The 144,179-nt window shown below is 35.1% G+C and overlaps 2 protein-coding genes across 3 annotated transcripts in view; one reads left to right on the forward strand and one right to left on the reverse strand.

Annotated features, from left to right (window-relative positions):
- Positions 1 to 444: 444 nt before the first annotated feature.
- On the reverse strand, positions 445 to 120,480 carry LOC149804947 (tetratricopeptide repeat protein 13-like). The gene is made up of 25 exons (XM_089946126.1): positions 120,184 to 120,480; positions 114,978 to 115,084; positions 103,429 to 103,504; positions 101,676 to 101,746; positions 95,631 to 95,696; positions 94,741 to 94,839; positions 87,567 to 87,683; positions 83,060 to 83,176; positions 79,237 to 79,319; positions 76,829 to 76,970; positions 68,940 to 69,044; positions 60,065 to 60,137; positions 56,894 to 57,012; positions 44,211 to 44,251; positions 42,885 to 43,056; positions 39,902 to 39,938; positions 33,423 to 33,567; positions 28,181 to 28,267; positions 21,304 to 21,385; positions 19,141 to 19,247; positions 17,308 to 17,440; positions 14,990 to 15,069; positions 12,664 to 12,742; positions 6,484 to 6,563; positions 445 to 4,930 (listed from the first exon to the last, which is right to left on the reverse strand). The coding sequence occupies exons 1-25, from the start codon at positions 120,458 to 120,460 to the stop codon at positions 4,831 to 4,833; spliced, it is 2,595 nt and encodes an 864-aa protein (XP_089802252.1). The 5' UTR covers positions 120,461 to 120,480; the 3' UTR covers positions 445 to 4,830.
- Positions 120,481 to 132,473: 11,993 nt separating this feature from the next.
- LOC149804948 (uncharacterized) overlaps positions 132,474 to 144,179 on the forward strand; it is an 11,746-nt gene continuing 40 nt past the window's right edge. Inside the window, exons 1-4 of one of the 2 annotated variants that reach the window (XM_089946133.1) lie at positions 132,511 to 132,859; positions 133,541 to 133,641; positions 134,618 to 134,700; positions 139,545 to 144,179. The exon at positions 139,545 to 144,179 is cut by the window's right edge and continues 40 nt beyond it. In XM_089946133.1, coding sequence (XP_089802259.1) covers positions 134,623 to 134,700; positions 139,545 to 140,723 — 1,257 coding nt within the window. In that variant the 5' untranslated portion in view covers positions 132,511 to 132,859; positions 133,541 to 133,641; positions 134,618 to 134,622 and the 3' untranslated portion in view covers positions 140,724 to 144,179. The other variant, XM_089946143.1, reaches the window with a different exon arrangement.

A 144,179-nucleotide genomic window follows, 5' to 3' on the forward strand; every position in this document is an offset into this window, starting at 1 on the left:
TCAGAAACAAATTTAAACAACCACAACATAAAGTGCCTACTATGCGAGTGTACATGATTTGTTTACAAATCAAAAGTGCTGGCATCTGTCTCCATTGTTTGTTTACAATAGAAATTAGTTCCTTTTATGCACATGAATGCAATTAGGGTATTTTCACGCGAGTTCAGTATCGGGTAATATTGCACGATTCTGACAATGTAAAATTAACGGAGAAAAAAATGATCATATAGTAATTCCTAATATAGTATTGGGCACACGTGTCATGCATGTTAGTGCAATATGAAGGTGTGCAATATCGTAAAATATTGCATGATTCTGACAATGTAAAGTTAATGGAAACAAAAGTGAGCATATAATAAAATCCATATTACTGATTGATGCAATTACTACAGAGCTCAAAAGACTCTGTCAACTAGGTTGTTAACAAGAAGATAAGAAACAAAGTTTTTTTCCCTGTAAAATGTTTATTTCAATCTTCAATGATTTTTTTTCTTCACATTTAACTGAGATCAATTTATTATCCCTGATCACTGATTTCTTTCTCTTGCATGTATTATATAGACATGAACATAAACATCATTTTTGGTAGTTTCTATATGTATAGCCAACAAAAGGAAACACCTTTTTCAATTAACTTCCATAATAAAATCTTAAGTGAAATAAATTTGGACATCATAAAAATTACATTTATGACCAGGTTTAAAACAAAGGTACCATTTGTTTTCATTAGGTTACCATCCATGAAATTCATTTTCATTTCTCCAGTTTCTTAACCCATTCCCCCAATATCAAACTTCTTATTATCTATGAATGATGAACACTGGCTTTGCTTACTGTTCCTTATTCAACTGATATAAGGTACAAAAGGAAATAAAAAACCAAAGTCATGTATTATGTCGAAATAAAAAAATACTCCAATATGTTTTGATAAAAATTTCATTGGAAACATTAAGCTACTAATTTAAAAATGTGACAATGTATTTTTAATTAACTCTATTTTTTCTGTGATATTAATGTTCTTCCCAGGACAAACATATGTAAACACAGACCTGTCATGTAAAAATGTTGTCATCAGCTGGACAGCACCAGGGTCTGATGGCCACTTTTGATACCAAGCCTTAGTAAATGAGAAAATTCAGAATTTTACATCAGTTGAATTTTTTAAAAAAACCCAAAAAACTTGTGTATTGGTGGTCATACCTAGACCTATTATCAAATAGTGAGTAAAATAGAAAGGGAAATGTTGTTGTTGTTGTTGTATGGTTTAATGCCATTTTTCAGCACACGATAGGCTATACATGGCAGCCAGTATTAATGGTGGAGGAAGAATCCGGTAAAACCCCAGAAAGAACAACCGACCCACGAGAAAGGGAAAAGTACAAGCTAACTTCAGCAGTTTTCTAGGATAGGTTTAAGCCTAAAACTCATTCAGATTTTTACTTCTTTTAAAACCAAACTTTTAGTTTAAAGGTTTGTACTCGAGTAATCATATATTCAATTGCATAGGTAACATAGGGCCTTTAAGTTACTTCACAATCATATTGCATACACTTACATGTCATTCATACTTAGAAAAATAACTATTTTGAATTGGATATTGTTTCTCTCTTTTTAGTTACCTCTACTTGCAGATGAGACATCTTGATTTGGTCCTATTCATGCTTCTGCAAGTACTTCCATCTGCCCAGTGTAGAAGATTACACAAAAACTATTTACTGCATAAAGACCTGTCAACCCTGACGAGTCTGTCTCAGTAAGGCAGTAGATTTTTTTCCATAAGACTGACCAGTTTTTGGTACGGTGTAACAAAATATCAATAACTGTTATTGTAAAGCTGGAGAATGTAATTAAAAGTTCAACACATTGATGATAAACATTATGTTCAACTGAAAAGTTTGTAAAGTACGCGTAGACTTTATTTACCACTAGTACAGTTGCACAAACTATAGTTCCAAACCCTATGCAGCTCAATGGCTTGTTGCTATCTCTCAACTTGACATAATTCTTTGGAAATTCTTTTCCATTTCACATGACGACAGCAATCATATCTCCTGCCATGAGACATACTCAAATTGGTACGTGATGTCCAATAAACATAATTGTGCCCTTTCCAGCTTTTATTCACAAGAATCCGAATAGTTCTTTTTAGTCTTCTGTGTTGATTATTAACACTTTTCAAAGCCTTATTTTCCCTTTCGTCTTAAACATACATCACTTTCTGGATGCCATTTAAAAAAATTCTATAATCAACAGTTTGATCATGCTGTTGCATGAACAAATTTGCGCAGTTTAAAGTGTCTGGGGTGCTGCTGTAAAGTTAGTCTGGTTCCCCGACTGATTTCACTAATTCTAAGATGATACCCAGATCCAAATAAAACATGGATGAACCAATTTCCAGAGTTTTTGGCAATAATCATTTTTCTGTAGTTTTTGCTTGTATGCTGTAAGGCCATATTTTAAGGGTAATTTTTGTAAGACTAAAAAAATCGTAAGAGATGGCAGGTCTGTGTATACACATGCTTTTAAGTCGGATCAAACTGCAAACTGCATAGACTCAGATTTTCTTCTGCATAATGCACTGTACGATTTCAGTCTGTGTAGAATGTTAGAAGCAATCAGTAAAACACCTGCCAGTACATCATGCAACAGCAAATCCAGGACTATGTTGTTTGCTGTTGGACTTGACTTGTACGCAAGTATGTAGATAAAAGAAATCTGATAGGAATGTTTATCCACATATTGATATTTCATTTTCTGGACACTAAATCTGTTTTCCCATTTTTAAAAAAATCTTTGTTAACTTACTGGACTTATTTTTGGGTGAAAAATTTGTTAGTACAACTGTGCAAAAAAGAACATGACATAAGCAAAGATATTTTGGAGAGGAAGTTTTTAAGCACATGTTGATCTGGATATATTTTATAGCCACAATTGATGTTTTTCATACATTTAAAACACATTTAATTGTTGATTTGTTTGGCTACAGTGGAGATATGTGTTTTACAAAGACAAATAGTATTTTTTGCAGTAAAACATGGTTTTGTGAAGGGTTATAAACACTCCAGTTCATTACCAAATGAAACACCTTGTGTAAAATACTGGAAAATTCTAAACCCTTACTTCATAATTTTGGCAGTAGGGGAGATGAAAATGCATTTACCTGACAATAACAGATTCCAACTTGTACAAAATTACACAAATTGTTATACTAGAACTGGATGAAGCCACAAGCTTTTCACAGTGTATTGTATATCCCACCCCAGCTGTGGCCCAAGTCACAAAGCAAAATCTCAAAATCTGAAATCATGGATAAGAAAACGGCTCAGCCATGACCATTATACGTTTTCCTGTTTACCAATTATGGATGAGAGAAGCCCAAGTCAGGATTTTACACAAATTTCATCCACACTTGTTGTTATTAAAATTTTCCTTAACAAGGGTACAAAAATCCCTGACCCTCCACCCCCCACAATTCTACTGAAAATTTTCAGACTTTTCCCTGACCTGTGGAACTCAACTTCATTCACAGATCAGAAAGGGCAAAAAATCTTGCCTGCTATATGTGCAAGTAGACCAACAGATGATCCAAACTATTTGCAGAAGCAATCTATTTTCTTTGAAAATTTCTTTTGAATGAACGTTAAAAAAGAAAACAATTAAAGATATTGTGTCAAACAAAGGTCATAATGCCTTGCATTTCAATGAAATGGTGCAGAATGAAGTAAGGATGTCTGACTAAAATTATATTAAGCACAACATGTACTGTATTTGATGTCATTTCTGCACATGCCTTACGCACACCCTTCATTTTGCTCAAAACTTGCATATTTTGATCATTGCATGCTTTGAGGGAAGCCAAAATATGCCCAGAACAATTTTTTTTTCTTCAGAACCTACTATTATGTGTATCTGGTTTATCATCACCACTCAACTTGGTGGAATAAGCGGTCTACACAATGTTCCTTTCATGTGTTTCAATGGGTACAACCACATTCGGTCAGAGCATGAACCTCCAGACAATACAAATTATCAACACCGAAAAAGGGATCAACCTCTTCAAGTATAGGTATATATGTGATGGATACATCTCTTGATGAACTCATCAGTATGTAATATTAATTTAAATGAACTTTACCCTCGTAAAATGTTCCAAAATTAAAAAATTTCAAGTACTGACAGCCAAGCAAATATGATGAAATCTGAGATGTGCTGGACACTTACATATCAACAATGGGCTTTTAATTGGTACAGGTAGCTTACACATGTACAAGTGAGCTACAAATTAGTGTATAAGCACGCCAAGTTAAGTAAGGATGAATGATAAAAGAATATGTAGGTAAAAAACAATGCACACAATTTGTCACAGCTTTTGAAGTTTACGTCAGAAATATAACCAGAACACTGACTTCCAGTGCTGCATGAGAAGACCAAATCTGTTGCACTAGTGATGAAAGTCTCTGCACCTTTTTCATATTATTATGACAAAATAATTCCAATATTTCAAAACATTTCTGATAATGAAGTTTAAGAAGAGGAAAACTGCATAGGTATAAGTAACTATTTATCATGCTTTACAGGCATTATAAAGTGGGTAACACTGAGACCAAGTCTTTTCTGAAAAGTCTTTTTTTTTGCTTAATAAAAGAAGACACTTAATTTAAACTATGTGGCAATAAATTGATCCATGTTTGTTAGCACTGTTAGTACTTTAGGGATATAGTGAAGACAAGAAATATACTTCCATTCATAACAACTTTTCTTTAAATCAACATTGCATGGTCCATAATAACAGAGGTAAGTGGACTAACAAAAGCTGCCATATAGGTTTTCTTAACATGAATCTGTGTTGACATTGAGAACTTCTAAAACACTCCTAACTGTGGGAAATGTCTCCCATACATATGGTAATGTCACCATTGGACTGTTCAGCCTGAAAAGAGAAATTATCAATCAATTAAGAATTCTTACAGATGAAAGTGTATCTGAATATATTACTGAAAAGCCCTACCATGTTTTCATTTTTTCCTACTTCTACAATAATTAAAGTCTTAATAAAAATTATGAAAAGAAAGTTTAAGGAATGTGCACCAGAGTGCTTCAGAAACTGACCACATACATGCTGTTGATTTTGTTTTAACAAGAGCTCTTTCAGCATTATATCTGGCTATATCATGCAAAAGCAAAGGAAGGTATGTGCATTTCCAAAGACACATCAAGACTGTTAACACAGACTGGCCTGGGCAGGTATCAAACCTGTGACACTTGGATTACGAGTTTGATGCTCTACCAACTAACTGACCATGGCTCCCAATGGATCTACTTCCCCAACCACATCTGAAGTGAGGAATATAAATGATACGTATCTATGTGTGCATTTTGTTATTCTTCTTGCTTGTGCCCAATAGTAGTTTTTCAAATGATACATTTAAAGAAAATTCTTTTTAAATATTGTTGATGACTATGTCACAGCAGAAAAAAAACCCAGACAAGTGACTCTTGTGCTTTTCCACTAATGTGGGCTTTAATAAATGGAATAAATGCTTGGTACAATTGGGATTTTGAAGAAACATTGTTCTTATTATTAAAAAAAGGTAAATCATCAAGTCAGAAGCATTCTCCTTTTATATGCATCAAACTTCAGTTTTCAATTAGCAAGATGCATTTTTAGTAGATTACAGTAAAACTTGTCTAGCAAGACCACTGTTACAAGAGACCACCTGTCAAGAGATAATAAGTTCTTAATGCACAGAATAATTTGTTATTTAATGATGACCACTTTTTTGAGACTTCCTGTACTGAAAGACTACTTTTGTTAGCAGAATAGGTGGTCTCAAAATAGATTTTACTGTACAATATATTATCAAACCAAGCAGCCATCCAGATCATAAAAATACATTTATTTCAAAGAGGCTTGAATGAAATCCAGTTGAGCAATACTATACCATCCTCAATAGTCAATTCACTTTCAAGAATCTGTTATGTATTTGCTATCGACTGCATTACACTAATGTTTAAAAAAAGGAGATTTCTCAAACTTAAGTATAATTGAGTACCTAAGTTACTGCATTTCTATGAAAGTGATGAGATCAGATGTAAAAATGACATGATTCAGGGTATTGCAGTAAGATATATTTTGAGGCCCAGGGAAGGAACTTTCAATGCAGATAAGTCACCCAAAGATGCAATTTAGAATTTGTATCATTTTCATATGAGCTCTTGAGTAATCTGAGTACCTTGGCATATATTTCTTCAAAAAAAAGGTGCCTTCCCTGGGTACCATGTGTGTTTAAATGGAAGAGCACTGATAAATATACAATGCTCAAGTTTTAGCAACAAATCTAATCCCCTCCCCCAAATCTTCAGATATTATAATCATGTTTAACCCCCATCATCCGTTTACTGTTGTGCTTCTGAAATACATTTTCATAATCATTTTATCATTAAATAGAGCTGACACCCACAACAAAGTATGCATATTCTGACCTTTTGATATTCATCCACTGTTTGGTAACCATGATGAAAGCATCTGGTGCCCCTGACAACATTGCCTCCATCTCAAGTAGCTGGAAGAAAAATCCCATGAGGGAAAAATGTACATAAATGTATGCAAAATGTTAGGTTGCAAAAATTAAGATTTGCCAACCAAAACATTCAGTATGTAAATAATTTAGGTACTTATCTTTAAACTCAATGAAATTCTGTTGAAATGTTATAATATTTATGTAGTGGCTTATACAGAAGTAGAAATAACAAGTAAAATATTGATTTGTTGACAAGGTTATGTTCATAAATCTGTATCCTTCAATAGCAAAGACAAATAGTTAAGATACATCTTGATGAACAGAGTTCAAAACAATGGTGATCACTGATGAGGACTGCACAAATTAGGTGATGTTATGAAAATAACTAGACCAGGTCCTGTGAATCTAGTAAGTAAATGGTAGGACAGTGGAGCCCTAATGATGTACAAGAATGGTCCAAGTAAGATGATTCCATTTAAATTAACTGGGAAAGGAACACTGTCCATCTAGTAACCATCTGTCATATGTCATTTGGTCAACCCAATTTTATCCCAGGTTAATGATTTCTTTATTCATTACTTTTAAAAAATATGCAAACAACAAATATTCTTGGGTTTAAAAAATATGCATATTTTCAGTTTTAACATTTTTGTATTCCATCAGATACCTTGAGAGAGTTTTTCAACAAGTTCAATGACTTTTCAAAGATAGAACCAACATTTTCAAAATTCAAAGTTTTGAAGACAAGCTCTCCAATAAAAAGGTTTTTGAGGTTGCAGAAAATAAATTCAGACTAAAGTGATTCTGACTGAAATGTTGGCCTCTTTATTAACTAAAGTTTTTTGTTTGCAATTTTGTTACCTTTACAGTTTAAATTTTAATTGTTAATATATTGCCAGTATTGTGCCACGATATACTGGACACAAAAGACAAAACAATTTTAAAAAAGCACATCTTTCCTAATATACCAAATCAGAGGAACTACTAGACTTTATATAAAAAACAACAATTGGGGGGTTGTAGCAAGAATTGTTCTTAAAATCTACTTAGGAAGCTATTATCACTATTCATCCCTGAAAGCCAAATTTTACTGGATGAAAGTTGAGGCCCCCGAGTGGCCGAGTGGTCTAAAGCACTCTCCGTTATGAATCACTGCCATCTCACCTCTGTCTGCGTGGGTTCAAGTCTAGGATTCGGCCAATGCGGGTATGCGAGAAAGCTTGCCAGTAGCTTCTCGTGGGTCGGTGGTTCTTCCCAGGTTCCTCCTTCACCATTAATACTGGCTGTCATGCATAGCCTATTGTGTGCTGAAAAATAGCATTAAACCCCACAACAACAGCTGGCCGAAAGTCGGGTTGGAAGTAAACTTTGGAGTGACAGCAAGTACTGGAAGCACAGTTCATGCATCAGTAATCAGCTGCCACAGATGAGACCTCACATGAAAATCATATAGTCTACTCATATAATTCCAATATTCATTCGGTGTACAATACACAATTAACCTGTTGAGGGTAAACTTGACCTGTCACAATATCAAAAGTATAGTCCATAATGGGGAAAGTCTACCATACATGAACATATTTATTCCAACATCCAACTCGCTGGTCAGAAAGGGTCCTATGTGCAGGCTAGGTTGTACATAGCCTGAGAGAATCTATGCGGTTATAAGTAATATAAACCAATACTTCTTTGTAAGAGTCTAGTACATCCATTTATCAAGTTTCACGATTTTGACATAAACAGTATGCAAGAAATGAACTCCAAGCACAAAATTTAAGTCGCTGAAGTAAGAAATACAGATCACTGTTACCTGTTTTTTTGTTTTTTGCAGTAAGGGTGCAGTACTTTTTTTAAGATGCCTCCCATCACTATGTTTCATGATTCTAGGAAGGAGAGTATGCATATAGCATGCCAAGACATCATAAGCCTCTTGAGCTAAATAAAAAAACTTGACCAGAGCCAGTAAAAAATGATCTACAGGTCATGTTGAGCTTCTTATAAGAGTGTGGTGATTCTAGCATAAATAGTACCTAAGAAATGAACATCAAATAAAAACTTTTAACCCAAGTCAATGAAGCATACAGTATGGTCCATACTGACATGCTTCATGATAATAGGTATAATAGTATATATATATATATATATATATATATATATATATATATATATATATATATATATCATGCAAGAAGTTTGTGGTCACAAGTTAAATGATACATCATGCCAAGAAGTCTGTGGTCACAAGTTAAATGATACATCATGCAAGTCTGGTAACAAGTTAAGTGATATATCATGCAAGAAGTTTGTGGTCACAAGTTAAATGATACATCATGGAAGAAGTCTGTGGTCACAAGTTAAATGATGTATCATGGAAGAAGTCTGTGGTCACAAGTTAAATGATACATCATGCAAGAAGTTTGTGGTCACAAGTTAAATGATACATCATGCAAGTGGTAACAAGTTAAATGCAAAAACTTAATCTGAAAGAGTAAAATGTGAAATGAACTCTACTGACCTTTTATTGTAAGGATGTATTACTAATGGAAATGCATATATATAATTGTCTAATCTGATGATTCTGGCATTAAATAGTGCTTGAAAAATAGACTTAAAACTAAAAATTGAACCTGTCAGTAAGCATAAAATACTGGTCACAGTGACCTACATTTATGAGTGTTCCATATTCATCAAGATGCATCCTCTCACCAAGCTCTATGAGTTCCAGTGTAAGAGTATGTGCACAGTGTGCAAAAACATACATAGTCAAAGAGATAAATGCAGAAACATAACTTAGGTCAGTAAAATGTAAAATGTAGGTCACAGTGACCATTGCTGCTAAGGTGTGATATTAATAAAGATGCACACATCATCTAATCTGTGTGTGATTAGAATTTAAAATGTAGCTTTAACAATTTTTCAGTCAAATCGCTATGATGTCTGCAGTGTGGCAGTTTATAGTGATGTCTAGCACTGGGGCATCATGCCACAGACATGTAGCATGATGTCCCATCCAGTCACATTATCCTGACACCAGGCTGACCAGTCCTAACCTCTTAATGCTGAGCACCTAACGAGGCAGCTGTTACTACCATTTTTGTAAGTATGACTTGGCTGGGGTTCGAACACACAACCTCCTGCTTCTGAGGCAGACGCTCTAACCACTAGGCCATCGGAGCGGTCATTTAATCAGATTTTTTTTCTATAAACAGTGCTTCTAAAATTTAACAGTAAAGCATGAAATCGGTGCCAAAGTGATGAAAGTATACTACTGATCCAGATACATCCCCTCACTAAGTATCATGACTGCAGGCATAACAGTGCATATAGAGTGTGAAAAAACTGGAACTAAATGCAAAACTTTAACAAAGAATAGCAAATAATGCACAAAGTTAGCCTCCTCTCTTGGGCGTTAAGTACTATGAAATCCAAACTGTTACCCGAGAAGAAAGAATGACATGCAGTAATGCTGTACACATGTATATACTTTTATGTGTGGACACCAACACTAATGCAGATGCAGGTACAGTACCTCGCCACTACTTTACAGAGGTGACATGAATGGTGGCATTCACCTCCTTTCCACAGATTGTAATGGTATAACCCTAACAACAACAATACCTATCTATATATATATATATATATATATATATATATATATACACACACACACACACACACACGCTTGAATTTATTACATTTGTACATGTCAAGATTCATTATGTGGGAAAACTAGTATAAAAACAATTACCTTAGCTGTTTCTAGCTAGAATTATACTGACATGAAATGAAAACTAAAATAAAGTTTTGAAGAAAGGTAAGATAGACATGGAGTCACAATGATAATTATTACACGGTTCCCATGCTTTTCTAAATATAAATTTCCAGGTCTTTTCCAGGTTTCTTCCAGGATGAAATTAATTTTTTCAAGGTTAACATATGACCATTGCTGAATGAAATTAAAGAACATTTTGGATTTTAAAGCATGCATTTTCCAAATCAGAAGATGTTTCTCTTTTAAGACTCTCCAAAGCATATATGTCAGAAAAGATGATATTGTACAAAACCACAAAATGAGTCACACGAAACAAACCTTACTATATTCCTATAAATTGGCATTTTAAGCCATTTCAATGTACAGAATACAAAATCTAACTTTACTTTGTTGACCTGCATTATGTTGCTACATGGAAACAACATAATGAGCATAAATTATTTTGTTTCCTTTCAAACCTTTAATTCTAAAGAATTACAGCGCAATCTATGTGCATGTATGTTATACAAAGTAAACATTTTCTATCACAGTATGAAAAAAAAAACAATAAATGCAAAGTATTACAATCTTATTTTGTAACAAAGAAGTTAAACCCTGAATTTATGTGTGCCCATAAAATCTCAAACAAGATTTATCAACCAACCTAAACTCCTTAAGATGATGTGGTTAAAAATTCCATCATTTAAAGACATTTGCACAAGGGTTGATTTAAATTTTGACAACAGGCCTTCAAAATTATATATTGTTGTATAAACAAGGACTGAATTTTCTGTAGCATCAACTTGTCTTGTAGTTCAATAAACCAGTCCCAAAACCTTTATTTTCACATGGGCTCTTATTGTTTCTTAATACATGGGCTCTTATTGTTTCTTAATATATAATAAAAGGGATGACAATTTCCCATTTCTCCTGTGTTCTTTTTAAGATCCAAAACCAATGCTTAAAGCTACATATCAATGTGTAATAGTTTCGCACCAAAGTTCATCTAAGAGATTCAAAATTTTTCTAATTCAGGTTTCCTCTGAATATTCCAACCCCATTTTTCACATTTGGACATTTAGGATGGAGTGTGGGTACTGAGCAATTACATATAAAAAATATGTATAAAAAAATGTGGAATCTGCCGCCACCATAAGATAGCTGACCAGTGGGCCTAGCAAATTTGAACTATGATATATTGACTTATAACTGCATGAAATTGATATGAAAATTATCTTCTCAAAAATGGCAAGTATTATAATCATTATGCCTTTAATCTGCTGACAGACTAGACGAAACTTGGCATAGATGAAACCTGACCCAGTAGTTGCCATTTGCATTGTCATATGACTTCACAACTCGCTAACAAAGTCATCGTAAGTCCAATAGTCACATGATATCAACAACAAACTCATTTTTAATGTCGTACAAAATTTCAATTATATTAAATGAAAGTGTGATACCTTTTGTAAAAAACAGAAAGAACATATAATTCTCAACATATTTATTTCAAGAACAACTAGACAAAACTTGGCAAGTCTGATTCATCAAGAAGAGTAGTCTTGTTCCCTGCTTCGTATGCTCCCTGTGTGAGAGAGCACATGTCAATGAGATAATCATGTGATATAACAAAACTCCGGAAGTTGGTCTCGGAATGAATATAGAGAATTTTGTGCTCTTTGTTTTTGTATTTTTATTACACCAGTATACACCTTTCATTTAATATTTTTTTCTACAATTTTTGAAAATGGCAGTTGTGAGATTCTGTTTACTCATGCAACTAGCAATCAAAATCGCTAGTACCAGCTCAAATTTCATCAACACATTAGTTTTATCGCCTTTCAGCAGATTATATACATAAAGATTTTAATACTCTCCATTTCTGAGAAAAAAATAATTTTAATATCGATTTCATTTTGGTATAACTCGATTTAACGTTTAAGTTTGCTAGCCCATCCCCTAAGCGGTTATGCTTTAACACCACCATGTTAGACTTATGTGATGCTAGACTGGTTTTCATATCTTCCCTATAAAAAAACCGATACAGATATTAAACTGTTTGTGAAAGAAAAAGTCTACTAGATGAATCTAATTCACCTGAGTGTTCAGATTGTCTCAACAAATATATTTATGGCAAGCACCCAAATGATCCATACTGCAACCTCCTAATATTCTGGTTAGAACTCATGATCAATTCAGTTATGACTCAATTATGCAATTGTTTCAGGTGTCAAATTGTGGACGAAAATTCCTGGGTTTTTCACGACTTTCGTAAATATTTGCAAAATTCAAGGACTTTTCACAGTCAGGAAAAAAATTATCATTTCTCTTGACTTTTTCCCCCGATTTCACAGTAGTGTGGGAACCCTGTTATAAGATTAGAACTCTCACCTTTCCTGCTGGTATTCTGCCTGTTACTTGCCGCCCTACTGACATAATGAGACCAAGTGCCACAGAGTACGCCACAACACTAGGAGGAGAAAATTATTATCTGGCAATGTTGATTGACAGGCATATATATGTAATGTGGACATAAGAACAGGCATATATATGTAATGTGGACATAAGATTAATCATTTGAGGTTCATTCATATATGTTACTATGTATAAAATGACATTTGTAACAATAATGATCTAATAATTTGCACTGGTTTTGATATTCAGTGCTTTTTCTTTTTCCAAAAACAACTTATTGTTGCATCTTGGACAACACTGTACACATCATTTAATATGGTGCAGTGCTGTGCAACAAATTAACTCAATTTTTTGGGACAAAATTATTTAAACATGGTATCAGTCTAAGGGAGAAAGTACTTTATTTTGCAACACTTAAGTAATCATTCAAGATGTGTACATATCAGGCCTCAGTCTGTTTCTTATTGTCCTCATTAAACTTCTCATCTTCTGTTTAATTTCTTTCTTGATCATGATCTGAAGCCATGAACTTTACACAGAACATTGAATGGTTACAACAATTCATTGGAGTTCCATTTGTTCCTAAGAAAGACACATGTATGGAAAATACAATATTGTTGAGGCTTCATATCTAAGATAATCAAAAATAATAATTCCAGGCCTAAGAAGCAGAACTTAATTTAGCTGATTTGAGGTCTCATATTCTCCAACTTTTTTAGCACAAAGCCCCCGAGTCCAAATGTTTGTGACAGTCTACATACTTCTAATTAAAATAGTCATAAAACTTTAATGATGTCATTAACATTGGTCAACCTCCTTGATTGCAAAATTTCAATGATGTATATATACACTCCAAATTTCATACCTGAATTTGGGACACTTGAGGTTAAGCTTGAAGTTTATGCTCAAAATGCTTTAAGAATACTGAATCAGAACTGGAGGTTAAAAAATTGTTGAGGTTATATTTGAGTTTGAATTTCTTCTTGGCCAATAAAACTGACCAAAAATGGTAAAGTCCCACTGATTCGATCAGCACATAATCTCAATTTGAAAATCAAACTTAAACATGTATCTTCAATCTTGGCTTCAATTTCATAAAACTTTCAACATGGGGACTGAGAATTTACGTTAGACTTTGAAATCCAATATAATCCATGACTACTGAAGATAATGTTTGTTTTTAACAGATCTACTTTTCTCCTAATGTTTACAACTTTTGCTCAGGTGAAGCTACAGTTATTAAGTACTGTAAATGGTACATTATATGCCCACCAAGTTATCAATAGTATTATTACACTTCTTTTATGTAAAATATTCCACCAATGATCAAATAATCAGGTAGCAAAACACATTAACCAGTTAACATGTGTTCTATGCCACTGTTGCTAAAACTGCTACCAAGCAATACCAAATGGAACATGTTTTTGGGATATTTTGACAGTCGCATCACAGCATGTGCTAGACTTGTGTATGTCATAGAGTTGGTAGAATTGTATAAGCTTTCCCAATGGTGATGTGTGAGCTTAAGTCTTATAATTTCAGTTATTTTGTGGAAACATCCTACTGACCCCAAACTTGATAGGTGTTTTTCTCGTTTCATATTCAAGTCATCCACAAGTTTAGTAATTGGTTGTGGTATGACTTAAGGTTTTTTCCTGGATACTGTTCTTCTGCTTGGTGTCTATATTATCAAGATCTTGACCTTTCAACCCCAAATTAACAGGTGTCTTCCTTGACTGAAATGCAAGCCATCAACAAAATCTGGTCCAAGTCATGTCATGTGGAACACAACTTCAGTTCTCTTGGAATTATTTTTTCCTTTTTTAAGTTGCCTTGACCTCTGACCTCAATATGTACAAGTATCTTATCTCAAATGCATGCCATCTAAAAAGTTCAGTCAAAGTAGTTGATAAAAAATACTCTAGATTTCATGCAGAATTATTTTTCTTCTTCTTAGAGTTAGTGACCCTTATCCCTGACCTTTTGAATTCCAATCAACAGGTGTCTTTCTTATAAAATCCATTTACAAAGATTGGAAATGGTATCTGCTCTACAAGCCAAGTTAATGTGTGCAACAGTTTTCATCTTTCAGTCTGTGTGGTCCTGATTTTAATGCCCAAATTCGGCAGGTTTAAACTCTGCTCAAATACAAGTTACTTAAAACATCTGGTAATTGTGGAGAACTCAGCTTCTTGTGCAGAAATGAAATGGAAGCAGATGAACAGACATGATAACATGATCCAATCTACAGCAGGTGTATATAGTTTTATCAATTTTAGTAAAAATATAAAAGTATACATACCTTGATCCCCTGGTTAGAGGCATCAGATTGTAAAAGTAATACACCAGTGACAAGATAATATTTACCACCGAGTCCATTTCCTGGAAAATTTATTAATTTATTATATAACACGAATTCGGACATAACATGGTTGTGGCATGGCTCCCAAAATTTCGTATACATGTACTTTTCTCGTACAATTTTTTTTTCTTTCTTAAAACGTATGAAAAGTAACGTGTAAAAAGTTTATTTTCATTTTTTAGGAAGAGATCATGTATGAATTTGAATTTAAGATGATCATGGCATGGGTCCTGCAATTTCATATACAAGTATTTTTCTAATGCTTGAAGAAGAAAAAAAATTCTTCTTAAAAGTACGAAAATAATGTGTAAAAAGTTTATTCTAGGATCATGATAAAAATTATACCATCTGGCGATTTTCTCGTACCTAAATTATTGACTGTTTAAACTTGTAAATACAACCTTGGGTTTGGAGTGAAGAATTTCAGAGGCATCATGAAAGGAAGCCGCAACTTGATATAAAATACGCTGGAGTTTTATATATTGTTAGATAAACAAATTCTTTGTTGATATTGACAAACAACGTTAACAGTGCAGTTATATCATAATCCACTTATTCAGACATCTTGCTCAAGTACAGTATGCTGTAAGATATTGGCGTTTTGTAATATTTGTTTATAACATTTCTGGTGGCAGAAATCAGCCAGACAAGGCAGTATGTCATAATGGATCTTTCAGACAAAACAGTGTCTGATTATCGGCTGCTCACTAGTAATTAATATGTTTTAACTGACCATCGTGAGTGGATGGTATTTCAAATTCATCGTCTTTTCATTCATAGAGTTAAATTCTTCAGAGCACTCATATTTTCTGTAGTAATCCCTGTCAAAACAGAACAGAACAGAACACGTGTATTCGTCGTCTGTTGGCACTTTTTTAAATAAACTTTCTGACGCATGCATGGAAGGCAGCATCACTCTGCCCCAAGAAATATCACAACTCCCCCCACCCCAAAACAAAAAAAGAACAACCCCCCCCCCCCCCCCCCCCCCCCCGAGATCTACTTGTTGGTCTTATTATATTACTGGGACTAGCTACAATCGACCAACTTCTGAAGGCAGGAAAAGTAATTGCGACAGTTGACCAAATGATGACTTATTCCTTTTATTTTTAACATGTACCCAGAAAAAAAAATAGCTTTGCTGAAACTTCAAAGGAAATTGATCACCTTTAAAGCACCAATTGTTCTGCATAATTACTAAGCAAATGAAAAAAATTCAGTCTCAATCAATGTAATACAATTATTTGATGTTGCTGATGCAATAAGAAACAGATATCTGTTTGGTTCTCCAAAGGTGCTTTTTTTTTAGCGGTAACTTGAATAACACAGGCACCCTTCATCCAAGGATGCCAACTACAATCTTCAATAAAAATGAATAACCTTTCATCAAAGGAAATCAGCACCAAACCTAAAAGCATTGGAATCTGATATGTTGTATTTTCCAAAGTGACTGCAACACGTTTATTGTGCCACGAAAGTTTTATTTTTGAAGGGAAAATAATATGCTTGTGGTCACTACCAATGGCAGCAGAATGCACAATTTTTTTTAGTCTTTTTTAATAAAAACCCATAGATATATGGCCATCAAGTTAACTGAAGATGGGGTATATAGCAAAGATGTTTCTTAAATTTTTTAACTTGTTCTAGTTTTCATTTCCCTATCAATAGTGTCATCCCCTGGGAAGCCTTGGCAAGATGATAATGTCTCCAACTGACCAAAATCTAGGCCAGTTTAAGTACATGTACATGTAGCATGTAAACAGCTATAGCCATGTATTACTTACGACAAATGTAATGAGTTGCTGAGTGACAATCAGATATAGATCACTGTTGCAAAAAATTTACACTGATTAATTATCTTCCAAATTACTAAGATAAAATACAACCACCACCAACTATAACAAAAAATAAAAATGTTATATCTTCTGCTTATGTCTTTTATCTTTTACAAAATATTCAAGTAAATACATTGTAATTATCCCTCACATTAGAAAATTTTGCAACAGCCATCATGCCAACCCTTGGAATGAATAAGCTTTAAAAACAAACTTACTGGAGATAAAATACTATCACAGAGCTGGTAGATTGGATGTTATTACATATTTTTGCTTTATATATAATATCAACCCTGGAAAAAAATTTGTGAAATTTACACTGCCTCCCTCAACTGCAGTAATGTGACATTATGTTCAAGAAGGGAGAATAACACATGCCATTAGACCTAGCAGAAACAGGAGTGAATGTTTTCAAACACATACCGCCATTTTTGTATTCCCTGTTCTGCGTATCTCATCCTGCAGCTGATTATAAATGTAGTCTATTTCCTGGTGATAGCTATTGGTTCGGCTCTGTGTATTTGACACCTCTATACTGAATATAATGTGATTATTCCTGTAAAATTCATACAAAATATTCTTAAATAAACTTTTATCATTAAGAGAATGATGATTATGATTATGATAGTTATTATTATTAATTCAAATATCTGGACCCTCCAATTTCCTGGAGTCTATTATCACAATTTGAAATAATTTTTAGTAGTACAAAAACTGTGCAAACACCAAGTACCTTTTCTAAAATCAACAAAATATATTCAAGATGTAACTTAAATTAAGGAACCTATTAACTGTCCTATCCCACCCTCAGATCAATAAATAAATACTTGCTGTATGTGAAACTGCTCGGATTACCTACATTATCACGTGGATTAACTTAAGGTGTTGTCCACAGCAAGAAAAGCAACCAACATGCTCCTCAATTCAAAATTACTCAGCATATATCCAAAGGACTTCTAGTAGAGGGGCCTCAGGTGGCCAAGTGGTCAAAGGCAATCACCTTTACAGATCGCTAACAAAAGCTTGATGTAGACACTTCACATTTTCAGTAAGGTGGGTTTGTGTATAATAAAGTGTTTAAATATCTATTTTAATTGCTATGTCTTCCCATTTTCAACCAGCTAAACTGAGTTGATATTTGTGATACAGCAATACAGTAATACATCGAACATTCGTGAGGTTAGGTTCCAGAACCAGTTGCGGATCAGGAGGAACTGCGAATGTTTGGTACAAGTCACTAAAAATGCTAATAAATGCTTATTTCTAGGGTTTAAACCCTAAATATGACCCAAATCATGCTCCCAAAGCACTTTAATTTCATTTAAAAGTTAGCTTAATACATTACCCTTAAAAAGAGAAATAAATGGTTGATGTAAAAATAGAGTACAGTATTGCCTAATGGGTATTTGCCACACTAGTGCATTTACAGTACGGTACATGTATACTAATATTACCCCTATACTAATTCATTGGCTGCCGTTTTCTTTTGCACTCACAGTAAGGTAAAACCAAGTAACGAATGGGACTGTAAACTTAATGACTGACATTTTCTTTGTCATTGTCAGGATGGTAAACTAGGTAAACTTCATATGTCACAGAAGTCATATAACGAAGGTACAATTCAATAAAATAAAGAAAACATGTACGTAGAGGGTACCAATGAAAATTTTGCGAATCCATGAATTCGCGAGTCCAGAAACCCGAATGCACGAGGTATTACTGTATATAATTTAGGGATGACCATTTTTGACACTATTCAGCAATGGCAGTACATGGAAAAAAATCAGACCCAAGTGTTCATGTCTACTATTGATATGAATTATTTTTTCCTAAGTCCTGAAGCACATTTGTTACAGCTGTCTTCAAGGCTACCATATGTCTTTTGCTTTTAAAATGATTAAATATTATAATGATGAATATACAAGAATGGTAAATTTCAATCATACATCATAGTGGAAATGTAGTTAACTATCATTATGCCAAAAGAAGAGAAAATGACCAAAATAACAACATACAGTTTTTAAAACAATATGAACTGCTGATTTCTTTGAGGGGCAATCATATTAAACTGAATGTGGGAAAGGCAATTATAATGAAGCCTTGTACCCTCAGAAACAATTATTAGAAACAAAACTATGGTTCGGTACCCAATTAGAATATACCTTAAACCATGCATATTGACAAAGAACAGTCCACATTCATTTGAAATACAAAGGTATATTTGCTTTTGTGTTCATCATGAAAAGATTTACTCACAAGTCCTCCGTTAAAACAAGCATGGCTCCATCCAACCTGTCTTTCTCTGATCTTTTTCTTGTGCTGGGAACTTGAGTAGAAACCACAAAACCATTTGACTGCTGCTTCTACCATGAAAAATATATTTACATAACATCAATGGTGTTACATAATTGACACAAAGAACACAGTATGATAAGAGCAAATTATGGTCAGTTAAAGCTGATACCACCAAAACATTATAAAAATATTTTTCTCATCTCATGTACATTCAAATGTTTCTGAACTGGTGCATATGTTTCATACATTCAGACATCGGTAGCCAGCCTATTTTTTAAAATTGTTATATATATATATTTAGAACAGTATGAGCAGTCATTCTTACAGGGATTAAATAAAGGTCAGTAAAGTTATCTTCGTTTTTGCGATGCAGTCGTTCATAGCATGTCAAAATGCATATCTTGCTAAGGCATCGCAGTCGCTGGCTGTGTTCAGCTTGTGGTCACTCGTAACAGAGTGTTTATGTAATAAAATCAATCCTTGCATTACGATTGTGGTCAGAAATGATAGGTGGTTGCTCATAGCAGAGGTGGATCATAGCAGTTTTTACTGTAATAGAGATGCATACAATCATCATGTTTGGTGATTATATTATAAATAGAACTTGAGAAAAAAAAACTTTAACACCAATTTAAACAAAGTCAGTGAAGTGTGAAATATAGGTCACAGTGACTTTTTTCTGTATGGAGCATGTAGTGCTCATTAAACTCCACAAATTTTAATCATTCTAGGTATATCAGCATATCTACAGGGTGCAATAAAAACTTGTTTGGTTATAATCAAAATGCACAAACATGACCTAAGTGAGTAAAATTTGAAATGTACATCACAGTGACCTTCCTTTGTGGTAAAGGTGTGGTAATAACTGATACATGCAATTAAACAGTTTAAACATTCTAATATAAACGAACTTCAGAAATAAAATATAAAATTTAAACAAAATCAGTGAGGCATGAATATAAGTCACAGTAACCTACATTTGTAAATAGAATGCAGTACTCATCAAGATGCATCCCCTCACAAAGTTTCATGATTCCAGGTATAATACTATTTACAACACAAAATATCTGTGCTGAACACTAAAAAAATTACCAAGAATATACAACTAAACGTAAATGTATGTATAAATTTAGCCATTCTGCCCCCTTCCCTGGAGGTAGATGCTATGAAATCCACACCAACTGTTGCCAAGAACATAGAAGAAAAGAATGGTTAGCAGTTGGTCAGGGTGCATCTGTGTATATGCTTTTATCTGTGTGGTTATCATCACTGACACTGAAGGCAGTTTAATAGCTTTACTTTTAATTTGTAGAGGTGAGGTAAAAAAGTAGAGTACAATATAACAAAGCCACTTCAATCCTTGTCCTTTTAAACATTTTTATTGTGATAGCTTGAAGGGATGAAGTGATACTGGTTTACACAAGATCAGATGGAAAAACAGTTCCAGTGATATTCCTATTCATAGTCTTTTTTATTGTTGCAAACATATGTCTCTAAATAATCTGTATATTTAATTTATAAATTTTCTTTATGTCAGAAGACAAAATTTACTCTGCATGATTTTCTTTTAAAAGCATTTTGATACAGTTGTTTCTGTAATGTTGCTTGTTACTGAAGAATAAAACCAGCAGGCAATTTATAATATTTATTAATTACAAGTCATCAGCACAGTTGTGAAGAGAAAACAAGACTGCCCTGAAAGTATTTTCTCACAAAACTTATACCCAAGTGAAGGCACAACATAAATCAGCTGTTGTTGTATATCAGTTCTAATCCAGCATGGAATGTCTGTTTACTTTCACTGCCAAGAACAGCTGAGTGATATTTAAATTTAATTATATTACGGTTAACACCACTGTTTCAACTATTATTCTCAGTTGATGTGTAATTTGTTACTCATTTTAGTAAAACCAAGAAGTTTATTAGTAACACAAACTATATTTTAGTAAAGGAGAATGTTAATACTTGGAGAGATTCAAATCTTTCTAAATAACAAATATTTCCATGTCTTCTAAGTCGACTAGCAAAGGAATATTTAAATCTATATCATTATCTGCATAAGAGTTGAGAAGCTGAAATAAAAACAACTTCTAAAGAAAGAGATAAAAAATGTTATGTATATACCTTGGTGACATCTAACAATTCTTGACATGTCTTGGCTTTATCTATATCATCATGAATGTGTTGTTGGTTCACTTGATCATCACTGTAACAATTAAAAAGGGGCAAACATGATACATGTATTAATCATTTCAAATATATATATATATATATATATATATATATATATATATATATATATATATATATATATATATATATATATATATATATATATATATATAAAGACATCTGAAAACACAAATGGAAAATGCCTTGTCAATATGGAATCAAGAAATATCCTGCCAGTTCATTTTAAAGGTAGTAAAAGATACCTGCAAGAACATTTGTTAGATCATTTCTTTTGAAAATCTGTCCCAAATGGTTTTTACAGAAGGATGGAAAATATAATTAACTTCACAAAAATTAAAATCCGCATAGATTAAGCATTGACAATAATAGTCAGAAAGACTGGGAAAGAACAGAAAGGCTGGCAAGTAAACACATTTAAATAGAATCTACCTATAACTTGGGGAAGAGATGTGAAAATTTAATATGGTAAATTACAAAAATATATAGCCAGTTCAAAAGCCCTACAGTCAATTTATCCTTACTGGATAAATTCTTTGCTTATATTTTCAAAATTAAAAATTTCACGTAAAAAATGAAAAGAAAAAAGAAAATGCAATGCAAGATTTTAAATCATTTAATAAGTATCCTAAATACCAATCAAATAAAACTGTATGTCACATGTACATGGTCAATTATCTTTAGATAATATGCAATGCAACCTGCTTCATCAGACATACACATCTCCCTCAATAATTTGCACAAAATGGGGTCCAAAAACATAGAATGCGGCATAAATAAGAGCATGAGTAGCCAAGCAACCTCTTAAAAAATAAGGGATAAACAGTGACAATGAAGTGCGGAAAGGTGAAATTGTTGAATAGTCATTTTTAAAATCACACTGGGAATAACAGTCATTAAATAGCTTTCCTGGTGAAGTTGTTCACTTTTCTGTGTAAATTACCTTTATTTTTTTTAAAAGATACTCAATTTCTCAAAGACTGTTAAAAACACTACTCCAAGTGGTTTCAATACACATCACATGTGCCAATGAAATCATTGTCTTTCACATTGCTATTTGCATGTGAATGTGGATACATTCTAGTGTTATTGTTGATTAACAAAAAGATTTTTTTATTTAAAAAAATGATGAACATTTATTTCATGAAACAACAACATTAAAACTTGATTTTTGTTGTTGTTCTATTTGCGAAGTATTGATGCTATGATCTCATTACAGTAACAGTGATATTTCTGTTCATGCTTGAGCAAATCTCTGAAAGTGCTAATTTTAAGTTCACTACAAACTTTGGAACTTGCTTCTCAATAATGAATCCTATTTGTGAAACAAGGTTTTTCTTGTATTGAGTATGCCTTTTGCTTCCCTCCCTTGAAAACCCTGATCACACTTGTGGTTGAGTAGGATAAACCACTTAGTACTGATGGATGCTGTAATTATGTTATTTAGACAATAACATTTATAATTAATACTGTTTGAATGATCAATTGAAATGGTTGACTTGACACACAACCGTGACCACTACTGTATATACTCGCATATAAGCCAAAAAATTTAGGAAAAAAATAAGGTCTGAAAGAAGGGGGGTCAGCTTATCTGCGGGCCAAGGTCAAAGTCTGAAATTTTTAACGCTTTTTTCCCTCAATTTCCAGTATTTATTGTTTCTGTCGATCGCTGAAGATGAGGTCACATACCTAATGATGCCACATGGCTTATAAGATTTGTGCTGTTGTGAAGTGAAACAAATATTTTTTTTCTAACTTAAGTGGTAGGATAATGAATGAAAAACATGTTTTAACGTACTTGACGTCTATTTGACAGATGTCCATCCACCAGAAAATGCAGCCATACGTGTTATTTGAGCCACTGTGGTATGTGTATTTTCCAAAAGAACCGCCATATTAGTAATCTCCAGTCAAGTATTTAACCCTCAGCTAATCAGTAATCATTAAACTCTACGGTATCGTACAAATGCACGCTAGCTTATTTCAGTGTAAATATGAAAAGACTCTACGTTAAAAAAAAAAATAATTACGATACTGAAGGTATATACGACAAATATTTTGATCGAGAGTAGAAATACATGTACGATAGTCTTAAAGGAACAATAGCGAGAGGCTCCATAGGGGTTTGTTGCGCGCACGCTTAGGAAGGGTAAATAACAGGGCAATATAAGAGTCAGCGTGAATAATTGTAAAACAATATAATTTGTGGGATTTCTTTGACAGGTGTTTTAGAAGTAATCGGCAGCCTCAGTTTATATACTAGTTGTTTAGTTGTTTGTAAAGCAAAGTGGTTTGTTAGTGGTAGGATGTTGTACAATAGCTATCATATGCTTAATCTGTGGTAAATGCCTCGGGGATAATAGGTTTGTTTTGTTGCACAATGCCAATGACTTTACTAATACATGTCGACTCTCAGATGTATTGTTTAATGAGATATGGTAGTGGACATGGTTTCTGCTCAAAGTTATAAACTGTCACAATACTTGAATAATGTCCACGCTGAAACCAACCATATTTTGATCAATTGAAGTAAGACCTATGAAGTAAAAAAGGCAGCAAAGAAAATGAAAACAACACTGGCTGTGATACCAGGAGGTTTAACGCCAGTGTTACAACCTCTTGATGTCTGCCTTAACAAACCTTTTAAGGACAAGTTACGAAAAATGTGGGCAGAATGGGTTTGTTTAAGGGCTATGAAAATGACAAAAGGCGGGAATTTAATGAGGCCGGACATCAATTTGGTCACCAAGTGGCTAAAAGAAGCGTGGGACTCAATTCCATAAGAAATGATTGCAAAATCATTCAGGAAGTGCTGTATCAGCAATGCCATGGATGGAACAGAGGATGATGCTATATTTCAATCCGACAATGACAAGGAGAGCAAGAAGGAGAATGACACACTATCGGATGACCATGATGACAATGACGACGTATATGATGAAAGCAAGCCCGTAACAGAAGCCGATTTTCGTGAACTGTTGGGCGAGTCTGATACAGAGCCAGATTTTGAAGGATTCTAAAAGTGATAGAACTTTTATAATTCATGATTTTAGAATGAGGAATAATTAAATTTCCATTAAGACTTAACACTTTAGAATTGTTTTTATTTCAACATATAAATTAGCTTTCTTACTTTCATTTTATTTAATAATGTGATTTGCCTAAATAAATGTATTCAGAACTCACTTTGTGCATCTTGTGATGTACTGGCAGTCTAGAAATTATGGGTTGGCTTATATGCGGGTCATGCACTTTATAACAGTTTTACCAATTCAGTTTGGGGGGGTCGGCTTATACGCGAACGGGCTTATAAGCGAGTATATACGGTAACTCTTAGACAGGATCTACATGCCTTTTAACTTGTTTTATTTCACCCTCTTTACTTGATTTAATACAAAAGATTTACCTAATGTAATAATACAAAAGCAGGTCTATATTTATTTCATAATGTGACAAGTGGGAGAGCAAAACACAGTACTTTAATTAGATTCTCATAGAAACACCCACAGACAAAGCTGTGATGGTTGATTGACACATTTTCCAGTTCGAATACAAGAAGGCATATCACATTTATCATGATTACACTGAAACCAAATTAAAAGATACATTAAAACATGAATTTCCCTTGACAAAACTTATTAAACAGGTATTTATTACTTAAAGTACAGTGGAACCCCGCTATAACGCGATGATCGGGGTCCATAAAATCGGATCGCGTTAAAAGCGGGGTCGCGTTAATGCGGGGTTTTACAATATTTAACTTTTTTTCCGAGAACATATACGTGTATACATGTACAATGATCAAAAGTCGGCTTATCATCAGATGAATATTAACTGGAATGCATTAATTAAGATATATTCAAAATAATCGATGGCTAATATATTTATAGGTTATTACTGTGCATTAAAAACATTTACTAATTTTTATTTGTTTGAACGATAATACAGATTGACCGATAATACCAGACTATCGCTATATCGTGAAAAGTGTATCAACACCGTATGCTACCGTGCCGTCGTGGCATGCAGTTCATCCATAATGGATGTAATTTCATTGAAAATCGTACAGATTTAAAATATTCAATAATTTTGTAATAGTCTGAATTCGTCGTGTAAAATATAGGATGAACAAAATATTGAAACCATTTACTTGCCGTCTGATATCGTACGGTCATTGCATGCAGCTATTCCCGGGTCTACATACGGTGTCTGTACAAATTTCATACCGCTAAAATTTTATCATATGCGACAACTGCAAGAATAATTAACAATCAACGCATGATTTCAGCGTGCAAATAACTTTTATTTCAGATTTTGTAAACCTCAAAAGAAACATGTGAAAACTGCTAAATTAATCGTTGCGCAAAGTGCAAAGTCAGTGTGGTTCCAAATTTAAATTTCATCATTTCTTGAAAAATATATCCAATGACGTTTGCTTCTTTGCCGCGAACTGTTGGGTTCTAGCAAAGTCAAGAATGTTTCTTAATTGAAGGACTTTGACGCTGTCAACATCTTGTGTTTCCAGCCACCTTAAACTTGCTTCTAAATGTACTACTGCTTCAGACACTTTTGGTGGGGGAGTTGGGGTGCCATCGTCATCGTTATCATTATCGTCACTGGTTTCAGGTTCTGATTGTGCAGCTTCATTCTTCCTGCTGACATTTGTAACAATTTCGTCATCTGATATGTGTTCGTATATAGGGCAGATGTCATCTACTGAATACCAGTTAAGGATATCATGATGACTGTGCTCGTATTTTTTGAGTGCTTCTTCTGCTAAACGTACGTCGTCTTCAGTGAATCCTGTAAATTCAAGCTCATCGTCACTATCATTTTGTGTCGAGGGCGTAAAAGCTGGCCCAAGACCCTTTATCCAGCATCATTCAATACAGTGTGCAGTGATAGCATCCCAGGCTTTACCTCCAAGGTGACATACTTCTTTTAAGTTGAGTAATGCCAATGATGTGTCGACGGATGCGTTATTATCTGCTACCATTCCCTTTATCATTTCACGGCGATAATTTTGTTTAAATACGGAAATTATGCCTTGGTCAAGTGGCTGGATTTCTGACGTAGTGTTTTTCGGGAGGTACGAAACTTTGATCTTGCCATCACTGCTGACAAGATTTTCCGCTGGGGGGTGGGCAGGGCAATTATCCAGCAGGAGGAGAGCTTTTTCCTCCAGCTTGAGTTTTCGTAAATGAGCCCGAACATCTGGAACGAATGTTTTGTGAAACCAGTCGTCAAATATGGAGCTATTCATCCAAGCATTCTTGCTGTTAGTGTACTGAAATGGAAGTGCCTTCATATTTACATGATGAAAACATCTGGGAGCTTTCGATTTTCCAATCATTTTTGAACTTGCTTTTCCATAACAGTAAAATATTTTTTTATATAAGCAAACAACGTACACAGATAAAGCTCGATAACTAAGTAATGAAGGCCTGCAATGGTTACGAATCACTTTTTATATAAAACAAAATTAAGCTGAACGGATGTACAATTTCATACCCTTTTAATTTACAGATAATAAAGTGGATATTATTTACTTTCAACTGTTTGTTGTTTGATCACACCGCCAAGCACAGCATACATGTTGGCGGCTTTCGTCCTTTGATGTTTATTAAATTGTGCGACTCTTGTATCAACCACAGCTTTGTCTGCTGCTTGGCTGTGATTGCAGTTAAATAAGAAGCCCATGTCGGCTATTGTTTGAGCAACGACTGTATACAGAATTCATGGAAGACAATCACAAAGACGATTTACTGGCTTTACTCATGGATCCGTAATAAGTAACACTTCCAATAATGTTTACTTCGGCTTAACAATTCAAAAACCGAATGAAACCAGTTTTCTCTTCTAGAGTAGAATACGGAGCTTCATCACAACCTGTTCAAATTGATAAATTTCAGAAGCCAAGCGTTGTACACACTATTTCTCGTACGTTATATATATCGTATTATTTTAGAATTCATACACGATCACTTCTCCAAAATCACTTAAAGAACCTGGATAAATTGTTAAGTTCCGATCGTTTATTATTAAAAGTCATACGCGAATTCTTCCACCAAATTATAATAAACGTTTTACACACTATTTCTCGTACGTTAAACAAATATTTTCACGGTCCGATAAAAATACACGTAAATGAATTTCAAATTTCAGGAACCATGCCACGATCATATTATTTTAAAAGTCACAACTAATCTCATGCCCAAAATGAAGTTAATTTCTTGTTTTGTTTTTTTTTACTTTTCTCCAAAATTTTTATCTCCATGTGTGAATGAATATATGAAATTTCGGGAGCCATGCTACGACCGCGTTATATCCGAATTCGCGTTATGGCGGGGCGCGTTATAGCGGGGTTCCACTGTACTGCTAATGGTAGACATCAATGTTTTAACTGATTGAACTTTCATCTTAAATTGTTCTTACCAGTGTACAGCAAAATATATTTATAAACAAAATTAAATAAAATGTGTTTTCATAATAAAAGTTGTAAATTTCAATATGTGTCAAATTTATGCACACTGCAATTTCCAACTATAAAACACATGATGCATCAAGGTTTCATTTACCAATTTTGATCAAGATTTTATTTATATTCAACAAACAGCCTATTTTGGATATTTTTTGTGAGAAACAAATTGGATCTACACCTGCCCTGCATTATAAATGGGAACACTAAGTTAAGTAGGTGTGCTATGGCGAGAGGCAGTATATTTATATTTCTAATAAAGGTAATTATCATATAAAGACCTTAACTGTTAAACAATTATTTATACCTACACTTGACATACAAAATTACCTTGATGAGTAATGCTGCAGCATTGTCTTCACCAATTTAAAAACAAGGTCAAAGTAAGGTATGGTTTTTATGTTCTGAACTGGTCCTCTGGAAAGGTAAAAAGACTAATATTGGTAAAAGTTGAAACTTTCTTCACTTTACATCCATAGTACTACAACTTCTAAAAACTCAGTCTGCACCATGCTCTCAACAGTTCTGATGCTGGTGTCAAAGTGATGACTTAAAAATGAAGGAAACAAGAGAATTAACCTGGAGGAGACCACAAACTTTAGAGGAGAAACCACCTACCTTTGCACATGTTGGAACCAAGGATCAAATCCTGGAGCACAGAGTTGCAAAGAGAATGTGCTATCCAGGTTCCCACCAATATTAATATAAAGTTACACTCCTGGCTCTAGATATAAATTAAAATGTGAATTCAGGTACATATTAATGTTTCAAATTTAAACAAGTAGATTCCAGGAACTGATGTGCCCCACATTTCACTGAAAGTTTGGAAGTGGAATTTTATAGACGAACTGCTATGAGACAATGGTGACACAGTAAATAATTTAAGCTACATTTATAAAGGAAGGCATTATTGATGAGTTAGAAGCAGACAGTCAAATTCATCATCATCATTAATCTCAAACTGTTGATACAATTTGGTTGAAATTCGCTAATAATTAAAAGAAACACTGTCCTGGAACAAAAGTGGGTGGGTACGTCAATAAAGAGCTTTAAATCCACTTAACAATGAACATTAACAATGAAATTCAGTCAAGATCTCAACAAAATTTAGCAGCATTCCAAACTTGGTTGTAATCAAATAATGAAGGAATTTATTGTATTGGGAAAACTGGGAGTTTAATAATCAGGGCTATAACTATGTTAATCAATGATGCAGATGACAGACAGTAGAATTAAGCCAAGTCTCAGTAATATAAGAATAAGAATGACAATAATGATAATGATAAACTTAATCCAGCCCTTAATCTTTGAATGTCCTAAGTGCTTTAGGAATTAGTTAACACATAATGACACACACACACACACACAATTACAACAAACACTGAGGAATTACAAACAAAACATTATGAAAATAATTAACGCTAAAGAAACATAATTGTTGAACTTGTTTTTGCTGCAAAAGGAGGTGAGATTTATAATTTTTCTTGAATGAGCTCATGGTGTCATCGTATCTAAGTACAGGAGGCAATTTGTTCAAGGTAACTTGGCCCTGATATGCAAACGAACATTGTGGGTTGGACTTGTTTTATATGTGGGAATAGTGAGAATAAGAGTCACAAAAATGGTGCAAGATGACCTATTGCTACCTATATATCAAGAATAATGAACATAAAAAAACTGAGCAAGTTTCGAGAAGGGTATACACATTAGTTAGGTTAGATGGGTATACCAGACTGTTGGCAGTCAACAAAATGTTGCAGAGATGAGGTTCTGTGTTTGATTCTGGAGCAAACAGGTTGACAGTGGAGTGCACCAAGTGAGTATGTGTGAAGGGTGAAAAACTGTCAAGAGTGACACCTAAGTTTCCTACTGATCATATGAATTTAAAGCTGGTGCTTACTGTCTAAGGTAAAGGACAGATATGAGAAAGTCTTTCTGTGTAGTGATCAGAATGGCTTCATTTCTATCGTCATTCATCTGCAGCTTATTAAATGTCAACTATGACTTCACTTCTGAAGTATACTTTTCTATGCCTTGGATGGTAGCATCAACTTCAGATAGGGTGACTAGATTTGTATATTTGAATACCATCAGCATACAATTAGCGAGACACCTGATGATTTATCACACTTGAAAGAAGACAACAGGTCCAAGAACAGAACCCTGTGGAATACCAAAACAAAGATGAACTGCACTGGAATGATTTCCATTCACAGTCAAAATTTATGCGTTTCCATCTAAGTATGACTTAAACCATAGTAAGGCTGTATTCTGAAATCAAATACCATCTGGAGATGGTGAAGTAATATTGGTCTATTGTGTCAGATGGTGCAGATAATATGAGCATCCAAAGCAGTGGTAATGTCATTAATTACTTTAAGAAAGCCAATTTTGGTAGTGTGACAAGGTCAGTATGCAGACTAAAAATTACTATGAAGACTAATTCAAATTTAAATGAGACATGAGTTGGGATAGGACAACTTGTCTAAGATTTTTGACATAAATGGGGGATTAGAAATAGGGTAGAGTTTTAATCGTTTAGGTAAAGTGCTGGATGTTTCAACTAAGGCTTTACAATTGCTGTTTTGAAAAATGATGAGAATATCCCGGATGAGAAAGCAGTGCTAATAACATCAGTTAGTGGAGGCATTATAGAATGTAAGCAATCCAGAAGCAGTGATGTAGGAATCAGATCAGGTTCACATGACTTTGGGGAATTCTTCATCAGGACTGTACTTGAGAAATCAATAGATAAAGGCTCCAATGCTGCTAAATGTATCACAAGTGTACAGCAAGGTTGAATCAATTCAAATTGTATTGTCAAGATTATCTCAAACTGTTCGCACTTTATCAAAGACAAAATTTGCAAACAGGTTCCGCAAGATCAACTGGAACTAGTGTAAATTTGTTCCTTGACATTAACTTGTTAGTAATAATAAAGAGTTCTTTGCAGCTGAAATATTCAGTGATCTTAGTACTAGGATAGGTTGTTTTTGCTGCATCAGCTATGTTATATCCTTAGCAGCTTCATATATTTGGTTCTGAACAGTAAGACCATATGAAAGCCAAAACTTTGCAGCCTTACAGAGATCAAAGCTGGTAATGAACTCTGCTGTACCATGGAGAACATTTCAGAACAGATACTCTGCACTGGGTTGCTGGCACATGTTTGTTGACCAATGAATGCATGCACATATCCAGTTGTTCAGCTGTGGGATGCAACAAAGTTGTAAGGTTTGTTTGGATGTCATGTATTAGATGCATTCTATTTTCCCTTTGAGGAGCAAAGGTGGAGGATTGGAGACCGACACATGGAGATGGTATACGATGCAAAGGTGATATGATGCAAGTTATTGTAACACCCATCCAATGAAAACTGCAGAAAAAAATAGTGGGGAAAAAATGGTGGGTGTTAGACCTGCACATTTATGTTCCTTACCTGATGGTGTTAGTCATGTTTCTGTCAGGAAAACGATGTAATTATCACGGTCAATGACAAAGCTAAATTTTTTTGCACTTTGCTGGTGGGCAAACTGACTGGGTGTTGAATATTGCAACATTACATGGTTGCTTGGTCTTAAAGGCTGACGATTAAAGATGAATTTGAACTAAGTTTGTGAAGCTGATGATCAAGTTAAAAATCATGGTGAAGGGCAAATGGGAGACATCTTGAATTCTTCCTGTTCAGAACTGGCTGAACCTGAAAACATTCTTGGTCTTGTGGCTATTTACATTTTAATATGTATGATCTTTTTAGCAAAGCAGTCAATATTTTTTCAATTTTCAGAGAGGTGAAATAAAATATCATGGAGTTATAGTGTCAAGCTGGAAAACATGCAATCAAAAAGTTCAGAGTTGTAATCAGAAACTGATGCAGTGATGATAAACATTATTTTCAACTAAAAAGTTTGCAAAGTACAAAGACCTGAATTACCTCCAGTACAGCTTCACAATGGCAGTTCCAAACCTAATGCAGCTCAATGGCTTTTTCCTATATCTCAACCTAATGTAATCCTTCACCATTTTTTTTTCACATGGTTACTGCAATCATTCATGCTGCCACAAGACATACTCAAGATAACACATGATGTCCTATTTATGTAATTGATTCTAACATTTTCCCAATAATTCTAAATGTTTTCTTTTATTCTGTGCTATTTAAATTTTTTAAGAAGCTTATAGTCCCAACTGTTATATTTATCATTTCTTGAAGGCCATTGTTAGAAAATTCTACAAGTAAAATGTGTGCAGTTGAAAGCATCTGAGGTGCACCTGTAAAATTAGTCTGGTTCCATGACTAGTCCCACTGATTACAATATGAAACCTGGATCTGAGTCTAACATGGACAAGCAAGTATCAGGATTTTACAAACAATGATCATATTTCTGTAATGTTTACTTCTGTATTTTAAGGGCCATTTTCATATTAAAGACTTATGGACAGGGTTGACACATCTGGGTCAGTGGCTAGTGTACAATGCATATGAAATTTTGATGTCATTAAGTAAGGGATTTAGTGTGTGCAAACAAAATTTAGAGGCTACAACGCCTCTAAACAATGATGTAGAAATCCATGAAGATCATAATAAATATTATAACTCAGATACCTATGCCAACTAAAGAAGGATGAAGTCAGAAAAATCAAACTGAATCCGCAAATTTGGCATTGCTTAGGCACTTGAAAAATTAGTCATTTCAGATTATTTTTAAAAAGACCATATTAATTATTAATTCACTGCATTTTCAGAAATCCATTTTTTTAATTAATGAGTCGAGCCCTTCTTAAGAAGATCATTAATTAATGAATTCAGCCTATCATGAGGAAATACTTCAATTATCTTATCTATCTCCTCTGACAAAATTTTCCTCAGTTCTTCTATGTAACATTATGAAAATTATAGCCCTCACAATTCTAAACTGGTCTGTGGCTGAATCTCCTAAAAAGGACCTGAAAGGGAATTATTAAATCTTGCAACTTAACCTGATTCATTAAAGAGATTCTAAGCATATTTCATCAAATTAAAGTGTAATTTTAGACTCACAAGTTGCCTCATGGAAATCTGCTGCACTGATTTAGGTTTGAGTTTATGGATGAAAACATTTGGTAACTACTTGCAGAACATTGAAACTCTGCTACCTGTATTTCGGTTTCTTTAGGTGGATGAGAGCATTCAAATACATGCTTGCAGAATACTGTTCTGACTGCAAATAAATTCATAATATATATATATATATATATATATATATATATATATATATATATATATATATACACACACACACACACACACACACACACACGGTGACTACGACTTTCAACAACACATCACAATATTTTAATGTTGATGACAATGAAGATAATGCCACTGCTGTCATCGCTGCAAAAGCAACACCTATGTGCTGCTGTCTGCTAAATGCTGGCTCAACAAAAGTCTTATTATTTAATTCTACGAAGAAGAAAAAAATCAATAATAATTCTGCTTTTTTTTTTTAAATTAAAAAAAATAGCTATGCCTGCAAGTAGACAAGATTTACTTTGAGAGAGAGATTTACAATAAGTATGTTTTACTAACCTCATGAAGTTGATCTCTGTCTTGTAACCATCTTTTGTGTTATGATCCAGCATAAGGTCTAGCCATAAAACGGGCTGTTCTGGATCCACCATACGTCTGTATTGTACAGCAATTTCAAACATGTCTTTCCAATTTAATGTTTTATCTGTTATGAATATAATGAAATAACATTAAGGTCTAAAATGCAACCAAAGCTCCAAATGACCCCATTACCCATCATGAAATAGAACTTTCCAAGGTCTGATTGTCTTTTGATTTTTATTCTATAAATGTACATTTTGCTTCTCTTCCATGGTCACCTACTTAACAAGGCCATAATTGACCAATCCTGTGAACGGGGTGGCTTGAAGAGGTTGCTTTATTCCTACAAAAGCTTCTCTGAGAAAAGGAAACTGTATCATATGGTAAGTTTATCTGAGAATAATTATCAGATAACATTAGCATTAGCAATTAACTTCTCCTATCTCTTTAATATAGAATGAAAAAATTAGTTTCTCTTTCTATAAACCATATTAATAAAAAAAAAACAAATAGCAACTATGATAAGGAACTCTTCCATATACCACTACAATTCAGTCACTGCTTAGTAGCTGGCGAAATAACAAAAATGTTCTTCAGTTCAAGTTTGAGCAAAGCATTGATAAGGATACTCACATTTGATGGAAGGTATGGAAAGACTTCATCAAAACATGATCAGGTAATTATTCTCCAAAGAAACATAATTACAATAAGAATTTCCTTTCTCCATCTAATGCACAATTCAATCAAATGAATGTAATAAGGATAGGAAAGAGGAAATGCATGAGCATTTAACCTCTACCATGGTTATCATTCAAAGAATATAATGACTAGAGTACCAATATGAAAGACAAAAGCCACTTTACTAATGAGGCCACATAATCGAGGGAGAAGTTAGTGCCACAAACAAAGTAAAACCTTACACAAAAGGTAATTTGAAATGAGTGGCACTTCTTTAACCAGGAGGGGGTCCCAAGTGGCCGAGTGGTTTAAAGCGCTCTCCATTACGGATCACTGCCATCTCACCTCTGTGTGCGCAGGTTCGAGTCTCAGATTCAGCCAATGTGGGTATGTGAGAAAGCTTGCCATTAGCTTCTCATGGGTCGGTGGTTCTTTCCAAGGTTTTCCCGGGTTCTTCCTCCACCATTAATACTGGCCGCCATGTATAGCCTATCGTGTGCTGAAAAATGGCTTTAAACCCACAACAACAACAACTTTAACCAGGAAAACTTTCCATGTACTCCCAGTGAATGTTATAAACTCAATGTCCATGATGAGGTTGTGCTGCTCTTAACTGGGTCTGTTTATAATAATTCTGATAAATCAACAGGGCCTGCAATTCACTCACCCTGTGGCTCAAGTTATCGATGAAAAGAAAATGTTTTCTATGACAGTTACTTTAGCTATATTTTTGAAAAGTGCTGAGCCACATCAAAACAAATGATAGGTTCGATCTGGATAATGAGGTGAGTGACTGGGACCAATCTGGACAGAAACTGGCGAAAACATCCAAAACTACAATTAATCTCTATCCCATAGTGTGAATGTGCCCCAAAATACAGAATGGTAACCCCTGATTATTATAGGAGATAACTTGCTCAAACAGCCAGAGGGAGAAGTTGGTCAGCTGTGGAATTGAGGCTTGCAAGAGGATTGTGCTGTTGTCCCTATAACAGCCAATAAATGCTTTCTTGGCAAGAACCTGGAAGGAAGAGCTGGTCTGAACAGGGATGGTAAACTTAATCAGGTTAGCCATCATCAGCATTTTCCTGTGAATGACTACTGGTAGATCAATGACCCAGGAACTGTCCCATAAGAGAGGAGCAATTAGAACCACTTTGCAGGTCTGATCCCTTGTCTTCTGAATTATTCTCAGAAATCAGAACAGCTGGAAGGAAATTACATTCACAAATCTATTTCCACATGACCAACAGAACATTTACTGCAAGGGCTCTGGATCTCAAACTGGCAACTTGAAAGCAGACAACTTGTGATTCGAGATGGTCACAAAGAAATCTATCATCAGATGACCACAAATTCAATGAAAGATTTATGTTTGTAGAATACCACTCTGTATGGAGAGTCTGGCTTTCACCTGTTACATCTCACCCGAGATCAAAATCTGTTGATCTTAGCGTCTGGAAAAAGAGATCTACTGGGCTAAGAATGTTTTCATCTTGGAAGGATGAAAAGCAGCAGAAGTGGAGTCCTGCTCATGCATTCAGGGATGGGTGTAGGGTGGGTAGGCTTATGCTGACTGGGCTGCCAAAATGAATGTGGGATCAAACTCTCCAAGCATGTAAAAGTTCACTGCAGAAAAGACGAAAAGAGAACTGAAAGAGAATTCTATGCCAGTATCTTCATCATCAACTCTTGTATCAGGATTCTCATTTAAGACTTAAGCAGTGAATAAGACGGATATAGTGCTGTTGCATCCATGGTATTCCATTTTTCTAGATCTAATTGCATCTATGAATTGGGCACTAGTGGCAGGATAAAGGTCTTGTGGCATCCCCCAACTATACTGGCAACTAATTTCGAAATGGGAAGCAAACCTATATATTTCTAACAATCTCAATGACCTTGAAACTTTAACATTTGGTACTCATACTCATCACTGTGTACCTTAAACAACATTTAAAACAAGAGTCCTTCAAAGGGACTGACACTCTACTTTGCAAAATAGAATTTCCATTCATTCAAGATAAAACTATTCCTTCACTTTAACTGTAAAGTGTTGAAACCATCACTGATACTCCAATGCAAAAAGATTCTAAAATTAGCCACTGTGAGAGCCAGATTGAATGTAAGATTGCCATCATTTCATTAAAAAAAAACCCCGACATGATTAGAAGACTTTGGGTGAAAACCCCCATGTTGATGTAACCACTGATTCTAGAGAATTAGTAAAAAGATTTTCAATATGTTCATTCTGGCAGCCATATTTGAGGTCCAACTGGCACCTTTTTATTGAGGACCATCCAGATAACAGATATCATAATTATTCTGGATGTAGATATGACTTTTCATGTAGGAGGAGTAGCAATAACACAATTTTCAAGATGGCTGCCATGGTGGCCTTACCAGATTGTCAGATCATAACCATTTTCATCTAGAGCCAACCAGATATACCAGATGTCATAAAAAGACTTCAGGTGAAAACCCAATATTGATACGACTTCCCATCCAGGAGGACTAGAAGCAAAATTTTCAAACTGGTGGCTGTAGCCACCATACTGTATACAAGATTGACACAATTTTTAATTAAGAAGAACTAGACACAATAGGAAGTGTTCTGGTAAAAACTCCATGCTTGATAGGACTCTGTTCAGAAATAGCAATACCAAAATTTTCATGATGGTTGCTGTGATGGCTATATTGGCATCATTGTCATTTCCGATCAACATGACTGCACAAAGTGTCTTTTTGCAAAACCTCCAAGCTGATATGACCAACTATTCAGGGGGAACACCATGAAACCATTTTCATTAAGAACTTTTTTGTTCAAGACTAGTGATAACATTTTCAAAATGGCTGCTGTGACATGAGTGCCATGGTGACCATATCACATCAGATTGGCAGCATTTTCACTTTGGCTTGGTTTGATGCTTTACTGCACAACAACACAAGCAGGTTATTTAGTGCCAAGGCAATTAGAGTTAAGGGCTTTGCCCAAGAATACATTGCAGTAGCTGACCCAGGCTAGTCCAATGTTGGGATTTGAACCCACACCCTTTTGATCGCAAGTTCAGCATTCTATTAAGTTAAGCACCATGGCTTCCCCATGCGCAATAGACATCATGAGGAATCTTTTAGTGAAAACTCGTGCTGATTTGACTATCCACTCAGATGTATTGATAACAATGTTATAAAGCTGCATGCTGTAATGGTCATATTGAACATCTCATCTATGCTGTTTTCACTGAGAACAAGCTAGGCATCATAAGAAGTCTTTCAGTAAAAACCCCTGACTTACATGACCATCCATTCAGGAGGTGTAGAAATGACAAGATTTTTCAAATGGCCATAATGGACATTAGATCGGCACCATTTCATTTAGCTTAAAAGAGTCATCATACGAAGTCTTCTGATGAAAACCCCATGTCAATATGACTTTTCATTCAGGAATAGTAGCAATGACAAGATTTTCAAAATGACTGCTACAGTGACCATACTTTACATCAGATTGGCACCATTTTCAATTAGCATCAACTAGACATCATTAAAAGTCTTTCAATGAAAAACCCATGTTGATATGGCTATCCATTTAGGAGAATTAGCAATATTTTCAAGACACTGAATGTATAAGCAGCTCTATTTTCATTCAGGACCAACTAGAGATGAATTTATGTGCAAAATTTCACAGTAATCCTTCATGCATTTTAGGATGAACAGTAATGACAAACTTGTGCAAACAGATGGATGAGTGACTTTTAAACATCCCATAATTTCTTCTGGTCTCAGACAAACAGACCTATACAAAATTTTTTAAAAAATGAATCAAAGCTGAAAAAAAACCGGGGAAGAAACAACCCTGTATGTTTTACACAGCCTATCCACACATTACAGAAACCAGTCAGAACCAGCCCAGTGTGGGAACAGGACAGTTCCACCAATGCCAATGACCAATGATGATGCTCAGTAGTCAGATTAGGAATGTGTTAAAAGCCTGGCTATCATGTGTACACAACAAACTGATAATTGACTACCACAGTGATGTAATTTAGAGAGTTTAAAGAGCTTTGCAGTGTTACAAGTAATAAAGGGAACAAAGGTGGTCCATAATGGCTTGTAAGTCTTTCATTAAAAATCAGAAGACCTTTGGAAGAAGCGAGATAGAAAGGAGACTAGCCCAAAATTAACCTGGTAGAACCACTTAAGTATTTTGTGTCTGAAGAGGAATATTTAAGGGCTGCCATTAACCCTTTTTTGTCAGTTCATGTCAAGTTGCCAAAATGTGCACTATCTCCTAATGCTAAAACAAGCACCAGTGAAGAAATGCTTGGAAATCAGAGTTTAAGTGTGTGAAAGGCAAGTAGCAAAGTTTCTGTGTTAACACTGCGAGTATCATGCCAAGTGGATTTTAAGACAGTATATGATGGAAGAAATGATATATCCAGGCATATGCAGATAACAATGCACAGAAACACTGATTCTTCTGTAACAAACACACCCACATTAAAGGCCTTGTGTGAGACTAGATCAAAAGTGGATAAAGTTACACTGAGAGATTCTGTTTGCAAATATTCAGGCAAAGCACAATTGCCATTCCTCATTGCAAATCATGTTACTAAACTGGTTCAAGTTAAGTCTCCAGACTCTGTGATTGCTCAGAAAATGTAATGCCTGCATACAATATTTACACACATTGTCACTTAAATCCTAGATATGAAAACAAAATTAATACTGTAAATGTACTATGCTGACTTTGTAGGTGGATGCTTCAGAAAGATAATATGACACATTATGGAGGTATAATGTTATGATGTTAACTGTACTGCGGCTCAAACATAAACTTACGACACCACAAAATGTATTGTTTTAGTATTAATTGGGTAATGTTTCCTTTCCCACTGAGAAAAAAAAAATGGGGAGTGGGTGGTTCGAAAGGAACTTTTTTTTAATTAAGCATGGGTGGAGGTGGTTGGTAATCCCAACAATCTACTACAGTTTTCTTTTGACCAGTCCAATTAGAAACTGGTTTTTGTGTACTCGTGCACCTTACATATGACACAGTCCTTTTATTCCTTGAACAGTCCACATATTTGTTTATTACTGACACAAACAAAACAAAATAACTACAAATCTTCAGTCAAAAAAGGCAGTCTTCTTTTTAGTATAACTGAGTAGATGTATTGTTCATGTTTGAAATTTTATAACTTGTCATGCTGACTTGTGCATTTTGAATTGATTATATATGGGAAGAAAATACAACAAAACTTTGTGAGGAGTTAAAGGGACATTATAATGAGGACGATTCTTTAAAATAATATTGGAGCCATTCATATTCCCATGTCAGAGCAATGGTGAGTAAAGCCTACAAAAAATTCACCTTAATTTTCTTATACACCACAGTTTCTTTATTTTTGTCTTTATTTACACATTTCCCACTATTTCCAATTCAATAAGCAATTCTTCCATGTCACTGAAGTAGCAATAGACATACAAACTGATTGTCTATCAAAATTGCATTTAACTATGGTTTACTTTCATTTAGTTCCCATTTCCTCATGATGATATAGCCAGTAATGCGTAAAAAAATACCATAACAAAGCAACAAATGAATCAAATCCATTAAAAACTACAAAAATGTATTAAAGACACATATTATGTATTTTGGCTATTCTTTCACTAAAGATTAAACTGAGCATCACAGAAAATATCAACCTACTTTTAAAACCAACAAATATTATTATCCAGTATTATACAAAATTCAAACTGAAATGAGTGAATACACATACCAAATGGCTTATTTTGTCGTAAACCTTTCCATCTACTCTGCAAGCATAAAGAAAATTAACATGCTTTAATCATATGTGACTGGGAATGCTTTAATTATATAAGACTTGGACAGAAATTACTGTACAGTACAGCTCAGGCAATTTTTCTTTTCTCCATGTGTCATGGTGGGGCACTCATGCCCTTCATACTCACTGTGATGATGACAAGTGTTGATGGGGAAAATACCTTCAAATCATAATTGCGACTGAGCAGGAACATTTTGCACTACACCATCATGGAGGGACTGTTTGACAGTACTGATTGACATTCAAATAGTTAATGCATGAAGATCTACCATAGAAAGACTGAGATGTCAGAGTTATTTACAATCAGATACCATTTGAAGAATCACTCATCTTTATGTCAATTATATATTTGACAATTTTAAAAAAATCATTTCAAAAGACTGTTCCTTATTCAATGTACATGTGCTTAGAAAAGGTTGATCAGCTTCTATGCGGTATACTTCAGTTTGCAGTTATTGCCAGTGTAAATAATGTATGTGCTTTTAGCAATTCAGTTATAACACAGTGGCCAAAGAAGTTTGCATCAAGATCAGTGGAGAGTATATCACTTCTAGGATTATTATGTTTTTACTTTATTCAAAGAAATAGGAACAAACTTCTGCACCAACTTTGATGAGAGGCACACCTTTTGGATTCCCTTGAACAGCATAAATTTATCCTATTGTTACAAAGGAAGAGTAATCTTCTGAGACAAAGTTAAAATTCCAAATAACAACCACTGCTATCTAAAGTAACGAAAACAACAGAAAACATTGAATTTACACTGAAATGTAAACATGCCTTCTCCTTGAACAGTAATAATGGTACACACTGTCAACAACAGCATATTTTCATGAGGTTGAATAAACACAACTTTGAGCCAGCTAGATTCTGACCCAACAGGGCCTACCGCATATGCATACTAAGGTACTGACCAATTAACTGAGGAAGGGGGGAAGTGCAGGCTTCAGGACTGGAATTTTCTTGCTGACTGAGATAGTTTTTAAAATTTTCTTTCATTACAAGATGAAAAAAGTTTTCAAATAAAATGAGGTATAGAGTAAGGTATTTTTCCTCAAATTAGAGCAAGAAAATCATTTTCAAGCTTTTAAAAAAAATACTCCTAATCCTCCACCCCTCAAAAAATTAAACAGTCTGTGCCTAAGACAGACTTGACTTCAGCTGATGTTTTACAGAATTCAAAGCAGTAGACATTGTCAACACTTATAAAATATTGGCATAAATTAGCATCAAACATGTCAATTATGACTTGGGAAGGTGTCATTTGTATTACATGAAGCCGTCTGACTTAAAGCATCATTTTAATGGCCCCAAGTATAACCCCACAATCAACAGCACAAGTTAGTTAATATTTCACAATTAAACTAACATAATACTTATTGCTGAAATGAATAACAATGTGGAAAATTGTCCTGATTGTAAAATAAATCCCTTTTTCCTTTTCTGTGACATTTAAGTTGCAATCAAAGATTTTCTGATTTTATTTTCCAACAAAGAAGAAACACCTTGCACCATCAATTATAGTTTGCTTGTTTGCATTTTTTGGTTTTGGCATAAATTATATGAGATTCAAGACTACCAGATCTCAGTATCCAAAATCTTTCTCTTTCTCTTTAGTGCTAAATGAATAAACCAGGTTTATTAAGTTTTCTAATGTGTTGCAGATCAGTGTCAATATTAAAATTTGAATCTGTTCAAGTTTCTTATGCAAAGATATATCTGAAATGCATTGTGCAGAGATTGCACCATAGTAGGTTAATCATTGTTAATTGTATTGGCACTTAATATTGTCAGCAGTTTCGAGAAGGGGGCTTGACATGTGTTGATGTGCCATAGAATCCCAAAGGAAACCAAGTACACATTAAATCAAGTACACTTTTTGATTCTGCAACAAAAAAGTTCCTGTCCAATATCTCATGTTGTTTTATTTATATTTTATCCAGTTTTGATGAAAATAAGCATTACCATATAGTCATCACTCTTTGGCAATTCCGCACACAGGTCTCTCTCCCTTAAAGAAATTTGGGGATTCAGTAAATTGTATTTTAGATGATAATGAAAACAAGTTATTGATATTCCATGTTCATGATGTTGAGACAACACTCAGCCAAAATTTTCAGTTCCAAACTTTAACCCTTCCATTCACTATTTGTTTTCTCCTTGTCTGCTATACTCGTGGTTTAATTTGAAATCTTTTCCCAAACATAGTCAATTTAAAACTAATGACCATCACTTTAAGATGCAACTCAGTGTCCTGCAGCATATTTTTCCAGCAACTGCTCTCAATCTACTCTTTCTCTCTCTTTCTTTCCCCTATGTTAAGAAATGAACCTATTTCTTTTAAGATACCCATGTAAATATATTAACATATATACTTGCTGGGAGTCCTCAAAAGTAAATCATGCCCACTTTATTGACACCATGTCCACTCTGCAGTGGTGGTAAAATGCAAATCCGAAATAAAAAGAGGTGTGCAGAGGAGCTTTCTCTGTGAGAAGCCATGGCAACTCCTTCAAATTGCTCAGGGAGATAGTGAAGGTACTTTTTTTTAATCCTCTCCACACTCTACGCACCTGCCATGATGTTTGGAGAAATGAAAATCACTTGAGCTCCACAATACATAGTATTTTCTAGCAGCTTTAACATCTCTCAAGCACAATTCTTACAATTTCTGAATACTTATACATAATTAAAACATATTTTCAATTATGGAATATTGCAAATAGAATATACAGTTATGAAATTATTGCTTTTAAAAAATGTTTTTCTTAACATTAATTTAATATTAATTTTTTTAAAGCAATAGCTTGATTTAATTATTACTTCATGCTTAAATTTCTCTGTTCAGGAGAGACTGTCAAATACTTTCTTAAATATTCAAGCCACCATTTACTGTAAAATATATTCCCAATCTTACCTCATATAACTGTGCTATATGTATTGAAGAGAGACCCATTGCAAGATTTAATCTACGGTTAGCTGTATACCCATCTGTGTTCACTTGCATCAGCAAGCCAATCTTATGTGCTTTACAAATCAGATTATAGACTGGACGGCTGTAATCTGTCAGAGACAACTTGGAAACATCTCTGAAAGAATACAATGAACATAGTGGAATGTTAAATGTCTTGCCTGCAATTTACATAAATTTTCTAATAATAGGATCAGACGCAGATTTAGGATTCAGTTTACAGAAATGATAATTTCTTTTAGGCTTATGGTTTGAAAACATGCACTTAGAATTAAAACAAATAGTAGCAATGCTGAAATTTTGAAGCTACTGAATGTATATAATTGCTAATGAGTCAAAAGTTTTTTTAACTGAAAACTGAATTCATGCAGAGTAGGGTTTGTCTTATAAGCATGAGATACAAATTTATTATGTCTACTTGATAACCTTGTTCTGTTTATATGTGAGTATGAGAGAATTATGTTCACTATCAAGAGAAACATTTAAGTTTTATATATACTACAGACATGGCATGTTTTTTCTCTTTTTCTTTCACAGAAAAACATAACGAGATATTGAAACTCATAGAAATAAACCAATAAGGCAAGTTAGTAGGAGCGATCAGAAAATCATATTCTACTAATACCCTCTGCAGATATGTTATAAACTGGTTATGGGACAATTGCACTGACTACTGGTATACACTGTGACTGCTAGTTACCTGATGACAGGGAAGAATATCATCAGTCACAAGTCGTAGTAAGTGGCAACTGAGCCAAATGGCCAGTGCAATAGAGAACAGTAGTTCTCAAACAGAAATTAAATCCAAAACACAGGATATTACTTTTAAATTGGACATAATAAAACAGTTACTTCAGACCAGTAAAATATATATTCATTAAAAGAAAAGGAAAAAGTTTTCCAAGTTGTGCACCATTATTTATTTCTTTACCTTATATCATGCTGAAGGAAAAAAAAAACCTCTTTTAAATGGGACATTATAAAAACAAACAAAAATATTTTTCCAAGTAATTTGTGAAAAGAAAAGACAAGACAGACCAAACTTAAAGGACAAAACTCTACCTTTTTAAGATCATTTTGAACAATTTCTGCTTTAAATAATATTGCATTTCAAATACTGTAAATTCTGATATGTTTTATTTAAAAAAAGTTAATTTATTGTATGGATAGAATAAAAACAAAGGAGATTTGTTTCAAAAGAAAGAACTGCGATGAATTCAGGTTTTAAATTTCTGAAACTTGAAAAGCAGAGACATGTCGTATTTTACTCACAATATATGAGGCTGTAATCCAGACTGCTCTCTGTAGGGATTCTAAAATACACAAATTAATTAATTAATTAATTAATTAATTAATCATTAAAAATCAATCAATTATGGGGCTTTTAAATTTGTCTTTAGCCAGTGATTTGAATTAGAATGCCAATGATGCTACCTCAATCAATCTGAAGAAAATAGATTTACAACTTTGGTGACAAGCAGGGTACTAGCTACACCTAGTCAAAATCCCTATATCCCATGCCAGTTGAGTCATGTGATTGGTTGTAGAAGTCATGCCATTTTCTTCCTCATGAAAAAAATATGGTAAATATCTGCATGTATTGAATATTTTTGAAAACTCTATGAAATACTCAGCAAAGCTTCTATCTTCTTAATTACATTTTCTTAAGGCTTTGTATCTTCAAAACCTTTAAAAGCACAAAATGTGATATTTTAGATGTCTACACACCAATCCAACCAATCTATTCCTATTATGCAGGAAGTAACTCTATATCAATGAAATTTAGCAACTAAAAGTAGTTTACAAATGTGAAAACATGACAGGTTGGTAATATTCATGCAACTGATCTATCACCACTTGTCAATAATGCTGATCAATTAACCAATTAACAAGCATAAATTAAACACCTACAGGCATTGCTTTTGTCTGCCATTTTCCTCTGACAAGTTGCTTGTGGTAATAATGAATTGATTATGATAAGAATTTACAAACTGTTCAACGATTTGTTGATTTCTCAATTGATAAGGGTGAAAAGAAGTTGTGGGAACCTTGTAATTCTAATAGTCGATATCCAGATCTTCTAAATGGAGGAATTAAGATTTATTCCTTTACCGAAACATTGACAAAACTTTGATGGATAAAGAACTTAATTGTGGTCGCATGTACAATCAGCTGAAGATGGAAACAATTGATGGCAAATACAAGTTTGTTTGCATAAACATATGTAGAAAGCCTGTCCTGTCGATGGCTTGAAGAAAAAGAAAGAAAAAATGTTTCTAGAATATAGGTGGAGAACCTCCTAACTTTCGGGTTTTGATGTATATTATATTTCTTGTGGGAAGGACTAAACCCCAGACTGTATATTTTTAAAGATTGAAAATTTACATTTTAATGTTTGATTGTAAAAGTAATAATTTATCATCTCTATCTTTCAGACACTTGAGTGACTCTTTACTTTCTCACCGGGCTGAAAGAGGGGTGGGGATACAAAATTGTAATATTAAAGAAATACAAAAATAAACAATAGTTTAAGATAAATATCGTCTGATATATTAAGCATGCATTTACATGTTTACATCAACAGTCATCATTGATGAAAGTTCTGTCTGACGAACATAGTAGAGCTTCAAAATTATTATGTACTGGTACAACAGTATCCTTTTAAACAGTTATTATTTTACAATTTTGTTATTAATTTGTAATTCATTTACTTCCAAGGCAGCATAAACATAAGCCAAATAAAATTAATAAGATTATATACTAAATACATCAGCATCTTTTGCAATGAATTTCCGTTTACATGAACAAGTTCTTGAGCAGGTTTGAACCTGATTTTTATTATTTACTGAAATAAAACACTTATGTTATTACTATATGAACGAGAACTACAAATATAAATATTGTCTATTGCAGTATAATTTATGCAACTTTGTAATTTTCCATTTTTAAGAATAATACATATCACCTAAACTGAAACATATTTCTTTGCCAAATACTGCATGTTTGTCGGAGGTTAGCAAGTGGTCATGTCACATGATTTGGTAGGCAGAGCGATCTATCATCTCGCATAAGGTCAATTCATATTACTACATGATATAACTACTGTCATTTCTTTAAAAATCTGAAGAAAAAAATTGTGCTCAAGTATGAAGAAACATATTTTTCTACAAGTAAAGATGTGTATGCATGGGGGGGAGGCGGAACTGTTCCTTGATGGAAATATTGCTGAAATGACCCAAAACCGGGTACATTTAAATATCATGAGTGCCTTAGAATTTATGCTTAAATTGTTCATTCAAAATACCTGAAAGCAAAAAAATATATATAAAAAACTATCTACATAGTACATTAAAGTTGGATAGGTGTTCTTGCAACTTAGCAATAGTTTGGTTTCCATAATAGTCATCAGCTATTTTGACATGAATTTATTCTCCTTTGCTGATAGTCTGGAGCAGGACATTGTCACAAATTTTCAACTTACTTATGCATACCAAGTCAGCATTCTGACCCAGCAGATATTAGTTACATTTTGTCACAGTACGATGGTCCACTTTTTGAGAGCTGAGCAGTACAAGGACATGTTGTATAATTACTGGAGATGTCACATCATGTAAAGTTTTATTTTAATTCATTTTATGAAAAGCTTTGAGTTTTGAACAGTCGAATATATTTTCAATGCTCAAGATAATTAAAGCACCAATTTACACTTGAATTCATTTGAACACATTGCTCTTATTCATGCAAACAGAGACCACAAAACACACCTCATACAAAGTATACAGAACGTCATCAAAGCAGTTCAACGTTTCACTACCAATCATCACATTGCCAGTCTCAAATCTTAACTGTTCCAATATGGTGTCACTAAAAGCCATACATGTGTGTGTGTGTGTGATTAGGATTTTTAATGCAGCTTTAAAAAAATTCAGTCTTATCGCTACGATGTCTGCAGTGTGGCAGTTTATAGTGATGTCTAGCACTGGGGCATCATGCCGCAGACATGTAGCATGATGTCCCACACTGTCAGATTATCCTGATACCAGGCTGACCAGTCTTAATGCTGAGCACCTATTGAGGCAGCTGTTAGTACCATTTCTGTAAGTCTCTGACTTGGCCAGGGTTCGAACCCACAACCTTCCACTTCCGAAGCAGACACTCTAAGCACTAGGCCACCAGAGTGGTGCCATATATGTCCAAGTGTCAATAAACAATGGCATACAATAACCCTATCATATGTATTTATCCCAAACTAGTGATATAAGTGCTTTAATGAAGTCCAGAGTGCAAAATCCTATCTATGGAGAGAATATCCGATCAATGGAGTGACAATGACAGTATTTGATAGAGGCTCACTTGTGTAATATAGCTACAAATACAGTCTATTAAAACAATCAAGTGTCACTTTGTTGTGAAATCAGTTATATCTAGAAGTGAATTCAATATCATCTGTATTTACTAGTGAAATAAGACAGTACACTGTTCACTTATTTCATTTGGAGAAATAGGAAATTGAAACACTGAAGTTTCTCAATGAAGAGATTCAGGAAAAGAAAAGTTTTTTTCTAAGAAAGACAAGTTGAATGTTTTAAAGCAACTTGAATGTGGTAAAATACAAAGTCAAGTTGGTAGGGACTAAAGCTGTGCGAAGAGAACATTTAATATAACCTGGAGATGTTCAGCACTGGATCAACATTGATCAGGATTGCCTACTACTGAATATTAAGACTGATACTGAAATTTCCTATTTATTGTGGTGACAATAAGTCAGCAGGAAGTAGGTTCTACTATTGACAGCGATGAGAAGGACCCGATGGAAACACCTATATGCCATTTCTGAAGCCACATTTGGGTAGAAAACCAGGACATTGGGTCTTTAAAGATTACGTGACTTTGCAATAAAATAAGAACTATCAGATCTCAAACAACATAAAATTGTGAAATACTTCAAGTAGAGAATATAAGTCGTGCAAGTGAACATTATTCTATTTTGTTTAGTAACTTTTTTGAACAAATGTGCTTGTTCTGGACATCACTGGAATTCAAGTGTTATTTTGTGTTTAAGAATTGCAATACAAGTGTGCTGCACATGGTGTAACATCATCCAGTTGCTAATCAACACAGGCAACATGTACTTTTAACTGAAACAAGTTGTTTTATTGACAAAAATGACCCGACATTACTCATTAAATTTTCTTACAGACAGATGTTCATTTATTTAATTGCACATGTGTTCACAAGGGGTAAATATGTGATTTCGAGCTCTTAATTAAAAAGAGATTTACATTAATAAGATTAGGATGTACCGGTCTCCAGTACAACTGGAATTCAATCATACAATTTTTTGCCCACAAGTGAATGAGAGATTTCATGAATTTAAATCATTTTAAATTTGATGACAATGCTGCAGATTAAAAATTAGATTGGCATGAATATTTATTTGTTACATCATTGTGTTAACGTTACTCATGATCTACCAAATGTATAACAATATGAGCTAAAAGAAAACAACATGAAGCTTAGTAAATCCTTATTCCAATGAAAAACAGTATTACTTGAAAAAATTCAATGTACAAATACCACAGAACTAAAAAAATATATATCTACTTTATGTAAACCAATATTACAAAACATATGACACATTTTGTTCGGGGGCCCCGAGTGGCCGAGTGGTCTAAAGCGCTCACCGTTACGGATCACTGCCATCTCACCTCTGTCTGCGTGAGTTCGAGTCTCGGGCTCTGCCAATGTGGATATGTGAGAAAGCTTGCCGATAGCTTCTCGTGGGTCGGTGGTTCTTTCCAGGGTTTTCCCGGGTTCTTCCTCCACCATTAATATTGGCCGCTATGTATAGCCTATCTTGTGCTGAAATATGCCTTTAAACCCAATAACAACAACAACAACACATTTTGTTCTTCCCCCCACCCCACCCCACCCTCAAATATATGTTTTTGTATAATTTTCTGCTATTCTTGTTATATTGTTGTTTTGTACATGATGCAGGTGGCATTTATGAACCCCAAGTACTACATTATAGTGGGTAAGGGCTGCATGTAGAGAGTTTAACAGCATATCAGTACGATCTTAGTTATATAGTACTGAGTCTTGTTAGAACTACATCCTTTAAGTCATGTGGTTTTACTTCCATTATGTTTGCTCATAGATATATATATATATATATATATATATATATATATATATATATATATATATATATATATATATATATATATATATCATATGGTGAATAACAGTCCTTTCAAGTGCACTGGATCCAGCAAGGGATCACATGTGTTAGAGATTGATTAAAATAATAAAATAAAATATAGACAAACAGTCATACATATGATTATATTGTTATAAAGGATATACAATATATCAGTTAAAAAAAAAAAAAAAAGAGTACACAATTGTATATAGTTCATTGGTATTAAGGCCATTAGGCTACAAAATATCTAACTTATGAATCCAATAAGTTTCTTTCACTAGTCTATTCATGTCACCATGCACAATATCTATTGTCATGAAAGAAAAATTGAGTGATTATTGGTGTTAAAGTGTGTTGAAATATTAGAGGAAAATTGAGGATCTCTAAAAAATGTTATATGAAAGTGATGATTATTCATTCTCTTAGCAACTTGTTCAAGCGTTTGTTCAACATACTGCATGCTACATTGTTTACAGGTTATCAAACAAATCACATTAGTCGATATGCAGTTAGTGTTAACACGCAGAGAAAATACCTCTTCTGTATTAGCGCTACTGAAAGAAGAACTTTCTCTTATGTTTGCACATTAAGAGCACCAGTGTCTGTTACATTTAGATGACAAAAATTGTCTTTTTTTATTTTCTGTCTGTTTAGTTCTAATTAGAAAATCTTGCAAATTCTTGGGTCTTCTATTAGCGAGAATTGGTTTATTTTTGTAAAGTGATTTTACCATGGTTTTATTTGATAAATTTAGGAGACTATACTATTTATTAATTACATCACCTATATTAGGTAATGAAGGCTTATACTGTATTGTAAAAAGAATTATATTTTTCTCTATTTTACATTCTACTGTATTTAAAGCCTCATGTTGAGTAAGATTACAGTCTTTGTTCAGCACAGAATCAATTATATGTGCAGGATATTTTCTATTTTGGAAATGTGTTTGTAATTTATTCAACAAATTGTTTAACTGAAAATCATCTGAAATAATGCGTTGGTATATTTTGGCCTGGCTATATGGTATACCATTTTTACATGACATGGAATGACATGAAGAACATTCCACATATTGGTGGATATTAGTTTCCATGATATGAATATTTGTTGAGATAGTGTTATCAATATTTTGTATTACATTTACATCTAAAAATGAAACATGCGTACTAGATGCAGTACAAGTAAATTTAATCATCGGGTGAAAATGATTTAGGCGATCAATACACTTTTTCAGTTCCTCAGTTGAATGGTTCCAGATCATAAATATGTCATCTCAAAATCTGAACCAAACAGATGGATTAAACTTTTAATTTTGAAGAAAATCTTTTTCTAATTTACCCTTTAAAAGGGAAGTGTATGAAGGAGCCATATGAAGACCCACTGCCGTACGCATTATTTGGATGTAATTCATATTATTAAATTGAAAAAAATTATTTTCCAAGTAAAGTTTTATTATTTTAAAAATATCTTCACTAGATAGTGTGCTATTATTAGGATTGTTAACAAGACAATATTTACACACTTCAATACCATCTGCATGCGGAAGGTTGGTATATAGTGATGTTACATCTAATGATACCAGGATTAAGTTATCAGATAGCTGTGGAATGGACTTCAACTTTTTTACTAAAATCAGTTGTATCTTTAATGTGTGAAGGAAGTGATTTCATTAAAGGTTGTAAAAACCTTGCAATAAATTTGGATAGGTTTTCAGTATACGAATTACAACCTGATATAATGGGTCATCCTGGATAATTTAAAAGTAAATTATGGTCAGGATTTTTATGAGTTTTGGGCAATATGTAGAATTGAGATGTATTTATGTTAAGAAGGAAAGCATCAAAATCATCATATACAGAATTATTATTTATGGCGATCTCATTAATGCATGTTGAAATTTTTTATTTAATTTCTATTGATGGGTCTTCATTAATATGTTTGTAGTATTTTTAATCATTTAATTGACATTCAACTTCTTTAACATAATCTTCTTGATTCATAATAATAACAGTATTTGATTTATCACCTTTTTAATCACTATAGTCACCATTCATTAGATTATATAAAGGCTTAATTTTGTCCCTGGAAATATTACTATGATACTGCTTTTGATGATTACCAATTAATATCTCTTTTGTGATCACATTAATATAAAAATTTAAATATGAACCACATCCATTAGGTGGGTAAAAGATGATTTGTGTTTAAGAAAACATTTTTTAGAATGAAAAGAATTTGATTTACTGTCTGAAATGCTTTAACATAAAAGAATTCTTATAATTTTAGGCATCTAGAAAAATTAAAAATTTCTTCAGCTAATTTAATTTTATTCTTACATTTTGGTTTGGGACAAAATTTTAGCCCTTTGCCTAACAGTATATAGCCATTATCAGTTAATCTTCTATGTGAGAGTATTTTCCACTGTTTCTTTACCTCTCTTAATTTGTTTTCTTAGCTTTTTTTCCACTCTGTTCTACTTTTGAATCTGTGGAACCTCCTATTATTTTGTCTTGTGATGGTGTCTCTATTATCCCTTGAAAATCTTTACCAGGTTTGTCAGTGCCTTTCTCATGGTCACTGTTTCAGATCCCCCCACCCACCCACCCATTTTATGGCTTCTTTGTTGTGACCTGAGGAGTCAAGATTTTTCGCAGTTGTTCATCATGTTGATTCTTGTTTGAATTTACAAAATTCCTATTTATGTTGACTCCTTGGTTTACTGATGTTTTGGGAGTTGCTGTATGTGTATTACTGTTCCTTGCTGTAGTTTCTTCGGGTTTTATATACTTTCTTGCTGTTCATTACTCTGTTGTTGTGATGATTTGCTGTTTTTCTTCTGCTGCTTACTCTGTTGTTGTGATGATTTGCTGCTTTTCTTCTGCTGCTTACTCTGCTGTTGTGATGATTTGCTGCTTTTCTGCTGCTGCTTACCCTGTTGTTTATGGATTATATGCTGTTCTCCAGTTTTTTCAACTTGACTTTTTTCTTCTTTACTCTTTCATAAATTGTTCAGTTTTTCATTCTGCTTAGAAGTATATTATTTTTTGTTGACTCTGTTTTCTGATATACTTCTTGATCAAAACTGAAAAGGCCTTGTCCATCTAGTTTCTTCTTCAATTCATCCCTAACATTTTCTATCTGTTTTCCTACGTTTAGTGATTTTTTTTTTGGTTTTCTTCTAATAATCTCTTGCACATGTTTAGAGAGACTTTATGTAACAGACTGTCGATAGAATTTTGGAATTCTTCATTTCTGCTTCCTATGTATATTTTCAGTTTCAGTCGTAAATCTGATGGAACTATCCCCTCCTCAACATATTTCTTCAAGAAACTGCTTTGAAGGCTGCTTTTCATTTGTTTTTCTGATAGTTTTAGTATTTTATATTTCAAAGACGTCATTACTCTCAGCGGATCATAATTTGATGCCATTATGTTGTTGAAAAATTTCAGATTTGGGATGTAAAAAAAACCCAATTTTCTGCGTTTGTGTTTTTTTTAATATCCCAATTCAAGGATTGATTAAGATAAATGCAATAAGCTGACAACGAACAGTGCAAAACTAGTATCCAACTAGCCCGAGCCTTTTTAGAGGTAAATACAAAACATAAACAAGAAAAACAAATAAAACACAAAAACCATTGTGTTTGCAAAACTTTACCTGGCTGTTTGTACATGAATTAAACCTTTAAATTTATTACAATGCAACTAGTTTATTTCAACTTGCTGCGGATGCTGGAAAATGTTTATACTGACCTAGAAACTGATGAGCCATAACGACAACTGTTGCAAATTATATCCCAGATATTTCATTGTCATAGCAGTAAATATATGCTATTAAGCACATTTAGAGAATTAGTTTTTAAAAAAATATGCCTGCTACAAAAGATAATTTTATTTGTGCATGGTTGTCTTTTTCTAGTCTTCTTTGTTTAAACCACTTGGTTTCAATGTTCTAAGGCGGCATATCCAGTAAGATTCCTTTTCTTTCCTGGTTTCGGAACTCCAGTTGGGGTTGTGAGCAATTGCAGTAAGTGTTATATCACTGAAAGTGTGGCCAGGGGAGGAGAACTGTTCTGTGACTGGACTTCTGTACAGCTTTGTCATCCAATCAGATCTATGAAGGTTGATCCTTCTGTGTAGCTTTTCAGTTTTTCTGACATACTGAAGGCTGCAGATCTTACATGTGATGAGATAAATTACATTCTCTGTTTTGCACATTTTGTTTGGACCATAAATGTTTAGTTTTTCTCGAGTCACTGTGCTAGAAAATGTTGTGGTCTCTATCATATGTTGACAGGTTTTACACCTTGTATTGTCAAAGGACCAGATTAACTAGGGTGGTCTTGATTAGTGATTGGCATTTTCATCATTTTAAAATGTCTTTATCTATACAGTTCTGTGTAAGAGGTAAAATATTTTCAATGTTAAATCTATCAGAAAGCCAGAAATGCAAAATACTAACTGAATCTTCAAGTTCTATTACTGAAATAAGTGTTCCTTGAATAGACTAATGCTCAACTTGCTAAAAAGAATTTCATAAATACAATATATAACCATTACTTCCTTTGAACTGATAAGTGCTGAAACCATCTCTAATATTCTTGAATTACAAGATCTTCAAGCTAGCTACCATGATGGTTATACTGGATGCAAGATTGGCACCATTTTCATTTTGTTATCACAAGTATTTTGGTGAAAACCCCCATGTTGATATGACCATCCAATCAGAATGAGTAGTCATAATATTTTCAAGATGACTTTCATGGCAACCAAAGTGAACGTCAAATTGGAACTATTTTCATTTAAGGACTAATAAAACATTTTTATTTTGCTGAAATTCCGTTACCTCCCAGGAGAAATACACCATTTCCTCGAGTTATCGAGGGACCTCCAAAAATTAAAAAAATCCACTTATACACTGAGAAAAAATGTTTGGGGGGGGGGAACTGGGCTATTTAGTGACTGATTCCTCCTTTTACAATCACATCAATAATAATTGTTAATAACATGCTTTTTCTAATGAAGTTGTTCGTTATTCTGCATAAATAACATTTATTTTTAAAATTTCCAATATGTAAAGATTGTTCCAACTGGTTTCAACAACCATCAGGTGTACATGAAAACGTGTATTACATCATTGCTTTTTGTTCTGTTGATTAGCCTGGTTCTCGGAGTGGTATTAAATAGCATACTAGCAAGTTGGGAGTCAAAGTAGCCAGAAACTAGACTATCTCTTGATATACCACCAAACAAGATTCCTATTTTTCACAAACTACCAACATTTATTTTATGAGACAACTGCTTACATCGAAACTCGATATTTTGTATTGTTCAATTAGTACAATATTGATGTTGTGATTTCATTGAAAGTAATAGTGAAACTTATCATCCTTGAGGATATCTGTAAATGCCAGTTCAGAAATTCTCAGAAAATCGCTTGCCCACATTGGTCCGTATCTGTGAAACTAAACTCTTTATTTTACGCAGTATTCCTTTCGCTTGATTGCCTTGCTATCTTTGATCACAGTTTTGAAAGAGTCAGTTGATATAAGGTAGTTCATGTTACATACACAATAAAGTATATAACAGTGTTCGATTGATCAAATGAAGTGAGTTCACCCGACATACGACCGAGGCCACTAGATTTTCATTATGTAGGATCTGCATGCCTTTTAACCTTTTTTGACATTCCACCTCCTTTATTTGATTCAATAGACATAATTAATGTGATAGGGTCTAATACAAAAAAAACCCAGCTGTTAATTCATTGCAACAATACAACAAATACTTCCACAAGTCAGTTATCAAAACAGTTGGCACATATGTAACAATTTTAAACCTGCATTATTCATTTAACTCATTAATCCCACATGCCATATTTATGCATTATGATACAGTACAATACTTCCAAGCAAGTAACATTAACATCATTTATGAAACACTAAAGCAGGTGGTATTACTGAAAAGGGGAAGGATGTAGTTGTATAAGGATATCAAATAATGTAGACTTTCTGCTTGCATAAAAAATGAAGCAGAAAAAACACATATCTGAGAGCTGATTTTTTTTCAGGCCAAAAATTACTGGTTATGTAACCAGAGTTTGTGTATGGATTTTAGACTTTTTGGCCTTAGATCTAAATCAGACTGGTCTGAGCTGCTCGTAACAAGTGAACCTTTGGAAGAAGTAGAATAAGTTTAAAATCTGGAGTAAAATGGGGTCAGGACATGCAACTCATGGATCCAATACACTGCACAAAAAAAGGTAATCCAATTTGTACCCTTTTGTAAAGACAAAATAGCCAATTGAAAATAGCTAACTTTTATACACCTTAGCATTTGGTTAAATGAAAATCTCTCAAATAAAGATGGGTTTGAATCCATTCAAAAGTAACCACAAAAATGTATTTCCTACCTGCATTTCAGATGAAAATGAATTTCAAGGGGGAAATGAGTTAATGTGCAACTTTCAATGATGTCGATAAATCTGAAAATTCCTTGAAGAGAAATTACAAAAATAACAATTACTTGACAATTTATATGAAATTTCTGACAAATCATTGATTATGTTAACCCTACATGCCATGTTCAAATGACATGAAGCAGTACCCTACTTCTGAGTTCTGTAACATCAACATCATTTATGATACACTGGATGGTATAACGAAAAAGGGGAAAGATGCAGTTGTATGTTATAAAACAATGCAGACTTTCTATTCATGTACACACAAAAAATAGTGGAAAAAATAATTCTTGAGACCTGATCTTCTTCAGGATTAAAATTACCAGTTTCAGAACCAGAGTTTGTGTCTGGATTTTTTACTTTTGGCCTTAGATCCATACCAGACTGGTCTAGACTGCACATGGACAGCTGAACCTTCGCAGAAAGTAGGATAAGTTTAAGAGCTGTGTAAAATGAGGCCTGGACAAGAAAATCATGGTTTCAACATGCAAAATAACACTACCACCCCAAGATGTCCAATGTTCACCCTCTGTGCATATGTGGCCAAAATAACCATTAAAAAATATCATCTTTTATACATCTAAGCATCTGGTTAATAAAAATCTGGATCCACAAAACCTGAATTTCCTTTGCCAATTTCAAGTGAAAATGAAAAGAATTTCCTAGTGGCAATGAGTTATGTCGGATACTTACAAGACTTTCAACAAGTATGAGCACATATTTCAAAATGACTTAGATTTCTCATAAGTCTACACTCTGTCACTGAAAGTTGATAATAATAATATTTAACGATTTAAGGAAGAAAATACCTCAAATGCTCAAGAAAATCAAAGGCATAATACATATCATTTATGGACACTGATAACAAACAATAAACAGAAACAGGCTCTAGGACCGTAAAATTCTACTGTTTCTGGCAAAATTATAAATACTGTAAACATTACAAGTATACACCCATATGCATCTTATATCTTTTATTAATTAAAAAGAATTGCATACATATCTATCAAAATGACACATATTAAATTAATAATTTAATTTCAAATACAAACAAAACTGTGTAATACTTTCCCCCCCAAAATAATACTTCCAACTTTAGTTAATATACTAGTCATGCCTTTTCATGCATACTGTGCCACAAATTGGTATCCTTCTGAATTACTGATGAGATGAAAAGAAGATGGACTGAAATATAAGCAAATATAAATTTGAAATAAATGGAATAAAAATTATAGATATTTAAGTCAAAGCAAAATGTATCATTTTGATTATACCAAGAAAACTATTTTACCTTAAATTCAAATGGTAACATTTTAGCCCAATGATCTCTGAATTCCTCACTAAGATCTGTATCGAGCTTCAATTCCTCCAACGGTTTTTCAAGATTACTATGAAGATATCTGGCATATTCTAAACAAACAAACAAAAAACAAAAAAAAACCTCAATAGATATATTTTATAACTATCTTCTTCATATATGTTCAATGATCTCATCAACACTAGGTACTAAACTCTGCTATCTCTTGAATCCAGCCATCCCAAATAGATGAAAATCATCTTTTATGTCTATATCATATAGATGAAGGGCAGTAACCCTTGCCTATTACTTCCCTTTGCCACTTCCTGGCAACACTTGTTGTTTTTTAGCTCTCATACCAGCGATGGGGACAAAGTATAGAAGACCTCATGCTATCCTGTGAATTTTTATGTGGTTTTCAACCATCCATCCATCCAAAATTTTGGTATTTAAGTGTGTAGTAATGATTCTATTACATGTGGTATTCATTATTTTCTTTTATCTTCATCAATATTTATGAATTTTTTCACGGTCATGGACTTGGTTTATTCTAACCATAGCATCACTGACGTGTGTTGTTGATTATCTTTATCAAAATCACTGTTGTTGTTGTGACTTATTAACATGCATGAGTTGTTCAACTGATTAACTTTTGCTGTACTTGTCATTTCAGTTAAACAATAATGATGAAATGTAATGAATGCAAAAGTTAAAGGCCAACAAGGATATGCGAAATACATGACTCACTTGAATCAAATGTAAATCATATGCAACATACAGTATTTATAACTTTATCAGAGGATATCTGGTCTACTGTCTTAAAGAAGAGGGTTCAGAACCTAGAGAGCCAGCTAAAGTCACACTGTGCAGTCCAACACAGTATCTACAAGAAGAATCAACTACAAGCTCAGGGGGGAATCTTGCTGCCAAAGCTCTAAGTGAAACATGATACTAACTGGTACTATTACTTCAGCTGAATTGGAGGAGCAAAGGGCGTAGTTTTGCTGCCCCCACATTATTCTATGCTGTTTTTTTTTAACAAGAGATGCATCACCTGGAATAGAAGGCAACACCAGTTATAAAATTTGAGGCTTTTTCTGTCACTTGTCTCAACAGATACTCTGTAAGTTATGAAGAGGTGTCCCCTAACTTCTCAGCAGCTCTGTGGGTATAAGTTCTCCCACATGTACACACATGGCCCTCAGGTCTGCAACTCCAGGCACATGGTCTTTTTTATCAAATTATACAGATCCATTCCATCATACCATAATGCCTTATGATGCCATCCTGGCTGCAAACCAGCCTAACCAGCCACCTGATCACTGTACCACTGAAGATTGGTCACTTCAGCAACATGTCCCACATACAGGGCTATGAGACCATGCAATGTGGAAACATACTGGGATTGTACTGATAGACCACATGATCTCTATTAACCACATGATCTCAACCACAAAGGAGAGATGATGAGAGACAAAGAGCTAAAAATGATTTACTGCCCTATTACAAAATCAGTTTTGATCCCAATCAAATGCTAGTAGACAACATCCCACGCTGTTTAGGAGACAGCCTTATAGAGGGGAAAAGAAACAGGGTTTCTTGTTCCACAAGCCTCCTAATTCCATCGAAAGGCCAAACAAAATCAAGGTGTCAAAGACAGATGGCTCTGTGGTCAGGGACAAGTTACTATATGTATATGTCCCTTCAAACTTGTGTGGTGGTGTGAAAAAAAAACATCTAAAAAATAAATGTGTCTTGAAAGGAGTAATTTCCTAAACCCCACCCCCCCCAAATGTCCAGTAATCCAAGATAAGACTGTTTCTTCAATTCAACTGCAGAGTGTTTAAACCAATTCTGATATTTCTGAGCAATTACAAGATTTAAAATATAACTATTGTGATGGATGTAAGATTGGCACCATTTTCATTTAGGACACAACACGATACCATGATAATAACTCTTTTTGGTAAAATTTCCATGTCAGTATAACTATCCTACCATTTGGTAGAGATAATAAGGTTTCAGGCGAATATCTCATGTCAATACAGCTTTCCATGTGGGAGTAGGAATAACAAGATTTTCAAGATAGCTGGCAAGGTGGTCATACTGGCTACCAGGTCAGTACCATTTTAATTTAGGACCAATCTGACATCATGAGAAGTCTCTTAACGAAAATCCAATGTTGATAAGACCACCCATTCTAAAGGAGTAGTGACAACATGATTTTCAAACTGGCCATTGAGGTGGCTATTCGATTCGGTGATATCTGTGCAGCACCACTGTCATTCTGAACCAACTGTTCCTTGGGATGAATGTATTGCACATTTTCACCATAATCATCCAAGTAGTTTAGGAGTAGTAAAGCTAACAAACTTGTGCTAATGGATGGACAGACAAAAGACTTCAGATGGCAGACAGCAGGCCATCTGAGATATGTTGTTGTTGTTGTAGGGTTTAATGCCATTTTTCAGCACAAGATAGGCTATACATGGCAGACTGTATTAATGATGGAAGAAGAACCCGGAAACCCTGAGAAAGAACCACCGACCCACAAGAAGCTACTGGCAAGCTTTCTCATGTACCCACAATGGCTGAGCACAAGACTCAAACCCACGCAGACAGAGCTAAAATGGCAGTGATCCGTAACAGTGAGAGCTTTAGACCACTCTGCCACTCGGGGACCCATCTCAGATATGCTTTTGTCTATGACCAGTAGAACAAAATACAAACTTTAAGAGGAAATTTTATGACAAAATCTCAAAATTGATGATGTTTCAGCCAAATGATGTTGCTATTATAAAAGTGATACTGAAGCCCTGCTATGTGCTGGGTAGGGTGAGATAACAAGCAGGATGTTTTATTATAAGCACAAAGTTGTCAAAGGGATTGCTTTATTAATGGACTTTAGCATAAGTAAATATTCATGCTCAACAACCTATTACTTTTATTCAGCATTATCAAAAATTTAATTCAGCATTATCAGAAAAATGGAGCTAAATGCTAAACTGAATGTTGAAGCCTGAGAAAACATTCTAACATTGCTATCAGACAAGTGACACCCTATGAAATCTACTCTGAAGCAGCAAGACAAAATTTCTACAGGGAATATGTAGCAATATAACAGGACTTAAGCTCCTTTTTATACAGAAATTGTTCAAATCTTACCTCTTAAATAATGTGCCTTCAGAAATTCTGGACTAGCTGTCATTATGGCTGAGCTTCTAACTTGAACCATAATCTGAAATAATGAAATCATAAGTTAACAATGACATGAATTCAAACCTTGGTACCCAAGGTTCACTTCTGTTACAAAGCCTTGGTTGCCTAAAAAAAAACATTTTCTGTGACTGGGACCTTGACTCCAAGGTAAAATGGGTAAGCAAAAATATATGTCAAAGAATAACTAGTCTGGGCTTCAAAACGATTCTTGCAAAGTATGATGAGAATCTAACAAAGGGTTTATAATTTTAATCAAAGCATAAGATACATGCATGCTAATATTGCCAGAAAAGTAACTTATGTCTTGCTTTGCATAACTATTGACTTGATAACAAATCCTAACATAATTATACAACATATTAAATCTATTAAGTAACTTTTATCACAATAAATGGAACCTTAAATCTGTGTCCATTTCATGTAAAATATTTCAAACTTGTATCATTTGGAATTGTTCAATTTTTTTTAATGAATTTCATATACTGTAAATGAATGCTCACGAAATATCCACTTAAAAGTTTCTGTAACTAATTCATATTATTGGCACTGTTACAAAAGTAAATTTAGTAGGAAAGAATGTTTGTCCAAAATATTCGTCTAATCACATTAACATAAGAATTACTTTCTGCTAACTCCAAATCCAGCAATCCCTGAAAGAGGACAAAATGCCTTTCCATCTATATATGATGTAGACAAAGAAAAGTAACTCTTACAGGTTGATTCTTCTGGTTTCCACATGGCTACTGGTATCCCTGATGTAACTAGTTTAAGCCCAAGTGAAACCTTTAACAGGACACTCACACTCTGGGGAAAGGTGTCACGGATTTTCAGTAATGTCATAAGGTAAGTACTTTCTGAGACACATAATTTACTAAAAACTTACTTTCTGTATCAAATACAGTTCACTCACCCTACATGCTGAAGCTAGTGCTATCATGAAGCAAGTCTACATCCTTCTGCCAGGTGGAAGACAGGCAATCGAACTTGGATGAGCTGTCAGAACCATATCAAGACCTGGGAAAGGTTCCATTTTAGTAATAAGGTGAGTGAGCATGATCTGGATGTGTCAAAATTGCATAGCATGTTGGAAATATCCTTGTTATGGCCAATATCATGTCTTCCATGATGTCTGAACATATCTAAGATCATGGAACTGATTCCTTTGATTGTGAGAAAGGCTAGCTTCTTGTCTTCAAAGAGAAACAGAATGATGTTAGCCGGTTGGGGAAAAGAAGTTGAGAGTTAAGAGTAATCATTAATGTGACTCTATTAATTGAAAACCCACTACTTCCCCTCAAATACCTTCAACATGGACGATTGTCTAGCTGTTGCAATTCTTTGCTGGACTTAATCTCTGAATTCTTTTCCATGCAGGGCATCCCTGACAAGTCGGGTGTGAAGGAGTTTCATCCCACATGCATGGAATAATGGCAACCTCAGTCGCTGGAGCAGCATGGAGGTCACTATGATTTTCCAGGTTACATCTGTTGCCAAATCAAGTTGATCGTTGATCCATGAATTGTCCCATTGAAGCGGGTCAATAAATTAATTTTGGACTCAATGCGACTCATTTTCTGTATTAGTTTCAGTATTAGAATCAATGGAAGGGGAAGCACAGATCTATATTCAAACCAAGCCCCATATGAAGCAGCTGGCCTATCCTTGATAATAAATCAGTTTGGACACAGAGCCTGTAAGATACTCCCATACCATTACACAAATGTCTGGTGACTTTGTTCCCCTTGTTGGAAGATGTTGGTCACTACAATTGAACTGTGTGACATTTTAAGAACCATCTTTTTCTGATGCATTATACCTCAGCATGGGAAGTACTGAGAAAGGTCTTCATGTCTAGGAAACACTTGCTACTGACCATCACAAATTCTGGTAAAATATGTGCTCCCCAGCCTGACAGACAGATTTCTGGTTGTGGGGCTCTTACAGACATTTCCACTGCAAGCCACTCTGAATTGATACTGGAAAGTATCTGATGCTCGTAGAGATTGTAATATGGTAACCTATCCATACTGAGATCAGGTGCCACTACGCCGTAAGAGACACCTGCAGAGAGCACACATAAAGGTGTCAGAGATATAACAGGTGTGCTGCTGCATTTAACAGACCAAGTAGATTAAGGAATTCCCTCAATGAAATAAATATTTTGGTGGATGCCTTTTCTGATGCACAATTAATTTTGTCAATTCACTGAGGAAGATGAATCAGGTGGATATGAGGTAGAAACTCCACACCTAGAAGAAGGAAATGTTAAGGGACAACATCTGACTTTTCTTCATTAACTATACAGTAGTCCCCCTCTTGAACGGCCCCCCTGACCAGTGGCCACCCGCTCCTTACAGCCAGAATCCGTTGGCACCGACGAGTTTGTGTTCAAAAGTACCCCTCGCGAAAGGCCACCCGGCTAACGTGACCATACAAAAGGGTACGTACATGTAATCCAATTAGCGTTACTGCTGTGTTATCATAAGATGTCCGGTTTAGTCACTCTGATAATTGTTAAGATTACAATTATCGAACAGTAGTAACAGCTGAGAAGTGGCAGTATCGATGTACAATACCCAAGTCAGCAGAAAAATGGTTTGGTAGCCTATATGGCTTCCCTTAGTAAGATGTCGAGCTTGTTCACTTTGGTAATCAGTGGCTATTACTACTGACAATAATTGTCAAAATTACGAATCCTAGCGGCCGCGAGGTCAAATCTGTGTGATGTTAATGTACATATCGAAGCCGTTTTGGCTTCTCTCACTTAGTTTCAAGAAATGTATAAAAACAATAGGGTACCAGACTGCAACTAACAAATCACGTGACAAGATCACTTCCCTTAAAAACACACGGCAATTTGTTTAGATGCATACAAAATTGTTTTATCAGTATTGTAGTTGGCAACATGAATAACTTACTGCAAAAAGATCAACATGTCATCGAGGAAAATAAAAATTCACCGTTTAGAGAAGAACATGAAAGTAATTCAACTTACAGGGCTGGGGGTCGTCAAGGATCCTTGCAGAAAACTAATGTCGGGAAGACTAAGATAAACAATATCGTCAAAGATAATGAAACAATTCTGCAGAAGTGGGAAGGTGAAATGGACGGAGAAAGGAAGATTGTTTGAGCCAGGAGACGTTTGTATCCTGATTTGAATGACAAGAAAAAGCAAAAATTTTGTCAGCTGAATTGGGATATGACGACTTTACCAAAAGTAACGAATGGTTGCACAGATTTCAAGTGCGACACAATATCAAGTGTTCTGTCCTTAGCGGTGAATCAGCTGATGTTAATAATGAAGTTGTCGAAGATTGGAACAAAAGACTAAACTATACATTCAGGGGATATGACAGCAAGGATATTTTAATGCGATGAGACTGGTTTGTTTTTTAGACTGTTACCAACAAAGTGACAGATGATGTGAACTGTAACATAATTATAAAGACAGTTTTAAAACTATATCAATGATTATTCATAGCATTCTTCTGAAAATGATGACAAAGTTTGTTTTACATTTATTTCACATCATGCATGTGATTTTTTAAGTAAAATATTAAATATTTAAAATTAAATGTACTTGTGACTTTTTTCGTATGTATTTACTATTCGCATTTGTCATCCCCCTCTAGAAAGGCCACCCGCATTATAAGGCCACTTCCCTGCTGCATTAGGGGTGGCCTTATAAGAGGGGGACTACTGTACACCCTAAACTGCAAATGAGGTAGAGAAAGCTGTTAATGTCATGAACCAAGACCAAAGTGATTTGTGATTTAATATATCTGCAGTATATTGTTCAGTATGTTGCCACTATTGTGGAAGAGGACATCCTTAAGAGGGATATGATAGTCCAATGTCTTGGTGAAAAAAAGCTGAGACTGAGGTCATTGGAAGGGTACAGAACTGGTAAACTACCCTATGGTAGGCCAAGTGAAGGTATTTGCATGATACTTTGTCATTATGTACAAGGTAAAATGTACTGGACAGGTTCCAATTGATTGAAAATTCATCATGTTGCACAGTTAGATGCATGGACCTTGCCATCTCCAGTTTGAATTAAGGGCAATAATGAATTGATTTAGCCTTCTGAAGTCTACAAGTGTCAACTTCCCATTGATTTTCATAACCAGAAAGAGTCTGGTATAAAACCCCAGGGAGTCCAGTTTTCAGACTACATCAACTGTCCAGTTTACAAGCAAAAGTTCAATCTCCTTTAAAGCATCTACCTTCATGGGATAGTTCTGGGCTGGATGAATGAGATCTGAAGCCCCTCAGAAACAACTTGGATAACAAAATTGTTTTGCAGAAATAAAATAGGCTGTTTCAAGTCTGGCAAAACATTAGATGTATGGTATCCACAGGAGGGTTGCCAGCAGATAAGAGGTAGAGTATGTCACTGGCATTTGACAGGAGGCTTGGAGTAGGAGAAACACTGTTTTCTCCCACACACCCTGTAACCATTCAACAGAAGTTAGGGGCACATGGCCACCTATAACGCACTTGGCCCTAAAAAGACTGTACCCGTTTTGCTGAATTAACTCGGTGATCTTTCAAATATCAATTGTTCCTTCAACGTTTTGCTCCTTAATGGAGTCATACAGAGACACAGGTTGATACAGAGAGCTGAAGAAAGAATTCTTGCACTGCCTACTTTTTCACCAAACTAAATTTATACCCCAAACAGAAGGGGAGAACTGAAATGGAGGGAGTGCCAGGTTGCCATATGCAGTTAGAGGGTCTCTTTTAACCAAACAAATTTACATGAGGTCCTTATGGCATTCACCATCAAGTGGTGAACAGCCCCATTACTACTTTGGCAATAGCAGCTTATTCAATCTCAGGCATGATACACCTTTGATCTTCCTAGGCATAAGACTGCTAGGGATGTGAGGTCTAGTTAGAAGTCATCACAATGTTGCTGATCACCTTAGATGAGGCATTAAACACTTGTCTGCCCACTCTCTAAAGGAGTGGAGTAGATATGGTGAAGGCAGAACTATCCTTGTCTAGACAAGGTATGTCCAATTAATAAACATTGGAATGTGTTTTGTACCAATTAGATGAGAAAGTTGCAAGCAACAAATTCACAGAAGCAAAAGACTCCTAAGTCAATGGGGTCACCAATTTTATCAGAGAGATGCCTTATAATTTCTAAAATCTTGTCAACTGTGGCAAAATTCTTAAGTATAGATGTTCATCATCATTAGCTCTGTCCACCGAGGACAAAAACAAAACTGCCATTAGTGGATGGCATTCCAATAAAGGCAAAATTCTGTATATTTCTTTGATTGCCACTTTAAAATGAATTCCATCCTTTCCTTTCCATGGTTGGTTAAGCATGTCTGGGCATGTTTGTACTGCTGCCTTCATTGATTAATGGATAGGCCTCCTCCTGTCCAGGGGTACAGCATTTTATTTGACAGTGATGATGCCAGATGCTAATCATGTGTAAACAGGTTTCTACTTGTTGTCTACTAGTGCAATCCAGATCAAGTCCAGCACAAAACATAGTCCAGCTGGTGAGTGTCAGTCAGTTGTGGTCAATTAAATTGGGCCAGATGGCTCCAAATGTGATGATGGCTTGCCACATACTGGTGTCATGGATATGGCTGATCTGCTAGGCATATGATGCTCTTGCTGTAGAAACTGTTGAAATACATGGTCGGCCTGCCAGATCATTATTCTACGATGACGGATTCATAACCCTCAAAACCACACAATGATTGTCCATATGGCTAGACCAGCTGGTCAGTAGCTGAGATGGCACAGCAGAGATGAAATAAGACTGGTGGCAAAGTGAAAAGATATCTAAAATGCCATGGCTTCAATCTTTCCAATCCCATGCACAGGCAGGAAGAGGGACTGATACCGAGTTGGAAACCAATTTTTGATTTTTGATCAACTTGCTAGCCAACATTCTTGACAACAGAGCTTGCTGTAGTATGTGTGATCATTACCACTGGTGCATTTTCTTTATCTTCATGGAGGTGGGAGTAGCATCTTGACATCCCCCATTAAGCTGATTTTTATTCTCCAAAACCATATGAATACTTAGGATTTCATGCTAATATGATTTCAGCATGCTCTCTTTTCATGGCCTTTCAATTGCCTTTTCAACATGATTGTCAAGATGTCTTCTGCTTATAATTTACACATGCTACATGTGTGTGATGATGAGCTCTTTGTGCAGGCCAGATATGTCTCATATTTATTCTTCACAACTTTCAAGTGTCTACACTTCTTGCACTTGATTGACATCTCTGTAATGCAACAAAATAAACTGTTGAAATAGGCGAACTTGCATTATCAAAACAACCCAAGAAGTGCATAACAACTTAAATTTAAAAGTGCAATACAATTACTAAAATGAAAATTGATTTTTACCAATCAATATCACATGGGCAATAAAACTGAAAAATATCAAACAAAATTCCCTGGAAATAATGCAATGTTGTACACACAATGCATAACATTTTAACTTACTATACCACAAAAAAATGATGGTTGGTCACAATTAAATCTAAGAGTCAATGGATTCAAGGAAGCACTGTTTATAGTTGCAAGCAGAAGCTTAAACTAGCTATAAGCCAGGATACTGGAGGCCATCTAGCTGGAACAGGGCAGTTAATCTGCAAGAGTTCTTTCCTGTCATCTATATCATATAGATGCAATCTTTCAGCTAGGGCTGGATTTGGATGATGCTGAGAGTAATCTTAATTTTAATGTGAGCACATTCATACATTTGTAAAGTACAACAAAATTGTCCATTCACTTCAGCACAGTGGAAAGCTATTTATACACTGCATTTTGTGCAGAACATTTACCTTTTTGTATTTAAGAAGCAAAAGTTTAATAAAGCTTTTACAGTTTATTCAAAAAGGGTTCTACAGAACATGTTCCACTCGAAAACTGTGTCCTATGTGTTATGTATATCTATATTATGTATAATATTTTCATAATAATGATTTTAGAAAGGGTAATGTAGCTAATTACATTGTTTTGTTTGTTAATATCCTATGAATGGGTTGTACTCTCAAGATGAGTTATGTACAGTGCATAGTACAATATCATTCATAAACTTCCAAGGTCGATCCACTGTAATAGTTCAAGTAAACATCATGTGATCTGACAAGACGTGTTCTTGAGAATGGAGGGCAGGAGTTTTTCTAAGAAGGCAAAGCTGACCAAGTTTCTCATCAGTTAGAATAAACCAATATAACCATTGTTTACTGCAGTTTAATATTTTGAAATACTAGATGATTCATGCAATGTATAAAAAGCATTCCATTCTCGCAAATACATGTTATATTGAGGAACTTTAAATATTTTTGATAGTATCACTAGTCTTGGAAGAGACACAGGGACTGATTCATTTATTTAATATAATCATTCATGGGAATGCAGTGCTGTAACATTTATTCAAAGACATTTGGATATATTAATAACTGTACAGAATTACTGTAACATTCATTTCAAGACAATAACTATGGATTTACTGTGAAACATTCATTGATATTTGAATTTAAACTGCAGTGGTTCTGATGTAGTGTTGCTACATTAGGACAAATACAGTTATCACTCAGAATACCTCTGAAATGTATTTGGATTACTTGGTACTACTGAAACATATAGAACTTTTAGGATTTTTAGGAATTTATTAACCACTGTAAGTTGTTTTTAATTCTTTCATGTTGTATTTTTGGGAAATAAATTAATATTTCAAATCTGACAAATCTTTTTGGGTTTTGCTCTTTCTTTGTTACGTAGTTTAAGAACCCATGATCTTATCATATGACATACTTTACCGATTTATGACTTTCAAAACCTTAACAAAAAATATTTATAAATATTTCAATATTGCTGACTCTGACATCATTATTAAAAGTGACAGATGTGACACGCAACACTAACTGCTGATATACGACAAAAACTGCTATAAGTTACCACAGCATGTAGATGCACAATACAAGACTGTTGACCTAGATAGTTCTAAAGGGGTATTGCCATCTTTCTGCCCTAAAACATGTCGAACAGCTCTGTTAAGAATGTCACAAGGGAAATTTGAGACCAATTTTCAAAAATTTCTCATGCAACTAGCATCCCTTACTGGTACTGTTGCAAAGCTTAGAGTCCCATTGCTACATTTATACTATACTTAATGCTTTTTTCCTTACCAAAATAAATGAAAGGACAATCAAGCAATTGCTTTTTAAAAATGCACTGGCCTCCATTTAATGCTTGGCGGCAGCTAACATGCAGCTAACAAAACAGCTAACATGCAGCAAACAAAACAGGCTATATGAACAAGCAACCTCATATCAAAGGTTGTTTATCTCCCAATGTATGACCTAAATCAATGGCATTAAAAATCAAACACAAAAATAATATTTATCTTGCTAAAGAAAATTATCCACTAGTCCTACAGACTTCAGCATTCCTCCACTACCACTGCTCTTCAACCTTCTGAAATGGAAGCCACCATATTGTGAAAATATTGACAACTTGATTTACACCACAATTTACTCTGATCTGGAAAAAGGCATCAATATAAGTATATTATGATAAAGCAGTGAGCCTAAACTATAAAACAGTGTCAGTAATGGGCAGTCATCTATGCAAAATATTCTTGACAATTGGCAAAGCAGTCACAACAGATCTATGGGGCACTATGTATTAGGTCAGTAGACCCCTCACCATCAGAACTATTAGGGTTTTGACAACTTACATTGTACGACTATCAAAGAATGCTGGAAGTAACTGAAGAAACAATGTAATTGTAATTTGCATGCAATCAATGAATTTTAGAAGATGAATTAATTACCTTTGTTGCTGTTTTTACTCCTTCATAAAAATTACCCATGGAAACTGAGGATAAAGCCTTCATATATTCACATTCAACATTGCCTTCATTTTCATCTATGCAAGTCTGTACAAAAGAAAATTAAGTTCCAATATTAAACAATGAAGTATACAAGATTAAATGAAAACCATATATGAAAAATAAATATGTACTTTAATAATTACAAATTAAAAAAGAAGTAACATAACTCATGGTGCATACCAGTAACATAAACCTAATTTTGTGTAAGCATTTCATTTACTGATTTAAAAAAGCACTTTTAGTAAATTATGCTTCTCCATGAATACTTACCCAATCACATAAACATTTTGAAAATAAACTATGTCACCTGCCAAAGGATGAAAAATGTCTTTTCTGTACAGTACACCATATAGACAGAAGGAAGAAACTTGTACCCATTGCATCATCTTAACACTGCCAAGTGGCACCTGTAGTAAACAAATATAAGCTGTGAAATGTGTCAACAAGGTTGCTTGCATTTGGAGGATTTAATAGTAATGTGATCAGTAAATATTCTCATAGATACATACTGTATTACAAAATATGATATCTCCTTTGAATACATTACTTGATCATATTAACATTAGGAGAATATATAATAGGAGTGTCTTCCTTTGATGGAAAAATGGCTAGATTCATTATACAAAGGACAACCACTCTCATAATCCCAGGATGGCACAACTTACCATCACATAAACCATGATGATTATAAACAGACATGAAAATACAGTTTATATTAGGTCTCAGATCAAAATATTACATTCAAATGCATAACTTGCAGAGATAGCTCAAATCTCATGAGATGAAATCTTCACAAGGCATATAAGATCTTTTGAGACTTCTGAGTGTGATGAGAATACTGCACACAATAACCATAATGTTAGGGTTATATCCTCTTTTCCAGCTTTTACCAAAAGAAAGAGATGGTTGTGCCCCATGTAATGCTTGAGAGTATGGTCAGGATCTTGTATCACAGCCTCTCTGGACATGTGTACTGAAAAAAGAGAGACAGACAGACAGACAGAGAGACAGAATTACAACTCTTTGATTTCCCAGCAGAATACATCTGCACTGAACTGGAGATATTTTGGGTCCATTGAAAGGATACTCAAGTCACTTACTGTGCATGCCAAAGCTAAAGCTATCAGAAAGTGTCTTGTATGACATCTGCTTCTGTGATCTGAGAAGAGCCACATAAAAAACCCTGAAAAGATTCCATTTAGGAAAAAGGGGGAAGAGAGTCAGATCTATTAAAATCCAAAATTGGCTAGCAGGTCTCAATGGATCATTAACACAACTAATATCTCTTTTGAAATGATGCCAGAGAGTATTGGATATCATGGAACAGTAACCTTTACCAGTAATCAAAGCTAACTATGTTTTCTCAAAAAGCCAAATAAAAAAGCCAGCCAACTGTGGGATGTAGGCACTCAAAGTGACGTTGTTAATCTTGAATCAGTTCCTGAAAAAGCCCAAATTTCTCTTGTAAGCCTTTAAAGTTAAGGACCTTATAGCTTATCTCCACAAACTAATGGTTGCAATTCCTACTTTGCAAGACTCTCCTGAGAAAAGCAGGGACAAAACACATGTGACAATAACTTTGTAAGTAGCCTTGGCTTCACAGAGATTTTCCTGAGAATGACTACTGCTAGGATGAGTGGATTATTTAGACCTGTCCCACCTAAGAGGGGCTATTAGAATCACTAAGCAGTTCTGATCCCTCTGATTCCTGAATCATTTTTGGTACCAAAACCATGAGAGTGTAATAGGTATACTTCCCAAACCCCGCTGCATTCACTGACAGTGCATCTAAAAGCTTCTGAGACAAAGGTGGGTAGTTTGTGATTCTACCTTGTAACAAAAGGTCTATCATTGGATACTCTAAAAATGCATAAACCCAATGAAAGACTGATTAATGAATGGATTAAACAGTGTTAGGGATCTTTCCCCATCTTGACTGCAAGTTGGTCATGACAATGAGTCTGCCAGGAACCTATCTGATCTGGAGAGTTATCTTCAGCTCAGAACATCAATGCAGAAACTTATAAACTACAATACATAGGTCACATAAATTTCCACTCCCGAGTTTGAGGAGGGAGATCACCACCAGTGAGTTGTCTCTCAAGATAAAGACTACTTTCCCACCTAGTTGATCCTTCTAGAAATGGAAAGTGCTGCCTATAGCTACCTTCATTTCCTCGAGGTTGATGTGAAGAGGTAATTCTGGACTCCTCTTGCCATGTACCATCATGATGCCATCCCCATCCAAACTTGAGTCCTTACATAATTTAAAGTTCAGGCTTTTCTCAGAGAGATTCCTGTCTTGAGCAAATGTTTGCTGTGCCAGGTGTGATTTTAACCTGCTAATCAGGTCAATCTGAAAAGTGGTGCCAATGGCCAGAAGGGCCTTCTGCAAAGGGTACATGATAAGTCATCCAAGAATCAAATCTACTGCTGCAGTGAGTAAAAGAAGAGTTGCAGAAATTCTCAATGAAATCCAATCTCTGTTGGAATATGAATCCATAATCCATGCCACACATACATAAGGGAGATGGATGAAGCACTCCATGCCAAGGAAGAAATAATCCTGGGATGGGTCGAGGTCCAACTTTTCCCAGTCCAAACTAAAATCCTTGATGACCTAAATGGGACAGACCATCATCAAAATTCGAATTCCCGTGTTTTTAGGATGTCATCCGTTAAGGACTGCAGTCACTGTTGACAGGGTTCACACACTTTTTGAAACATGCATAATGGGGTCTATTCCAGGTTTTTCTTTCATGAAATTTTTGTTTTCAAGATTCGCTTATGAGCCATTAAGGTTACCCTTGCTCTCACTGTGGGACTTGTGCTCAATGGAGACTGCTGGATGACCAGCTGGATGGTCAGCTTTGTAACTACCCATACAGAGTATGCAGTGAAACAGATATTGTTAAAAATTATCCCTGTATGGTGCTACATAATAAGGAACTGTTGACTGGTATGCAGCATGGCACAATGAAGTTATGGAACTCTGGTCACTAGACAAAAGGTATAGCTGGCCACCTGGATGACAGCTAGAGTGGCTGTGTAGAGCACAAAAAGGATGGCAATATGAATCAAATACCTTAAGCATCCAGACTTCCAAGCCCAAAGGCCATACTGGGACATAATGAGGACTCGTCTCCAATGAACTGCCTAGATAAGAGAGTGTGTGTTTGGATTTTTTAACATAGCTTTAACAATTATTCAGTCATACTGCTACAATGTCTGCAGTGTGACAGTTAATAGTGATGTCTAGCACTGAGGCATCATGCCACAGACATGCAGAAATCATGTCTCACCCAGTCACATTATCCTGACACCAGACCGACCAGTCCTAAAACTAACCTCTTAAAGCTGATCGCCAAGCTTTGAACCATCTTTGAAGGTTTGCGATGGACATGTGGACAAAACTTAATCCATGGCCAGACTCTGCATCATAGCTTACTGTAGCAGTGAATGCAAAATATGGCTCTATCAGAATATGGAAAAAATGCAGTGATGGCAGTTCTGTAACCCTCCAATTTGCCAGTCATATTTTAAGGCTTTTACACGTTATAACATTGATTTGTTATTGTATGTATGTGTGTGTGTGTGTGTGTGTGTGTATATATATATATATATATATATATATATATATATATATATATATATAAATATAATAGAAATTTAGCGTTTTATATTTTATATTTTGTCGCACTTACATTTACATTTTTTGGATGGCAAATTAGCAACTTAGTGACTAACTAGCTAATAGTATAAATCATCTCAATCTGCAGCCCATACTACATATTATATATATTGTATATCAGAAACAATGTTTAAAATATTTGTGCAATTCATTTTTACATTTCTGGAACTTAACCTATTCTTTGCACTACATAGCCACTTTTGTGGCAAGGTGCTATAAAACACTACTATATATATATGTGTGTGTGTGTGTGTGTGTGTGTGTGTGTGTGTGTTTGTGTGTGCGTGTGTGAGTGTCCTCCAGTATGCATAGATGGAATCATTATAAAGTCCTCTACTGTGCAAAAAACATGCTGTTTTGGGGTGAAAGCTCACGATATCACATTCCGTCTAAGACTGCACACGTCTCACCTTGCTCTTGATGATTTTCTGCAACAAAGTGAACCTTCCTATCATATTCCACAAACACTGCTGATTAAGGATGATGAGCAAATTGTGCCAGACACATCTCAAGTGTCTTCATTTACTTTACATATCTTACACCTACTGCATTTAACTGACACAGTTTAACTAAGATGACAAAATGAAAATTTTGGAAAATAACAAACTAAAAATGTTTACAAATCACTTGTTACTTAAAGCAAATGAAAAACATACACAAATAAATAACCACAAATGATACGATACTAGAGCACATGATCAGAATGAATGAAGTCCACAACTGAAAAAAATCAATTCACATAAACACTGCTCAAATATTTTTTAAAATATTGATGCATCATGTAACAAATACATTAATGCACACTACGCTATCAACTATCTGGATAAATAGGCTGAAATCACAAAGATATTCAACGATTTTGAGAGACCTTGTGGTACTATGTTGATATTAGTGACCAAAAGCATAAAATGGTTTACTACTGGTGCCACCTAACAGTGTTAATAGGAGGTAATGGTTAAGAGTTTCTTCCCTTTGTCTATACGATATATAGAAAGCAAAGATGAATTTTGGGGTCTTTTCAGGATGCCTTGATTGGAAGCTAGAAGAGTTTATTTTCAAATGTTAATATGATTATGGAATATGTTCGAAGGAGAAAATGGATAACTCTATTTTAATCAATGGTTACATGGTTAAATGATAAAGATACAGATAACAATCTTTACATTGGTAGGCAGTGAATCTAAATGGATATTCATCAGGCATATAATGTAACTAGAAAAGATTTTAACGAGAAATCTGCAAACAAAGATATCATAGTAAATAATATATATGCAAACTTAGTTTTTCAATGAAATTCATAAACAAATGTGTGATCCTTGAGATGTGCCTTGCCACAATTAACATTTTACTGTTATTTGTAATATTGTGTTAATCTAATATAGTGCCTATTGAGTTACTGCATCAAAAAATTTTCCAGTGGAGTGTAAAGATACCTCATACTGGTAATTTCAACAGCAGTAACCAATGTGTAATTCTACTCATCACCTTAGTGTCAGTGAAACCTTCCACAAGAAAAATACTTTAAGATTTCAGTGACTTAAGAGTATGACTAATTTAATCAAGTGACTGGAGATTGGAGTTAATACATCAAACTTTTCCAGTCAGTGTAAAAATACCTGATGCTGGTAATAGTAATGACAAATATGTAGTTTTCTGTAGAGTGGAGATAAAAGGAGGTTGGGGTTAAACTAATTTGAATGATTCCTAACTTATCTGTTGCTATTGCATAGCTGTACATTTCTGAGGAAAATGCCCCAACCATATCATGAAAATTCATCCTCCCATCACAGTGAATCAGACGATGCTTGAACATTGGGACACATCACATACTCTTCCCCATGCAAACTGCCTGTTGATTCTTTCTTTGAGGGAGCAGACAAACTTTGGTTGACATCTGTGTGAGGTTGGGGAGGGAATCTGGCATTAGCCACATCTAGGGGAAGGGCCAATCACTGCCTTGTGGTGGATGGCACCCACATACCATCAGGATTTAAAAGGATAATAGGGAAGTAGGGGGATGTTGATCCAATCCCCTTCCATAATATGGTATCTGTAAGCCAATGCAAGGTCGCCTGCATATGAAGTGGCAGTTGGGGGGGTTCTTGGCTCAATCCAAATCCCTGTATCGCAAGGGCTACAATGACCAGTACTCAGGACCCAGTGAAGACCCATCAAAAAAGACTCTTCAGGTGACCCAGATCTGGAGAAAGACCCTTTGCCTGATATGACAGACCCGAGATCTGAGAGGGGGAAAGAACAGGATGGGTGAGTAGCACAACTCACTTTTAGCCTGCACTGAGCTGTGGGCCAGTAGAGGGTGCTGTCACCCCTTCAGGGAGGGTGGACACAACTCACTGTCAGCTCTTTTGGACAAGGAGGGTGCTGTTCCTCCTTAATGGGAAGGCATGAGCCACTCCACCCATTTATAAACTCCCTTTAAAGGGAGCCCACTAACCCTAAGAGTCTCCAAAGAGACAGGGTAATTGTTCTGAGACCTGAGGGACTCTGAGAACAAGAACCATAGAAAAATCTGAAGAAGACGTGGAAGGAGCCTTCTTCTTTATTTTATATGTACATCTCTGCTCAGCAAGATCCCAGACAACATTTGATCACAGGCTGCCAAAAATACAAACATCTATCCTCTGGCAGTGTGTGCAAGGTAATCGAGTAAGGTGCATGTCCCAAGGGGATTTCCTATGACCACACCTACCCCACTCTGCCTAGATATAGCTTTTGTAAATGAATGGTTAAATATTTTTTATATAAAACTTCTATCCAATCAAATGTACACACAAGATAATGCATGGACTAAGTCTACACTAATATAATAATTTCAGCGAGAAGCCACCTTTAACTTGAATGTTTTCACAAGATTAAATGGAAAAAAGGAAGCCATGCTGAGTACAAAACAACAAAAAAAAAAAAGATAATCAAGTAAACCAGGTTTAACAAAGTTAATAACTTCAAAGTTTGAAGAAAAAAAACATGGGCAGGTTTGATTGCTAATAAGAATGCAAGAAAACAAGGAATGCTGCTCAAAACTAATGTTGAAGAAGAATCAGTGTTTATAACTGAATACATGATATGAAGATAAAAAGTGGTGTATGACCTGTTTAACAGGTATAAAATAGCACAATTAATGTTCAAGGTAATCTGAATTAAATGATTATTTAATGAACAATACAACTGATAAAGGTGAGTCCATAGACCACAATATATGTAAGCACTGAGAATTTAAAAAGAATACCAATCTTTAGCTACAAAAAACACAACCAAATTTTTATCACTAATGCCCTGTCTAAGGGGAAAATAAAAGTCAAGAAGTATACCATTTGTATGGAACAAAAGCTAATAACTCTCAAGGGAGCTTGAATTAGCTGAGAGAAAACTCTCAGGGGTTTAATCCTAATGCTTACAAAGAATATGCACACAAGAGAAACAGTAAATTTGCTTGTTGGTCCATGAAGCAATAGCAAATCTGCTTTGACTTAAACAATGTAGACATTACAACATACTGATTGTGAAAATAATAAAACTGCAGTACACACGGGCAAGAATTTGTAGGGTGTCCCAGAGGCAATCCAGTGTTCCAGAACTTTCTGGTTCACACTAATGGCAGGATGAATTTTCAACAAACAGTCAGGGTATTTTCCTACCAGAAAAGTACCAGCTATGCAATAGCAACAGATACGGTATTTCTGATATTAAAGCGTAAGTTTATTCCAGAAACATGAAATGGTTAATAACTTTCAAAATGGATACAAAAATTGTGATTACATATACAATCTCTGTATTATACTAACAACGATGATGTTTAATCTGTTTGCTATAATACATTTTGTTTCACTAAACTATAATGACAGGATGGTCCAAATTTATTCTGAAAGCCATGGAATGCTCCAAACCCTACCAAAATCTGTAAAAAAAATGTATGGCAAGTAATTTGTAATCCCCCCAGTAAGGGTAAACATACATACAACTTTTCTGAGTGTAACTGATTCCTTGTAACTTTACAAGAACATTTCTACAAGACTTTACAGAAGAATTTTGTACACAGAAGTTGTATTTTAAGCAAAGCCCGCTGTCAGGTGGAAAGCAATCTCAATGTATCCAAGATGAAACTGGAGTTGTTGGCTACCTGGAAGTCTTGAAAGGCCTCTTGTGGATTACCACTGTAATACATGAGACTGCCTCGAAGATGTAAAGTAGGGGCATGGTAGGGGTTCATTGCCAATGACTGGTTAAAACGGCTTCTAGCTGCCCTTGAGTTGCCAATTTCTCTGAAAAAATAAATTCATATAAAGCCTGCATCAAAATGATAGATATTAATCACAATAGGGGTTCCACCAAAATCCATATCTTGCCTGTGAACTACAGTATGATATACCATACATGCGCATGACTTCCGAAAGCTTCAACATGAATATAGGCCTTATTGACACCAGTGCAAACTAATGCCTCATTAAATGTAATACCATTATCACATGTATGCTTTTCATGTACCAAAATGTGAAACAGACACCTCGTGTTTGATTTTCAAGTACTAACATGTGATATGATATCTCAAACATGCTTTTAAAGTTCCAGAAATGTGATACTTTAGTCTAATATCTTATACATTCTTTTCAAGTACCAACATGTGATATTGGCATTTCAAACACGCTTTTTAAGTTCCAGAAATGTGATACTAATATCTTATACATTCTTTTCAAGTTCCAGAAATGTGATACCAATCTATATCTAAGAATGACAAAAGTGATTTTATTTTGATACTGAGACTATGAAAGTTTTCAAAGACAATGGCCATTAAAAATCTTCTGAATAAAAAGTGCAAGACACTGGAAGAAAAAAGATTTAGTTTTAATATGTAGCTCTATCCAAAAATCATCTGCTTTTCATACTTATCTCAACAAGAACCAGACAGTTTTTATTTAAAATTATAAAATATTAACAACAATTCTATTAAGGGCTGTTCCATTTAAACACATAAGGTACCCAGGAAAGGCAGTTTAAAAAAAATATATGCCAGGGTACTTTGATTTCACACAGTTCATATTAAAATGATAAGAAAATTCTAAATTGTATCAATGAGTAAGTACCCCACTTTAAAAGTGCCTTCCCTGGGTCCCATGTATGTTTTAATGGAACAGCCCTATGCAACAAGATATTCTTGATACTTAAATAGATTATCTTACATTTCAAAAGTAACCTCTTAAAAATGTGGAAAAATCTTCTGCATATAATATCATATTAATTCACTATTTTATTATTTATTTCAGCTTTTCAATTCCATGTTGAACCTTAATCTCAGGAAATTCTTTGTCTATCACTGTGAAAGATAAATCACCAGTTTGGCCATATGAGGTTTAACAAAGTGAAATAAAGGCACACATGTTTTACCCCTATTTTACCACACTTAAGTCTGTCAGTGAATGACCTGAAGGCTATAATAATGTTTCTTTATGAGTAGCAATTAGTAAATCAATTACAGGAGCAGACACAAAGAAAACTGCTATAATTTTTATAACCATTCCGAATTTTACCTCCAAGTTATGACAAAAAGCCGGCATAGAACATCTGGGCTACTGTATGTTAAAGTTTCACACAGCTGTAAACAGCATAGATCTGCTAGTGCATACTGAACCTGCAGTTCATAGTCTATAAAGTATGCATGGAATCACATGCAAAATGAACAGAATAGGATCTGTTAGGTCTGTACATGACTTGGAGATCACTTATACAGATTTGTGTTGTTTTGCTAAACAATTTTCATTGCTTGACACCTAAATCTGTGGATAAATCCAGTGGGTCCTATTCTGTCCAAGATTAATTATTTCATCTGGTATGAAGGAACTATAAAGTCTGCACAAATTGGTAAAATGTGAATGAAAGTGACATTGTGGTATGCCATGAACCACCTGGATCTATGTTGTTAGATAGTAAATGGTCGACTTAGACTAGTGCTAGCATACCTAAATATTTGAGGCATTCAAGATCGACTATTTCAGTAATGGGTGTCCTTTTTTAGAATTTGATTCTAAATACCTTTAAATGGCAAGCATTAACTTCATTTGGATTCATATACATCCATATTTCTTTGGAAGGTCATTATTTAGATGCTCCGAGAGGTGCTTACATTAAAATCAATGTTAAAGTACATAGACATTTTTGGACAAAATGAACCTAAATGTGTGATCCAGTACAATCCAGATTGAATGTCACGTGCTGCGGTGTCACAATGAAAGCTACGCATATTGATAAACAAATTTGTACTACCCTCGATTGTGACAATTCCACTTCTCAAGCTCTTATTTTGACCCAAGTTTTAGAACATGGTCATCATTGTAAAAGTCCATAGCAATAGATAATTTTCATCTGGAATTTTCTTGGTGACAGTTAAGGTGCAGAGCATCCAATAATCAGGACTGAACAGACTACGGTTAAAGAAAATTAGTGTTAAATTTTAAAAGAATAATTTATATTTAATTTAAAATGAGTAAATGTACGTACATGACCCATATGCCTTGTACTATAGTGCTGGCTTACCTAAAAGCTTGACTCAGACTAGTGCTGGCTTCAAGATTCTCTGGATCTTTCTTTAATACTTCTTTAAAAACTTCTATAGCATTCTGAAAACAGAACATGGATTGTACAAGATAAATATATATATATCTGCACTTTAATCTTTCAAATACAAAATATCAATATCTATAGATGACAGTGATAGTTTTATAATTATATCAAAGATAATATGTTTTTTTAATTATTTTTTTTTTATATTGATGAATATACAGGTTTTACATGGCTTTCCACAAGCTATTAAAGCATAGATTGAACCATCATGCCTTACATGCCAGACTGGTAACTGCCACCATATTTTTATTTTGCCATCTTGCCTTAATTTCTCAAAACCAACCCTTTAAGATGTACAATTTCTATTAAAATTTTTTAACAATTTAAAACATCATTGAGTTTTTTAACACACCTTTAGTTATTAACGTACTAATTTCTTGGCCTTTTATTTGTAAAATGACTTCCAGAACCAATTAAAGTGTATCCCTTCTACACCAAGCTTCGTTACAGAATGAATTCGGATTGAACACGATTGACACATGGCTCCCAAAAATTTGTATATTGTTCATTAGTGGAAAAAACTTCTTTTTTCGAAGTACACAAACTAATGTGTAAAAAGTTAATTACCATTTTGGGGAAGAGACAGTATTAGAATTCAGATATAACATGATCATAGAGAGGCTCATGACATTTAACAACAATTTCTTGAAGAAGTGCAAAGTTCTGTGCCAAATAAACAGGAGTTTGATTTAATAATTTGGCAAGATGTGATGCATTCTTGAAGAATTTTCTTTTTTATGGTTGAATGTTCCTTGATATGATAAACATGTTCTATTTCTATAACTTGTTAATATTAATTTCAAATATGTCAGTAGTTGATTGCAGCCTTTTCATCTTAGCTTAGTTTTGAAAAAAGTCAGTTCATTAAAAAACTGATTAATCTTATTACTTTTTAACTATGAATGATAAAAGCCAGTAAGTCTTTTCCGCTTTTCTGCAATATTATTGGTGCAATTATTGCTCAAAGGAAAGAAATTAATATAATCAATCAATTTCAGTAAGTGCTAATCATTAAAGTTAATATCACTTCTAAAAGTTGTTACAATTATGGGGTCATAATATATAAAACAAAGTCTACCCCCAAAATCAAGCCGCCAACACGTGCACATGGCTCTGTGGTTTTATCAAGCGTCATGCAGTCAGTTGAACAGTGAATACTATTCTGCATTTTCTATAAACATGACCCCCTTGTTCCTTGACATATATTCTTCAAACAATTAGGGATCAAAGTGTTAATTAGTGGCTATTTACAATGGATAATGGATTCAGAAATGAGAAACTTGAAGCCCCATGCAGGATTAAGTCCAGACTTAAACAAACGCAATTAGCTTCAAAATTTAGTGTTCACAAGTCAAACAAACAATGTGGTGGTCTAAAAAAGCTTCTTAACCAAAGTTAAAAATCAACTAATATACATAACATTTTAAGGGAAAAGAACAGATTATCAATGCCTGCTAAACCATCCATCATAAACACCAGCTGCAACAAATTTATGGACCAAATTGTCAGCAGTTTTGGTCATTGCCACACACATGTAAAGCAACAATCACATGACATCACCTTAATCCATTTTTATTTTCTGGTTTCAAATCATTCACACATAAAATGGAAACTTTCATTTCACTTGTTGGAACAAAACCATTTAAGTTATAGAGGTCGAGAGAATGGGCTAATCCAATCAAACATTATACTCCTTGCTGCTCTGTTGTGAAGCAAAGTCATAGTTATAAAACAAACGAGTCAATGAATACTGTGTCTTTATTATATTTTTTGTTTCTCTATCCTTAGAGAATGACTTCACATTTTGTTCAGGAATTCATTCTGAGCCCACATAATTAAATTGTTTATTCCCAAACTGACTTCAGGCAGTTTACATGTATACACACCCGCTGAAGTCTCGTTGCATGAGCATTACTAAGTCAAGCCTTTGACCTTTTTTAAAATACTATTTAATCCTGCATATATGTTTCTTTTTCAAAACTCTTTGTGTTTGAACAATGCTTTTTATAGTCAGTCAGAAATCAGACCCTTTGAACACATCCAGCAAATATGAATGTTGTGAAAAAACTCACACCTGTTTAACAAATTTCTGTGAATGTAATAGCAAGAAATTAAATGGAACTGAATGGACAGAACAAATGTGTTTTTTTATATACAGAAATTGTGCTTCTCGGTGCACATTTTGCATGTAATTTCTATTATGGAAAAAAAAAACAGATTCACTTGTGAGTACATATACACAACTATTGTCACTTATGTTCCAGATTTTGTATACATAAAAATAACCATGTATCAACTGTTTTAAGTATTGTTTAATATGGAACAAGTTTAATATGCCTCTATATACTCTGGTAACTGTACCAATGAAGCAATTATTTTAGTGACCGCTCCAGTGGCCTAGTGGTTAGGGCGTCCGCCTCGGAAGCGGGAGGCCGTGGGTTCAAACCCCGGCCAAGTCATATCAAAGACTTACAAAAATGGTACTAACAGCTGCCTTGTGAGACGCTCAGCATTAAGAGGTTAGTGTTAGGACTGGTCGGCCTGGTGTCAGGATAATGTGGCTGGGCAGGACATCATACTACATGTCTGCAGCATGATGCCCCAGTGCTAGACATCACTATAAACTGCCACACTGCAGACATCATAGCAATATGACTGAAAAATTGTTAAAGCTAAGTTAAAAATCCTAATCACACACACACATGTATTTTAGCACCAGCTTTTTCTACACTCCCCCAACCATTTGTTTGGTGCATGCATTATTTTTTCATCTAACTGACTTACTTGGTTATAGCACACTTTGGTACATAATACTGTCACGCTTTATGGACCTGAACCATCGTGTTATAGTGGGATCACACTGAATCTTGAAAGCTAATATAAATTAGAATCCTTTGATAGAACTTAAAATGTTAGAAAAAGACTCCCTTGTGCCAGATTTATCTATACAGATCAACTCTTAGTGTAACAATGCATTGGAATATTGACATTGAATGCATTGCTTTAATGGTAATTAATCCACAATAGGTAACTGGTAACAATAGCAATAAAAACGCTGAAAATAAACATTTATTTCATCATACTCACTTATATTTTGATTTCAACTGCAAACTGCACAGACCCAAATCTAAGTCTATGCAGTTTGTTAGGGGCAATCTACAGAACAAACAATACAAAACCTGATCTGCCAGCAACATTGTGATGGCAGATTAGGGTCTATGTTGTGTGTAGTTGGCCATGACTTGTATGTATATACAGACATCTTTTGAAAGATCATTTTTTAAACATGGAAGATTAATATAAGCCAACAGATACATGTATCAATGCAGATGTAACAAAAACCTAACCTGGAAGTAAAAATAAAGCAGCACAGAAATCAGTTAAATGCAAATGAATTTTGTTTTTTCCAAACTGTACAGCATGGCCTTTTTGATGCAAGTATCTTGATTAGTGTCATGGTCGACCATCCAAAGTGTCTGAATGACTGCTTTGGTTAAATATGCTAGTTTTAATTTTGAAAAAAAAATACTTAGTTCAGTTTGTCATTTCTCTTGAAGATAACAGGAATGGAGAAAACTAATCCTATCATATCTCATAAACTGATGAGGTTATATTTTATGAACTAATGACGATATAAGTAAACGTGAATATAGCTATGACTCAAACAAGAAAGTTACGTATACAAAAATTAAATGAAGCTTGCATAAGAACAGAAAAAGCTATCATCTTAACTCACCCGAACTTTTCCTCTGTAATACTGGGCTACACCAAGGTAAAATAGGCTAGATAAATGATTTGGTCCTTCAGCACTATCTAAAATTTCCTTGAAATCTTTCTCTGCATCTGCAAAATTCTGTAAATATGGAAAGAGATAACTAAAAAGTTTAGAATCAAGAAATTCAGATTTTAAACTTACCAAATTCAGGCTTGAAAATTTCAGTTCTGTTGATGCTGTGCAAATTACCCCATCACAGTATTATATTTCCTATTTCCATTATATTAGATTGATCATATAAATTTGTATGAAATGAGTGTGTTACTGTTATGTAATCTTACATGGCCAACCAAAAAGGGTTTCCATGAGGATTCTGGTAAAAATTACTTTTGGAAATTAGTTTTACAAACTGACCTTGATGTAGTCATAAATATAAAAAAGGTATAGCTTCAATTTTACATATTACTGGCATATACATTGTTTGCACAGATCTTGTATTTTTGCAAACAATTTTGCCAAAATGGTTATTTTTCAACCATTTCAGATAAGCTTTTGTCCTTGTTCCTTTCCCCTAACAAATGTCTTGCGTATGACCCAACAACAGGACACTAACAATAATTACTTTTATCTCTGTTCAGATAATTGGTGAATAATAAAAATAGCCCAAAAAGAAGTCTACATTAGGTAAAGAAAGTTGCATCATATCCTTGCTTGCCAATACAGGACACTTGCATAATCATGTTTCAATGTTCTTTTACATTACAAATTCTCAAACAAAACTGTGGACCAGATCCCTTCTGACCACATTGCTCAGACACTGCTGGTTGGAGTCTATGAACAGTCTGTGCAAGAGACTCATGTTTCAAGCATGTTTTCATTGGCTTTAAATGTATTGCATTTGGGGCATTTCATTGCCATTGTTCAAATGAAAGGACAAGAACAATAAAAATATTTGAAAACAACCCAAACCTTTCACATCAACAAGTAACAATAACTGTCACTTAAAAATGTAAAAATCAAAAGTGTTCATAAATAGGCAACCAACAACCAGCACCAAGGATACCATACTGAAGCTTAAGATCAGAATAATGAAGTCCACAAATGTGCAAATAATGAAAATACTCATCAAAAATAGAAAATAATGATTACAACATGTAACAACTACATTAATAGACATTAATATACTAACTTTCTACACTGATGGTTAAAAACTTAAACAAAAAAATGAAGATAACATTGGATTTGGAGAGGCCAAGTGGTACAGTGTTGATATATTGAGTAAACGCTTAAACTGCTCAACATCCAGTTGATGAGTAGCCACCTAGCAGTGGTAAAGGTAGGTGAAGGGCAAGATTTTCTTCCCACTGTCTCTATGTCAGGGGTGGGCAAACTACGGCCTGTGGGCCGCATGCGACACACCAAGGGTTTTCATGCGGCCTAGGAACAAGTCATCATTCGCACTGACTCTGTTTATGTTACTCTGTTTTTCAAAATAAATGTGCTTCTTTTGAAGTTTAAGTTTAAAAATTTTTCAAATATTAACAACATATTAACTGAAAATTAATTATGATGTTATTTAGAAAAACCTTTTTCTTTTGCTATTTCAAATATTAATTATTTTACTTAATGAACTATACGGCCCGCGACAAGGTGTAAATTTGTGTCTGCGGCACTTGCACTGGAAAGTTTGCCGGCCTCTGCTATATGTTATACAGACAGCAAAGACAATTTTCATCTTTCTGGGATTACTAGATTGTAGAGGCAGTTCATTTACAAACGATAATGTGATCAATGAATGAATCTGATGGAAAAAATATGATCTTCAGCAAAAAGTCTTTTTGTATTATTTTTAGGAAATATAAACAGCATACAAGCAAGAAATGAGTGGAGCATGAAGTGTCCACAGTAAAGTTATGCGGGGGCAGGGTTACATGAGAGTGAAGAATCAAATTTATGGTATGAAAGGCTGATGACAGCAGAGGCTGATAATGAAATGTTTTGTAATTTTCTTAAGCAAAACTAAAACAAAGCAAGAATCTTTGTGACCTGTTTCTATTTCTTAATGACCAATTTTTGACCTGGGTTGGGAGTTATAGACTCCAATTTTTTTTTTCTGGAAAGAACAATGGGGGCTTCTGCGATGGATTCATATTAGTGTATCAGTCTAAATGAAAGCAAATGAACGACATGGAATGTTTTCAGCAGGTCCTTTACATGTTTACCTTTTTTTCATTACCAGATCAAATTTTCAATTTAATAGATAAGCCATTGTTTTCACATAGTTCAAGTGCAGCACTAGAGACTCAACTGTTTATGATAACATATCACAGGATGCTATCACAATTCCTTTAATGCGGGTGTGTTCAAGTTATGTGAAATGGTGTCAGTTAATAACTGGCAAATCCAGGTATTTAGATGAAAAAGTATTGCTGATTTAGTAAGATAGCAGTCAGAAAACAAAACAATCCAAAATTACCTCTTTAAGGATAAGATATAATGAATATCAACCAGTTTATTTCTTGCAAAATATGTGCAATATCAAATTTGCAATGAAACTATCGGTTTTGATTAAATGCTTTAAAACTTTCAACAAAATTGAATGCTTCTAAAAACCTTTAACATGTAAAAGTAAAGAAGACAAAATAAAAAACCTGTATGTTCATGTCACAAAAATACATGTATAGTTAATGTTGATAGTGACCTCGGATAAAAGCAAAAATCCTTTTCTATGGTACATTTACATTTTCCACTGCTACAATGACATTATATTTAAAACTGGTTTTATCTTTTCTTTATTGCAGTAGTGGTGTATTTCTCCAGGTCAGCTATCATAACATCTGTGATAGATTTAGGCTTTTGCCTACCCTGGGCCAATTTGGAAGTTCTGCCCCTTCCCCCCAGTGAGATGAGGAGCATCATGAAGAGAATGGTCATGAATCTGTAACTGCTTAATAGTGATGTGTTCAATGCATAGCTTTATTCACTTCAATATTTATTTTGGCTTGTAAAAAAGAATACACGAATTTTGACGATTTATAAAATTTGCTGTCCTAGGCCTGGACCTAGCTGGTCTGTATGTAAGTTATGTTACTGCATACCATCATCATCTTTTGAAATTGAATGAAAATGTCAACTATTATCCGAAATGAGGATCTGTGTAAGACACAAGTGTATCTGCATTTAATAAAAGGTCTCTAGTTTTTGTATGTCAACTTCATTTTAGCTTCATATAAGCAGAATTTCTTCTTAATCATATTTTCTTATTGTTCCTTTGTTCATTTTAACTTGTACTGTTTTACACACATATTGAATACATATTTATCATTAACATGTTATTTTAAAATCTCACAAAACTGTTAATACATGTGTTTGCCAAGGCTACAATATCCATCTCTAATTGCATTGATTGCCATTGGTATGTGGCTTAATAGTCTTAATGGGTTTAAACAGTTATCTCAGGTAGAACTTCTCAATCTCCTCAGAACTGGTGAAGAGGTTTTGGCTTCAAAGGTTGTAAATCCCAATTTCCTGTTTATTGTAATTCTAGGGTCATCACATATATTGTCAATGTGTTCACTTTGATTACTGCAGCAATGCTGGCTCATGTGACTATATAATGCTCATAAAGATCAATAACAGATTATAAAGATACGCAATGAATTTATTATTAAGCTTTTAGTTCACTTATGTTAAAAAGACCAAGCTCAACAATACATATAATCTATGTCAATGTACATATAATCTAATTAAAAACAATCAGAACATAAGAAAAGCACAATAATAGCAGGTTAATAACCCAATTAATAAAACTCATGCAAATGACAGCAAGTACATAGTGGGAACAATATTTCCAATGTAAACATCTTAAACGGTATCACAAGTCTCTGAATGAGTGAGACCTGTCAATAATTGGGATGATGAAGGATAATTGGGCTCAAGTAGGCCAGTGCTGCTGAATGCTGCAATATACAAGTAATTAGTTCCTCCTTTACAATTTTTAATTTTTCAGACAAGATCGGCAAGGAAAATGTTAATATTTATTACCACAGTAATTATTCAGGCAGAGAGAAAAGTAATTATTTTAATGACTGGGACATTCTTTTCCCCCTACCTTGGGTACATTATTTGGAATAAACATAACAAAATGTAGAATGTCATCTTGTTTGTAAGGAAAAACTGACAAAAGCACATTTTATATATATCAAACATTAAACAAACACAAAAGGGTAGTGTCCTTTGAAGGGCAGAGTAGGTAGTTGTCACATATGGGCATAGGGGAAAGGATTAAAGAGCATTGGTGATAAAAAACAACCATAACTAACATTTTTCATGAATGCACAGAGCACATCACATTCTTCTTCTTTAAGCTAATATCTTCAAAAATATAAGAGTTATTGAGAATTTGAATAAAATATGTACATGTATAATTTATGTTACAATACAGACTGATGTAAATTGTACACTTAATAGTTCTCAGCTGCCACTACATTAACGAGAAACTGTTTTAATGCAAAGAAAGCATACTTACTCCAATTATTATGTGGATAATTCCTTGAGCAAATGAAGCTTTACCTCCAGGATTTAACATCACTGCCTTATCTAAATCCTCAAGAGCCTTATGATATTGTCCTAAACTGATGTAAGCCTGTCAAAGAGATATGGTACCTGCATTTCATAAATCATTTTGATTAACATTTATTTGGAAATCATTACACAAACTGCACTCTCATTTACTAATTTAGATTTGCTTATACTTATAAAGTCCTGTTCCTTGCTTCGTATGCTCCCTGTGTTGATATATGAAGTCAGGTGAACGCCAATGCCATATTGTCACGTGATCAAGACAAATGGCCTCGTATGTAGAGATCTAGTTCATCTAATCATGGCACATTTATGACTTTAATATTCAGTTTGTAAGGGACATAATGTGAACTTTACTAATACTTTCTATTAGTGTGAAGTGTGCAATGTTTACAAAACAATCGTTACCCTCACCCCCTCGTACAAAATGGGTTATAATTTCGTCTTAATCTTTGGCTATAATTAGGCTGTTGTACATCACCTCATATAATTTTTGACATAAAATTTATCAAGGAATTGATTGGGGAAAGAATTTTTAAGATGCTGCTGTGTAAAAATGTGCAATATTAACAAAATATCGTTGTGGGTACCCTTTTCCTTCATCGTCACATACTAGTAAAAATATCTGTAAAAATAATTATAAGACCGAATTGGTGATTAAGCTTGAACACAAGATAATGACTGCAACAGTTATAATCGAAAGTATTAGTTATTGTTGTTGTTGTAGGGTTTAACACCATTTTTCAGTACAAGATAGGCTATACATGGCAGCCAGTATAACTGGTGGAGGAAGAATCCTGGAAAAACCAGAGAAGAACCATTGACCAATGAGAAGCTACTGACAGGCTTTCTCACATACCCATGGGCTCCGAAAGTATTAGTAGAGTTCACATTATGTCACTAATAAACAGTGAATTAGAGGAATAAATGTGCAGTAGTTAGTTGTACTAGATCTCTCCATATCTGTTTTGAAGACGTGACAATATGACATCGGCATTCACCTGACTTCATATTGCGGAGTCCAATGCAGGAGCATATGAAGCTGGGAACCAGATTAATACTTATATTCAGTGCAACTAATATTGTTTCTTTTAAGTAAACTTTATCAATAACAAAAAATGACAGTGTTATATATCATCTTGCAAGCATAACCTTTTCATGCACATTGAATTCAATTCATGACATAACCTTTGACCCCAATTTGTAGGCTACAAAACATAATTGTTAGGTGAAGTAACTTTCTACGAGTGTTATACTGCCATATGAATATGTCAAATCTCGGTAGAAAGCAATTTTATTAGTAAATTATGTTTCACTGAGAATATAGGAAATAAACTCCAGTACTTCTTGAATCCAGCAATCCACCCAAAACAAAAATTGACATCTTTCCCATCTACATAACATATTGACAAGATTACCACCACTCAGTGGTTGCCCATCAACAGAATGTTTAACAGCTTAAACTGAGTGATAAATCAACAAGGATGCTCATACTTGTGGGGAGTAATGGGAGAGTTTAATAGTAATGTGACCAGGTAAGTGTTTTCCATTATACAATTTAATAAAACAATAACTTTCTCTATCCCATTGAGTCCCCAAATTAACATATTTAAGAAAATAGGCAATAGGAGGAAATGCATGAGTCTCCAACTTTTACCACAGGCATCCTTTGAGGAAAGAATGGTAGGATTATATGATGGATAAACCAGTCTCAACATAAGGACAATACAATCAACAGCCACATAACCTATAACAATACATGGATCAGAAGAAATGAGTGATGAAGAAAAATCTCAGTGAATCCAGTGAAAGTGCTAAACCCATCCTGGTGAGGAGGCTGTGCTTAGATCATTTAAGTTTGGTGATTGTCTGGGACACAGGCACTAGATACGCCATATTTCATTCTTGTATTTGCAAACTAGTTCATGGAGATAAGAACCTGAAATATCATGAAGCAGGGGAAAAATAATACATCAAATGTGAGGTTGAAAAGATCACTCTTATCTCATTACTGAAATCTTCATGAGGCAAATCTGATCTTACGAGATCTCTGAGCACACGGTGTACTTACCATTTCAGCCATAATGCCGAGGTCTTAACTCCTTTTCTCCAGCCATCATCATACACTTTGAGTAGTGCCTGAGAAGATGGATTGGGTCTCATAAAACATGTTTTATATAATAGCAGCTTCAGTGAGGTTCTGGCTAATGCTTCAAATGATCTGAGCAGTCATGGCAAAACCCAAATATCAGTCTATTCAAGCAAAAATTGGCTACACAATCTGATAGATCTTCTTCTGCCCAATATTTGCTTTACTAGGATACCTGATTAAGTTGGAGATCATGGAGTGGTAGCCTTTAGAAAGATCGAGAAAAAAAGTCAGCCACTGCATAAGGAACTTAGAAACAGTACTGTTTACCTTATTACGAGTCCCTGAAAACCTACCACTTTTACTAGTAAGCCTTCAAAGTAGAGGATTTTTCAGCTTGTAATAATAATAATAATAATAATGACCTTTTTTAAAGAGGGTAACACAATTAGCTAAAAACTAATCTACCTTGAGGCCCTCATTCGAAGGAATTTATTTATTTAAGCTGCATCTCTGAAGCCACTGGATATATTGGGTTTGGAAGAAGGAAATAGAGTGGGCATTTCTAATCTCAACTGGAACACTATTCCAGAGCAGAGTTCCAGAGTATTGGAAACTTCTTTTAAAATAACTCCTTATTTGGTCTGGGAATTTTATACTGTTTGGCAGACATGGATCGCAGGTGTGGAGTATTACCAGGTAGCCTATACTGGAATAGTGATTGTAAATATTCAGGAGCACTATTTGAGATATCCTGTACATCAATTTGGCTTTTCTCAAACAGATTCAGTCTTTAATAGGTAATATTTTTTAACCTACCAGCTAAACTTTCCTTGATATTAGCCCAAATGCTCTTTTTTGAAGATGTGCCAGCTTTGCTATGTTTTTATCATTTGAATTACCCCATACTGTACTACAGTAGTCCAAATAGGGTTGTATGTAACTGTTATAAAATAGTTTTCTGTGCCTTTCAGGGAGAAAATGTCTTATCCTACTGAGAAGCCATTAACTTGAATTGACTTTTTTACTGATATGCTTGATATGTTCAGTCCATGATAGGTTATTATCTACCAGAACACCAAGTAGTCTATCATTACAGACCATTTGCAAATTTGTATCCTTCCATGTCAGACATAGTTCATCACTATCAAGATTTGTCCTTCTTTGCTGTGTTGAGATAAGTAATATTTTAGTTTTACCAGTATTTACCACCATGCCGTTACATGTGCACCAGTTTTCCAGTATGTTTAGGGCATTCTGTAAAGAAATTTTGAGTTTATGCTTTGTGTTTTGGATGTCTGACAATGTTGTGTCATCTGCATAGAGATCTGTAGATGACATTGAGTCTCTTAGTAAAAGTGGTAGGTCATTAATAAATAAAATGAATAGTAATGGACCTAGAATTGAGCCTTGTGGTACTCCATATCTATTTGTTTCAGGTTTATGTGTCATAAGGTTGTACCCTACTTCCAAGATCTGTATTGTTAAGGTAATTTAAGAGATACCAAAGTGTGTGGTATTACAGAAAAGTAGACAGATGCAGCTCTAAAATGACACCGAATAATATGGACTTTCTACTTGCAATACAAAATATGGAGACAGAAACATATTTTTAAGACCTATTTTTTAAAACCAAAACTTCGCCCATTGTTGTAATCAGATTTTGTGTACAGATTTTAGACTTTCTGGCCTGAGATCTATGCAGACCAGCATGAACGACAGACATACAGGTGAACCTTTGCAAAAAGTATAAGTTGGGGATCTGAAGTAAAAACTGGCCACGACACGAAAATGAAAAAAGGACTCCAACTTTTAGTCTTCTGCATATGTGTAAGCAAAATAGCCAATGAAACACAATGTTTCTGACATAACTCGGAATCCGGCTTAACAGAAATTTTTGGGTAACAAATATATTTTGATGTATTCAAAAGTAACCCACAAAATGTGTTTCCTGCTCCTATTTCAGGCAAAAATGACAAAAATCTCCAGGGGTTAATGAGATAATTAACTAGCAAATTCTCCATCAAACACAGTACCTGATCATTTTAACATTATAAGAATAGGCAAGAGGAGAAGGAAATGGTTGATGATCCTATCATCCTGTATGAGCACAATGATTGCTTGACTGAAAAGATGAACTTCTGATGTGAGGTTAGCACAACTGCAGGTTATGCATTTTTACATGTGCAAGGGTGATACCTTTATGATCCTGCACCTGGCTATTGACTTACATTCAAAGTTTCCCAGGCAAATTCAGTGAAACTGCAAGGTCATGGCAGGGCAGAGGTTGTGCTGTCTGGGCAGCAACCAGTGACCCAACAACATACAGCTCTTCTCACAAATAGAAGCTGGTGAAAATAGACTAAGGATACCAGCCAACTGATTCCATTTTGTATCAAAATGAGATATGTTCAAAGGCTGGGCTAAAGTAAACTGCTCATATTTATGAGCAAAAATCTTCACATGTCATACCTGATCCTGTGAGAGATCCGAGTATACTTACCTCATAAACATCTGTAGCCAAGTGGCCAATGCTTGTGGATGTATGTCTTCCTTTCCTGTCTGAACAGGCAGAAATAACCTTTGATGACTACATCATTTTCCATGTGCCTCAGAGAGCACACAAACACAGACATAATGTCAACCTTGGCTGCTTCAGCAGCATAGAGGTTACAACAAAACTTTTCATGGGTATATCTATCATCAGGTCAAGCATATTGTTTTTATCAGGATATGTCCCATTGGACACTTCAAGCTTCAGTTGCTTGCTGTGACAATACCTTTAGAAAACATACAACCTGAAATCTCAATTTGTACTAGCAAACTCCATGCTGCTGAAGAGGTTATTTAGATGTTTGACATCATATGGTGAGCAGCCCCACTGACAACCTTGACATACCAATCCATGGGCATGGTGACTTCCACCCTTCTCAGCAAAGCAAAAGATCACAAGAGACAGAAAACTGAGTAAGGAGGAAGAGGACACAACAATTGATGTTACTGATCAACTTATCAATGGTAGTAATATCCTTGTCCAGGCACATTCAAATGATAATCATTTAGTATGTGATTTGTACGGGGGGAGAGAAAGTTACAGGCAAGTAACTCACTGAAAAGAAAGCCATCAAATTAACAGGATCACAAATTTTATCAGAGAAAATGCCTGTAATTTCTAATTCATAATTCTTAATGACTAGTAAAATTCTGAATGATGTAAGTTCAACTTCTTCACAAATGTCCGTCGAGGCCTTGACTGTTGTTGGACAGCATTCTAAAAGAAGCAAAATTCTGTGTATCTCTTAGGTTGCCATAGAACTGAATTCTGTTATTTCCATGTTTTGATCAGAATGTTCTGGCCAGTCCTTGTCACTTCACCCTACCCCCCCCCCACAATCGATTGGGGGAGTTGTCCTCCTCAAACCTGAATCCAGGGGTATAGCATTCCATATGACAGTGATCATTCAAAATTATCACCACATGTGAAAAAAGTTCTACCTGTCATGTTGGGCACACAATGCCATCTCTCTGTGAATTAACAGATTCATTACCATGGAAACTATTCACTGATTGTGTGGTTGCTGGACTGGCTGATGGCTTATGGCAAATCAAGTTTAACTTGCAGGCCAGGATAGCCAGCAAAGTCAGAAGGTAATAATGCATGCCAGGCTTCAATGTTCCCAAGTCAATGTATGGGTATAGACAGGTACTTGTGCCCAGTGGGTTAAAATGGTCCTAGTTTCATCCAGTAGCTTGTCAGCGTTCTAGATGACATTGCTGTAGTATGTGTCTTATATTTAATTCCAATATAGCTTTAGTGGAATCACCTGGGATGGCTCTGACTGGACCTGAAGCAATCATCACTGTAGAAACTATTTTAAGTACTGTCATCAGGGTCAGGGTGGCATATCTTCTTCTTCATAAATCTGGTCGACATTCATAAATCGGATGAATACTTATTATTTAAAAGTTCCAATGATTTATACTCTGCCCTTTTCTTGCAAGACTTCAATATCTTTTTCAAGACATTGGACCAAACATTTTCTGCCTACATTATACTACACGGGTGTGTGGACAAACATTTTGTGCATGCAAGGCATGTCTCATGGTTGTTCCTCAGAACTTACAGCATCTGCACTTCTTGCACTTGACTGACATCACTGTAATGAAAGTGAGATGAAAAACAAACAAGTACGTAAAATAAATATATAAACTGTACAAACAGGCACCAAAGAAGCATATAAGGAAAAAAAATGTAACAGTGCAATACAATTAAACGTGTGAAAACTCAAGTGTTAACAATCAATATGACACCGACACTAATGACTGATTAATAAAAAGGGCATAAATACAAACAAACTCAATGGGAAAAACACAAATGTTGTATATACCAAGTATATCAACTTTTTGACTCACTATACCACTGAAAATAAATGTTGGATGGCAAAAATTGATTATAAATTGCTATTGATTCTTTGAAGGCACTATTCACAGTTGCAATTGAAAGACTAAAATCTGGCATATAGGTAGCAACCAAGTTGGAACAAGGGGAATTAATCTGTAAGACTTAAATCCATTCATCTATATTACATACATGAATAAATGGAAAGACATTTTTATATTTTTAGGAAGGGCTGGATTTGGAAGTAACAGAGTAATATCCTAAAGTTCATGTGATTGTGTGATTGGGTATTTTATTTGAATGTAAAAACATTGAACTGGATGCTTTTATAAATCAGTAATCCAAAAACTTAACTGAAATGTATAAAAGGAAATCATAACAAAGGACAACTATATATTAACAGAGGCAAATACTGTAAATAAACTGATCCCACTAGTCCATCTATATAATGCTTTGTGCATTCTGATGTGGACAGCAATTACCTCTCTAACAATTTTTGTCAAATCCATTGTCTTTAATCACACTGTTAGTATTTTCTGTTTGCAATAATCTGTACTATTTACAAACCTCATTTATTCACAGGAAAGCCAAATTTTATTTTAATTCTATTGGTCTGCAAAGAAAATAGCTAACCTCTGCTCTTCGTTCATATCGCTGTTTGATTTCATTTTTTATGTCTCTGTCTATGACCTCTTTAAAATCAGCAACTGCTTTCTGAGCTATCAATGGACCCTGAAATTGAGCAAGCAATTAAAGGCATATAATGTGTATTGTTATACTCTCCGTAAGAGGGCCTCAAGGGAGAACAGTCAATGACTAATGAGTCAGCCTCTATAAATAAAGCATTATTATTATTATTATTATTATTATTATTATAAATGCATGCAATCAAATCTTGCCATTAAAATATTTCAGTTTTCTAAATACAAGCTAGGCAAGAGCTATTCCAGCAATGTAGGTGTGCGAAGCCAGTGTAAGTAATTACTGCAAATACAGCCAACATGTAAGAATTTTTTTTTTTAAATCTGAAAATATCACATCCTTGTAAAAAGGAAATGTTTTTAATCCACCCACCACAATGTTCCTGTCCAACTTGATCAATGTGCCTGACACACACCTTTACCTTCATTTCTGCAACAGGCTTGTGTCCTAGGCAATATTTCTGTATAAAACATAGATGTTTCTTCCCTGTACTTCACTGCATTAATGAAATGAAGTCACCAGACTAAATGTGGAATTTTAATTTTAAACATTTATCAGTTTGGGATCCACAGAGATAAATTATGATTTAAATGCTGAGACAGTGTAAGTAAGTTGTTTCATAAATAATTTGCATATTAAATGCTGACGCTTATGTAACTGTACGTAGAGTTTCAAATCCATCACATGCAAGCCAATATTCAAAAGAAAGTCATTACTGAGCAGAAAACTTACAAAATTTCATTACATTGATATCAAAAGCAGGCTAACTTTTCCTCATTTTTTTTAACACAGTTAATATAATATTCATAGATATATCTTACCTGTAATCCTTTTCTGGAGTATGCTATGCCACGCCCATAGTAAGCTGGTACTGCATTAGGCCTGTCCTGCAAACAAGGTATAATGTCTATCACACTTTCTCCAACATCAATATCACTTAGGAAACTCTAACTGAATAATAGAAAAGTCTATCATAATAAAAACCCTCCTTATACAATTATCCCTCTCAAAATGTGGGCATGGTCATGGTTAAATTTTGTTTTATCACTGCTGCTTAATTCATATTCCAATTTATTGAAGTTCTTGGCACATGAGAAAAAATTATGTGATTTCACATCATTAAATACCCAAGTTCTGTGTTTCTATGCTCTATCTGGACACATCCTTATTAAATACACCTCACTATAAGACTCCCTCACTTTAATGTGGGTCAAGTGTACGGCTCCAATGACAGGTGTTATAAAAACACTGTCTTAAATTAATATTATATGCCTGCCCCAAGTTTACAATCCAATGCATGTAATACCATGAGTACAGTTGGAGATTTGAGCTGTACCACTGAAGACAGCATGCATATAACAAACCAATTTGTTTAATAAAAAGTAGGTAACTATACAGTAGTTCAAAATAAAGCAAGGAACATCCTGACCAAATACCATTAGCATATCATACTTACAGCTGGACATGTGCCACAAAGATAAACGGTTACAAAGGAGGTACATTATAAACAGTCATTACTTTAAGAAAGCAAATTTTTAAATAAATAGTTTTTCCTTTAATACTTACCCAATCACATTAATGTTTGGAATATAAGCCATACTACCTCCAGAATCCAGCTCTCCCACAGATGAAAATTCATCTTTTCTGTCTAACTGGGAGAACGAGTCATCTTTGAGCACCACAAACAGGCTCGGACCATTTCAGATGAAGTCTGAGCAAATGTACCAGGTCCTGTTTAAAAGCATCTTGTGTCAAAACAGGAAAGAGGCTGTATGATGACTTTCTGAATGCTCACTGATGGCAATCAATTCCTGCTAACAAAATCAGGTTACGTCACAAGGAACATCGAGACATCTGATCAAAACTGAAGGTAGGCTGGGTCAACAGAGAGGGCATGTAATTCCGTGACTCTTCATGCAGAAGCTAATTCTATCAGGAAACAGGTTTAGTATAAAAGAAGTTTCAAAGAGGTCCTAGCTAAAGGCTCGAACTAGTTTGAATTCAGCCAACCAGGAAAGATTCTACTTTAGAAACAAAGCAATTGATTTGAGCCTATTCAATTTAAGTCAAAAATGGACATCTTTTCAAAGAAGTCTTTTTGTTACCAAGATTCTTCCTGCCATGATGATGGAAGATGTCCAAAATCGTAGAATGATAACCCTTATTAGCAAATTGAAGCCAAATTTATCTCCTCAATCAGACAAAGAAAAAAGTTAGCTACATGTCTGACAGAGGCCCTCAAAGGGACAAATGTTTTAGACTTTACACCAGCCCCTGATATGTGCTGCTTCCCTTTGTAGGCTGTTGAAGTGGAGGACCTTCTGGCTCATGCAATTCTTTCCATGTCTGAAGGTTTCACTTGTTTTTTGTTACAAGACTTGCATCACAAGAGCCAAGTATTAAGATGTTCTAGGCAAGGATGGAACACGTGGACCCTAGGTTGATTGAAAAGATTTGGCATGGGTAGATCTGTCGGTAGATCAAGATCACTGGCCTAGGATCTGTCCCAGCAGAGAGTGGCAATCAGAATCATTGTACACTTCTGGCTCCTCAATTTCTGTATAATCTTTGGAACTAAGATCATTGGGGGATAGGCAAAGACAGGACAGACCCTCCTAACTGAGAGAAAGTGCACATATTAATCAAGCCTTGGAATCTGGTGCTGAAGAAACAAAGGTGGATAGTTTGTGATTACACCTGGTTGTAAAATGATCAATCACTGGATGCCCACATAGCTGGTAAAATCTGATCCAACATCAATGGATGGACGGACCACTGAATAGAGAATTTGTTTCCTCCTTGTTAGAGAATCGACCAAGACAATGAGTCCACCAGGAATATATCTAATCTTGCTGTTGACATCGTGCAGTGCACACCAATCATGGAATGAACAGACCAAATTGTACAGCTGGGTTGATTAGGTAGTACCTTGTTTAAGGAGGTATGTCACCACCGCCAAGTTGTCAGACATGATAAGCTCCATTTCGTTATGGAGATGGTCACTCCAGAAATGAAAGGCTTTGGTTAAAGCTTCATCTCCATGAGACTGATGTGGAGACCTATGTCATCCAGAATCCACTGGTGGCTGACAGTGGGTTAATCTGGTACCACCCTGTTTGAGGAGGTATGTCACCAATGCCAAGTTGTTGGAGATGCTAAGCTCCATCACATTATGAAGAGGGTCACTCAAAAAAATAAAAGGCTTTGATTATAGCTTTCATCTCCAAGAGACTGATGTGGAGATCTGTGTAATCTGGATCATAATGCTTGCTGACAGTGTCTAAGCCTAGTAATAAATGAGTTGCTCAACCACTGATGTTTGTGTTTTTACACATGGTCACATCTGGGTGCAGCTTTTCGAGAGCTATTACTTTTGTGAGCCAATCTTGGTTGTGTCACTGGTCCAGGAATGATACTATCTCACTCATTACACTGATCTATTGTTCTCGAGCTGCATGGAAAAGGGACACACTTGAGATTGCAAGGTCATCTACAAAGGGTGCATATAGAGGCAACTTAGAGGGACATAATCCTCTGCTGCAAGCACAATCCAAGGAGTTGCTGAATCTCCCTGGCTGTGATCCATTTTGTGTTGGAAATGGATTCTGTAAGGTTGCGTATGAGAAAATCCATACCCAGATGTAAGAACTGATGGGCTGGACAAAGACAGGACTTCTCAATTAATCAGACAACCTAGATGATGTAAAAAGGAAATGAAATCATTACCTCCTTTGACAGAATGTAACTGATCATATGTTTCTGGAGTATGTTGTCTGACAATGCCACCATGGAAATGAAGTCATGTCGAACAGGGATATCATACAGTGGAGTCATTTCATAAAGGCCAAAGGACTTGTGTTTAAGGTGGAAGAGAGCGCAAAATGGATAACAATTTCCTCAGTAAGAAAACTGCAGGAATTTTCATAAAGACAGATGGATAGAAACCTATATTAATACAGGGGCTCGTATCATTTTTTTAAAAATATATAATAAAAGGGACAACAATTTCTCATTTCAGCTCTGAGATTCAACAATCTTGGACAACAAATCTTGCTTAAAATGAATAGCAGTCCGTTTTCTAATCCGGGTTTCCTCTGAATATTCCCAACCCATTTTTCATATTTGGACATTTAGGTTGGGGTGTGGGGTCATTGCAATTGCATATAAAAAAATTGGAATTTGCCGCCACCATGCTGTAAAGACATATGGTAGTTGTTTATCAGCGGGCCTAGAAAATTTACACTTATGTAATATTGATTTATACCTGCATGAAATCAATAGGAAAATATTTATTTTCTCAAAAATGACAAGTATTGTTATCATTATGTCTTTAATCCGCTGACAGACTAGACAAAACTAAGGCATAGATGAAATCTGACCAGGTACTCGCCATTTGCATTACTAGTCACATAACTTTGCAAATCTCAAACAAAGACATCAGAAGTCCAATAGTCACGTGATGTCAACAACTCCTTTTTAATGTTGTTGTACAGAAATTTATATATATTAAATAAAAGTCAAATACTTTTTGTTAAAACCAGCAATCTGGCCAGTCTGATTTATCAAGGAGAGAGCACACGTCAACCAATTAGTCACGCTATACAACAAAACTCCAAAAGTTGTTCTTGGAATACATATATGCAAACAAATTTATGTTGTTTTGTCTTTGTTTTTATTACAACCAGTATACAACTTCATTTAAATTTTTTTCTTTTCTTTTTCTCTACAACATTTGAAAATGTTGTTTGTTAGACTTGTGTACTCATGCAACTATCAATGCAAATCGAGAATACCAGGTCACATTTCATTAACGCCGTAGTTTCATCTTGTCTCTCAGCAGATTACAGATATAACAATTTCAATGCTCACAATTTCTGAGAAAATAAGTAATTTTCATATCGACTTCATACATATATCACTCAATCTAACAATGTTTAACGTTTGCTAGGCCATCCAGTTGGCGGCTACGGTTTTCCTCCACCGTGTTGGCCTTTTTTGATGCTAGACTGGTTTTCATACCTCCCATGTAAGGAAAGATATGGATATCAAGCTGACATTGAAGCTAAAAGTCTATGAGACAAATTTAATCCACTGAGCGTTTGGATTGACTCAGCATATACGTTTATTGCAAGTACCCAAATGATCAATACTGCACACTCCGAATATTCTGGTTAGAACTCGATAAATTTAACTCGCAATCAGTTTAGTTACTACTCAATTACATGATTGTTTCGGGCGTCAAGTGGTGGTGGAAATTTCCCAAGTTTTCCCCAACTTTCATCAATATTTGCGAAATTCCAGGACTTTTCACGCTCCAGACTTTTTCCAGATTTCCTGGTAGCGTGGGAACCCTGAAAAAACGCTGTAGTTGAACCTCTGAAAGAAAAAAGGCAGCTTGGAACTACCTAGGTCACTGGTTCTGGCAGATAGTTCTGAAAATTCCTGTATTTTTCCCAACTGCAAGGAAAACGGAAGGGACGAGATCACCAGACTGGATGGATCAAGAGCATGACAGCTGGATGGTATGTTCTGCAGTTGAGAAGCCATCAAAACTAAGATGGCCAGATGGCACAACTCATCTGAGTCATTTATAAACCCCATGCACCTGGACTTACAGACCCAAAGGTCACATTCAGACATGCAAAGGAACTTCTGCCAAATGGACTGCCTCGAATTGGGTGAAAACTCCCCCAAAGCATCGTAATTCTGCAGGTGCAACCATCAGCAAGACTGATAAAAAATATCAGTACTCTTGTTCCTTTGATTTCGAAGGTTAAAAACATCAGTACTTTTGATCTTTTCCCAAGACACTCCCTGGTTTCTTGCCATTTTCCTTAGAACTGTTGATCATGAAATTCTCCAACCAACTAGCACAATCTGCAACGATGTATTCTTTATAAATGTGAGACACAAGTCATGAGGTTTCATTCTGTCTTGTATTTAGCATATTTAGTTGTCATAGCTGGTTCTGAAATTGCAAAGTAAGGAAGAGATAGAGAGAAAATAAATACATAACTGTTAAAAACATAAGAGATGCCCACTATAAAAATGGTGATAAATAAACAAAAAAGAACTTCAAAACATTCTCATATATTGTAGCAGTGCAAAATCAATCAATAAGAGGATGCAGAAACTAAGCTGACACAGGTGAAAAAAATTCACATAAGTATGGTCAAAATTAAAAACATAATGCATACCACCCATAGAATAATAATCAATACATAAAAAATACCAAATTCATCAGTGGATGAAATGAAAATAGCACAAATATCCACTTGGTTTTGGGAGGCAAAGAAAATATCTTGTCATTTTACAAGCAAAGGCTCTAACTAGGACCACCTGTCAAGGGTAAAGGAAGGTAATGGGCTAGAGTCATTGCCCTTGGTTTATATATAATAGAAAAGAAAAAATGTCATTTTTGGGAGGACTGGATTTGGGAGTTAGAAGTGCTTATATTATTAACGTTAATGTGACCAGGGAACATATTCAAAGGAGAAATGTAGTCAACTGTGACCTGCATTCACTAGGGTGGTTCAAAATGAATTAAAAAAATACTCTAACATATTTCTATGCATATAGCTGGAGTTCTGCCTCAATACTGGTGTTAGCATTTAACAACGAAGTCATTTGTGTTAGGGAAAAAAACATCAGGTCAGAATGATGTGAGAAACAAATACATTTCCCATGAAGATATAAAGCTAAAAAGCTGGCACCAATAGCATTTAATTAATTTCTGCACTATTAACCTGACCACATAATGTAGATAACACATTGGATATATCATACATCTTCCCATTGTACATTACCATTTATGACCCAAGGTCAATCCAGTAACAATTTTCAATACTGAAAAAGATTATACCTACCCTTATTATCGATGTAAACTGTTGTATAGATCCTTCTATGTCTCCACGATTTAACAAAACTATTCCAAGAGCTGAAATAAGAGGTAATATTAAAGTCAGGAAATGATGCAGTTTGATAAAACAATGTATAATACTGCAGTTAAATTAAACACAATGAAGTATCTTTTATTGTTTGTACAACATTTTTGGAAGCTTCAAGTTTTTATCGATGTACTGTAGTCCAAATAAAATTACAGAATGTCATTCTGATGATGTGGTGTAATTTCCCTCCACTGAATTAGCTGGAAGGATTTAAATCATCTTGGTGCCAGTTCATATATTTTTACTGATATGGTAAAATGGGCAAAACACAGTTTACTTCTTCTTTTCTAATGGAAGACATTACAAAAGATGCAGCGCAAGATACAACCCCATGCTTACATGGATACAAGTTCTTTCCTTCTGCCAGAGTAATGCAGGCTTTTATCATTACATATTCCTGTTTATGCCACAAGTACTACCCCAAATAAAATCTGATAACTTCAAAATACCTATTCAATATAATTAAAATTAATGTTGTTGTTGTTTGGGTTTAATGCCATTTTTCAGCACATGATAGGCTATACATGGCAGCCAGTATATATAAAGTGGAAAGAACCAAGAACATTTCCAGGAAGAACCACTGACAAACAGGAAGCTACTGGCAATCTTTCTCACACACCTGTACTGGCAAACCCACAACGACAGAGGTGAGATGTTGGTGATCTGTGCAGGTGAGTGTCTTAAACCTTTCAGCCACCCAGGACCCCTAATTAAACTGTGTCAAAACAAATGTGTTAAATATGTACAGTTCATGATCCTTAAGTAAAAGTAGTGTAGCTTCACAAAAGATTACACATCAATTTCACAATTTAAAGTACCATATGTACTTGTTTACAAGCTGACTCCAACTGCAAACTTCATAGACCCAGATCAGCTCTTGCATAATGCACAAGCAGATCTGAGTCTTTGCAGTTTCTTATAAGTAATCAGTAACACACACAACACAAACTTTAATCAGGGTCTATGTTATCTGCAGTTGGACTGAACTTATAAGTAAATAAATATGGTACCTCCAGAACATCTTAAACACAAAACACACCTGCCATATAAATCTCTCTTGGAAATCAATAAGAACTTGAGCTACTTCCATGAACTGGCATCACAAATCCCTACACTTCTGATTATATGTCCACCCCCACCACCTCCAGACTATGAACCTGGGTCAAGGTCTATTAGAACTGAAAAGTTACGGTGAAAATACCTCCCCATCTCCATCTGCAAAAAGGGGATAATCTTGTAAATATATGGATTCAATTAAGACATAATGATAGAGCCTGAAAATATTATAGATTTTTTTTTAGAAATTGGCATGAATCCAGCAATGATGCATCCTTAAACAGAACCTGCTGGGTTGTAACAAAGTCCATTACAGTATATATGTATCTTCCTTAAACAAATTCATACATATAGTTTGGTCATAAATATTCAAAAGCTGTCACTATCAAATAGAATTTGTGTATATCTAACCTCCGACTTGCTCCCTGGGACCTCAGGGGAGAGGCACCAATATCACACTTTACATGCAGATTGTTATCATATGGTTAAGATATTATATCCCAAGTTTCAACCCAGTAGTTTTGGACATGTGATGAGGTACAAACAGACTGAGCGTATCACATTGTTCCTGTGCAAAAGCCTGGGGATAAAAATGCTAAATATATGACATATTTACCAATACGTTTGTCAATATCTGTCTCCCCCGTGGCATATGGCACCATTTTCTTCCGAAGAATTTCCTCTGCAAGCTCCTGTAAAGTACAAAATCAATTACAATGAGTATAATAAATGCTATAAATAAAACATGTTCTGTGACTGAAAAAAATGATGGCAAAATAAAAGCCAGAGCTCAACATTCTGGGTTAAGTGACTCCTCTATCCAGTCAAAATATGGTAAACTAGTGGAAAATAGGGAGTATAGGGTCAAATTCTGTCATGGCAAAATAAGTTTGTCAACACATGGTGTTTTACTAGCTCTTCAAGTAAAACAGCATTAAAATACTCAAAATCTTCCATCATATTTTATGAAAATATTAGGATCTTTATATCCTTCTTTATTTTGGTGAAGGTACATGGTCAAGAATTCCAATTTCAAAGCAAAATAAGCCTTTATTTTTCAACCACAACAACCAAGACCTCTGATATTTTGGCCCCAAGATTCAGAGACTTCTTCTTTACTCCAACTGCAGGAAATCCATAAAGTTTAGTCCAGGTCTGTGATATAGAAGTAAATTTATTGCACAAAATCCATTTTTCTTCTTTCAGTCAGTGACCTTAACCTTGGACCTTTTGAACCCAAAATCGACACAGTTCTTCCTAACATAAATGAGAGCCATTTTCAAATTTGGTAATGGTAGATGATGGAGAAACTAGAGTTACTGTGCAAAAACAAACACGCAAACAGAGATATGATGCAGGGCTTGATAAATCCATTTGCCTGACACCATGACACCAAGACGAGCTGAAATTCATCTAGGACAAGCTCAAGTTATGAGAGAGACAAAGGTCAATTTCAGTTCGTAATGCTTTATGTTATGCAAATTTTATACTCCTTGATCTTGCCACAGTATTTATATCAACACTTTTACTTCACATTTATATGTACCTAGTGCTTCTATAACATAACTACTTGAAGTTTCATCTATCAATGATGATACACATTCAAAGTGTGTCACTTCCATGTTGTAGTCAATATCAAGGTCAGCCACACATTTTCTTAGATAGACACAATAATGTGAATGCATACTATTTGAAGCAAGTTTCAAAAGTAGGGTATAAATATTTATGTTTTGTTATCAGTTATACTTAATTGAAATATCTATAAGTATACATGATTTGCAGACTTTCAAGTCCTAAATCTGCCACATGCAAAAGGTGAATTGGTTCCTCCCTAAGCATTATGCTGGCCAATGATACTGCTTGGCTAACTTGTTAATCTAACAAGACTGATGCATGTTGCCAATTTCAAGGTAACTTGGTAATAACTGTTAATGACCAGTGAGATTACTGTTACAAGTGTGTTTGGAAATGGAAAAGTTTATAGTAAATCATTTTTCTCAAAGAATAATTACACTGGACAACAAATTTTTACAAAAGTCATGTTACTGAAATAAAATTAGTCAATTCTTATCAATTTTTATGTGCTGAACACGAATATGACAGTCAAATTGCAAAATTGGCTCTAGTTTTTTTGTAATCTGCAAGAAATTAATGTTTACATAACGAAATGCATTCCAATAGTAAAAGGTCAACTGTAATAGCCTACCTATAAAAAATCAAGTCATTGACTACATCTTAGATTTCTTCGCCTGTCTCTTGTACAGCTGTTCGGGAGCATCTCTGAGGAGTGTCCAGCAGTAGTCAGCCAGCATTGTAGTGGACCATTTTCCCTGGTATCTTTGTACCATTGTTGCGATATCTTGATGAAAACGTTCGCCGTGTTCATCACTAACAATACCACAGTTGCTAGGAAAGAAATCCAAATGGGATTGAAGGAAGTGAATCTTTAGAGACATATTGCAGCCAAGTTTCTTATACTTCATCAACATGTCTTCTACTAGTTCCTTATAGTTTTCTGCCCTAACATTTCCGAGGAAGTTTGTAGAAACTAGGCGAAAAGCATTCCATGCTTGTTTCGCGTCACCTTCCAGCAAGTTGTTGAACCGGTCATCTTTGAAAAGCTCTCGAATCTGAGGACCCACAAAAACTCCCTCTTTAATCTTTGCTTCGCTGAGTCGAGGGAATTTTTCATGCAGGTATCGGAATGCTGGCAAAGTCCGGTCAATGGCTTTCACGAAGTTCTTCATCAAACCTAGTTTGATGTGAAGGGGTGGTAGCAAGATTTTCTGAGCCTCAACCAGAGCTGGGTGTTGGATATTCTTCTCTCCAATGGCTACATTCTGCCTGTGAGTCCATTCCTTCCTCATGTAGTGCATTTCCCTTGCTCGGCTATCCCACTCGCATAAGAAACACATGTATTTTGTATATCCTTGCTGCAGTCCCATTAAAAGGGCAACTACCTTCAAATCACCACAGAGGTGCCAGCTGTACTTGTTATACTCAATGGAATTCAGTAGCTGCCTTAAGTTATCGTATGTCTCTTTCATGTGGACAGCATACGCTACTGGAATAGATGGAAGAATGTTTCCATTGTGCAAAAGCACAGCCTTGAGACTCAGTTTCGAAGAGTCCACAAATAGTCTCCATTCTTGTGGGTCATGAGTGATTTTTAAAGCATTCATGAGGCCCTCAATATCGGAACAGAATATCAGATTACTTTCCTTTCTGAAGAAAGGCTCCAATTGCTGGTGGCGCTTTCGATATGCAGTAATTGTGACATCTTCTTCTAGAAGATTCCATTGTTGGAGTCTTGATCCTAGCAATTCTGCCTTGTTCTTTGATAAGTCCAAATCACGAATCAGGTCATTTAGTTCTTCCTGTGTTATTCTGTGTGGGGTTGATGATGCACCACAGTGAAAATCTGGATCACTGCATGCTGATGGACCAGGAGAAGAACAGGTCGACTCACCTTTGTCTTCGTCAGATGAATCAAGAGAATATTCTGCTGGAGGTTCTGGAATAGGAAGTCCCTCACCATGTGGAACTGGTCTAAATGCAGACGGAATGTTTGGGTAGACTATTCTAGACTTCTTTCGCTTCGTTATTCCGCCGGAAAGAGGAGGAACCAAGCAGAAGTAACAGTCATTTAGGTGGTTGCTTGGCTCTCTCCACACCATTGGGACTGCAAACGGCATTGATGACCTTTTGCAATTCAACCACTGTGAAAGCTGTGTTGTACATGTAGCACAGCATATATGCGGAGCCCAAGGCTTGTCTTGGTCACCAACCTTGCATCCGAAGTAAAGATGATATGCCTTCTTCACTTGAGAATTGATACTTTTCTTCTGGTTGGCAAATGTCACTTCCCCACAAATATAGCAAAAATTGTCCGCGGTATTAACACACTTTCGAGGCATTACTGTTCTTTATTGTACGTAAATGGATAAAATAATAAGTTTTATGTAACAGTAGCTTGAACTGTCTCGCACAACGTCTAAAATATTTTAAATGCTGAACCTATCTGATTGGGCTTTATATAGTACACTGCTTACGTCAGCTTCAGCAGCCGCCTGGCATTAGTATAATAGGCCTACACATGTATAGTACACTGCTGACGTCAACTTACTTCAGCAGCCGCATGGCATTAGTATTGCATTGCATCAGAAAATGATGCAATCAACTGTGGATGATGTGAGCATGATGGTATTATGCAATGTTACATCATTATTCCGGATGTTGCTGCAGTCCTACTGGAGAAATTTACACAGTGAAACATAGAAAATGAGGTATATGAATATCTTCAAAACGAGAGCCAATACAAATTTTTCACGGTTATATTCGTGTTCGGCACACCAAAATACTACAGATTAGGGCCTTTTCAAGTCAGTAATGATTTCACTGTTGACCAGTGTTATCCGATAACATTAACACTGAAGTTCTGCCACCTCTCAAAATCCAGCAAGTGAAAAAGGACAAAAATGTTGCCATTCCTGTCTATATAACTTTTTAACAAAGCTAAGAAACCTTTACCACTTAGCTTCCATTAACACCGATAGGCAACTACAGTTGTTTACTCAGTTTTAGCTTGAACAATACATCAGCAAGGATGACTGTACCTACTGGGAAGTGTGTGAGGGATTAATAGTTACGTGATCTGATATTCTCAGAGCAACATAATTTACTAAAAAATCTGCTTTATCCTTTGAATACAATTATCATTTGCATTAACAGTAGGAGAATAGATTATAGGAGGAGGCAATGCTACACTGGTGACTGAGGGAAAACAATTGTATTCCATAAATGAGGATCAACCATACTTCTAACATGACACCAGAAGAACAAACATTCACATAAGCTGTGACAACCGTACAATAATATAAGAAAGAACAAAAAGGCCTTTTAATACCTAGGAAAAATTCTGGACATATCCAGCAAAAGCACTGTTCTATGCCCATGTTATGGTTCTTCTGACTTAAATTGGTCTGGTGACAGTTTGTTCTGCAGTCATCAGAATTACCAGATTCATTTCTTGTCTCTAAGAAGCTAGATCATGCAAATAACAACTTCTGTAAGGTCTTAGACCAAAACATTCCATTTGGAACACAAGGCTTGCATTGACAGCTCTGATTAATTGAGCAATGACCTTCATGAGGCATATTTGATATTCTAAGAGCTCAGAGAACACTGAACATATTACCCACTTAAGCCATGATGCAAGGATATGAGTGATTAAATCCTCTTTCCTTGGCTTCAACTGTTCAGCCATATAGCAGTTCTCTTTTCACTTAAAGCAGTGTCTGAGAACATGGACCAGGACCTGCAAAAGCAATCTCTCTAGACTTATGATTATCCACTTACAGAAACCTGTTCGTTGTTATGAAACCTGGTTGTATCATTAGGCCATTGGAACCAGTGGATCTAAACTGAAAAATCTGAGGGAGGCAGACAATGTTGAGGTTGATAAAAAATTTACATGCTCAAATGGACAAAATGCTGGACATAACTGAGGTCTAACTAGTCCCAGTTGATAAGAACCATAATTGACTCAAAAGGGACAGAAGACTGTTTCTGCCCTTTACCAAAGATAAAATTACCATGTTGCCTAGAGAAACTGCAGTCACTGGTATTAATGAGGTCAACTGGAAAAGGATAACCACACATTTGATGACCTTGGTGAATGTCAATGGGCTCATATTGACTGAATGGGAGACTGCAAAATTGGTATATTGTGTCTTGGAATCCAAATGGAAGGAACTTGTGTGGACATGTCTGTTTAGGGACATGAACATGTTTTACAGTTAGGTCTAAACTGACTATAAATTTGTCCTTTTTTTAAAAAGAAAATCCCATTGACTTGGCCATTTCTATTTAGAGAGGATAGTAGAGGAACTGCTGAATCTACTGGCCGTTCATTTCCAAGAAGAATTTGTAGTAAACACATCTCCAGGTATTGTCCTGGGCTTTGCCAATGTTGCAAATTGTGATTGTTTTTCATTATTGGCGACAAAATAAACCATCTGGCAATTTTTTTTGGCAACAACCTTTTTGGCTGTTTAATTTGTACATACAGTCATGGATCTGGAGTGGAGACGTTCAAAGGAACCACAAAAGGAAACCACAAACTTGGATACATAATGCACTGGAATCTATCTAATACATACACAAATCCTTTATTCACAATGACAAATCCATCTTTACAGTGCATTGTTACATCATAATCTAATTATGTTGACATCTGGCCTGAGTACTGTATGCTGTGATACACTCAGTCATGCTACCGGACTGTAACTACAATCGACCAACCTCTAAAGATGTGAATAGAAACAGCTACAATTAATTGAACAACAGCTAATTCTTCTGCTGTTTTTTTAAATGTACCAACAAAATAGTTTTACTGAAACTTCAGAGAAAATTGATTATTTTTTAAGTACTTATTGCTGTGTATAAATACAAAGCAAATGGAGAAAAAAAATCGTAATCAGAATTATATGCTGTCAACAGTGCAACTTTATCCAAAGAGTAAGTTAACAAAATTAACAGCATTTGGATTTAGTGCAAATTCATCAGACAACACAGTCCCTGAAACCTGATGTTATACCTGACAGTCCAACATCCAGGGACTTAAACCATGCAACAAGAAATAGCAAACCAAACAAGTTTTGCATAATTGAAAATAATACATTTCTCAAAATACAGGAGTGAAATAATTAAATTAACTTACAGAATGGTGAATGAATTCATATTTCCTAAAAGTCCTTTCAATTCCAATAGTTATAAGAAATCTGAATACATTCCAACAAAACATGCCCCTTATGTGTTGAAGTTTCAAATGTACAGAAAGATTTCCAAAGAATTAATGAAATAGTCGTTGAATAAATTTAGTTAATACCGTACAGTTATTTCAGCGTGTCATGCAAAAAAATCTTTTCAAAAACCGAGGTAGGAGACTGAATCTGAAAACAGAGATTGGGACCTACCATCGGGAAATTTTTTGCAGCATATTTAAGCATCATTTTCACAAAATATTCACCAATTTTTTTGGTCCAATACATGTGAAATTCTCGCCATTTCTCCCTGTGGAGTGTGTTATCCACCCAACGTGTCCCCATTTCATATTCTGGTCAGCTGTGCCCAAACTGCACAATAGCTAAAGGTTAGACTCAAGCCTCTTCGACATACTTCAAAAAAACCGCCTGTTCTACAGTGAGTGAAAGCACTAGCAGTTGAATGACAAATAAACAATGCCCTTTTCTGTTATAACTAACAATGCCTAAAATGGGTGTGAATTTATGTTAACAGTTCAAATGTGGTCTCAAGCTACCATACATGTGATAACTATTTCCCATATTTTATATCCCACCTTATTTCCTTATTGTTAACTCATAAATAACATATTTATTCTGAATGAGTTTTGGGGGGCACATATGCTCTGTGAAATGTTTCTTCATTCCTTCTTTTAATATAATGATGGTAATTAATGCTTATATATACGGTACATTAATGCCAGGCGTTGACCCATGTAAGTTTCATTGGTGGCAAGAAGATCCTAGTTTGCTTGTCAAGAAAAAATCTACAGAATTCAGTGATCTTTCTTGGGATTTAGGAAGCAATTCACTACAAGCAAAGCATGTCAAGTGCGGCAAAAATAAACATCTGAACTCCTGGCTGCTAGACATAAAAAAGGGGGTGTGTTTCATTCATGAATGCATGAAATCGACGGTTGCATTATACATCATTTATCTTACATTGCAAAGTATGGTCATAGGGTTTTAGTATTAAAATGTCATTAACTAAAGTTCCTTACAAAACTATTGTTTGGAAAATAATACAAATAATATAGATTTGCCTAATACTTTAAGCTTCTATTAAAAAAACAAAAGAGAGAGAAAGAGAGACTGTAGATGTCCGGAAAGTAGATATTTTAGATTTGATAATGCATTTATTTCAGGTGACAAGTCATACCTATGCACTAACTGTGATGTGGGATGCAAAGACCATGGAAGTAGTGCAAAACAGTCATGTAATGATTTATTTTGTAATATTATGGCTGTCTTGCTTGTTGTCAATAAAGTAATAACTATCCCATCTTTTTCAATTTTCATTGCCTATTACACTACTAGAGCGAGAAAAATATTCACTACTTGTTCTGGCAACATTTTTTTAAAACTGGCAACAAAATATTGAGGTTGGCGATTTTTTTTGCAGACAACCGTTTAAAAGCCAGGATCATCCCTGCATCTCTATATTATATATAACTTCAGATATCTGAGACTATATGCTCTATTCGTTACAGGCTCTTAATGCAAAAATGAACACATCTATAACCATTAATATCCTTTGCTTAAAATAAATTTCACAAAAACTCTTAAAGACTGTTCCCAGATACCCATTAGGAAGACTTTATCAGGAAAAGATACTTTCTGAATCAGACATTCAAGCTGTTAAGAACTCCACTTCCATCATGTGACAAGTCCTCTGTAGATCATGAGTAATTCATAAACGGTCTCCTTAGCATCACAGGAAATATTAAAACCAGGTCATGTTACTTCTAGCCATATCTGGAAAGGGCTTCATAATGGAAGCCTTAAGCTCAAGACACTCTGAAAGTTTGATTCTAACTAGATATCTTTACCAACATCAAGCTACTAAAACTTGCCATACTCAGGGGTCATGCTACCTGGCAAAGCGGGTGACTAAGTCTCCTAAAAACTGTTAAACTTCAATGCTGATGTCATAACCTTTATCAAGGAGAGGCCATTTAAGTTTCTAAGGTGGAAATACGTGCCTGAAAACATTTATCTTGCTCAGATGTATAGTAAAAAAAGGACACAATGGCATTTCCTTTCTTACTTGAAATAAATTTATTTTGTTATGAATGAATGAACAAAATATATATTTTTTTGTTCTTTCATTCATAACAAGATTAACAAAAACAATTAATCCCAATATAATAAACGGCCTGTCCATTACAGTACACACAGTCAGAATTGAACTCAAGTTCAAAGACAAGTATATATTCAGCCACATGACTGTGCCATTATGTGGTTCACATTTAAGTGAAAATTTATTATTTTCTGTTGTTCTGTTTGTTTCATTTTTTTAAACATAAGCAGTTGTCATCCGGAATGTTATTGTCCATACCTCTGAGGAATACTTTTCATATTTAAACAGTTAAATAAATTTACAATGTTCAAAAGAAGCTTAACAAGATATGTCTCTCATCAAGTCAGTACATAAGTTTGTTCAGATTTTTTTGTAATAAAGGAAAGCGTAAACATACTGCAAATTTAAAGAAGTTGATCGAACTTTTTAAAATGTACAGAATACAGAAGACTTTGAATTTTTTTTCTGTCTAAATATATGATTGAAATAAAGATCACTTGTTTCTTGAAATGGTATCTAATTATAAATCAATCATGATGTTTCAGTCTTTCCACGGGTGATCTTCATTCATTCATTGGGTATTCAAATTTCAATCTGTGATGTCAACCAGCCCCTCCATGGTGGAGCTGCCATTCAGCGGTGGTGATTTGTAGGTATTTATCTCTCTCGCATGAAGCATTACCGTATTTACCGTATGTTTTTGGACACTGTTTGTTTTCGGACACAGTTTTTTGGGGGGAAATGTAATATTTAAATGCCTTGTAAGTTTTCGGACATTGCTCTGCTATAATTTTTTCTACAATTTGTTTTCGGACACAATCTAGGAAGATGTGCTGCTTTGTTTTATTGTAAAATTCACAGCATGTTTACCATTAATTTAACTGATACAAAATTCACTTCATTTGGTAGCCAATTATTTATTGTGATCATGAACTTCCATGAACTAATATAATTTTAAATTTTTTAGTCGAATGTATATATTTATGTATGTATGTATGCAGATAGATAGATAGATAAACATTGTTATATTAAGCCATACACAATAAGTAGCAATATCAAAGAATGAAAAGAAATATGATTTAATGCTGGAATATATTTAAATATATTATTCAATATCAAGTACCTTGTCCATAGCCTTTTTTAGGTCCTCGGGCGAAAAGCCCTCAAATTCTGTATCACTATGATCATCCATATTGTATAATTGTTTGTCGTTTCTGATCAGCGCGTTTTCACTTCCGCTCAGATTGACACTGATGCCGCACACCTTGAAAGATTTAATTATCATTGTGCGCTTTTCCTTCAATGTGTCCATGGCATTTACAACCCAGTCCAATACAGTCTGTTTGCTGGCTGTCTTGATCCGTCAGTTGCTGCATTCATTAGATGATATTAATGCATTCGTAGCATCCCTGATCTATTCCGTCCAGCTGCGGCGGAGGTAGCTCTTGACAGGTTTATTGATGCTCACATCAAGAGGTTGCAATCTGGATGTGCAGCCTCCTGGTATTATTGCGGGCACCACATTTCCGTGCCGCAACTGTTTCTTCATGTCATCAGTGATGTGAGCCCAGAACGAGTCCATAACTAATAGTGATCGCTCTCTTCTGGTGAATGGCAAATAAATTTCTTCAATCCATCGCAGCATTAGCATTTCGTCCATCCATGCTTTCTCCTGAACTGCGATAATTCACCCTTTTGGTGCCTTCAGATCTAGCTGTCTCTTTCCCATAAAAATAATCATTGGGGGTAATACGTCGCCAGAAACTGCAACGGCTAAAATGACAGAAATGTGTCTCTTCTCCGTGCCAGTTGTACAAATCAGAATGCTTTTAGTTCCTTCTTTGTCCACCGTTTTCCCTGGCACAGGATCAAAGTGTCTCGTCCATGTTAATAATAAACTTATTGTCAAACTCATCCTCCTCACATCTATCCATCACAAACTTGTGGAATGAAGCAATCTTTTCTTCCAAATCCTTGGGTAAATGTTGGGCAAGAGAGGTCCTGCTTCTGAGCACAAAGTCATGTCTTGTCATGAAACTCTCTCCCCATAAACGACTGGCATGGAATTTGCTCTCCGGAAATTCTGTTGAGACTAGTTCCTTGGCATATATACATATTCCCTCAAAACTGACTGGAATTTGTAAGTCACGCTTGAGTGAGCACCCATTGAGCTATCTTATCATCCATAGCTTGTCCATATTTACCATGTTTTCAGACTGCAACAAATAATTACTTTTTTGTCGTCCAAATACATATCAAATTCTTTAATTAGGTGTCCGAAAACATACAGGTGAAGATAGATTTATTCCCCCTCCCCCAGTCTGTAACGCAGTTACCGTTAGCTCACATCACAATGTGTTACCATGAAGTAAAACAAGTATTTTGTCAAGTACCATGGAAAGGATAATGAATGAAAACAGGCATTACTTGCCTATTTTGTCTATGTGATACATGTCCATCCACCAGAAAACACAGCCATACATGTATTAGAGCCACGACTGTGTGCGTATTTTCCAAAAGAACCGCCATATTACTAATCTTGCAATCCAGTTTAACCCTCTGCTAATAGGTGATCATTAAAATCTACATTACAAACGCGCGCAAGCTTAATTTCTGTGTAATTAAGATATTAATGCAAACTAAATAAAGAGATTTTGGAATTGTAATTTTGAAGATATTTATGACAAACATTTTAGTATCGAGAGTAGAAATACCAGTACATGTATGATGGCTAATCTTAGAGCACCAAGGGTGAGAGGCTCCATATGGAGTGAGTGTTGTATGCACGCACAGGAAGGACAAAAATAACAAGCAAGTTGCAATATCCTTTTTGCTTTGCTCTCACTTCTCCATTTTCAACTCTCACTTCTCCCTATTCTGTCCAAAATGAGAAGTCACCTCTCTCTAAAATTCAGGTCTAGTTTGAACCGTGACATAGTGTTGTAAGCAAACCGACAACTTCCATATTAGCAGTCAATGCAACAAAATCCGTGACAGAAACACAGAGCTATCAAATAAATATTTAAAAATATTTATCTGAGACCTGAAAATAAAATCCCTTAATCATGCAAAACTTAATCTGAAAGAATATCAACTCATAAGCAATATAGTGTGCTTTAAAAAAAATATATATTATTATTTGACCTGTAGCACAAAAGTGTCATTACTGAGTTTCTTCTGCACTATTTGTTCAGATAAAGAAATGTATATGTAAGTGAATAATACAATTTCATAATGAAAAAACAAATGTGTACATGTTATATTACAATAAAATTTCCTGACCTCAGAATGAAGAGTACATGTGTCAATTGTTGGTGACTCCTTGTAACAGGAGCTTGACTCTGTGTTGAAGGAACAAAGACCCAGGGGCAATTCTGAGTGAGAGGGGTCTGCAAAATAGAATAAAAATATGCTATCACTATTCATATCATACAGATGCTCATTAGAAATGGTGGTAATAAAACTTGGTCAGAATGTAACTCAGAGCTCTGTCAATTTTTCATAGTGAATTTTGGTAACTCTAGTGACAGATGATGTGGCAATATGAATGATTAAACTCTAAACTGAAAATTTTAGTGCACTAAAATTGTTCTATGTACATTTTTGTGTCTGGAGGCAAGGCCAAATGGAAGAACACCTCTGTGGTGAAAGCATGTGAATCACTGCATCCACAGCACAGGTCAGGTGAAGTCACTTGAGTGTGTCTGTGACAGTGTATCCCCTAGGGGTGCAAGACTGTGGGTAAAAAATCTTGGTGTCAAAACGGGGGGGGGGTGGGGGGGGGGGGTCAGACTGAGTAAAAAACAAATTTTGGTATCAAACCTGGGGGGTTGAATAAACATTTGGGGGTCTCTGAAGCACATGTGTGTGGGTAACACTTGTGGCACATCCGCAGGAAGCTCTATTTCTCCAAAGTGATGATGGACATCTGCAACCATTTACTCAATTTGTACTGCATGTAGATCAATTGCCTGTCTTGGAGCTGCCATGCGGCATCATATTATTTGTGGAGTTGTCGTAAGTTTTTCATTTTGCTCTATTAATCATTTTACCTTCAATAGTTACCAAATATTACTTGCTATTTGCAATCAGACTACCTTACTCTACATAAAAAATGTTCAGACAGACACTTACTTGTTGATAGCTGTAACAAAATCATTTTGTGACACCAGTTACCATTAATACAACTTCCAACAAAAAATCTGACTGATTAAGTATGATGGTTCCAATAGTCATGACTTCCTGCCACAACCAGGTCATTTGCAGCAGTGATTCCGCAAACAGTATTTATAAGAACAAGCAAGTTCATATTTCAAGAGTATCATGGTTCTCTTGGTGAATTAGAGTTTATGTGCTTGCGCATCCTTAAATAACAACTTATATTTTGTGTATTTTAAGTGTAGTTACTAGTGATTTTTTCTTTGACAAAACAAAAATAACAAACACTTGCTAGGTCAGTGCACCAGAGCTCCAATGGCAAAATGACCACATATTGGGACATCCATTGGATTTTGCAATGGCTGTGTCAAATAAAAGTGGAATATGACTTTGTTGTTGAGGAATGCACTTGGCAAAGTCATCATCCATATGATCAGCATCACTAAGGCCATTACCATAGTTGCTGAATACACAGGTCATCTTATATTAATGACATGTATGGTGTGAGGGGGCAAATTTGTGTTGATCTACAAAAAGCACATTAGTTTGGGCCCGAGAACAATTAATTAGATTTATGGAGACAGGCATTTGTTGAATTGCTATACTGCAGTGATTCCAAATGTCTGGTCGGTAGTGGTAGAGATTTTTCAATTAAGCATTCATTTACTTAACTGTGAGACAGACTATTATGGACATGGTTAACTTCGATTTCATAGTGGGACTGTCAAACTTGAAAAATTTCCAGAAACCGTTAGTCGAAAACCTGGAAGGTCAAGTTGACCCTAATTTTGGCGCCTAGATAAAAGACGGTAAATATATTTCATCCTGACTGTTTATGCTAAATAGGGGCATGTTTCCCACATGAAATTTCCTAGCTGTAAATATTCCCCTAATTGAAAAATCTAATTAATCTAAGCTTTGCTGCAAGAGTAAAGGTACTGGGGACTCTGAGAGTAAATTTGGAAGAAATTCTCTCATAAAACATTTGTCCAAGGGACCAGACATCTGGAAGGTCAAGGACACAATTTTGGCGGTATAAATGAACAACGCTTGAAAGCACAAAAGGTATTTGCGTCAAAATCATGAAATTCGTTGATACCAATATGTGCATGAATTTAGTTGTTTAAATTCGTAGATCACAGCTACTGTGGAATTGGAGTGAACCAGAACTAAGCAGGTTATGCAACTGTACAAGGCAACAACTTCAATTGTTCACTCAATCATATGATGAACAAATTCCATCAGTAAAACAGATCAGCTATTTTTATAAATATATTTGTATTTTGAAATTTGGTGAAAGATTTATTCCAAAACGAAGTGTATCTTCCTAATGTATTGTGTTATCACCATTGTTTATGTAATTGAGTCAATTTTGATTTTCTATGTACGGGGGCTTGAGTTGTTCTGTTCTATATAACTGCTCAGATCTCTATTTATTCTACCTTTAAGTTTACTCGATCTGGGCAATAACACTGACGGCAATCATCTCCTAGATAACGAGAATCAAATAAAGCGGACACCTTGAAAGAAGGTACAATCTACCAATCAACCCTCACCCTTTACAAAGAGAGGGGGCGTTTACATAGTGAATGTACAATCATCATTGTATACATTTAATATCAGGTCAATCTCAAATGTACAGTTGTATTGCTGGGGTCTCTCCACGGAGATATGTGCGCCATTCCTGTGCATGTGTGTCAGCAGTGAAGGACTACTGCATGGAAGATACACGGACACTATCTGAGTAATCAAGAGATCACCCAAGCATCATGTACCATAATATACTTGCACACAAGTCGAGTAAAGCTTCAAACAACAATGATCCTGAAATACCATAGCATAATGCACCTGCAAACCAGGGCATATGTTGTTTGTTCTACTGATTATTCCTAACAAACTGTACACATCCAGATCTGCCAGCACAATAGCCGACAACAGATCTGGGTCTGAGCAGTTTGCAGTTGTACTCGATTTATTATGTAAATACAATAAACCTACAATAACAGTTGCACTGCTGAGGTTGTTTGCATGGGGGTCATCATATGCATGATAATTGCCACTGATATTGTCACAGACAAGATTAACCAAAGCATTGAGGCAATCCTGACAAGGTCTGGCACAATATTGTATCCTCCATGCAGAATTTGTTTCTCCATGGGAATCTCATTCACTTCACCCAACCAAGAACTGTTAATGTCAGCTGTGTACTGTGGTGATTCAGTTGATATGGCACAGCTGAGTATGGATTGTTTAATCGCATTTGGTCAACAATACGATCCTTAATCAGAAGGACTGATTTAATGTCATGCACCTGTCAGATGTTCAATAACATCCCAGTTATCTGCACTGAGGCCCCTCAACAGCCACAATTGAATATTGGACCAAAATATGTTAATCCCATGTATCTCATAAAATAAATAATGAAACTTAAGTTAACATTTGTCTTAATTCACAGTATCCTATAAATGTCACATTTGAATGTCATCTTATGCAAAGTCCAACAATTCATCCTCAATGCCTGATAAGGTTCTAAAATCCTCCACCATTGTCAAGTAAATCATCATGATCTAGTAGTCATCATAAATACTGCCTGACTCCCTTTCCTTGGCCTCAATGTCATAAGTGGGTCATTATGAAGAGATTGAGCTTGGGATCTGATAGTAAACACTTTGATCAGACAGGTTGTAAAATATATTATAGGATGCAACTGAACATGTCAGTTGTGTGGCAGGATCAATCAATCACCCTCTGTTACTTGCCACTGAGCAAATATCACTCGCAGCTCAATCAAAGAATAGTCACATTGGAAAACAAGCTAAGAAATTATGGTCAAACATTTACTAAAAGAGGCAGAATTCTATTTAGCACTGAACAAGTACATGTATTAAATTCGCAGCTCGATCAAAAGGATTGTCAACCAAAAACAAAGTGAGTGCTGCCTTTACAAGCCAAGAGCTTATGGGGACATGTGCACTGATAAAAAACATTTTAAAAAAAACATTAAATGGATACCTGATGGCTAACTTTGTTGCCCAGGTTATTATCAACAGACGAGCAGCTGTTCACATCTCTGTCAGTTCACCAAGGAACATGCAACACAACACAATTATTTAGGCAGTAAGATGTCACACCCAAAAACATAAATATTCAGGGGAAACGTCTTACACTGTAGGATTAGTCCACAATATGCCATCAAGCTGTGGCATGCAACCATATAACCAACAAATCTGATTAGCTGTGTCAGAGAGTATAGAACTTATGTATGACACGTCAACCTGCCATGAACATGCTGTGAATTAAACTTTATAGACACCATGAGGATGTCAACAACTGGCAGATATATATAAATAACAAATCAACTGAGTCAAGTCAGGTGTTGCCTACATTTGTATACTTTTTTTGCACTGAAGCTTAAGCACAACAGGGGTAAAGAATACTCTCCTGCCAAGTTTCCTTCCATTAGGGTAACATGGTCATATTACAACCACTAGGGTAATACCGACCTTGGATGTATATCCTGCTGTTTACTACAAAGATATGCAAATTACTTGCTGTGTTCTTTGTTTTTATTTGTGCACATGCGTATGCAAATTAGTACAGATCTTTCCCGGCAACGAGGGCATCACATGACAAAATGATGTAATCGCCTCAGTACTCTCTCTTCCGCACAAGTTCAGAAGCGGCATTCATAAATTTATTTTATTCAGGACATTAGTCAGGCATCAATCATCCAAGATTTGTATAGCTTTCAATAACATAATAATTATGTTATCGTAGCTTTAAAATAATGCTTCGTCTCGCTTAAAAAGTAATAACTGCACCAGTTTTTTGACAAATAACTAATGTATACAATGTTCTGAATAATGGTCGGATTTACCCAGGTTCTTTATCATAAGAGGGCAATTCCGACCAAGACAACAAGCTTAAAGAAAATGTAGAATTATAATTAGTTGGTACTGAACTCTGAAGATAAAAACCAGGAATAAATACGTAATAAAAAACAATAAAAAATTAAATGTATAAATCTAAATAAAAATAAAATGTTATTTCTCTCCACAATTATCTCTGTAACAACCTCCACAATTATCTATATAACAATATCGCTTTCTATCTGCTATCTCTCTATCTCTCAGTGGTCGGATTATGGCCAGATTTGAAATTAGCGATCGCTTCGTAAACCGCTAGCAGCACCCTCTAACCTCTATTATTGGACCAATTCTCTCGTCATGACCCAAATCTATGTGTTCTAACAACTGAATTATGTTTAACAAGTTTGAAAATGTGCAATTGTGATTGATAAAAAAATATATTACTCAAATGTCAGTCATACCACATTCACTAGAAATCTCTTTATCAGCTATAGACAGGATCACTTTGGACCTGAGAGTTGTTACATGAGGGGCAGAGCTGAGCGAAGGTCGCGAACACGACAGGCAATAGTCTCCGCGCACAGGTTCCAACTTCTTCATCTCAAACGTTTGTGTTCTGCCGTCTTCACTTTCCACTTGGACATTTGCAACCTCACACATCAATCCTACTTCCGACCAGCATCGTAAAATAAAAGTTAAAAAGAATGTCCAACGCGAAATACATTTCCACGCCGCCATGTCATCGTCTGCTCTCTTGTATAGACGTTTTACATAGAAGAGTTTCACATTGGGTTACTTCCCTTGTGACAATATAGTGCCGAAATTTTTAATTGCATAATATTATACGCAAACCTTTTTCAACGCCGAATAATAATGCCACGTAACTAATCGTTTTGCTCATTACACTGGCAGACAAAAATACATATGCTACGTGTTGATATATTGTAATTACGTGTTGATATATTGTATATCTTTAATGAAACCAATTAAAGCTGTCAATTCTCATATGCATGCAAATAACTTTTCAATGCGTAACAGTATGCAGTTAAAAAAATAAATTTATTCAGCGCACTCGTTTTCTCCCATAACCGAGTTTACGCCTGCAGTGTACATGGACAGATGCAATATAATAACCCTTTGCAGTATTATTTGAAGAAGAAAAAAGAATCTGTAAAATTTGTTCTTTTTAACTCGTATTTAAAGGAGTAGAAATTAAACCGACATTTGCCAATGTAGAACGCGTTCAGGGTTTTAGAAAAAAAAAATGAAGCGTTCACTTCAACACAATAAACGCATACAAATAAATTCGATAAAGAGATACAAATAGTAATCGGGGACGGTCTGGCCAAAAATGGCACAGTACTATGGTGAGGGCGATATACAAACTATAAATTGCTGAAAGACTATTTGAATTCACATTAAGTGCAGGCTGAGGTAGAACAACTTTTTAAGATTATTGAAATGAATGATCGGTTAGAAAGAGATTGATAGTTCTTTAAATCGTTCGGGTCAAGTGTCGATTTCTTCAACAGAGGCTTAACAATGGAGTTTTTGAAAAATGATGGGAATTCTCTGGATCATAGAGAAGTACTAATAACGTGAAGCCAATATTGAATCTAAGCACCCAAGAAACAACGATGTCGAAATCGTATCGAGTTTACATGGCTTTGGGTAGCTTTTAATCAAATCTATAGAGAAAGGTTCAAATGCTGTTAAAGGTTGCCGTGTATATTCTTTGTCAAAGAGGCAAGTTTACATGCTGTTAAAGGTAACTAGTAGTAAATGGGGCCACTTTAGCGACAACGGAAATTATCATTACAGGACACACACCCCTGGGCCACTACAGTGGTAACATTTTTAAAATCACACTGGGCCATTATAGCGACAAGAAAAAAGGTTGGAATTTGTATAAGGACAATAGGAATGGAACAGGTGGGTAACGTCACGGTACTGGAGATTATAAACAATGTAGCAAGGGGCTGACCTCAATTGGGCGGAACACTGGCAACAATATTGCAAGTGGCTGACCTGAATACGCGATACCCAAGGTAGATACAAATACAGTAGAGACATAGACATATATAACATATTGACATAGATTGATGAACATCAATCTATCACACAAACAACTATACAACCAACTACAAAAATTTAGGCAAGAAAGCAAATCTTTTTGAGGCATATGAGTGGTCCTTAAAATGGGTCATTAGTTTTCTTCTAATTTCATACAAACCCAAAATTTACTATCCACACAGAGGGAGAGGAAAAAAAAACACACCCAAATATACTATCCGCACAAACGTACGCGAACACATACAAGCACACACTCTACTATGCACACAAACGTACGCGAACGTACACAAACACACGCACACACACGCACACACACACACAGGGAAGAAGATAAAACAAACCCCAACTATACCATTCACATAGAGGGAAGAGGGAACAAAATATATTATCCACACAGAAGGAAGAGGAAAAAAGAAACCCAAAATATACTATCCACACACGGGAAGAAGAAAGATAAAAACAAAATATACTATCCACACAAACGTACACTAACACGTACAAACACACACTCTACTATCCACACAGGTGTACGCGACGCATAGAAACACAATACTTTCTATCCACACAAGCGTACGAGAACGCATACAAACGCAATATCTACTATCCACACAAATGTACGCGAACGCATACACACACACACACACACACACACACACACACACATACCAAAGAGAAGAAGAAAAATCAAACCCAAAATATGGTATCCACACAGAGGGAAGAGGAGAAGAAAAAAAACAACACAACCAAATAAACTATAGACACAAACGAAAGCGAACACATACAAACACACATTCTAATATCCACACAAACGTACGCGAACGCATGCAAACACACACACCACAGAGGGAAGAAGTATAAACAAACCCAAAATATACTATCCACACAGAGGGAAGAGGAAAAAACATGCCCAAAATATACTATACACACACGAGAAGAAAACAGAAACAAAACAAAATATACTATCCACACAAACGTAAGCGAATGCATACAAACACAAACTCTACTATCAACACAAACGTACTCGACCGCATGCAAACACAATATCTTATATCCACAGAAGCGTACGAGAACGCATACAAACGCAATATTTGCTATGCACACAAACGTACGTGAACGCACACACACACACACACACACACACACCACAGAGGGAATGAGAAAAAGAAACCCCAAATACACTTTCCACACAAAGGGAAGAGGAAAACAACAAGCCCCAAATTTACTATCCACACAAACGTACGCGAAGGCATACAAACACACACTCTACTATCTACACAGAAGGGGAGGAAAAAGAACACACTCAACTATCCACACAAACATATGTGAACGCATACACACACACACACACACACACACACACACACACACACACACATCAGTAAAGGAGTGAGAGTTTACTGCTAGTCACACTACTCAACACCCGTACCAACAGGCAATTTGAATAGTCTCTTTTCTAGAATATTAAGGTAGCCCTGAAAAGGGCTATTTTTGTGGACGTTGAGTTATGGCACTCTTTTATCGTCTACGATTGCGTCCCCGCCTGGCGGCAGGCTTTCCCACTGGATAGGGTCTGCTATTTCGAAAAGAGAAGAACTCTTTCGTGTCCACACGGCAGTCGACAAAACCTCTGTCTGGTTCCTGCTGTTGTTGCTGCTGCTCTCTCTGCTTCTGAAGTATATACTTCTTTGTCAATTCTTCTTTCTCCTTCTTGATTTCCTCTCTGAAGATCTCTTCTGTCAGGTCTTTAGCCACTTTCAGCATCATGACATTCTCTATCTCTTCAGGTTTGGGTATCAGGCTTTGCCTGACACGATGCAAATGCACGTAGGCTTCGTTTAGTTTATCTAAATTAGAAGGCATCTTCATAGGTGAACGAGTCAACAATGGATGGTCAGACTTACTTACTGACTTATATTAAATTAACGGCGTTTTCGCCCAACAAGGGTATGTACGGCGGTTTTATTTCTGCACAGCAGGATGTTTAATTACTCCTGTGGGAAGGAATAAGTGCCTCATCCCCTAGGAATTTATGTGTTCACAGAACACTGTTTAATTCAGCCGTCAGATCGTAGGACTATTATTTACCAATTCTGTGTTAGCCACAATCGTAATTAGAGTCTCTGATTTAAGTTTTAAATTTTCCTATCTTAATTAATTCCAAAAGTACAAAGTGTGCATTAATTTATTTAAATCAAAAGAAATTTAGGTCTGAGAGACTCTTAAAAAAGTTTTTGAATGTCAAATTAGGTATTGTGGTTTTAATTTTGAACGGTGGCCAAAGGATCGTATTAGGTTTACGATTGTATTATCGAGTCGAGATTTCAAGCCAAACTGAAATCTCTTGATAAGAGGCAATGATTATGTAGCCCTAAAAAGGACTGAGGTTAATCCTCATCTGGAAATAGTAGTCCTTTCATATGATTGGGTGGTGAAAACTCCAATCTGGCTACTCCTTCTGTCTCGATGATATCCGGGCAGATGGTATCCCCGATGGCCAGGTGTTCAAGTTCAGGTGTTAATTTTAATGTTGGGATTGCCATGCTATGTACCTTAATCAGTTCGTTGGTTATCAATATTAGTAGTGGCATCGGAGTCAGATGGAATTCATCATTTAGTTTGTGGAGGTGTCATGCTGATTTCAGGAAAGATAATTCTCGTGGTGTAATGAACTTTCCCTGGTGTTCTGTCTTTTGGAATTTGTCCACCACCCGTCCTAGGTGTTCAACGAAGTTTAGTGCAGCAATTTGGTCAGCCATCATATAGCCAATTCCAATTTGTTCTTCCTGGTCAGATATGTAGTTGACCACCTCTGCACTTTGTTTGGCTGTAGGTCGGGTTTTCCGTCTTTGTCGATGTTGTTGTTAATGTTGATGATGCTGCTGTTGCAATTGTCTTGGTATGGCCTGTTCTGGAAAATCTAGACAGGTAGGCAACTTTTCTTGGGTTTTCTTTTTCTTTTGCTGCCTTTTCTTTGTAATTGTAGTTCCAGTGCCTCCAGTAGCTTCAGTAGTTGTTTATAATGTTTCAAGTTTACTTTATGTAAGTGTCTTGATATTCTTTGGTGCCACAATTACGACTGTTGTTGTTGTTGTTGTTGTTGATATTGTTGTTGTTGATATTGTTGTTGTTGAGTTCATATGTGACTGTAGCATTGTTGCCCTCGAGTCGACATTTAGTTTCTCTTGTACGTTTTGCCTTGCCATGACAGTGATTTGGTTTACCTCAATCGATGATGATGGTGGTGTTGGAATGGGTAAACTTACAGCTGGGATTACTGAAGACAATTTCCTTGATTCTTTGTTAATGTTTTTCGGTTTTTCGTTCCTACTGTCTATAGTGTTTACTTCGATCAGGTTAACCTCCATTACCTCTGCCCCCTTAGTTGCCTCTTTTATTTTGTTTTTTTACCTCCTTGTCCCTTTGGGCTGCCTCTGCTTGTTGAGTATTGCTCAAAGAATTGGTTAATGTTGATGTTATTATTGGCAAGTTGAGGCGGGCCTCCATAGCTGTTTTCCAATGATATATTGCGTCTCTGTTGTTGCAACTCTAGTAGGGGTTCTAGTGGTATCGAAGTTACTAACATATTGGTTCTGCGAATCCCTTCGTTTAATGTTAGGTGGTCTCCTGTACGTCGATCGTCTCTGGTGGCCACTTCTCCAGTTATTGCTGTGTGAACTTTCTTCCCATATTAGCAAGAGTGTAGTCCGCCTTGCTTGAGCTCGTATGCTCCATCCTTAGGCGATATTCAAAGGATCAGATCAGGATTTTGGGGATATAGCTTTTATCAAAAGAGGACTTCATAAGCCAAAGGAAGAACCTCATATAAGAAGACAATTTGTAAGTCCATGTCGGTCTTCTTTTTCTTCTTTGTTTTCTTTTCTCCTCTTCTTTCTCCTTTCTGTTGGTCTGATGTTGGAGTTAAGTGTTTTGGTTCCGACTCGACTTTCAATGTTGTAGGCCGACCATGTTTGCGACTGGTCCGTGGGCTGTCATTTCTTATTTACTTGTTGGAATTTTGCCAGTACATTGTGCCTCTTAATTTTGTTATTTAATAATATAAATATATTGGTCTGAGGGGTAATGTTGGGATTTGAGTGTTGTGTGCTTCAGAATTTGGGGTCTGTGTATCTGATATTTATTTTATTTCCGCCTTGTGCGGGGCGCTGATGACTGGGCTTTTGTTACCTTATAGTTTTAATTCTTTTGGGGACTTTGTGGTGTTTGTTTATACATTACCATTTTTTGTCGCCTTGTGCAACCGGGCCTGGCGGCAGGGTTAGCCACCTTATATGCATTATTGTTTCTAGGATGGGTGAGTTGCGGAGTTATTTGTGTAGTTCTTTCAGACCTGTATGGTTAATATTGTGTTGATAGCCTGAACACATGCGGTGGGAGCGAGTGTTACTTTTTTGTAATATATATATATATATATATATATATATATATATATATATATATATATATATATAGACAGAGAGACAGAGAGACAGAGAGATATATGCACACACACACACACACACACACACACACACACACACACACATATATATATATATATATATATATATATATATATATATATATATATATATATATATATATATATATATATATATATATATACATACATACATATACATACACATTTTTTCTATCCATTTTTCAATATGGACTTGCCTTTTGGTTAGCGGTCTTACCCTAACGCTCTAGTCCTGTCTGGTGATTGATGCTTTGATTTGATTTTTTTCCTAGTTTGTGGATAGAGTTATTTATGTGATGTTGTTTTCAGGCTAAATCTAGTTTTGTTTTGATTTGAATATTTTCCTAGTTTGTGGATGAGTTATTTATGTGTTGTTATTTTCAGGCTAAATCTATTTTGATAAGACAGATATCTTTGCCGAATACTCGGGTTGCTAGGACTTGTCAAAGACATCTGGTCTTTTTTATTCCCTAATTTTAAGTTTGTTAGCCTGTCTTCTAGTTATGATAGGTTTGGACTCAATTGGTTTGTTTATTTTTCTAGCTTATGAATACATTTATTTACGTGATGTCATTTATGTGATGTCTTACCCTACCACTTTAGTCCTGTCTAGTAACTGATGTTTTGTTGGATGTTATGTTTTTATTTTCTTATGTTTGCTTATATTTTATTACGCTTATTAATTTGCTTAAGGTACCATATTATATTTTTGTATGTAGTTTCGATGTTTTTATTTTATACCTTGTTTAATATTACTGGGTATGTTGTAAGGGATCCGTATTTCTTCTGCTGTTCTAGGAAGTTAGTTCGTTGAGTATGATATTTGGGGCAGGTGTTGAAAACATGGTCTAATGTTTCCACTGTTGGACAATGGGGACATTTTATGGTTTGGTTTGTTTCGTTCTCGAGATGTTTTCCAAAACTGCTTCTTAGTAAAGTTTTTCCTGTTTTTAACCTATTAATACTGCGTTAGTCTGTAGTTTCTATGCCTTTAGGTGTCATGATGGTTCTGTTGACCTCGTTTTGCAGCTGGAATAGATGTCTGCCCTTGTTGAAGTTTTTGCTTGCTGGACAGATTTGTCATTTCCTGTTAGATTAATATGCGAAGGTACCCATAATAATTAAATGCTTTGTTGTTTTCCTTCAATCTCTCTAATGGATAGCATTGTTTCTTCTAACATATTACCTCTGCTTTTTATTGTACCAATTCTGCAAGGATTTGAGTACGCTTAGAGAGTTTGTTATAATAACGTAATAACTGTACATTTGGGTGTTAATCTATTTAAGTGCCTCATTTACTGCCCAGAATTCTGCTGTATAGATGGAACAATAATCCGGGTGTCTGACTCCGAGTACAACCCGGTGCTCGGGTATTATTACTGCAGCTGCTGTTCTTTTTAGTTCTTGGGTTTCGGATCCGTCTGTACAGATTTTAAGATGTTCAGAGCATGTTTCATCGATGGTCTTGCGTACTTCTGATAGTGATCCTATAGAGTTTTGTAGCTTGGACCCAATTGTCTGGGTAATAAGGTTGATTTTCGGGGTGTTATTTTTTCATGGAGTAGGATCGCATATTTTGTGCTGTTCTGCTTGAATGCCTGGGAGTTCCATTTCTTTGCAGAGGGTATGTATTTTTTGCCTGCGGGGGGGGGGGGGGGGGGCGTGGGACACTTTTTTGCTGAATGGAGCGTAACATTTTTCAATCGTAAGTTTGATTGGATTGGAATCATTGTGAATTGAGGTTCGGGTGGCATATCTTAACATTTGTTCCTCTCGTCTCAGATGTAGTGGTAGATCCCATGTTAATATTTGGAGTTCCTCGATTAAGGTATTATGTAGAGCTCCCGTACAAAGTCTAAGCGCTTTGTATTGTATGTTGTTTAATTTTTGGAGCAGAGTGTTGTTGGAAGATGCACACACTTGGCAGCCATAATCAAGTTTAACCCTGATTAATGATCCGTGGAGCATGGGCATTGCTTTTTGGTCTGCGCCCCACTTTGTCCCTTTAATACCGTTTAGAAGGTCGAGGTCCTGTTGGCATCTTTTGGTTAGGGCTGTTATATGCTTTTTCCAGTTGAGGGTCTCGTCAATTAACGTTCCCAAGAAATAAGTTTCTTTAACAAATATGATTGGTGTATTTTGTAGATGGAGTTTGGGATATGTTATATGTCTATTTTGTGTTGGGGAGTAAAGCATTCCTACAGTTTTGGTGTCTGATATTTTAAATCCCCAGTTGTCTGCCCATTTGCCGATTTCATCTAGGCTCTGTTGCATTTGGTTGATGTTAGTTTGGTTGTTTGGGTTGCCTGCTTTCCAGATTCCACTGTCGTCAGCAAATTGAGATTGTTCAATTAGTTTGTTAGCGCTACTGTCTTTGAGGTTGTTGACTATAAGGTTGAATAGCGTGGGACTTATCACACTTCTTTGGGGAGTTCCTTTGTCCAGAGTATATATGTCAGAGAGAGCATCATCTACTCTGGTTTTGATTTGTCTACCCGTAAGGAACTTTTGAGATCCATTGGTGCATGCGCCCCGTTATGCCAAACTGAGTGAGTTTGGAGATGAGGCCTTTAGTCCAGACCAAATCAAATGCATTTTCAAGGTCTAGAGATATTGCAATTAGGTGCCTATCTATTTTTCGGTTGGCATTGAAGGCACGTTTAATGATTGGTTCCAATCTAATTAATTGATCAATGGTGGAACGTCTGTTTCTAAATCCACTTTGGTTTTCTGTGAGCAAATGGGTTTTTTTCTTCTTCCAGGTGGTGTCTTAGCCGGTTGTTAATCATTGTCTCCATGATTTTACAGATGGTGTAAGTCAAGGTGATGGGTCTGTATGATGTTGCAATTTTTGTGTCTTTTCCTGGGTTTTGGTATGGCTATAAATATTGCTTGTTTCCACAATGTGGGTATATTTCCTGTTTTCCAGATTAAGTTGATCATATCTAGTGTGATGACTTGCATATTTACTAGTAGATGCTTATAAATATCATAGCCTAAGTTGTCTTCTTCCGGGGATGTTGTTCTTTTATTAGCTAATGCTTTTGTCCATTCTCCAATACTGAAATAGTCGTTGAACGGTGACTCTTTGTTGTTTTGATCCGTAAATAAGTGGGGAAATTCTTTTTCCAATGTTAGTCTTTGTGTCATGAATTTTTGGGAGTGATTGTTGTTACTGCTAGAGTTGGCAAAGTGTTGTGCTAGTTGTTCTGCTTTTGCTTGGTTGGTGTCAGATCCTGTTAGTTTTGGTGTTGTTATTGGTACTTTTCCTCTCATGACTTTAATTTTTGTCGAGACCTCTTTGGAGTTGGTTTGGTGGTTGAGTGTGGAGCAGTATGCGCGCCATGAGTTAGTTTTTGCATCCTTTATTACAGTTTTGGTGTTGACTTCCTTTTGTTTGTAAATCAGGAAGTTCGAAGCCAGTTTTGTGTGTTTAAATCGGTTGAAGGCTTTCTTTGTTTCGTTAATGGCTATTCGACAGTTCTTGGTCCACCATGGTATACTGTTTGTGTTAGCTTTTCCGCTTGTACTGGGTATGCTGTTTTGTGCTGCTCCATTTATTGTTTGGATGATATTGTTGTAATAATGGTTGGTGTCGTCATTATAAAGATCTAGTTGTATTTTGCTCAAGTGATGTTGGAACATTTCCCAGTTAGCCTTCTCTGTTTTCCATCTTGGTATGTTTTGTTGTTGCTCTTTGAGGCTTTGTTGATATATTGTAATACATATTGGGAAGTGGTCACTGCCCAATGTGCTTTGCTGTAGAACTTCTCAGTCCGTGATCAGTACAATAGTTGGTGTTGCAAATGTGAGGTTTATTGGATCTATTTTTCTGATAGAGTCAAGTCTGGTAGGTGTGCCTGTATTTAGAATTATAAGCTGGTACTCACTTGTATATTTCTGGATGTTTTTTCCTCTTGTATCTACATGGTCACCACCCCATTCTGTGTTGTGTGCATTTAAGTCCCCACATATAATGCTATTCGTGCCCTTATCTTTAAATAAATCTATATAGCTTTCAGAGGGGTTAGCATTATTTGCCCCTGGGTCATATATATATTATAGATGTTCAATTTATTTTGTCCTATGTTGACAGTGATTATTTGATATTCTATAAGGTTTCCTTTTAAGTCAATGTTTGGGTTTATTTCTCTCACCTCTGAGATGGTATTGTGGATGTAGATGGCTAGCCCTCCCCCTTTTTTCCCATTGGTCCTGTGATTGATGAATTTTGTGTCATAAACGGTAATTTTAGGTATGATTTTACTTGTTTCAGTTAAGTGTGTTTCTTGGAGACACAGGATATGCGGCTTGTGGTGGTGCTGTTGATGGCCGCTATCAGTTCTCAATGGTTTGGTATTAAGCCTCTGCAATTCCAGTGCCATATGATGAATTACGGAAGCCGGTTAGTGCCACGTTGAAATCAATTTTTTATCTCGTAATTACGACTTACTATCTCGTAATTACGAGTTAGCTATCTCGTAATTATGACTTACTATCTCGTAATTACGACTTACTATCTCGTAATTACGAGTTAGCTATCTCGTAATTACGACTTACTATGTCGTAATTACGACTTGCTATCTCGTAATTACGACTTACTATCTCGTAATTACGACTTAGCATCTCGTAATTACGACTTAGCTATCTTATAATAACGACTTAACGTCAACCGGAAAGATAACAATCCACGTGGTCGAAAGTCACAAGTAAGTCATACTGCTGTAGATAAAAGCGTTTGATTCCAAACCAATTGGTATTAATTTAATCCAGACTTGTGCATCATTTCTTGTGATTTAGGGTGGACCGTACGAGAATATGCAGGTTTTATTTTCGTGTGGAATTCACAGCATCAAGCACCAACTAGGAATAGGGTATTCAACGTTTTAGTGGTATTCAACGTTTTAGTTTTGTCTCTTGATTCTGGGAGCGAGAATGAGTTTAACCAGATGGGCTGTGGAAGGAAATGGGGTGGGTAACACGGTACCTCTTTGTCTATCTATCAACGAAGCCATGTATATGTTTATCGAACGAAGTATTTTACTATCTGCCTCCATATCTGTTAGCATAAATATATGTCATACAACTTTGCCAAAATATGCATGGCTGATTATGATGCAATTAAACGTACAGATGAAACCATATATTGGTCATTGAATTAAAACAGAAATATCACAGTGTGATTACATTTTATTTTGACGAAATGTATTCTTGTGTATTATTTGTCCTGGCATTCTATGTACAAATTGTTGTTAAACATGAATCATAATGATCTATTTGGAATGGTCTCGTCTACAGCGTCAGTTTTTAAATGTTAAAGCGGCATGATTTAAATCTCTTAGAGAAAAATATCAACATAAATTCCTTAGCTGATAAGGTACGTTCGAGAGAGAGAGAGAGAGAGAGAGAGAGAGAGAGAGAGAGAGACGGGGGGGGGGGGAGGGGGAGAGAGAGGTTCTCTTGAACTTTTATTTCAGTATTCAACATTTTACACAGAACTATAGATGCAAGAATGTCACTTGCACATATTTACAAATGTCAGTCTGATCATACTCGTATATAAATAGATTAGGTATAAGTGACAGGGGCATTGAACAAAATATATTTTTATTGGGAATTACTTACAGATATATGTATTTTGCTACTTTCTTATTCGTTTTTCTCTGGATATATACGATGGATCGAAATTTATCTTCCACCACTTTGAAATGATGTTATAAATATACGAAGTATATGTGAGCATTAATTTAAAAAAAAATATCACCTAAGTAGTCATGACTAACTTTTATATGTATAATCTAATACACGTGTGTGTGTGTGTGTGTGTGTGTGTGTGTGTGTGTGTGTGTGTGAGCGAGAACGCCAACTTTTAGAAAGAGAATTTTTTAATTTTTTGTAGGTTCATGGGAATGTACATAGCAAGTAAATTAATTTTATTTAATGATTGATTCATTTCTTTATCGATTAAATCATGATAATTGATATAGTTTTAATGACAAGAACAACCGTAACAAAATTGCTTTAAAAATAATATTGAAGTTCTGTAATACTTCATCAGTTCAATTTTCGAACCTAAACATATCTTATATCCCAATACCATTTTCAGAGTTTAAAAAGCGTACGTAGAACCGCCTATGCCATCTGTAAATTGTAACAGATAGCTGCTGCACCATTTGCAAATAGTTGAAAATTGCATTTCTTGTACCTTCTACTTAATGCGGATACAGCGGTAAGCACGTATGGTATACGTTTTCTTTACAGTATTGTGAATCAGGCATCTTATTTTCTTATACAAAAATGTTATTGTTTTTATTTTAATAATTATCATCATTGTTTAATTTCTCAACATGAAAACAAATGTCATCCACCCATTCCTAACTCGGTCCTATGAATAAAGGAGAACTCGCCCCATGCCATGGAGAACTCGCCCTGGGAGAACTCGCCCCATGGAGAACTCGCCTTGGGAGAACTCATTCCAGGTGTCAGAGGAGAAGTCGCCCCATGGTGGTCGGAGAAGTCGCCCCACTTCGCCTGAAGAAGTCGCCCAATGATGATGTATAGTAATTCTGAGATGTCGCAAAATGGTTAAGGCTTTATTTATTGTTGTTTTTCTTCAACTTAATAACTTATTAAATGTATAAAATTTGCAATTTTTCAACTTTTCCATTTGATCAACTCCGCTTCTGTACTTAACGAAAAATAAGTGTAATCTGTCCCTTTTGCTCTGCTCTTCAAATCATTAGATGCATTTTATTTGGAAAAATAGAGGATGTAAACATCGTGTGATGCCAGCAGTTTTATATATGAAAGGGTTCCAACCTAATAACCCCTGAGATGACTTTATTTTATGAGTTTTGGGTAATATGTAGAACTGAGGTGTACATATGTTAAGAGGGAAAGTATAAATTCCTGATATACGGAATTATTTTTAGCGATCTCATTAATGCATGTTGAAATTTTTTAATTAATTTCTATTGATGGGTGTTTGATAATATGTTTGTAGTATTTTTAATCATTTAATTGACGTTCATCTTCTTTTACATAATCATCTTGATTCATAATAATAATAGTGTTTGACTTATCATCCTTTTTAATCACTATACTGTTGTCATTCTTAGATTATATTAAGACTTAATTTCATCCTTAGAAATATTACTATGATATTGCTTTTTATGATTACCAGTTAATATCTCTTTTGTGATTGCATGTATATACAAATCTAAATATGAATCACGTAATAGATGATTTAATTCTGTTATAAAAAGATTGTCTGGGTGACAAGTTTTGGGGTGACTTCTCCAACCACTCTGGGGCGAGTTCTCCAGATACGATGGATCGAGTTCTCCCAGGGCGAGTTCTCCATGGGGTGAGTTCTCCGCATACCGGTCCTATTACTGACATTACCTTTACACCATCTATCACTCACATACACACACATGCACGCATACGCGTGCACACACACACATTTTAGATTATGTACAATAATATAGTGGGAAAGTGATTATCATTTTCCTTGTGATATTAACACAATATCAGATCTTCATTTAAAAATTAAAAATGGGAAAGGTCAAATTTTAAAATTACGTTCTAGCAAGACACTACTACAGCTAAGTTTGATTTGACACGTTGCTTACACCACAGGGGCTCATATTGTTGTTTACAGTTGACCTTTCATACATGTACTATATAATAACTATTATATAGTACATGTATGACAGATCAATTGTAAATAACTATTATATAGTGCATGTATGACAGGTCAGTTGTAAACAACGATATGAGCCCCTGTGCGGATGGTAAGTAAAATCCCTCTTCTTTGCACTTGTACCATTAAATCCTTCAGAACACTCACATTTTCTATATTAATCCCTGTTCAAACAGAACACCTATATATCCATTGACAGTTCACCCTTTTTTCAAACTGTTGACACATGCGTAGAAGGCAGCATCAACCCATGGCAAGAGTTACACTTTTACTGTGTCTAGCGAGAACTATATCAGTAGGAATATATCAGCATTCATGTATAATAAAGCTGTTAAGTCTTGACTCTAGACTTTTGTCAATGCATCGTCTTAATTGTCAGACCACATATAAGCAGGGATTTCGGAGGGGAGGGATGCCCCCCCCCCGAATTTGCATGTGCTGTAAAATTGCTGTAGCCTATATACAAAAATTAACAAACCCATCAAGTTCCCCCCCCTCCAAAAAATAAATTGAAATGACATCCCTGCATATAAGCTGTGTATCTTAGATGACCCAATAGCGTATGCAATAATGTGCATATTTCTTTTTAAATATCTGTTTTGAGAAATACATATACATGTATTGCCATTCCTTCCAGACATTATGGATGAAGAACTAAGACAGTTTCTTTGCAACAGGGGCATCAGTGAAGAAACTGTGAAGAAAATGGGAGAGGATAAGGTTTGTCATTTTATATATCCTATCATACGTGATGGAGAAGAAAAATAATATGAAGAATTCATAGCAGCAACACATTTGAATCAGAGATTCTACAAATGTACCCTATTGTTATGCACAAAATTTTGCAGATTGTGTATATGTTTGTAGATGTCACAAAATACACACAGTTGTATTTGCAAGGTGCTATGTGTTCACATAGATTTTCACCAGGGTATGCAAATTTAGTGAGGTTGGTACAAATCATTTTCTTTATTTTCTTTATGCCACACTGATAACAGCAAGAGCATGTTAATTTTGTCATGTCCATTTGAATATCCGACTGTGCATCTGAATATCTGTCTACAGTTCTGTCTTTCATCCTGAGGAGTTTGTCAGTAAGATTGTCCAAAAACCAAAACATAGTTTGATAATTTGTATCCATATGTAGATGAGCTCTTTAGATTTTCAGGCTGTCACTCTTTGTTTTGTTCTGTCATCACTACTTGCAATGGTGGCATCTTTGTTTGTCCAGTCTGTTCGTGCTTTCATTTGTCTTCTGAAGAAGCTAAAATTTTAGCAAGGTTGTGTGAAAATCTTAGGCTATTTCAAATTAAATCCAGCTAGCATATTTAATGATGTGATAAGATGTTGGGACTGTTACCAGTATGTGAATTATTTTCTCTTCTCTTTTGCAAAACTTTCAACTTTTAAGGAATTACAATTTTTTGCATTGTCAAAAACTTCATGAGGAAGATTAAGCAAAGGTCAAGCAAAGCCATTTGCGATCGGCAAACTTATTTTGGTTGGGTTATTTGTAATTGACTTATATGTAGATGATCGGATTATTTTGTCGGCTATTACTGGATTTTGCAATGTATGTCCCAGTGTTTTTCAGAATATGTCATTAAATTAGACCTGTCTGTCCTTCCATCTTTGCATTGACCCATATTTTCATCTGTTCATCAGTCCCAGTTTCTAATTTAAATGCACTACTGGAAAAAATATGTATATATGTATTTAACAAAGATCATAATGATAACATTCAGCAAGCTCAGGGTTTGCCCACATGGATAAATGTTGGATTAGCATTCAGTTTAATACAGTATATTTAATATTTCATGGAGCTAAACTGAAGGAGACAGTAATATCAGAGACACATTTTTGGGGTAAAGATGAAAGTTTTATCAAGTGTCAGTGATCTTAAGTACTTAGAAAAAGACAGTAATAAACTTGCAGCTGATGGTGGTAGGTGTCTTTTTCACCTTTATTGTAATTCGATTATACTTCAAAATGTATCCTTTCTGTTTTTAATTGCTTGAGACAATTGACTTTCTTTCAGAAATCTTTTACAATGAAGAGTAAACGCTCTCTTATGTGCAGCAACGTCTTTTCTTTTTATGGATTGTCTTGGAACAATCCAAACATGCAGCACACTGAGAACATATTCAGCTAATAAAGAGGTTAGATGTTAAGGTAACAGGTATGAAATGTTTACACATAAATATGCTGTTGTTGTCAACACAAAAAAGTTGTCTGACTTGAAGCAAAAGTTTGCATGGAAGACAGAACAAGCACAAATAGGCCGTAGGTAAATACTGTGGAAAGGGCCTATATATACAAGTTGGTACAAGTGAGGTTATCTTCTGTTTCCACACGTTGGTTATACTAACTTGTGAGTTTCTGGAAGTGAAGCTGACTTGCATTTCCTCAGATTATATTTGTATTATAATTATATTTATGAGTTTTGAGAAGTTATACTGTCTTGCATTTCCATACATAGGTTATTTTTAGACTTGTGATAAGTTATGTTATCTTGCATTTCCATTCATTGGTTACATTTATGAGGTTTGAGGAGTGAGGTTGTATTATGTTTACATACCTAAGTAATATTTTGGGTTTTGAGAAGCTAGGTTAGTGTTAGACTTTACACTCCAAAGTATATATACAATGTACCAATATATTACAGAACAAAACCAATATAGAACAGTTTTAATGATTTTGGATTTTTTAAATTTATTTTCTTTATTGTGCATTCTTTTCAAAGGTTTGTAGTTGGCTATATCTTCTGTTTCTGTTCAGCATTTATCATGTTTTGGGGCATAAATTTACCATGGGGATTAGGGATGAATGGGAATATGGACCTTACTGAGGTTCAGAGTCAAAATATCAAATTCAAATGGTTGATAAGTTTGTTCCCATATTATTAAAGCCAAACAGATCTATATGAAAATCAGAACAATATATTAAACAATTTAAGAAGCCCATATTCATCGAAAATGGTATTCATCTTCTACACACTTGCTACTTATTTTAAAGACATAGTTTGCAAACTCAGTTTTATTATGTCTTCCTCTTTCAATGCTTAAGCTGTGCTTAGAACATTGAAAATAATGCAAGTATATCTTCTGAAAATGAAAGGGACTTTTGATTTGAAACAGTTTTGAATTTCCAGTAATGACTTGTCCTGTTTATAATATCTATCCATGCATAGCCATGCCATGAGAAAATAAGTCATTGTTAACCTTATTGACTCCTGTGATTTTGCTGACATCATTCAAATTCTTTAACATAATGTAACTTTGGAAAGGATATCTACTTGTATACATATTTATAATTTTAGTCCAGTACTTTACATATTTGAACATATAAAGTGTACTCAGTGGGTGTTGACTACATTCACCAACACTGACATTATTCACAGAGATATCTTTTACAAGATCTTTCAAACTCATATATACTGTTCATTTTTTTATACTACTTTAAGCTGGAAATATCTTAATGAAATGTGTTAGATGAATCCTTCAGTGGATAAATGTACAAATCTAATGTCTAGTCAGAAGATAAGTCCTTATTACAAGTGTTTCAAAGTTTTTGTGTTTTGGTTCTAAATTGAGAAATCAGCTGTTGTAAAGTATTGATATCAACACATAGACAAGTATATTTTACACTACTGTTATGATGCACACTGTGTTTATTAAAATTGATTTATTTTGTATTATGGGATGGAGGACTTCTTTCTTTTCTTGTTGAAGTAAATACAATATTCAAAGCACCATTTTACAAGTAATTTATACATGTGTAGTTATTGTTAAAATAGTCTGTATGTAAATGTTCCATTTTCTGGTGTGAATAAAATGATAACTTGGGTTCTTGGACTGGAACTTATACACTTAAATTTGATTATGTTACATTATTTTAAATTCATAAATTTTAAAATATATTAAGGAATTATAGGGACTAACTTGCAGTGTAATTTTAATCAGAAGTAATTATCACCCTTGTGAAATGTTAGTTCTTTAATGTAATCATGTTTAATTTCTTATCATTGCTATATGTCACTATGATGTATATTTAGTTTAAATTGTGTACTTGACCTTTGTCCTTAATTGAGGGTAGAGTAGGTTTTGCTTACCTGATTATCGTCTTATTTGTTTAAACGATTTTTACTTAAAATTGAATTTAAGGCCTAATCTTTTTTTACAAACTTAGAATATTCTGGAAGAGAACTTGTGAGCTTCATCCAGGTCATTTTATTGTGTCTTAGGTCAAGTGAAATTGTATAAGTTTGTGGTAAACTAAATTATTCATTCCTGTTTTAAGTTCCCATTGTGAAATCATTACATTTTGTGTTCAGTATAATTTGGAAGAATCATTTATTTAAATTATTCATTGGAATTACAATGTGTTCGATGACTATGGGCTAAAACACTATATTGTGATTATTGTAAATTCTGTTACAACTCTGGTCTTAATTTAAGGAACAGAAAAGAGTGAGAAAAAAAACACTTTTTGTGAAATTAAACAAATAATTTATTTCCATTAAATACAAAGTAAAAGTTTAAAAAGAACTTAGTTTTGTGAATTAATTCCCAAATAGTCCTGACATTTTTAACATAACTCCAAAAGTATTGAGTATTCCAAAAAAATTCCAGTGGTGTTCTGTATGAATTCATTTTTAAAGTGCTGATATGCCAGTATCGAATGTGCTGATGTGCCAACAGTTCTGATGTATCATAACAATATAATCAAAATTGTCCTTGAATGAATTGACAGTAATTCCAAAACAGTGATTTAGTCCAAAAATCAAAGCACGTTGTAATTTCAGTGAATAATTTAAATGAATAAATCCTCTCAAATTAAAAACTGAACACAACAATAAGACTGATTCCATTTTGGATGTTATGGTATGAATAAGTAATTTTGAAGAAAACAACATCATTAGCAAAAGCTATGACATGATAAACTTCACAACAAATTCATAAATGACTTGCTTCTAGAACATTCTTCATTTCTATTTAAACTATTTAAAAAATAGACCTTAAACTCAATGTATGCAACAATGTTAACCTCCAATTAATAATGATCTTAATGTATAAATCTAAAATCATAGATAAATATTAGCTGTGTACTATGTGGTATCCAGAATATCAAGACACCAAAACTCAATCCCTGACCAAGGTCAATCACACAAATGATGTACATAGCATGTAATCTTGGAGAAATGTTAGCACACAATACAAATTAAATATACTTAACAATTCATTGAAAGCCATCCTGGATTATATCATTAAGACTTAGTTCATAAACCTATTCAGCAGTTTTGGTACATCAGCATATTCAGTATTGGATTTCATTCAGAACACTATATACTTTTGGACTTGTGTTAGAACGTTTAGAATTATTTGATATTTAATTCACAATACTATCAGTTCCTCTTGAATTTACACTTAGTAACTTATTGAAATAGATTTATCTGTTGGTAACTTAGAGAAATAAATTTATTTCTTGATTTTTATTTGTTGCTTCTTTCCGCTAGTTTAAAACCATAGAGTTGTATCTTCACTTACAGAGCTTTTGTTTTTCAGCTTGACAGGTACGTTATTGAGGTTGCAGATGACACAACACTGACCAAATATCTGCCCCATATAGGTGACAGGGTTGCTGTTAAAGAATTTTGCAAATCTGTGACAGCATCCAAAGGAGACTTGATTGCTAAAGAAACAAGAAAAAACCAAATACTCAACTCCTTGAGGAAAAAACTGCTATTCAGGAGAGCAATCCATACTTCAGAAGGGTCAGATTCAGATGGGGAAAGTTCATTAATCACTAAAGTCAGGAGAGGTATTTTAACTGGTAATAAAAATGCACAAAAAGGAAGCAGGAAGATAGAAATAGGATGGTTGCATTTTGATACCAGTACCCAGATGTACCGACAGGTACGAAAGAAACATGGGGGAAGTACCCGTAGAGTAGATATATGTAAAGAGTCCACTATTAAAGAAGTTGAAGAGGTGGCAAAGTCCTTATTTTTCCCTAACGGAACTTCCCCCAATGGATTGATAGAGGACTTTGATTTTGAAATCAGAGATTTTTCTGAGGAAAAGACAGAATGCAAAGAAACTGTTGGCGAGATGTATGACAGGACAGGGATGAATATACTTAGGTTTTATCTTGCATCAAAGCAAAAGAATCCTCCACCACAATATAAAAGCATCAACGGGATGAGGCAAATACCTACTCGGGCTGAACCTGTAGATAAACCACACACAGAGTTTGACAAAACACAAGGACTCAGAATGCAAGAAAAGAATGAGACTGAACCCTTGACAAATATTCAAGATGATCATTTTGGCCATTCTATATCTTGTTTTCTAGATGATTCAGAAACTGAGATTTTCTTTAAGAATACCAGTTCACCAAATGTTGCTCGTGATATCGATGATACTCTGCCATATATTCCTCCACTCATTCCTGCTGAACCCTTACAAATAGACATTCACAGAGGTGCCTTTGCATTTCAAGAACTGTGTAATTACTTTAAAGATCCCACTATTTTAAATAGACATCTTATCATCACCCGCATTTTGGCAAATGGAGAGAAAGAAAGAGCAGAAGATACAGGGGGTGTTTTGAGGGATTTGTTTACTGAATTTTGGACAGAGTTTTATTGTAAGTGCACCGTTGGCAGAGATGTGAAGGTTCCAAGTCTGCGGCATGATTTTGGAATGGAAGAATGGAAGGCAATTGGGCGTTTGCTTGCATAGGGATGGCAAAATGTTGGATACTGGCCAATAAAACTTGCAAAGACATTCATGAAGCACTGTCTCTTTCTGGATACTGATATTACCAATAATGAGCTTTTAGAGGATTTTTATCAGTTTATCTCACTGCCAGATAGAGATGTTTTCGAAAAGGGATTTGCTGACTTCTCTTCAGTTGGTCTTGAAGACTTGTTGGATGCTCTGGATGCCCATGAATGCCGGACTAAGGTCAGTGGGGAAAATTTTAAGGCTGTCCTTTTGGAAATAGCACATAAGGAGATGATTCAAATGCCTATGTATGTATGTGACTGCTGGCGAGACATCCTGAAGGGACTCTGCATCAGCACTGATAATCTCATTGATGTATACTTGACCCTGATTCCGAGTAACAGAAAAGTTGTACAGATGCTTCAGATTCCAGAATTTCTGAATGCCCAAACTAATGAAGTTTCAAAATATCTGAAGAGATATGTCAGAGAACTTGATTTGAAAGCTTTGTGTCTTTTCCTTCGCTTCTGCACAGGGTCTGACCTCATTACAGTGCCCAGAATAGCTGTAGAATTTGTCAATATGGCTGGCTTATCAAGAAGGCCAATAGGGCATACTTGCAGTTGTGTCCTTCAAATTGGTGATTATTATGATACTTTTATGGAATTTAGATCTGAATTTGACAGTGTCCTAGAAAGCAACATCTGGATCATGGACATAATTTAAGTTTTGTCACAATCAATGATCAGAATATTCCGTTTGTCATTCTGACTAGTCTTATCACACTAGGAGTGGGTTTCATTTGTCATTCTGACCAGTCTTATCACACTAGGAGTGGGTTTCATTTGTCATTCTGACTAGTCTTATCACACTAGAAGTGGGTTTCATTTGTCATTCTGACCAGTCTTATCACACTAGGAGTGGGTTTCATTTGTCATTCTGACCAGTCTTATCACACTAGGAGTGGGTTTCATAGCCTTTGCCCCCATCAGGTGGTGTTATGGAAGCTACTTTCTACACTCATGTATAATAATAGATGGACATTGTTTGTAAAGATTTTGCATTCAGTTCTGACAACATTTTTCAATATTGTTTATGGAGTCATGTAACTTGAAGAGTGTAAGAGTGGATCCATCTTGACAAGCACTACACACCTTTTAAAATTAGGAGACTGTGTGTCACACATAACATTTCACAGATTTTGGTCAAAGTTATTGTTGGAAGTTTATTTCTAGAGTTCGCTAATGTTAGAATCATGCGACAATATGATAGTATGCATTTCTGATAATACCAAACCCAAACTACTAAAGGAGGCCAATGTGTCCTTTATTTCACATGTTACTTGCATCGTTTAAGAATTTTGCATTTAAAGTCAACTCGTGACCACATAGCTTTTTATCTTATGTATTCATACTGTCACTCCTTTAAAAATGAAACATTTTGAGATGATGCATCTTGATGAGTATTACACAATCATAACATAAGGTAGGTCACTGCAATCCATATTGAATGCTTCACAGACTTTGGTTCAGTTTTCCCATTTAACTGGTTTAAATTGAAGTTTTTATGTCAAGCTCATTATCGTGTTGGGTTGGTTTTTTTTCTCATGCTACATACATAGTGTTCTATCCAAATTCAATACATTTGATGACTGGATGCATCTTGTTAAATAAATAATACATACTTGTTGCAAACAGGTCTTCTGTAACAAATATTTCATGCTTTAGTGATTGTTTTGCAATTTTGTGTTTCAAGTTCATTTTGTGTTTCTAGTTCATTCTGTGTTTCTAGTTCATTTTGTGAAATTTGGTGCTTCAAGTTCATTTATTGGATGCTGTTTATGATAAGATCATGAAACATTATAATTGCATGCTTCTCTGTTAGAAGTTCACCTTTATTATCAAAAATCACTGTGACCTTCATTTTATGCTTCAGTGATGTGTTAAATATTTATATCTTGGTTATGAATACATGAGCTTTTTCTATGCTATGTACATCTTAGCCTGCACAGAGGGCCCTTTCTGATCATCTCTTTAAATTAGTGATAAATATGTTTATTCATTGGTAAACTATCCACATGCCTGATTACAATTCATGTATTATGATGGGTTAGGCCCAACAGGTTAACTGTGTATTGCTTATGAATATTACAATTAGATTATTAGACTGCATGCAGGTAGCATGATTTCTATGTAAGGTCTCAACAGTAGTGGGTTTTTCAAGGTAATTGCAGATGCATGAATGATGTTTGTACTTTTAGCAGTAACCCAGAGCATCTGACTTTCACCCAGTAAAGTCTGGACTCTATGGGTGGGTAGTAAACAGTAATTGAAAAAACAGGCAAACAAAAGCAGTGGCATTACTCTCAGGTTGTTATCTACTCATTATAGTACCTGTATTTTCATTTACACATTTTTTTTACTTTTTTTATTTTATTTTTTTAATTTTTTGGGGTTCTTGTATGCCCAGTAGTTATGTAGGTAGATCTGTGGTTTATGGGCATATCAGCACAATACTAAAGAGATAAACAATAGAAAAGTAATCAACATTTTATTATCATGATTACTCTAGTTTGAATTAATTTTCCACCAGATAGTTAATGTTCATAGTGGAGATTATTAAACCTTGGTAGAGGCAATTGATGATCGAACTCAGGTTGATCCATTGCAATGATATCAGTACAGGTACTGTTGAAAACTGGGTGATATCTTGTTGGTTCATGAGCAATGAAAATTCTCCTTCCTTTTGGATTGCTATCTGTGATTATTCATAGGGACAGCCAACTTCACATTTAGGATGTTGTCAGGAAAGGAAAAGAAAATACTTGACCAAAATTTGAAACATAAATTGGATTAAATATGGGACACCTGGAAGGACTCTAGTTTGCCTGGATTCCAGAGATGATCATTCTTATAGTGTTTTAAATTGACCCATACTTCAATACTTTCATTACCATATCAGCATTGCATTAATGTTATTATTACCATTCAGCATGCACCAGACTCTTACAGTTTTCACTGCTAGAAATATCAAGACAGATATTATGTGTTTTAGTTGTTGGTATTGAATAATGTCAGTTGTTCAATTAAAGTGATTATTTTGCCAATTCTTTTATTAAATCATCAGTGTCAACAAAGTATTGTGGTGACAGTAAGCTCAAAAGAGAGCTAATTCTTTATTTTGTTTAATATTTATTTTCATCTCAGTTCTTTATATCCCTCAAGCCTCTTGTCTACACCAAACTTGTCATGGACATTATGACATTTATGTGCAAGAGCATGAAGAAATACATTGGCAGTGCATTTGTATCACTCACACATGTACTGTTGAGAACTAGTTTAAGAAATGGTTCTACAATAATCATGGATTCTGCCAGTGATCTAGAACATAAGATTTTGGTTGAAAGTTTAAAAGTTTTGATAACATGTAGTTGTGATAGTTGTTGCAATGATGATGCACTGAGAATATTTC

Source organism: Sinohyriopsis cumingii, chromosome 2 (genome assembly GCF_028554795.1).
Source record: "Sinohyriopsis cumingii isolate HCF-2022 chromosome 2, ASM2855479v2, whole genome shotgun sequence".
Classification (NCBI taxonomy): domain Eukaryota; kingdom Metazoa; phylum Mollusca; class Bivalvia; order Unionida; family Unionidae; genus Sinohyriopsis; species Sinohyriopsis cumingii.

Coding starts and splice junctions, on each gene's coding strand:
- LOC149804947 (XM_089946126.1), bottom strand. CDS start 120,460: ATGGCGGCGTGGAAATGTATTTCGCGTTGGACATTCTTTTTAACTTTT. Junction 101,747..103,428: donor AGATATTGACAAACGTATTG/GTAAATATGTCA, acceptor CTCTTATTTCAG/CTCTTGGAATAGTTTTGTTA. Junction 60,138..68,939: donor GAGTAAAAACAGCAACAAAG/GTAATTAATTCA, acceptor TCATTATTTCAG/ATTATGGTTCAAGTTAGAAG.